We start from the raw sequence: 125,021 nt of genomic DNA, 5'->3' as shown, positions 1-125,021 counted from the left end.
TTATCTGGGTCGTGAAGATCTTTTTTGTACAGTTCTTCTGTGTATTCTTGCCACCTCTTCTTAATATCTTCTCCTGTTAGGTCCATACCATTTCTGTCCTTTATTGAGCCCATCTTTGCATGAAATGTTCCCTTGGTATCTCTAATTTTCTTGAAGAGATCTCTAGTCTTTCCCATTCTGTTCTTTCCCTCTATTTCTTTGCATTGATCACTGAAGGCTTTCTTATCTCTTCTTGCTATTCTTTGGAACTCTGCATTCAGATGCTTATATCTTTCCTTTTCTCCTTTGCTTTTCGCCTCTCTTCTTTTCACAGCTATTTATAAGGCCTCCCGAGACAGCCATTTTGCTTTTTTGCATTTCTTTTCCATGAGGATGGTCTTGATCCCTGTCTCCTGTACAATGTCACAAACCTCCGTCCATAGTTCATCAGGCACTCTATTTATCAGGTCTAGGCCATTAAATCTATTTCTCACTTCCACTGTATAATCATAAGGGATTTGATTTAGGTCATAACTGAATGGTCTAGTGGTTTTCCCTACTTTCTTCAATTTAAGTCTGAATTTGGTAATAAGGAGTTCATGATCTGAGCCACAGTCAGCTCCTGGTCTTGTTTTTGTTGACTATATAGAGCTTCTCCATCTTTGGCTGCAAAGAATATAATCAATCTGATTTTGGTGTTGACTATCTGGTGATGTCCATGTGTAGAGTCTTCTCTTCTGTTGTTGGAAAAGGGTGTTTGCTATGACCAGTGCATTTTCTTGGCAAAACTCTATTAGTCTTTGCCCTGCTTCATTCTGCATTCCAAGGCCTAATTTGCCTGTTACTCCAGGTGTTTCTTGACTTCCTACTTTTACATTCCAGTCCTCTATAATGAAAAGGACATCTTTTTGGGGTGTTAGTTCTAAAAGGTCTTGTAGGTCTTCATAGAACCATTCAACTTCAACTTCTTCAGCATTACTGGTTGGGGCATAGACTTGGATTACCATGATATTGAATGGTTTGCCTTGGAGACAAACAGAGTTCATTCTGTCGTTTTTGAGACTGCATCCAAGTACTGCATTTTGGACTCTTTTGTTGACCATGATGGCTACTCCATTTCTTCTAAGGGATTCCTGCCCGCAGTAGTAGATATAATGGTCATCTGAGTTAAATTCACCCATTCCAGTCCATTTTAGTTCGCTGATTCCTAGAATGTTGACGTTCACTCTTGCCATCTCTTGTTTGACCACTTCCAATTTGCCTTGATTCATGGACCTGACATTCCAGGCTCCTATGCAATATTGCTCTTTACAGCATCAGACCTTGCTTCTATTACCAGTCACATCCACAGCTAGGTATTGTTTTTGCTTTGGCTCCATCCCTTCATTCTTTCTGGAGTTATATCTCCCCCGATCTCCAGTAGCATATTGGGCACCTACTGACCTGGGGAGTTCCTCTTTCAGTATCCTATCATTTTGCCTTTTCATACTGTTCACAGGGTTCTCAAGGCAAGAATACTGAAGTGGTTTGCCATTCCCTTCTCCAGGGGACCACATTCTGTCAGACCTCTCCACCATGATCCGCCTGTCTTGGGTGGCCCCACAGGCATGGCTTAGTTTCATTGAGTTAGACAAGGCTGTGGTCCTAGTGTAATTAGATTGACTAGATTTCTGTGAGTATGGTTTCAGTGTGTCTGCCCTTTGATGCCCTCTTTCAACACCTACCATCTTACTTGGGTATCTCTTACCTTGGGTGAGGTGTATCTCTTCACGACTGTGCCAGCAAAGCGCAGTCGCTGCTCCTTACCTTGGATGAGGGGTATCTCCTCACTGCCGCCCTTCAAGACCTTCATTGTGAGATGGCTCCTCTAGGCCCTCCTGCACCTACGCAGCCACCGCTCCTTGGACGTGACCAACCTAGATAACATTAAAAAGCAGAGACATTACTTTGCCAACAAAGGTCCATCTAGTCAAGGCTATGGTTTTTCCTGTGGTCATGTATGGATGTGAGAGTAGGACTGTGAAGAAAGCTGAGTACCGAAGGATTGATGCTTTTGAACTGTGGTGTTGGAGAAGACTCTTGAGAGTCCCTTGGACTGCAAGGAGATCCAACCAGTCCATTCTAAAGGAGATCAGTCCTGAGTGTTCATTGGAAGAACTGATGCTGAACCTGAAACTCCAATACTTTGGCCACCTGATGCGAAGAGTTGACTCATTGGAAAAGACTCTGATGCTGGGGGGGACTGGGGGCAGGAGGAGAAGGGGACGACAGAGGATAAGGTGGCTGGATGGCATCACCGACTCAATGGACATGAGTTTGAGTGAACTCTGGGAGTTGGTGATGGACAGGGAGGCCTGGCGTGCTGTGATTCATGGGGTTGCAAAGAGTCGGACACGACTGAGCAACTGAACTGAACTAAAAGTAAAGATCCCCTATCTGGGGTCTATGTAGACCTGACCTGGTTGATGGATACCTTTAAGGGCTCTGTGAACGAAAGTGAAAGTAAAAGTCGCTCAGTTGTGTCTGACTCTTTGCAATCCCATGGACTATACAGCCCATGGAAATCTCCTGGCCAGAATCCAGGAATACGTAGCTGTTCCCTTCTCCAGGGGATCTTCCCAACCCAGAGATTGAACCCAGGTCTCCTGCATTGCAGGTGGATTTTTTACCAGCTGAGCCATCAGGGAAACCCCTGTGAACACCTTGAGCTATTTATTGTGCTGTACTCTGAGAATGTGTCTACTCCTTTTTATTGGAGTATAATTGCTTTATAATGTTGTATTAGTTTCTACTGTACAATGAAGTGAATTAGCTGTTCAGTTCAGTTCAGTCACTCAGTCATATCCAACCCTTTGCAACCCCATGGATGGCAGCACGCCAGGCCTCCCTGTCCATTACCAACTCCCGGAGTTTACCCAAACTCATGTCCATTGAGTTAGTGATGCCATCCAACCATCTTATCCTCTGTCATCCCCTTCTCCTTCTGCCCTCTTATCTTTCTCAGCATCAGGGTCATTTCAAATGAGTCAAGTCTTCGCATCAGGTGGCCAAAGTATTGGAGTTTCAGCTTCAACATCAGTCCTTCCAATGAACACTCAGGACTGATCTCCTTTAGGGTGGACTGGTTGGATCTCCTTGCAGTCCAAGGGACTCTCAAGAGTCTTCTCCAACACCACAGTTCAAAAGCATCAATTCCTTGGCACTCAACTTTCTTTATAGTCCAATCTCACATCCATACATGACTACCAGAAAAACCATATCCTCGATTAGACACACCTTGTTGGGAAAGTAATGTCTCTGCTTTTTAATATGCTGTCTAGGTTGGTCATAACTTTCCTTCCAAGGAGTAAGCATCTTCTAATTTCATAGCTGCAGTCACCATCTGCAGTGATTTTCTAGCCCTCAAAAATAAAAAGTCAGCCACTGTTTCCCCATCTATTTTCCATGAATCGATGGGACCAGATGCCATGATCTTAGTTTTCTGAATGTTGAGCTTTAAACCAACTTTTTCACTCTCCTCTTTCATTTTATCAAGAGGCTCTTTAGTTCTTCACTTTCTGCCATAAGGGTGGTGTCATCTGCATATCTGAGGTTATTGATATTTCTCCCAGCAATCTTGATTCCAGCTTGTGCTTCTTCCAGCTCAGCATTTCTCATGATGTATTCGGCATATAAGTTAAATAAGCAGGGTGACAATATACAGCCTTGACATACTCATTTTCCTATTTGGAATCAACCTGTTGTTCCATGTCCAGTTCTAACTGTTGCTTCCTGACCTGCATACAGATTTCTCAAAAGGCAGGTCAGGTGGTCTGGTATTCCCATCTCTCTCAGAATTTTCCACAGTTTGTTGTGATCCACACAGTCAAAGGCTTTGGCATAGTTAATAAAGCAGAAGTAGATGTTTTTCTGGAACTCTTTTGCTTTTTCAATGATCCAGCGGATGTTGACAATTTGATCTCTGGTTCCTCTGCCTTTTCTAAATCCAGCTTGAACATCTGGAAGTTCACGGTTCACGTATTGCTGAAGCCTGGCTTGGAGAATTTTGAGCATTACTTTACTAGCGAGTGAGATGAATGGAATTCTGTGATAGTTTGAGCATTCTTTGGCATTGCCTCTCTTTGGGATTGGAATGAAAACTGACATTTTCTAGTCCTGTGGCCAGTACTGAGTTTTCCAAATTTGCTGGCATATTGAGTGCAGCATTTTCACAGCATCATCTTTTAGGATTTGAAATAGCTCAGTTGAAATTCCATCACCTCCACTAGCTTTGTTCTTAGTAATGCTTCCTAAGACCTACTTGACTTCACATTCCAGGGTGTCTGGCTCTAGGTGAGTGATCATACCATCGTGATTATCTGGGTTGTGAAGATCTTTTTTATTTTTTTGTACAGTTCTTCTGTGTATTCTTGCCACCTCTTCTTAATATCTTCTGGTTCTATTAGGTCCATACAATTTCTATCCTTTATTGTGCCCATCTTTGCATGAAATATTCCCTTCGTATCTCTAATTTTCTTGAAGAGATCTCTATTCTTTCCCATTCTATTGTTTCCCTCTATTTCTTTGCACTAATCACTGAGGAAGGCTTTCTTATCTCTCCTTGCTATGTGGAACTCTACATTCAAATCAGTATATCTTTCCTTTTCTCCTTTGCTTTTCACTTTTCTTCTTTTCACAGCTGTTTGTAAGCCCTCCTCAAACCGCCGTTTTGCTCTTTTGCATTTCTTTTATTTGAGTATGGTCTTGATCCCTGTCTCCTGCACAATGTCACGAACCTCTGTCCATAGTTCATCAGGCACTCTATCAGATCCAGTCCCTTACATCTATTTCTCACTTCCACTGTATAATCATATAGGATTTGATTTAGGCCATACATGAATTGTGTAGTCGTTTTCCCTATTTTCTTCAATTTAAGTCTGAATTTGGCAATAAGGAGTTCATGATCTGACCACAGTCAGCTCCCAGCCTTTGCTGACTGTGTAGAGCTTCTCCATGTTTGGCTGCAAAGAATATAATCAATCTAATTTCAGTGTTGGTCATCTGGTGATGTCCCTGTATAGAGTCTGCTCTTGTGTTGTGGAAGAGGGTGTTTACTATGACCAGTGTGTTCTCTTGGCAAAACTCTATTAGCCTTTGCCCTGCTTCATTCTGTACTCCAAGGCCAAATTTGCCTGTTACTCTAGGTGTATCTTGACTTCCTACTTTTGCATTCCAGTCCCCTATAATGAAAAGGACATCTTTTTGGGGTGTCAGTTCTAAAAGGTCTTGTAGGTCTTCATAGAACCGTTCAACTTCACTTCTTCAGCATTACTGGTCAGGGCATAGACTTGGATTACCATGATATTGAATGGTTTGCCTTGGAAATGAACAGAGATCATTCTGCGTTTTTGAGACTGCATCCAAGTACTGCATTTCAACTCTTTTGTTGACTATGATGGCTACTCCATTTCTTCTAAGTCATTCTTGCCCACAGTAGTAGATATAATGGTCAGCTGAGTTCAATTCACCCATTCCAGTCCATTTTAATTCGCTGATTCCTAAAATGTCAATGTTCACTCTTGCCATCTCTTGTTTGACCACTTCCAATTTGCCTTGATTCATGGATTCCAGGTTCCTATGCCATATTGCTCTTTACAGCACTGAACCTTGCTTCTATCACCAGTCACATCCACAACTGGGTGTTGTTTTTGCTTTGGCTCCCTCTCTTCATTCTTTCTGGAGTTATTTCTCCACTGCTCTCCAGTAGCATATTGGGCACCTACCAACCTGGGGAGTTCATCTTTCAGTGTCCTATCTTTTCCTCTTTTCATACTGTTCATGGGGTTCTTAAGGCAAGAATACTGAAGTGGTTTGCCATGCCCTTCTCCAGTGGACCACATTTTGTCAGAACTCTCCACCATGATCCATCCATCTCGGGTGGCCCTACACAGCATGGCTTAGTTTCATTGAGTTAGACAAGGCTGTGGTCCATGTGATTAGATTGGTTAGTTTTCTGTGTTTGTGGTTTCAGTCTGTCTGCCCTCTGATGCCCTCTCTTAGCGCCTACCATCTTACTGGGGTTTCTCTTACCTGGGACGTGGGGTATCTCTTCATGCTGATCCAGCAAAGCTCAGCCACTGCTTCTTACCTTGGACGTGGGGTATCTCCTCACGGCCACCACTACTGACCTTGGACGTGGGGTATCTCCTCTCAGCTGCTCGCTGCTCCAGCACTGTGCAGCTACCGCTCGCCGCTCCATGTATATGTAGGCGTACATATATCCTTGAACATCCTTCCCACTCTCAATGCCCCTCTCCCCATGTCTACTCCTTTGACTTTCCAAAACTTGTTGAGGCATGCTGTGTGCCTTACTATGTGGCCGACTTGTAGAAGTATTTAATAAATCTTGAGGAGCTGTATTCTGTTTTTATTATTTGGATCATGGCATTTTTATTACATCAACCTTGTTAACTGATGTTTCTCAACTTTCTTGTCAGGAGGTTCAGATTTAATAAGTGGGAGTTGGAGCCCAGTAATGTGTATTTTTAACTAGCACACCAGTTGGTTTCACTGATGCTCCTTCTTTTTCGGAGACACTTAGAGAAATACTGCTTATCCTTAATTATCCTCAGATTGTTGATTTAAAGATCAGGAGCTCAAGATAATTAACTTACTGTGACCTATTGCTATTGTGCTTAATTTCCCTCGGTATTTATTTTCTGTTATTTTTCTTCTTTTTCATCTTGTTTCTTTATTTTTATTTTTTGTTTGTTTGTTTTCTTTTACTTGGGATAAATAATTCATGACAAGTCTTCACTGTGAATTATACCCTTTATCATGCTGAAGTGATCTCTTTGTCTGCTTTAATCAATAGCATCCCCCCTGCTTTTTAGACAAAATTAATCTGTTAATTTTTCACTTCTTTAATTTCCACTTTTAAAATCCTATGTCCTTCAATTTCAGCATGAAATTATAATTTGTTCTAAGATTCTTCTCTTAGTGGACATATTTATGCCAATCATTGTTATAATAGATGTTATTGGCTTTAATTCTCCTAATATGTTTTGTCATTTCCCTTATTCTGACACTTTTTTTTTTTCCTTTCTGTCTTTTGCTCTGTTGTCTGTACTGGTGGATTTATTTCTTTTCTGATCACTTATTATAATTGCTTTCATTTCTTTTGGCACTTTAAAAATTGAACTAAACATTATAATTAAACTCATATATTGTAATTTATCAACATTAAGCAGTTTTTGAAGGATGTAAAAGTCAAGTTGCAGCGTATGTATAATATAATGACTTTTAAAAAAGTATTTGGCTGCACTGGAGCATGAGGGATCTCCGATCTTCATTGTGACATACAGGCTCTTTAGTTGTGGCATGTGAACTCTTATTTGCAGCCTGTGGGATCTTAGTTCCCCAACCAGGAATTGAACCCAGGCCTCCTCCATTGGGAGTGCAGAGTCTTAGCCACTGGGCCACAAGGAAGTTCAGTATAATGGTATTTTAATGAAATTTGAAAATGTTATATGTACTGAATGGATCTACGTGTATGGCATGGCGATAATAAACTTCAAATTTGTGATGATGATTTTTCCTGGGAAGAAACAGAGGGTAATTGGGTCTGGAAGGTAATACACAGGGCATCAGAACTCTATCTGCAATGTTTTCTTTCTTTCAAGAAAGCTGATAGAAGGAGTTCCCTGGTGGTCCAGTAGTTAGGACTCTGTGCTTTCACTGCCAAGGGCTGGGATTCAGTCCCTGGTCAGGGAACTAAGATCTTGCAAGTTACAGAGTTCGGCTAAAAAAAAAAAAAAAAATCTAATAGAATATGTGGTAAGTGTGTAGGATTTAATAGAGCTTAGCAGGAGATACATAAGTATTCAAAACATTATTCCCTGCCTATGCTGTATGATTCCATGCTCAATCGTGTCTGACTCTTTGCGACCCCATGGACTATGGCCCGACCAGGCTCCTCTGTCCATGGGATTCTCCAGGCAAGAATACTGGAGTGGGTTGCCACTTCCTTCTCCACTGTATTACTGAAATTGTTCAGAATAGCTTTTAAATGCTCCCCCTTCCCCCTGTGTTGTGGTTATTATTAAAATGTGCCTCCATGAGGAATGCAGAAATCAACTATGGATACTTATGGTTTGGGATAAAATTTCTAGTCAGAACATCATCTCTGCAAAAAATGCTACGTTTCAAAAACAAATATGCAGAGATGTTCTCAGCACACTGGTCCCATGATTCTGAGAGGTACTGTAACGTTAGCAGAGCCACGCTGAAGGAGCACATGGAAGATTCAAAAATACCTCAGGAAAGATAAACTTGGAAGATGAGTTATTTGTGCCACTTACTAAGCTACTGTCTCTCCTTCAGACCCATGCTATGAGTTACCTGTTGCTGCTGTAACAAATTAGCACATAGTTAGTGAGTTAAAACAGCCAGTTTATTCCTATCACAGTTCTGGAGGTCAGAAGTCCAAATTCAAGGTGCCAGCAGGGCTGGTCCCTCCAGAGGCTCCAGGGAAGCACTGGCTCCTGCTTTTTCCAGCTTCTAGAGGCACCGCATCCCTGGCTCATGGCCAGCCCTTCCCTCCATCCTCACAGTCAGCAGCACATCATCTCCTGTCTCTTTCTGCCTCTGACCCTCCCCCTCCCTCTTATAAAGACCCTGTGATGACACTGGTGCCCCTGGAGAATCCAGGGTCATCCCCGTCTCAGGGGCCTTGACATAATCTTTCCTGCAAATTTACAACCTAACATGACATTTACAAGTCCTAGTGCTTAGGATGTGGACATCTTTGGGGACCTTTATTCTGCTGGTTGCACCTACCCTTCAATGAAAGAGGAGAGTGAAAAAAGCTGATTCAAAACTCAACATTCAAAAGGTAAGATCATAGCATCTGGTCCCATCACTTCGTAGCATTAAATGGGGAAACAATGAAAACAGTGACAGACTTTATTTTCTTGGGCTCCAAAATCAGTGCAGATGGTGACTGCAGCCACAAAATTAAGAAGTTTGCTCCTTGAAAGGAAACCTATGATAAACCTAGACAGCATATAAAAAGCAGAGACATCACTTTGCAGACCAAGATCCTTATAGTCAAAGCTATGGTTTTTCCAATAGTCATGTACAGATGTGAGTTGGACCATAATCAAGGCTGAGTGCCAAAGAACTGATGCTTTCGAATTGTGGTGCTGAAGAAGGCCCTTGAGAGTTCCTTGGACTGCAAGAAGATCAAACCAGCCTATCCTAAAGGAAATCAAGCTTAAATATACATTGGAAGGACAGATGCTGAAGCTGAAGCTCCAATACTTTGGCCACCTGATGAGAAGAGCTGACTCATTAGAAAAGACCCTGATGCTAGGAAAGATTGAGGGCAGGAGAGAAAGGGAAGACAGAGGATGAGATGGTTGAATGGCATCACCGACTCAATGGATATGAGTCTGAGCAAACTCTGGGAGATAGTGAAGGACAGGGAAGCCTAGCATGCTGCAGTGCATGGGGTCACAGTCAGACACAACTTAGCTGAACACCAAGACCCCTTCAATTCTTAGCTTTGTGATGTGGGTGGAAACACTGCAAAGCTGGTTCTGCTTTGCCAGTAGCTTCTGCCAACTGGAGGGAGGGTGGAAGGCTGGAGAGGGGAGAGGGATTTGTCTGCACTGCCCCTTTCACTTCTTGCGTGTTTGAGGAATAATATCTCAGCGTGGCCTGAATATAGCTTGCATCATCTCTCCTTTTCTCAGATAACCACACCTGTTACTTTTCTTTCTTGTGACAATGGTTGTTTTGTGAATCATTCAGAAGACAGCCTCATTTTTTACCTTAACATGAAATGATATATTCTTTATGTGTGATGCTCACAGAATACATCTCTGAATATGTTATGGCAAACAAACAGGAGTGCTTGAGGAGGGTCATGCCATCGCCCATTCTTAAGTGTGTCCATGCTGAGTCATGTCTGGCTTTTTGTGACCCATGGACTGTAGCCCACCAGACCCTTTTGTCCATGGGATTCTCTAGGTAAGAACACTGGAGTGGGTAGCCATTCTCTTCTCCAGGGGATCTTACCCACCCAGGGACAGAAGTTGTGTCTCTTGCACTGGCAGAAGGATTCTTTACCACTTGAGCCCATTGGGAGGTAGGCTTCTAAATTCATCCCTATTTACTGAAACTCAGCATGCATCATTAATCCATATTTTTTAAAGTATATATTTGTAATCGTTTGTAAATTCAGTATTTTTGCCTTGAAGCTTTTTTATATGTTAATTTTCTGAACACTCATTTTTATGAAAGAATCTAAAACCTTTTTGAAAATCCTATAAAAAGGAATTTTAATTGTATTTATTTTGGGGGCATGCTGTGAGACTTACAGGATTTTTAGTTCCTCAACCAGGGAATGAATATGGGCTGGTGGCAGTGAGAGTGCAGTCCTAACCACTGGGCCACCAGGGAATTCCCTAAAAAGGAATTTAAAAAATTCTGTCTGTAAATTAAATGACAAGCAATATCAGAGTTTGGACATACACCTAACATCAAATGAGAGAATGTTTTCTGAAAGAAGCAGGCATATTAAATGCATTAGATGTTTAGCACCCATCTAGTAAGTGTATTAAGAGTTTTCAGGTCCATCACAAATTTCTATAAGCATTTTTGGTTGTTGTTTTATATCAGTTAAGGTAGGAATTCAATTGCCTCAGGGATATCATAGCCTTAAAAAACCTTTTAAAAAAATATTGTGGCAAAAACCACATGGGTTTCCCCGGTGGCTCAGCAATAAAGAATAAGCCTGCAACGCAAGAGACAAGGGTTTGATCCCTGGGTCAGGAAGAGCCCCTGGAGGAAGAAATGACAACCCATTTCAGTATTCTTGCAGGAAAAATCCCATGGACAGAGGAGCCTGGTGGGCTATAGTCCATAGGGTCACAAAGAGTTTGACAGGACTGAGCAACTGAGCACGCGGGAGGCAAAACACACATAACATGAAATTTACCATCTTAACCATTTTTAAGTGTCAGCTGCTAACAGAATTGTGTCTCACAGATAGCACATAAAGGTCCAAACAGAGCCAACCCTTTGCTCTTAAATACATGCACTGTAAAGTTACTTGGTGGATGTTTATTATAATTATTTATGGCTGCATTTAACAAACTTTTCATTTTGTTTGATGCTATTTACACTACTGTATAAAGGAAGCGAATGACAGGAAAAGTCCCACCAATAAATAAATAATCTTCATTTAATTGTGATTTACCTTAAGAATTATGTTATCATCCACTCTTCCTGAGAAGATTCAAAGGATAACGTGCTTTTTCGATGGCTATGATACTTAAGTGTTGCCGAGAGGCTAGGTATGAAAGGTGTTTCTAATGATTTTTTTTTTAAAGGTGGTATTAAGTACACTCACACTATTATATAATACCAGAACCTTTTCATTTTCGAAATTCTCTGGGGATACTCTAAAAACTCCATCAGACATAAATTTCCCTGCAGTGCAAGATGTACAGCTGAGGACTGTGATGTCTCACATCTGCGGATATGCTGAGATCAGTCCTGCACGGAGATGGGGCCTGTAAGTCTGACCTTCCACGGGACACAGTGCCTGGGTTGCTGACCTCAAGGCCCAGTAGCGAGGACGAGGACGAAGGGCGGGGCCTCCGAGTGTCAAAAGTCACACGTCAAAGTCAAGCAAGACCTCACTTGCAGAGTGTGATGTTATTTTTCACTGAGCGTCTTTGTTCTTAAGTTAAAGGCATGTTTCCACGGTGACCTTGATCCCTGCCCGACTTCCCGGCCCCAGAGGTCACCAGACACCCTCCTCACCCACCCTGTCCAGTCCTCTCTAGTCCTGGTTCTGGACAGGGACGCTCCTTGTGAAAACTGAGTCAGGACTTCGGGTCCAGGAGGAGGACCTGGGAGGACCCGCCCGCACAGGAGCGAGTTCTGTTCAGAGCCCGGAGCTAGTGGACAGTATCCCGAAGCCTGCTGCTGCTAAGTCACTTCAGTCGTGTCCGACTCTGTGCGACCCCATAGACGGCAGCCCACCAGGCTCCCCAGTCCCTGGAATTCTCCAGGCAAAAACACCTAGTCACTCAATAAGTCAGAGGGCGGGAAAAATCGGAGGCGTTCGGGCGGGGCCGAAGAATTGTCCAATCAGGGGCATAAGGAGGCGGGTCTCTAGAAACCTTCCAGTCAGGAGCCCCGGCAGTAAAAATATTCGAAGATTGCCCAATCAGACAGGTGAGGTGTGAAGTATCTCCCAATCACAATCCCTGATGAAGAGAGTGTCAGGAGCACCGTCCAATCAGGGCCGAGGGCGGGCACGCTTTCCTGCCCGAGTGCGAGTAGTTCTCTGGGGGCCTTGGCGCTGCTGCGCACCTGCCCCGCGGCCCCAGGTGTCAGGTCTCTGTGGCTCTCACCTGCCCGGGCCGCGGGGAGGACTCCCAGGAGAGCCCGGAGCCGGAAAGAGATGGTGAGTGAGCGGGGCCGGGCTCAACATCGGGAAGGGCTGATTTGAACCGGCTGGAAGCGGTCTCGGGGTGGGGTCCTGGCGTCCTGTCCGGTCCGCGCGTGTGTGTCAGCGGTCTCAGAACTACCCGGGTGACCCGATGCTCACAGGTGCCTTCTGCACGGGGCCCCGAGAACACCAGCCCCTGGTCGGTTCCTCCCAGCGGACAGTCTGCAGGGGCGGGCGGGGAGCTTGGGGAGACCTGCTTGGGGACCTTGGACTGGGAGGGGTCACCTGGTAGGTCCTTGGTCCTGAGTGACCCCAACTCCAGTCCTCATTTCTTGGAGGGACACTAGTCAGCTGACCGGACGCCTGAGGGGAAAAGGCAAATAATTCCTGACCCGTGGGTTCTCACAAGGGAAGTGAGAAAAACTAACGCCAAGGTCAAGGAAAGCCCACTATCAGGTGGGGCAGCACCCCTCAAACCATCACCCCCGCCCAAGCAAAATGCACAGGCGACACAGTGGGGACACTGCTGGTGTCCTTTGTTCAGAGAGCACTTCAGTGAGCGATGGAGGAGGGGTGCCCCACGTGGTGGCGTGCCTGCTCTTGACCCTTGGGTCATCTTTGTCTGGGGACCAGTACAGCCCTGCCCCTCCCTGGGTTTGTTACCTTGAAAAGATGTGTTCGCTTACTGGAACCTCAGATTTTTAGCAAGTGTAAAATAACGTCTAATAAATACAGCGGGAAACAGAAAATAAAATATTTTCAAAGGGGTGAGTTTCAGAAGAAAGAAAAAAAAGGAAATATCTGCATTCCGCTTGTTAAAAAAAAAATCACCTGTCTCTGGTAAGTTTCTGAGGTCTGTTCCTTTGAGTTAACAAATGGAATTCTGGGGCATAGCCTCGAAAGTTCTGGGGAGAAACATGTTAGAGAAATAGAGATTTCCCTTCCTGTACAGCTGCAGAGAAGTGAAGGAAATACCACATAGCATGATAGGTAAAGATGGTGAAGATTCACCCAAAAATATCAGATATTTAATTTGTGACAGTTGATGCTACTGTTGTTTATTATCTGCAATACACTTTGCTTAAATCTGCAATAAATTGTTTATTATCCTTGAAACCTGTGGGTATACACGGATCTTACTTAGACACCAGTTTGTCCTGTCCTTTGTGCTAAAGTATCTGTCATTTCTGCTTGGCTCTCAGTGGCTGCTCTGTAGTAAATCAGGTCTCCTTTTAGACATAGGTCTGCTTTGGACTCTATTCCTCAAGGTAGATCTAATGGCCCATTCCTCTGCCAGTTCATCCTGTCGGGAGTGCTGCTGCTTTAAAATCCTTGCAGTGTGCCAGTCAGGTTCTCTCCTAGTTCTTCAGAATATTTTGACGGTTTAGGGGCATTTGTTCTCATTAGGTTGGAAAGTTAGTATTTGATAAATCCTAAAAAAAAAAACTGTTTGGGGATTTCATGGGATTTTATAAACATCCTACGTCTGTCTTGGGAGGATTTATATTTTGGTTAAGAATGTGTGCCATCTTGTCATTTATTTCATTTTTCTTTGTTACTATCCTTAGTGTTTTTAAATTTTTCTATTTCTTTTTTCTTTTTTTTAATGCATTATTTATTTATTTATTTGGCTCCACTGCATCTCAATTGCAGCATTTGGGATATTTTAGTTGTGGCATGCAGGATCTAGTTCCCTGACCAGGAATTGAACCCAAGCTCCCTACATTGGGAGCTCAAAGTCCTAGCCACTGGACCACCAGGGTAGTCTAGTTATTAGATTTTTTTAATAGCCTTCATTAAACTTACTTTGTACTACTTCAGTTTGGTTTTTACCATGGTGTGTGTTATCTTTTCAAAGTGACCTTTCCTGGATCTTCCCCGGTGGTCCATTGGTTAAGATTCTGCGCTTCCAGTGCAGGGGATTGGGTTTGATTCCTGATCAGGGAAATGAGATCCCACATGGAGCATGGTGTGGTCAAAAAATAAAGTGACCTTTCCAATTTGCTGTTGCTTTTAATTAGAAAGGTAATGAAATTTGTATTGAGTTTTTATCCTGAGATCTTGTTCAGGATCTTATTCTATGATTATTGTTTTTTTTCTGTTGGTGTCATACACATACAGTTGTTTGAGTTAGACATTGAGACAACCTCTTTTCTAGTACCGCACGTTTGTGCATTTTCTGGACTGGGTTGCTAGTATAATGTTGACTAAGAGGTCAGCTGGCCACACTTCATTTGGATCTAATTGTCTTGGAGAAAACAGTTAATTTCATACAATTTATATGTTCTCTCTTTTTTTTTTTAATTTTTTTCTCATCTGTTTTCCTTTATCTAATCATGCATATTACCATCTGTTTCCTACTGGTAAGAGTGTTTTTTTATGTATGACTGTTGAATATCATAAAATGGCTTTCAGCAACTCTAAGATGATTAGAGGTAATTCCTGTGAGCTGATTTAGTGTTTTCTGTTGTATAAGATAACATCAGTGTAGGAAAATGTATATGACATATACAGTTGACAGAAATATTGGAGAAAAAAAAATCCTCTGTGAAATGAAACTCAGCCCTAAATGAACCCGAATGACAGGCCCCTCACTCTCCAAATTCAACCAAATAATATGTTGAATTATATCAAGATATATGTGTGTGTGTGTGTGTGTGTGTGTGTGTGTGTGTGTGTGTGTGTGTGTGTGTGTGCGCTTGTGTGCTCAGTCATGTCCAACTCTTTGTGACCCCAGGCAGGCTCCTGGACTGCAGCCTGCCAGGCTCCTCTGTCCATTTCTAGGCAAGAAAACTGGAGTAGGTTGCCATTTCCTTCTCCAGGGAATCTTCCGGACCCAGAGAGGGGGGAACCCAAGTCTCCTATGTCTCCTTTATTGCAGGCACTCTGGGTTTCTTTTTATAAGGGCACTAATCCCATCCCTGATCAGCTCCAGAAGGCTCCACCTCCAAACACCATCACCTTGGGGATTAGGTTTCAACCTGAATTTGGTGGCGGAGGACACAGACTTTCAGCCCATGGTAGTCCCCAAGACCACCCTGGCTTCACAGATTTACTTGGTGGCTCCCTGGCTTCAGTGTGTAGCCATGCTCATGGCTCTGATTTCTGACCATGGGAATAAAGCAGAGTCAGCAGGAGAAAGGTACTCAGGACAGTTCCTGAGGAGACTGAGTGCCGGATCTCAAGGTTCCCCACTACCCCCCAACAAAATCACACAGGACAGACTTCCTCCCTCCACCCACCACGTGCCATCCACCGGGAACACTAATGAGGGGCTCAGTTACCAGGGTTGTGTTGAGCTGGTCATATAGACACCCTGTGATTAGTCTGAACTGAGATTCCAGACTTCCAGAAGGAAAGCTGTTCTTCAGCATAAACTGTATTATTAGCATAAAAGGGCAGAGGAGCCACTGCTGTCAGGGTGGTGAGAATGCTGCCCAGACCCAAGTTCCCACATGCCAGCAGACGGCCAGCCCTGCATGCCAGGCTGAAGAAAGACTGGACAGCCCCTTGCCCTTCGCTTTGTCTAAACTTTTGCTTCAGCTCTAGGTATTGGTTTAACTTTTTTCCTCCTAATGCAGTACGGTCTTCTAACTCTTTTCCCCCACCCAAAGCTCACTTTGGGGAACTTGAGAGGCATTTCACCTCCTGCCCAGAAGAGAGCAAAAATCAGAGGTGTCACCTGGGCTGGACTTCGATTGTCCTCTCACTTGGCCAGCATGGCCACTGGCATATTCAGTGAGCTGGCCCTCCTGGAGTTGGATCGCTCATTTCCACCTTGATCAACTTTAAACCTCACATCAGGCAGTTCAGTCGCCCTTTCATACCCCAGATGACCCCATTGTCATCCGCTCTTCCTTCTTCCTCCACTTCCCAGACAGTGCTTTTCCCATATTTTAGTGAGTCTGGATTGTTTCAGCAAATTCCACTTCTGATGTGTCTGGTGACCACAGGACCATCTGTGGTTCTGCAGGTAGGACTCACGTGACTCAGCACAGAGTTGTACTCATGACTAGAATTTATCACAACAAAAGGGCAAAGCAGACTCAGCAAAGGGAAAAGGCCCATGAGGAAAAATCTGAAGAAAACCAGGTGCACACTTCTAAGAGTCCTTTCCCAGTGGAGTCACACATAACACCGCACAGCCCAGGTTGTGACAGCACATGAAATACTATTTCCTGGAGGCTCATTAGGGACTCAGTGCCCTGGGGTTTTTATTGACAGCTGATTGTATAAGCATACTGTGCCCAGCACGGACCCAAAGCCCAGATGCCCAAACAAAAAGCAGGTGTTCAGCATTAAATATCAGTTTACAGACAGGGAGTAATAATTGTGGTGTGAAACCTTCAAAAATTAAGTTCCCAGACGCTAGCCAAGGCCAGTCTTGCCTCCTCGCCAGCAGTCATTGCCAGGGATCAAGTTAAGGTTTGCAGTGTCCACTCTTTTCCTGCACGTTCAGTAGAGGAAGCACTACAGGCAACTCTATCGCAAGCAACTCACCTGACTCAAGAAGGTCCTATATAATAGAGATATTCCTGTTATGCTCTGGCATCAGAATTGTTGCAGAAGAGTGTTCTCTTTGCTCTGCTCATGGAATTGTCACTGGGTTGATGAACTTTAAAAACAAAACATGGCTTAAGGGAGGCATTCAGCTTAGTGGTTCTTGTGCTTAGGAATTGGCCCGACTTGCTCATGTGCCCACCAGGGGGAGGGACGTGGACAGAAGAGAAACTGAGAGTGCAGCCTCTAGGTTGGTTTGTGTGGAATCACTGTCTCCTGGGACTTGAGGCAAGGCAGTGTTTCCTGTGTAGGAAGGCACTGGAATCCTTTATGTATTTTATAGTCAAGGGTAAATTCTCTGTCAAATGTTTCTGATGTTAAAGTCCTTTGCAAAGTAGACTCTTAACCTTTTCCTTAAGGTCATCAAGGGTACTGTAGAAGAGCATCATGGAACGTGTGTGTGTGTGTGTGTGTGTGTGTGTGTGTGTGTGTGTGTGAGCTCAGAACTGCTGAGAAGTAGCACTGGCTCAGGAGTGTAGAGAACGTATGGAGTTCTTACTTCCTATCATTATGAAAATAGAGAAAAGGAGTAGAAACTGGGCTGGTGATAACTATTACACAGAAAAGTTAAAATTAACACTTATTCAAAAGAAATATTGTATTCAGCCAGCTGGACTCTCCTTATGGCCTGGAGTTCTTTAAGACAATATGGCTAGCTGGCCCTTGCAGCACACTGGGTTCCCACAGGCCCATTGGCCTCTCATATTTGGCTGGGGGAAGAGAAGGAAAAATGTCCAGTCCTTCATTGTATGTTTTTAAAATTTATATATTTATTTATTTACTTTTGCCCGCACCATGTGGCAGTGTGGGATCTTAGATCCCTGCCTAAAAATTGAACCTGTGCTCTATGAATTGCAAGTGCAGAGTCCTAAGCACTGGACTAGGGAAGTCCCACCTTCATTGTGCTTTTATTCCTTTGAACCTCATTCAGGCTGACCTTGAGCTTCATGTGCTTATGAATGGTGTGCTATAAGAAGCAGCTATAAAGTCTCTTGTATCACAAGGGGGTTGATGATTCTTAAAATGCAAATATTGTAATGGACACATGTATATGTATGGATGGGTCCCTTCACTGTTTACCTGAAATAATCACAGCATTGTTAATTAGCTGTGCATGCATGCTAAATTGCTTCAGTCATGTCTGACTCTTTGCAACCCTACAGATTGTAGCCTGCCAGGCTCCTCTGTCCAGGAGATTCTCTAGGCAAGAATACTAGAGTGGGTTGCCATGCCCTCCTCCAGGGAATCTTCCTAATCCAGAGATTGAACCCATGTCTGTTACGTCTCCTGCATTAATAGGTGGGTTCTTTACCATTCACAGCACCTGGGAAGCCCTTAATTGGCTATCAGTTCAGTTCAGTTCAGTCGCTCAGTCATGTCCGACTCTTTGTGACCCCATGAATCGCAGCACGCCAGGCCTCCCTGTCCATCACGAACTCCCGGAGTTCACTCAGACTCACGTCCATCGAGTCGGTGATGCCATCCAGCCATCTCATCCTTTGTCGTCCCCTTCTCCTCCTGCCCCCAATCCCTCCCAGCATCAGAGTCTTTTCCAATGAGTCAATTCTTTGCATGAGGTGTCCAAAGTACTGGAGCTTCAGCTTTAGCATCATTGCTTCCAAAGAAATCCCAGGACTGATCTCCTTTAGAATGGACTGGTTGGATCTCCTTGCAGTCCAAGGGACTCTCAAGGGTCTTCTCCAACACCACAGTTCAAAAGCATCAATTCTTTGGCACTCAGCCTTCTTCACAGTCCAACTCTCACATCCATACATGACCACAGGAAAAGCCATAGCCTTGATTAGATGGACCTTAGTTGCAAAGTAATGTCTCTGCTTCTGAATATGCTATCTAGGTTGGTCATAACTTTTCTTCCAAGGAGTAAGCATCTTTTAATTTCATGGCTGCAGTCACCATCTGCAGTGATTTTGGAGCCCCCCAAAATAAAGTCTGACACTGTTTCCACTGTTTCCCCATCTGTTTCCCATGAAGTGATGGGACCAGATGCCATGATCTTCGTTTTCTGAACATTGAGCTTTAAGCCAACTTTTTCACTCTCCTCTTTCACTTTCATCAAGAGGCTTTTAGTTCCTCTTCACTTTCTGCCATAAGGGTGGTGTCACCTGCATATCTGAGTTCCAGAAAAACATCTATTTGTGCTTTATTGACTGTGCCAAAGCCTTTGACTGTGTGGATCACAATAAACTGGAAAATTCTGAAAGATATGGGACTACCAGACCACCTGACCTGCCTCGAGAAACCTATATGCAGGTCAGGAAGCAACAGTTAGAACTGGACATGGAACAACAGACTGGTTCCAAATAGAAAAAGGAGTACGCCAAGGCTGTATATTGTTACCCTGCTTATTTAACTTCTATGCAGAGTACATCATGAGAAACGCTGGGCTGGAAGAAGCACAAGATGGAATCAAGATTGCCGGGAGAAATAATTGGCTATACTGCAATATAAAATGTTTTTGATATTAAGAAAATAAATAAAAGTTTTTAAAAATGGAAATATTGTTTCATTTGTATAGTACTTTCATTTCTCCAACATGATCTGAATCCTTTGGTTAAAGAAGAGTTAAGACTTGAAGTGGTTGCAGTAGAAATGTAGATGTTAGTTGTAGTGGTTTAGTTGCTAGTCATGTCTGACTTTTGCAACCCCATGGACTGTAGCCTTCCAGGTGCCTCTGTCCATGAAATTCCCCAGGCAAGAGTACTGGAGTGGGTTGCCATTTCTTTCTCCAGGGGATCTTCCTGACCCGGGGATCAAACCCAGGTTTCCTGCATTGCAGGTAGTGTTCTGCTTTGCAGGCAGATTCTTTACCAACTGAATCATTAATCTATGAGGGTGGGAATGTGGACATAAAGTTAGGAGGTGTGTTGACTGAGTCACAGAGTGAATGTTTGGTGACCACAAAATCTTGTTTGAGCTTCCTGTGACTTCAGCCCAATTGCTGAGTGTCATGAATCACATCCAAGCTCCTGTACACATTTTGGTTGTTTCAGGACTCGGTGGTCTTCGAGGATGTGGCTGTTAACTTCACCCTGGAGGAGTGGGCTTTGCTGGATTCTGCTCAGAAGGAGCTCTACAGAGACGTGATGCTGGAGACCTTCAGAAACCTAGCCTCAGTGGGTAAGAATGATGTCATTCTTTCACTTAGTTGTTTAGAGACAAGCATATCACACATCACTGTTCTGAGATGTAGAATGTAGAAAGGAAGTATGTTAACTAATAAGACAGATGTGGTCACAACTATCTTAGAATCTACCCACAAAAAATGTGAATCTATGTATTAAACTGAGTTTTTCTTTCTATAAAGAAAGCTCCCTTAGTATCACTAGTAGATACAGGTTTCATGGGGCATTTTAGAACCTTGAGAGAATTTTACTGTGTTTATTGAAGTGCTCACCATTTTGACCCCTTGTACTTGTTTTTGATGAAGTCTTGACATAGATAAATGCCTCAGTTTCTTTCTCGGCTAACAGGTACTTTCTTTCTTGTAAGATTTGTTCCCTTTTTGCTTTCAGATGATGAGACTCAATGTAAGGCCAATGGGTCAATTTCTCAGCAGGATATTTATGGGAATAAAATACCCAAAGAACATAAAATATCAAAGTTCATTGGAAATGATTCCTGGCCCTTTGTCTTAGGAAAAATTTGGGAAGAACTCAGCATTGAAGATCAGTATACATACCAGAGTAGACACCCAAGGTGAGTTGCACTCAGAGAAAGCAGTACTTCAGGAAGGAATCTTAGCATGTTATGAAGTTTAAAAAGCAAACAAAGCATAAGTAAGCCTAGGTCAGATTTGTTTGTTCATAGAGATTTTCATGAAGATTTTTTTTTTAATTTGACATTGATGTTGTGTTAGAAACAGTTGAAAACAATCAGCTGGAGAGATCATGTTTAAGAAACACTTGTTTCTGTAATGGTTGCAGTTGAGCCCCCTTTTGTGGCATTGAGTTTATTCCACTTTAAAAGAAGTCAAATCAGTGAGAAAATTTACCCATTCAGTGAAATCCGTGAAAGTGTAATCCTTGTGTGTATGTGTGTGTGTGTGCTCAGTCATGTCTGACTCTTTGCAACCCCACGGACTGTAGCCCACCAGGTTCCTCTGTCCATGAAATTCTCCAGGAAAGAATACTGAAGTGGGTAGCCATTACCTCCTCTAGAGGGTCTTCCCAACCCAGGGATTGAACCCATGTCTCTTGCGTGTCCTGCATTGGCATGGAAATTCTTTATCACTGCACCACCTGGGAAGCTCTGTAATCCTTGTACTTACTAATATATCCGTATTAGTCAAACCATTTATAACATGCTTCTCATGTTTAACAGAAATCATGTGGTGGAAAGACTCCATGAAAGTAGTGATCAATGTAAGGAAGGCTTCAGTCAGATTCCAAATCTTAACCTGTACCAGAAAACACTCACTGGAGTAAAACGGTATGAATACAGTCCATACAAAAAAGCCTTCATGCATCGTTCACTCAAGAATCACAGCACTGCTTGTACTGGACATAAACCGTATCAATGTCAGGAATGTGGGCAGGCCTACAGTTGTGATTCACACCTAAGGACGCATGTGAGAATCCATAATGGAGAAAGGCCCTTTGTATGTAAATTATGTGGAAAAACCTTTCCGCGTACTTCTTCCCTCAACCGGCATATCAGGATTCATACTGCTGAGAAAACCTATGAATGTCAGCAATGTGGGAAAACCTTCATTGATTTTTCAAGTCTTACTAGTCATGTGAGAACTCATACTGGAGAGAAACCATATCAATGTAAGGAGTGTGGGAAAGCTTTCAGCTACTCCTCAACTTTTCGAAGACACATGATAACACACACTGGAGAGAAGCCCTATAAGTGTATGGAATGTGGGGAAGCTTTCAGCTACTCCTCAACTTTTCGAAGACACATGATATCACATACCGGGGAGACACCACATAAATGTAAGGAATGTGGGGAAGCCTTCAGTTATTCCTCAGCTTTTCGAAGGCACATGATAACACACACGGGAGAGAAGCCCTATGAATGTAAACAGTGTGGGAAAACCTTCATTTATCTCCAGTCCTTTCGAAGGCATGAAAGGATTCACACTGGAGAGAAGCCTTATGAATGTAAGCAATGTGGAAAAACCTTCATCTATCCCCAGTCATTTCGAAGACATGAAAGGACGCATGGCGGAGAAAAACTCTATGAATGTGACCAGTGTGGAAAAGCATTCAGCCACCCATCCTCCTTTCAAGGACACATGAGGGTGCACACTGGAGAGAAACCTTACAAGTGCAGTCAGTGTGGGAAAACTTTCAACTGGCCCATATCCTTACGAAAACACTTGCGAACTCACACTAAAGAGAAACCCTATGAATGTAAACAGTGTGGAAAAGCCTTCAATTTATCTGCTTGCTTTCGAGAGCATGTGAGAATGCATCCTGGAGACAAGTCTTATGAATGCAAGCTATGTGGGAAAGCCTTCTACTGTCACCTCTCCTTACAGAAACACATGAGAAGGCACACCGCTGAGAAGCTTTATGAATGTGAGCAATGCCAGAAAGCTTTCAGTTGGCCTGAACTTTTGCAACAGCATGTGAGAACGCATACTGCAGAGAAACCTTACGAATGCAAGGAATGTGGTAAAGTTTTCAAGTGGCCCTCATCCTTACCAATACATATGAGAATGCACACTGGAGAGAAACCATACGAATGTAAGCAGTGTGGGAAGGCCTTCAGCTGTTCCTCATCCTTAAGAAGACATGCAAGGATACATACTGTGGAGAAACACTACATATGTAATGGGGAAAATCCTCCTGCAAATGAATTCATGCACAGTGCTTCAGAAAATTCACATGAGGAGAGAAATCTTATAAAAGTTGCAAATCTGGTATTGCCTTTATGAGTCCCTCGTCGTGGAAGTGGATCCATATTGAGTGTACTTCTAGTTCTTTTTGATGAAAATTAATTGTTAAAGTACTCTCTTAACTATAGTACATGAATTTTGTAGGTAGTGGGGTTTTTTTTTTAATGTTTTAGGAAATAAAACATTTATCTTTCCAGTTGGACTCATGGTGATTTGCAGTGTATTTTTAATATATACACTATATAGTTTAGAGCAACTACCCAATGTGGGGCTTGAACCCATGACCCTGGGATTAAGAGCCCGATGCTCTTCTGACTGAGCTAGCCAGGCAGTTAAATATATAGTTTAATATCTTAGTTAAAATTGTCCTTTAAGGGGTCATTGGAACAATGACATTGTGGTATTTGTTGGAATTTTCCTACTGGCTTAGTGTAGCAGATACTGGATAATCAACCATTACATATTTTCCACCATGGTATTGAGACAGCCTTTATTTATTTAGGCCAGTGGAGCCTTATTCCATTTTTCTTAAAAATAGTTGGTTGCTCCTGCTAAGTCACTTCAGTCGTGTCCAACTCTGTGCAACCCCATAGACGGCAGCCCACCAGGCTCCCCCGTCCCTGGGATTCTCCAGGCAAGAACACTGGAGTGGGTTGCCATTTCCTTCTCCAATGCATGAAAGTGAAAAGTGAAAGTGAAGTAGCTCAGTCGTGTCCGACCCTCAGCGACCCCATGGACTGCAGCCTTCCAGGCTCCTCCATCCATGGGATTTTCCAGGCAAGAGTACTGGAGTGGGGTGCCATTGCCTTCTCTGAAAATAGTTGGTAGAAATTTGTAATTATGCAGAGCTCTTCAAAGTGTATAGTCTCATGTGAATTGTTACTTTTACGCTTTGCTTTGTCTTCACTTGTGATTGTGAATTAAAACTAGGTTTTTTATTTAAGAGACACTTGTGATGTGACCATGAGATATCAACTTCTGGATTGTGTTACATCAGCATGAGTAGTGTTAGGAACTACAGTTCTCCAGATCCCTTCCCTTCATGATTCTCTGTCCAAATATACCAGAAGCCTATTGATGTGAGATTTGGAAGGCAGAAGTGAAGCCGTTACTAAGGATTTGCAGTTTGTTGTTGTTGTTTAGCCACTCAGTTACGTCTGACTTTTTTGCGACCCCATGGACTGTAGCCCACCAGACTCCTCTGTCCATGGGATTCTCCAGGTAAGAATACTAGAATAGGTTGCCATTTCCTTCTCCAGGGGATCTTCTTGACCCAGGCATGGAACCTATGTCTCCTTCATTGGCAGGTGGATTCTTTACAGTGAGCCACCAGAGAATCTATAGATATATTTACTTAACACTAAAATAACCCTTTTGGTTTTCTAATTTATATTTTGAGGCATATTGTTGGGGAAAGGTCAAAGAGCTGCTTCTAGAACTGTTCCTTAAGATAGTAAGCCTGAGGCAACACTCACTCATGGAGGAATTTCAGAGATTATTGCTGCTATCAAGTCCTGGGGGATACAAGGACTTTTTTTAAACTAAACTTTTCTTTCAGTTTGGTTGTTATAAAAGCTATGAAAGGGGAGTTTGAAATATCACAATCCTTTTTAAGGTGCTTTTTTAAAACTTGTGGTTGATTTACAATGTTGTGTTAATTTCTGCTGTATAACAGTGATTCATTTATATATGTGTGTATATGTGTGTGTATTCTTTTCATTTTCTTTTCCATTATGGTTTATCACAGTCACTGAATATAGTTCCCTGTGCTATAGTAGGACCTGGTTGTTTATTATTATTGATACATTATTATTGACTGAAGTCCTTATAGGCCAGGGCTGAAGTTCCAACTTCAATGCCAGGTATTTTAATTGGCAAACAACCTGATACTCTATGAACCACATACACCCAAATCAGGTCATATGATTTAATTCTATTTGTGGACTTCCCTGACAGTGCAGTGATTAAGACTCTGTGCTTCCACTGCAGGGGCACAGGTTCATTCCTGCTTGGGGAACTAAGATCCTTCATGCCACATGGTGCCCCTACACCCCAGCCCCACCCCCTCACCCCCCGCCAAAAGGTATTTGTAAGTAATGCTCCTTTGCCCACCTTTGTCTTCAGATTCTGCAAGTGGCTCAGCCTCTATGGCTATGTCATAGAACCACAAAAATCTGATGCATAGCAACCCAGGTTGGTATCCCCTGGGGTATCACCCCAGGCCACATGGCCCTGAAACCAGGCCCTCCAGAAGCTGCAGGAGTCATCATTTAAGAAATGTATCTAGGGCTTCCTTGCTGGCTCAGTGGTTAAGAATCCACCGGCCAGCGCAGGAGACATGGGTTTGATCCCTGGTTCCGGGAAGATCCCACGTGCCAGGGAACAATGAAGCCCATGGGCAACAGCTACTGAGCAGCAAGTGAAGCCGCTGCAATGAGAAGCCACTGCACTGCAACTGGAGAAAAGCCTGCTGCAGCAAGGAAGACCCAACACAGCCAAAACTAAATAATTTTAAAAAATGAAATTGTCATAAAAACAAGTATATCTGATTTTTAAAAAAATCTATAGACTTATTAAAGAGGAATCTTATTCACAGAGTGCTGCCAGAGGACTGAGGCTCGGGCCTAAGATGGGCCAGCGTCTCCAACCACAGAGCAAAGGGCTTTTCCCATCTGTGTGAAGAGGGGAAGCAGGATGAAAGTCGGGCTAGTGAGGGGCTAAGCGGATTCTGAGACCAGCAGGATTGGACTGGGGTCTCCTGGGTACCTTGTCTGGAGAAGCTGACCAGGGGCTTGTTCAGAACCTCACTGTTGCTCAGACAGGGGTAGGAGGTGAGGAGCTGCGATCCAGAGTTCCCATTCCCTGTGGGGAGGGAGCCTGATACCGTGGGTTATGAAATAAGACTCAAAAAGAATTTGGTCAAGCCCAGATTAGGAGCCGGGTCAGGAGAGCGGGGCCTCCTGGTGCCAAAGGCCACACATCAAACACGGTGGGATCCTGGCTTATACGCGGACATGAATGTCTTTGTTCTTAAAGAAATGGCACAGACCCACAGTGACTTCACCCCTGGACCATTGGCCCCTGAGGACACCAGGCTCTCCTATCCCATCTCCTCCAGTCCCGATCCTGGACAGGGGTCTCTCCGCAGGGCAAGTTAAGTCAGGACTTCTCGGTCCAGGTCCACCTGCCCGAAACAAGTTCTGCTAGGAACCGACGTCCCGGGCTAGCGAGCCCAGGTATCTAGAAGGAGGCCGTGCAGGGATGGGCTGAAGCCGAAAACCACACTTCCGCCCGGCATAAGTACCTGACGAAGGTTCAGACTAAACAGTGAAGCCTGGAAGGTCAGGGGAGGCGGGGGCGAGCCCAGAAGAATAACCAGAACTGCTGGGAAGGTATCAGAGTAACAGGTCTGAACAACTATCCAATCAGGGCCCGGATCTTGCCTGAGTATTATCCTTTCGGAGTCCGGGGGTGAGTGTCGGGAGTACCATCCAATAAGATCGCCACCTCCCGGAGGACCATTCAATCAAGGGCTGCGGGGGCGGGCGTTACGTACACAAGAAGCGTCTGGCGGAGGCCCGGAACTCCGTCCAATCAGGACCGGCGGCAGCCACCCTCCCATCCCGCGCAGGCGTCGCTCTCTTCAGACCTGGGCGCTCCCGCATACCTGTGGGTTGCGGCCCCAGGTGTCATGTTTCCGTGGCCTCGCGGGCTCCGGGAAGGATGCTCTGGAGATCCAGGAACTGGCAGATATGGTGAGTTCTCTGGCCGGAGCTGGAGACTGGCTGGGGCTTATTACGACCCGCTGGGAGCTGAGGCAGGCCCGGGTCTCCGGCGCCCGCTCCTCTAGATAGCGACCCAAATCTCCCCCTCGACCCCGTTGTCCTGTCCCGTCTTGAGTGGGAGTCGGCCTGAGAAGGCGCCCTTTGGGGATCCCGGGGAGAACCGGGTGACCCGGGCAGTGGTCAGGGGCTGGGGTGAGGGGACCCGTCCTGACCTGACAGATGCAGTCATATCCCTACCAGGTAGGAAGGTGCTTTATTCCCATTAAAAAACAAAAGTCAACGAAGTCAGTTTCCAAGCTCTTACTGGTTGTATTCAGCCAGTCATGAATCTGGCAGCTTCCCATCCAGCACAGAAGGGCGCTGCGGTTTGAAAGTCTCCTGTAGGCAGAAGTGAGCGGGTCGAAGGAAGCAGCGAAAGTGGGTTTTGTCTGTGGTAGGTTCCTTTACCCTAGGGAGGGCGCGGGTCTGCCAGGCAGATCGTCTCCCTGTGCCGACCCGGTAATTCCTGATTGACCGCTTTCAAATTCCATTTCTGGGAGAGGCTGAAACTCTAAGTTCAACCAGCTCGGTGTCTTGGGACTCAGCGTAAGTGACTCCATTTGGGGCTGTGGGCTTGTTTTAATATTCCAGAGATTTGGAGTAGGGACAGGACTCCGATCTCAACATATATCCCAGGGTCTCAGACGAAACAGAAAAGGGCTTTTCTGTTCTGGGTGAGGAGGGTGAGAGCAAGCCTGGGGGATCTCTGGGGTCAGTGCATTCTCAGCCCATTTGGGGAGAAGGGGAGCTTTATTCTGCATCTCAGTGCTTCTTGAGGATGGGCAGGGGAAGCTGGTGACCAAAAAGTCAGGGGAAGGTTTGGGTTACAAGTGGGCAATTGTGAACACTTGGTCAAATGAAAAATTAAAACTTCCTAAGCATGCACTTTCATACTTTCATTCGAGTGTGTTATTGTAGGGTGCGGGTGGGGGAGTCTGTAAGTGTCTCAAAAGGAGTTTATTTTACACAAAGGAGTAATTTGCTCTAGCAAAATAATGGAACCTGGGACTTCCCTGGTGATCTAGTGGTTAAGAAACCTCCTTCCAATGCAGGGGATGTAGGTTTGATCCCTGGTCTGGGGATTAAATCCCACATGCCACAGAGCAACTAAGACCCAATTAAGCCAAAAATAATTAAGTTTTAAAAAATAATGGAACCCTAGGAGAGGGGTCGTGGGAAACTGATCTACAGCCGGTAGATCTGAAGAAGCATAGGTGACAGTCTGATCCTGAGACTGGCATCTGAAGTGTGTGTGTGTCTGGGGGTTGGAGGAGGTCTTGAGGGACTGAGCCTTTAACCTGTGGAATCCAATGCCATATCCAGGTAGAGCGTGTCAGACCCCAGTTTCAAGGGTAGGAAACCCAGCTGGAGTCACAGAGAATTGCCTGGTACGGGGAGAAACCACGACATATTGGTGACCAGGAGTCTCCAAAGAGATGTGGTCTCTGTGAGGGTAAAGAGACACCGAGGGAAGAAACACACAGGAGGGAAAACTGAGTTTTCCCCAAACGCACAAGAAGGAAGAGCTAGTTTTCCCTTTACCAGGCTTCATCACATCAACCGACCCAGCCCGTCCTCTGGGAGATTCTCCTTGCTAACTCTGTGTGTCTCCCAGCTCTCAATCTGGGACTTTTAAACGTTCTTTCGTATCTTTTTTCTTACTTGATGGGGCCATGTTGGGAGTTGCCACAAGAATGATATAGCTTATGTGTGGTTCAGGATGGTGGGTGGACTCTTCTCCAGGCACTGTCCTTGGCTGATGCAAACAGTACATGGGTGGTGATGGGTGAGCATGGCTGACCCCGCTGTGCTTTAAGCCAGCACCTCCATGGTGGAGTCGGGGGCCACGTTTCTATCCAGGAAACCTCTATTAAGGCAACTGTGGGATCACCATTTTCATTCTGTAGTACTGAAAGCAAATCAGACTGAATTCTCAAAAACTTTCTTTGCATCTCCCTGAGGACTCATGTTGAACATCTTTTCATGCATGTTTGTTTTCTCTTTTTTTGTTTTCCTTTTCATGAGCTTATTGACCACTTATATTTCTTCTTTGGAAGAGTGTCTGTTCAAATGTTAGGTATCAGCATCTCCTGGATGCCCTTTAGCATTTCATTCCCTCTGTTTCTAGTTTGCTGAGTATTTTTATCAAGAAAAGATGATGTGGGGTTGTTTTTCTTCCCTTTCTTAAAAAGCATTATGATGAGATATTTTGCATTTTTTTTTCAAAAATAATTTTATTTATTTATTTTTGACTGTGCTGGGTCTTCATTGCTGCTGGGACTTTTCTCTAGTTGTGGCCAGCTGGGGCTACTCTCTAGTTGTGTGTGCGCTTATCATTGCAGTGGCTTCTCTTGTTGTGATACATGGGCTTATTTGCTCTACAGGACCAAACTAGTGTCTTCTGCATTGGCAGGCGGATTGTTTACCACTGAGCCACTAAGGAAGCCCTTTCTAATTCCTTTTTTTTTTTAAATCTTTTTTGGCCTATCCACATGGCATGTGGGATCTTAGTTCCCCAACTAGGGATTGAACCTGTGCCCCCTGCATTGGCAAAGCAGTATTTTTTTTCCCCCTTTGGTTGTGCCGGATCTTCGTGGCTGCTCTTGGGCTTTTTCTAGTCGCGGTGAGCAGGGGCTGCTCTTCATTGCACAGGCTTTGTATTGCAGTGGCTTTTCTTGTTGTGAAGCCCAGGCTCTAATACTCAAATTTCAGTAGCTACAGCTCGTGGGCTCCAGAGTTCTGGCTCAGTAGTTGCCCATGGGCTTAGTTGCTTCACAGCATGTGGGATCTTCATGGACCAGGGATTGAATCTGTGTCCCCAGCATTGGCATGCAGATTCTTTACCCCTGAGCCACCAGGGAAGTCCCAGAGGTGATGTGTTTCACAGATACGTTTTCTGACTCTGTTGAGGTGATTGTGTGGTTTTTGTTCTTTATTAATAAAGTATATGATACCAGTTTCCCATGGATGGAAGAGCCTGGTAGGCTGCAATCCATGGGGTCGCAAAGAGTCGGACACGACTGAGCAACTTCACTTTGACTTTTCACTTTCATGCATTGGAGAAGGAAATGGCAACCCACTCCAGTGTTCTTGCCTGGAGAATCCCAGGGACCGCGGAGCCTGGTGCGCTGCCATCTTGGGGTCGCACAGAGTCAGACACGACTGAAGTGACTTGGCAGCAGCAGCAGCTTTGTTTCTTTGAACCAAATTTTTTATTCCTGGAATAAATCCCCCTTGGTCATGGTGTTGAATCCTTTTTATATCTCTCTGGATTTGGATTGCTAACATTTTGTTGAGGAATTTTTTTGTTTATGTTTATGTGGGATACTGCTCTGTAGCTTTCTTTATGTGTGATGTCTTTTTTTGATTTTGGTATCAGCATAATGCTAGCCTCCTAGAAGGGGTTGGAAAGTGTCTCCCCACAATTCAATTTTGTACATGGATTCCCAAATATTAATACTAATGGTGTTTAACATTTTTTTCATGTGGTTATTGGCCTTTTGTATATCTTCTTTGGAGAAATGTCTATTCACATTTCAGTTCAGTTCAGTCATTCAGTCGTGTCCAACTCTTTGCGACCCCATGAATCGCAGCACACCAGGCCTCCCTGTCCATCACCATCTCCCGGAGTTCACTCAGACTCACGTCCATCGAGTCTGTGATGCCATCCAGCCATCTTATCCTCTGTCGTCCCCTTCTCCTTCTGCCCCCAATCCCTCCCAGAATCAGAGTCTTTTCCAATGAGTCAACTCTTCGCATGAGGTGGCCAAAGTACTGGCATTTCAGCTTTAGCATCATTCCTTCCAAAGAAATCCCAGGGTTGATCTCCTTCAGAATGGACTGGTTGGATCTCCTTGCAGTCCAAGGGACTCTCAAGAGTCTTCTCCAACACCACAGTCAAACGCATCATTCTTCGGTGCTCAGCCTTCTTCACAGTCCAACTCTCACATCCATACATGACCGCAGGAAAAACCATAGCCTTGACTAGATGGACCTTAGTTGGCAAAGTAATGTCTCTGCTTTTGAATATACTATCTAGGTTGGTCATAACTTTTCTTCCAAAGAGTAATCGTCTTTTAATTTCATGGCTGCAGTCACCATCTGCAGTGATTTTGGAGCCCCAAAAAATAAAGTCTGACACTGTTTCCACTGTTTCCCCATCTATTTCCCATGAAGTGATGGGACCAGATGACATGATCTTTGTTTTCTGAATGTTGAGCTTTAAGCCAACATTTTCACTCTCCTCTTTCACTTTCATCAAGAGGCTTTTAGCTCCTCCTCACTTTGTGCCACAAGGGTGGTGTCATCTGCATATCTGAGGTTATTGATATTTCTCCCAGCAATCTTGATTCCAGCTTGTGCTTCTTCCAGTCCAGCGTTTCTCATGATGTACTCTGCATAGAAGTTAAATAAGCAGGGTGACAATATACAGCCTTGATGTACTCCTTTTCCTATTTGGAACCAGTCTGTTGTTCCATGTCCAGTTCTAACTGTTGCTTCCTTACCTGCATACAGATTTCTCAAGAGGCAGGTCAGGTGGTCTGGTGTTCCCATCTCTTGAAGAATTTTCCACAGTTTATTGTGATCCACACAGTCAAAGGCTTTGACATAGTCAATAAAGCAGAAGTAGATGTTTTTCTGGAACTCTCTTGCTTTTTCCATGATCCAGTGGATGTTGGCAATTTGATCTCTGGTTCCTCTGCCTCTTCTAAAACCAGCTTGAACATCAGGGAGTTCACGTATTGCTGAAGTCTGGCTTGGAGAATTTTGAGCATTACTTTACTAGCATGTGAGATGAGTGCAATTGTGCGGTAGTTTGAGCATTCTTTTGCATTGCCTTTCTTTGGAACTGGAATGAAAACTGACCTTTTCCAGTCCTTTGGCCACTGCTGAGTTTTCCAAACTTGCTGGCATATTGAGTGCAGCACTTTCACAGCATCATCTTTCAGGATTTGAAACAGCTCAACTGGAATTCCATCACCTCCACTAGCTTTGTTTGTAGCGATGCTTTCTAAGGCCCACTTGACTTCAAATTCCAGGATGTCTGGCTCTAGATTAGTGATCACATCATCATGATTGTCTGGTCCGTGAAGATCTTTTTAGTACAGTTCTTCCGTATATTCTTGCCACCTCTTCTTAATATCTTCTGCTTCTGTTAGATCCAGACCATTTCTGTCCTTTATCGAGCCCATCTTTGCATGAAATGTTCCCTTGGTATCTCTAATTTTCTTGAAGAGATCTCTAGTCTTTCCCATTCTGTTGTTTTCCTCTATTTCTTTGCATTGATCACTGAAGAAGGCTTTCTTATCTCTTCTTGCTATTCTTTGGAACTCTGCGTTCAGATGCTTATATCTTTCCTTTTCTCCTTTGCTTTTCGCCTCTCTTCTTTTCACAGCTATTTGTAAGGCCTCCCGAGACAGCCATTTTGCTTTTTTGCATTTCTTTTCCATGAGGATGGTCTTGATCCCTGTCTCCTGTACAGTGTCACGAACCTCATTCCATAGTTCACCAGGCACTCTATCTATCATATCTAGACCCTTAAATCTATCTCTCACTTCCACTGTATAATCATAAGGGATTTGATTTAGGTCATACCTGAACGGTCTAGCAGTTTTCCCTATTTTCTTCAATTTCAGTCTGAATTTGGTAATAAGGAGTTCATGATCTGAGCCACAGTCAGCTCCTGGTCTTGTTTTTGTTGACTGTAGAGCTTCTCCATCTTTGGCTGCAAAGAATATAATCAATCTGATTTCGGTGTTGACCATCTGGTGATGTCCATGTGTAGAGTCTTCTCTTGCGTTGTTGGAAGAGGGTGTTTGCTATGACCAGTGCATTTTCTTGGCAAAACTCTATTAGTCATTGCCCTGCTTCATTCCACATTCCAAGGCCAAATTTGCCTGTTACTCCAGGTGTTTCTTGACTTCCTACTTTTGCATTCCAGTGCCCTATAATGAAAAGGACATCTTTTTTGGGTGTTGGTTCTAAAAGATCTTGTAGGTCTTCATAAAACCGTTCAACTTCAGTTTCTTCAGCATTACTGGTTGGGGCATAGACTTGGATTACCGTGATATTGAATGGTTTGCCTTGGAGACGAACAGAGATCATTCTGTCATTTTTGAGATTGCATCCAAGTACTGCATTTCGGACTCTTTTGTTGACCATGATGGCTACTCCATTTCTTCTGAGGGATTCCTGCCCGCAGTAGTAGATGTAATGGTCATCTGAGTTAAATTCACCCATTCCAGTCCATTTTAGTTCGCTGATTCCTAGAATGTCGACGTTCACCCTGGCCATCTCTTGTTTGACCACTTCCAATTTGCCTTGATTCATGGACCTGACATTCCAGGTTCCTATGCAATATTGCTCTTTACAGCATCGGATCTTACTTCTATCATCAGTCACATCCACAACTGGGTATTGCTTTTGCTTTGGCTCCATCCATTCATTCTTTCTGGAGTTATTTCTCCACTGATCTCCAGGAGCATATTGGGCACCTAATGACCTGGGGAGTTCCTCTTTGGTATCCTATCATTTTGCCCTTTCCTAGTGTTCATGTGGTTCTCAAGGCAAGAATACTGAAGTGGCTTGCCATTCCCTTCTCCAGTGGACCACATTCTGACAGACCTCTCCATCATGACCCGCCTGTCTTGGGTTGCCCCGCAGGCATGGCTTACCCCATTATTGAGTTGTCTTATTTGTCTTTTATTTTTTATTGTTGTCTGGTTGTTTAGTCACTAAGTCATGTCCAACTCTTGCAACCCCATGGACTGTATAGCCCATCAGGCTCCTCTGTCCATGGGATTTCCCAGGCAAGAATACTGGAGCAGGTTGCCATTTCCTTCTCTAGGATTGTTGTTATGTGAGTTCTTCTCATATATTTCTGATACAGTGCTCTCATCAAGTATGTGACTAGCAAACTCAGTTGCAACCCTAGTTGAAGTAACTTTGCCTTCTTTGTAGCTGATGTTGTGGGATTTCTTTTTTCTTCACGTCTTGAACCCATATTTTTTTTGCTTAAGAAAACTCCTTTTAATTTTGTACTTGTTATCTTTTTACATCATCAATGTAGAGTAATTCCATATTTCTCTAAATATAATAATTAGGTTCTTCATTCTCCCTCTTAGAGTCACCTTTGGCTCAGTCACCATCATATTCAACAACTCTTGTTTGTGGGACATCTTCCTTGAATTCCAAGCACTCTGTTATTTATCTGAGAGGCCCTGCTGGCTTGACAGCTTCCTGAGGAACCAGGCCCTTTCTAACCCAACAGATGTGCTGAGCCCTGCATCCTGGATGGCCTGTATATCCTCAGTGTCCACCTCATCACAGGAGGGGTTGTGTCTCTGCCTCTGTCAGATATGAGGGGACCAGACCAGACTGCTTGTTGCTGTTGCCTTCGTGTTCATGGTTATTCAGATCCAGCAGCACTGATGTTCTGATTCCAGTTCTTGAAAGTGACAAAGACAGTGATAACTTTCGACCAAGCCAATGTCCATTTCCATGTTATCTGAATGATGGAGTTTCATTTAGCAGTCTTTACTATGCCTCAAAATCTACTATCTCAGTAAAAACAGTTCTTTTTAGTCCTGTCTCCATTAGTCCATGTCTACTGTTGCTATCACATTTTGCTTCAGTGTCCAGCACTTTCCATCACTGAGGAACCTGCATTGGATTTGCTGGTGTATGGTCATTTCCCACAGGAATGTGAGCTCAGGAGTCCTAGGAATTGAATCCAGATCCCACCTGTTGGCTTCCCCAGCCTCCCACACTCAAGGGTGAAAGGGGGGCCTCACTGACACAGAATATATACTGCTATTTCAGGACTCAGTGGTCTTTGAAGATGTGGCTGTGAACTTCACCTTGGAGGAATGGGCCTTGCTGGACCCTGGTCAGAGGAAACTCTACAGAGATGTGATGCTGGAGACCTGCAGGAACCTGGCCTCTGTGGGTGAGGACAGCTTCCTCCCTGCACTAAGTCTTTAGGGAACAGTTATTTCTTATGATGTCCTTTCTTACGAGGGACAGGGATGGGAATATGTTGGAAAAGAGACAGACATGGCTCCTGCCATTATAGAACCTACCTATAATCAGGTTGCTTTTCCATGAAAACAGTTTCATGCATTGATTGACTTTTTGTCACCCTTGAGCAGAATCTCAAGGTTCCCTAATTTGGGCAGTGAGAGAAGCATAATGGTTTTCACCCTGTGAAAGTTACACTCGTCAATAGACATTTGACATGATGATCTTGTTGCAGTTAAACTCACGCTGACCCGTCATCAGTGAAATGAGGACTGGAGAATCGGCCCATCTCATGGACAGCTTGTTGTTCTCCACTCTCCCCATGAGGAACTTTCTCCACTAGCAGGATGGCAGCCACACACTGTCCAACATCCCAAGGGCTGCTGGGTCTATGGACACAGGCCTTGTCCAGGGCCTCTGTACCTGAGATCACCAGGGAGCTCAACTCTTGGGAGGAGCAGGTTCTGGATCAGAGAGCAATGTTTGAACATACCCATTAGGAACATGACCAGGTCTCTGAGAAGGTGATGGATATAATTAACCTGGCTTCCCTCTTGGAGTTTTCATCCATCCTTGCCCACTCAAGAAGTCTTTTTGTACCTCCCTGTACAAAGGAAGGATTTGGGAAAGTGCATTTTGCCCCATTTCTTCCTACTCTCCTTCTTTGATAATATTGATCAGACATCAGTCTCCATTCTTTTTGAAATATCTCTTAGTGAACAAAGCTGCCGCTTTGACTCATTTTTCCTGTGATGGCCAAAATTCCAAATAGTCAAGGTCTTTTCTTTGTCTCCATGTCTATTTTTCCTTATAAAATTGGTTTACATTTTTGAATCTGTATATGGAAAGTGATCTACATATGGTTTCTTTTCTTTCCCTTATCCCACTGTTTCTTTCCTGAGAATTTAGTTACATTACCAATTGTTACAATTGTTACCAATTGTTCTTGCCTTCAAGTTAAAACCAGATCAAGTACTTAGTGTGATATTTTGAAGAGTGAACTGTTCAGTAAAGAGAAAAAAGTAAGATTCTCAAGAAATGATTCCTGGTCTGTTTTTGGAGAAAACTGGATGTTTCTTGACATCAGAGGTCACCAGACCCTAGAAAGGGATTGGAGGTGAGTGGCACTGCCAGTGGGGGCAGGGGGATACCTGCAGCCTGTTAGACTCACCTGAAACTAAAGGAAAGGTGTAAACCTAGCTAACCAAATTTGTACTTAGAAAAATTTCAAAAGAAAATACTTTCCTAAAAATGATGTTGCGTATATAAATCATAATGAGGTTAGAAACAGAATGATGACCAAGATACCCTGTATATAAGAAACACAGAAAATGTTGACTCTGTTTTAACACTCAGCCAGAGCATTAAATTTGTTGCACTATGTCACAATGCAGAGTATAAAAAATATGCTCATTCATTGAAAATGGCAAGTATGTAGTCAAAATAATAATGAGCAATCATTAATAAATCATTAGTGAAGAAATCACTTATAATCATTCATCTCTAATACTGTGCTTCCCATTTTGAACAGAAATCATTTGGTGGAGAAGCTCTGCATAGATAATGAAGGTCATCACTGTCTGGAAGCCCTGAACCAAATTACAGATCTTACTCTGCGTAAAGGATATTGGCCTGGAATTCAGCCCTGTAAATGCACTAAGTGTGGAAAAGCCTACAGGGGTTGTTCTTTCCAAAATCAGCAGAGATCTCTCCCTGGATACAGACATTATCCATGTGAGGAATGTGGGGAAGCCTGCAGCTATGTCTCATGCCTAAGCCCTCCTAGGGGAACAGACGTTGAAGGGGAACCCAATAAATGTCAGGATGCTGGGAGAACATGTAAGAGATGTGTGAAGATGTCATGGTAGTAAACGGTCTTCAGATTGTAAGAAATCTGGAAAAGCTCTTGCTTTTCCCTCACTCTTTAAGGGACATGAGAGAGGTCAGCATGGACAGAAAACCCACATGTGTAAAGTCTGTGGGAAATCCTTTACCTATCATTCGTACCTTGCATGGCACATGAGAACTCACACTGGAGAAAAACACTGTGGGTGTGAGGAATGTGAGGAAGCCCTCCGATATTCCTCATCCCTGGTTGGACACATGATGGTACGCACCAGTGACAAACCTTATATGTGTAAGAAATGTGGAAAAGCCTTCAGTTGTCCCAAATACTTCAGAAGATACATGAAAACACACAGCAGCATAAAACCCTACGAATGCACAGAATGCGGCAAAGCTTACAGCTCCTCCTTATCCCTCAGGGAACATGTAGGAACACACAGTCAGGAGAAGCCCTATGAATGCCAGCACTGCTGGAAAGCCTTCAGGCATCAGAGATATTTTAAAAAGCACGTGAAGTTGCATAATGGAGCAAAGCCCTATAAATGTACAGAATGCGGCAAACCCTACAGCTGCTCCATGTCCCTCCGGGAACATGAGAGAACACACACGGGGGAGAAGCCCTTTGGATGTCCACTCTGTGGGAAAGCCTTCATGCGCCAAGCCTCCCTTCACGGACACCTGAGGACACACAGCAGGGAGAGAGCCTACACAGGCACGCAGTGCCAGAAGGCTTTCCGTTGGCCCTCCTCCTTAAGGAAGCATGTGTGAATGCACAATGAGGAGAAGCCCTACACATGTCAGCAGTGTGGGAAAGCCTTTTGGTACCCCACAAACCTGCGAGGACACATGAGGACACACAGCGGGGAGCAACGCTGAACACCTGGCCTCTGGGAGAGACTTCGTTTTCACTTCAGACTTGGAATGCAAGCAGCACCCTGGAGCAGAACCTTGGGAATGGGACGCTGTGGGAAGACCTTCAGTTCTTCACTTATTTCATACACAAAACCTCAGGGCATGACAGAAATCTCTTAATGGATATAAATATGGTTTTCCCTTCCTAAGTGCCTTGTCTTTGATAAGGATCCCAGGGTATTCATTCATGTTCTAGTTCATGTTGCTAATCTGAACACTTAAGGTAACTATCCCTTTGTCTCCTTCATCTGTACTAGTTATATTTCATTACCTTTGATTTTACATCATCATGCAGTCATATAAAGTTTATCTCGTTTCTGTTACAATGTCTTTTGGGTGAGAGGACTATGTCTCTTGGCTTGGGAGAATCTTAGTTTTCTAACCAAGCATGGTATCCGTGCCTCTGCAGTGAAAGTGCAGAGTCCTAACCATTGGACTGCCAGAGAATTCCTGTTACGATGTATTTTAAATTTTTATTTATTTATTTATTTTTGACTGTGTTGGGTCTTCATTGCTGTGAGAGGGATTTCTCTGGTTGTGCTGAGTGGGGGCTACTCTCTCGTTGCAGAGCATGGGCTGAGTAGTTGTGATGCACAGGCTTAGTTGCCCCGAGGCATGTGGGAACTTCCAGGACCAGGAAATGAACCCATGTCCCCTGCATTGGCAGCAGGACCCTTAATCATCAGACCACCAGGGAAGTCCCTACAAAGTCTTTTGAACCCAGGGGTGTAAGTGGTTTTCAATTTTCATTTTGTGTGTGTGCATGTGTACAACTTGGTATGTTTAGGCGAAAAGTTTTTGATTCCTTTGTTTTATATTCCCAGTATGCTCTCATGATATGAGGTTTGTATTGTTGAAAAGTATTTCCTGGTCCACTGTTAGAGATAAAGAATTTTCTGACTCAGTATTTACTCTCCCCTAGAACCTTTATACTGAAAGTTGTGTCTTATATGTTTCTTTGTAGACAATGGATACCATACCATATCTTTGTAGACAATGGATACCATACAGATATGGAAGGTCTTAAAGGACCTTCTGTCTTGCCTGGTAATGTTTGTAATTTGGCCTCTGCTCATTGTCCTTGACCTTGGTTAGAAATTGGACACAAAACACTGAGTTAAGAAGAATGACTTGTTGGCAGGGAGATGAAAGCTGCTCTCTAGATGATTCTACTGAACTGTGTTGTCATCTTGGGTAAGGTGGGAAACTATATCCAGAGTGCTTCTGTTAGTGATTGTGAGTTAAAGTTCTTGAGAAGAGGAAGATGCATGAAGTCTGGAGCTGGAGTGAGGAAGCCATGGTTCTCAGCTCTTCTGTACCCTCAGGAGACAGAGCTGCAGGGCAGCCTGGTGGCCTGAGCTCCAGCACTGCTTTCTCACTTCTGGCTCTGCCTGTGTGGAACAGCCTGAGTCAGACACATGTTTGATGTTAGTTACCTGCTGGGCAGTAGTGTGGACTGTGCTCAGCAGTGTGGACAAGGCCCCTCATCGTGGGTCCTCTTTGGTTTTCAGGTTCACACAGTTCCCTGCATGTTCCTGTGGCTCTTTGGGGCCCATCAGGCCACTTCTTCAGGCTTCCAAAGATCCCTCAGTAATTTTCTCATATCATGTGGTCCTCTTCATGTCCAAGGATTCTCCTAATTACATGATTTCTGTGGGAAGCATCTTGTTCCTCTAACAGTGGATGTTTCCTACCTCTACCCATTGCAGATGTAATATGTCAGCCACAGATGTAGGAAACCTACTTCCCTAGTTGCATTATGAGAGGCTGTAATGACCCTGCATTTCTTGCTCCTCAATACTTCCAAGACTGAGATAAGCTCCTGTGAATATATGTAGCAGTTTGTGGTGTTTTCTCTTACAGGGGTCTGCTCTCTAAATGATTAGACTAGTATGTTTAATTAGCCCATTTTTATATGTGATTTCCCATTGCTTTGTATGTGGTCACCCAGGGTGTGATTTAAAACAATGTGCATTGAAAATTCAAGTTCAGGAACTTCTCTGGTGGGCGAGTGGCTGAGATTCTGAGCTCCCAGTGCAGGGCGCCTGGGTTTGATCCCTAGTCAGGAATCTAGATCCCACATGTCACAATTAAAGATCCTATGTGCTGAACTAAGACTTGACATAGCCAAATAAATAATTTTTAAAAAAATAATCTGATTTAAAGTGTTAGAGGGGTACCTACTGAATGCTTATTTGGAGGCTGTTAATCTGTACCTGCTTGTTTGGAGGCTGTGAATCTGTACCTGTCTTGTGTGCTTTTAGGGGCTGGCCATGTGTGGCCACAAGAAGGGGATCCTGGAAGGCCCAGGAAAATCTTACTGTATTCAGGGCCTAGTGACATAATCACTGTGCAACAAGACAGGGGTGTCACTCGGGGAGCACCAAGACAGCTATCTCACTTGAGCCACAGAGGAGCAGAGCATACAAGGACCCAAGGGCAAACATCTGTATTCGTCAGGGGCGTAATTGTTTGTTTGAGCCTAAAGTGCATGGCATAGGAGGGATATTCAATATCTAGCATCAAATTATGATTGTGGGAAATAAAGGCTTAATTGGAGTCAGGACCCTTAGAAAATGGAAGAGAAAAAGGTGTTTGCTTTGAGGACTTGCTTGATTGACCTGCCTAGTGATCACAAGCTCCTCACTGGTTGCCCAACAAGCCCCTCTGCACTGGCCCGTCTGTGTGTGATGGCTCCAGACCCTGAGAGTAATTTGTTTCTTCACTCACTAGTACCTTCCAAACATCATACAAGTTAGGCTGTTGGTGAATTCTAGCCTGAAATCATAGAGACGGGGATTCTGAGAAATATACCTCCCAGTCACATGCACAATGAAAAAAACAATCCAGCACAAACATATCTACCTACTGGTTTCATTGACCTTTCACAATTGTACCAAGAAATGTAGCACAGTGATGGGGTGAGAGGACTTCCCTGGTGGCTCAGACAGTAAAGAATCTGCCTGCAATGCAGAGTTCGATCCCTGAGTCAGGAAGATCCCCTGGAGAAGGAAATGGCAACCCACTCCAGTATTCTTGTCTGGAGAATCCCATGGACAGAGGAACCTGGTGGGCTACAGTCTGTGGGGTCACAAAGAGTTGGACATAACTGAGCAACTCAGCATGCACTCATGAGGGGGTGAGAGGGATATGTAGAAGATTTCACTGATTCATTCATTCAATCTCTCCAGTGAATATTATAACAGAAGAGTAAACTATTTCAGCTAACACTGGCAGTTGATACCTAAATAGATTATTAAACTATATACAAGGACATGTATGTACTGTGGCCAGCACAGCTGGTAGGGATCAAAAGTGGTCGACACAGTTTGGAAAAAAGAAACTAGAGACAGAATTAAAGTTTTGAAGATGGGAGCGGTGGACTCGAGACCTCTAGGATCAAGAGCCTTGTTCCTCAGAGCCACATCCCTTTTATTTAGTGTTTGGCAAGCAGGAAATATCTGTTGTGCCATGGTAAAAATCAGCTTCCTGTGTCCCTGGTCACATCTCCCATTTTATTGATTACTTTGAACTACCTTTGTTATTTTTTTGTATGAAGGGTATCACCCAGCTGGAGGTCATAGACCCACATATGCTTTGGGAAAGCATCTTGGTATGTGCACAAGCAGCGTTCTGAACTTGTGCTGACCCAGCATTCCAAGCTCCATACTGTTCTTCCTTAGCTTAGCAGGGCATGATGACTCCAAGTAATCAACCCGATGTACTTTTGTTTGGATTATACTTAATTGTTGTATCTTGCTTTTATTTTCCCATAGTGATTTTCTCATGGCTTAGCCAAAGCAACAGTGGCTGACTATTAACCCCTGCATGTATGCATATATACTGAATTCAGTAATGTCTCCTCTCCCCCCTCATCACTACCAATTTCATGTCCACCTGGAATCTCTCATACAACCTGTGGATTTAAAAGATATTCACAACCTAAAAGTTGTGAGTTATGTTTTACCCAGAGGGAATTTTAGGGACTTAAGCCCTGGAGGCAGCATCTCAAGGAAGCCTGAGAGAACTGCTCCAAGGAAGTGGGAGGAGGAGCCAGGTTATACAGAAGTGTTGTAACAAAGGGCAGGTAGTCAGAGCATCAAAAACTGGCTGTTAGTTGAAGAAAATAAAATATCCCAAGTTAAGAAATTTAGCACTTTTCTATGTACGGGAATATGCAAAAGTCTGGGCTCACTGAAATCATTCCTTTGATATGCATGTCAGCTACCTGGCGCCAGTATCCTGTGTTTTCACATCCTGAGTTCCTCAGGGCTCACCGTGGGGGAGTGGATGCAGTCTGATGGCTGATAGATGGCAGATACTCTTCTTCCTGATTTCCTTCAGGTTCAGTGGCTCTCATTGGTGGGCTGCAATCACTGATGACTGACACCCTTGTTTACTGATACGATAGGAAATATTCCTTTTCTCAAACCTGATTTGGAAATAAGATCTGTGCAGATGTAATCAGGGTGTGGCCATAATGGATTGGAGTACATCATAATCCAGTGATGTGTATTGGGACACAGACACCTGCCCAGGAGACAGACATGTCTTAGCCATGTAAAATCAGAGCAGAGGTTGATGTGATCTTCCTTTTATTTATTTATTTATTTTTGGCAGCACTGGATCTTTGTTTCTTTTTGCACAGGCTTTCTCTAGTTGAGGTGAGCTGGGTCTGCTCTTCATTGTGGTGCTTGGGCTTCTCATTGCAGTGGCTTTTACTGTTCTGGAGAACACGCTTTAGGACCACAGGCTCTAGGTACATGGGCCTCAGTAGTTGCAGCACATGGTCTCAGTAGTTACAGCTCTCAGGCTGTAGAGCATGGGCTCAGTAGCTGTGGCACTCTGGCTTAGTTACTCCAAGCCATGTGGGATCTTCCCAGACCAAGGATCGAACCCATGTCCCCTGCATTGGCAGGTGGATTCTTATACACTGCACCACCAGGGAAGTCCCCGGTGTGATCTCTCTACAAGCCAAGGCATGCAAAGGATTGTTGGCAGTCTCCAGAAACCGGGAGATATGCCTGGAACAGGTTCCTCCTCAGAGCCTCCAGAAGATCCAGCCCTGCTGACAACTTCATCGGGTAGGTCCAGCCTCCCAAACCATGAGAAAATAAATTATTGTTGATTTCAGCCCTGCTGTTTTGGGCGGCCTAGGGAGACTAATGCAGTTCCTAAGGCGGGAGTGGGCCTTGGGTACTTGAGGGACAGGGAGATGCCAGTGTTTCTAGAGGAGAGTGAAGTGGAGGCAAGAACAGCAGAGGCAAGAAGAGAGCACTGTGTGTGGGCAGGCTCATGTCCTGATGCCTGGGACTGAAGGCACTAGCAACGCAAGACAAAATAGATAAATTGGACTCCATGAAAATTAAAATGTTTTGTGCATCAAAGGACACTATCAAGAGAGTGAAAAGATACCCTACAGAATGAGATAACCCATTTTTGAATCATATATGTGACAAGGTTTTATTATCCAGAATACCTGAAACAACTTTGTATAACAAAATGCCAGTGATTCAGTTAAAAAAAAAAAAAAGGGAAAAGAACTTGAATGTACTTTTCTCCAAGGGTAAGTGAAAGTGAAAGTCGCTCAGTCATGTCTGACTCTTTGCAACCACATGGACTGTAGCCCACCAGGTTGCTCTGACCATGGGATCTCCAGGCAAGAATACTGAAGTGGGTTGCCATGCCCTCCTCCAGAGGATCTTCCTGACCCAGGGATCAAACCTACGTCTCTCATGTCTCCTGCATTGGCAGGAGGGTTCTTACCACTAGTGCCACCTGGGAAGTCCCCTAATCATTATACTACCAGGGAATTCCCAGACAGAATATATTTTAGTGGTGACCAGATGGTAGGATTGCCAAGGCTATACTGGTCTTACCATTTGTTTTTAAATGAATATACAATTCACATTCTGTAGCAGTTACCCTCTTAAGAGTGAAAGTCAGTGGCTTTTTGTACATGGCATAGCTGTACATCCATTGCTATACAGTCTTAGAAAGGTAATGGAGCTGTTCACATTTCAAAATTTGCAGACTGACTAAAAGCTGATATGATATGGATTTCCCTGCAGTATAACACGCCTACCTGAGGATTGTGATATCTCAGTGACACAAGGTTGGTAACCTTACATTGGACATACAGCAATTAAAAGCCAAAATTATTAGCATGCAACATGCATCTTTAAGCTGTAACCCCAAACCAAAACCTTACAAGGTATAACTGATGGACTAAAAGCACTGAATCCTTTGGACTGGATAAAAGGCATAGGTGGCGGGCTTATAGGCACTCATATCTTTTTGCCGCTTTTAAATAATCTTGTGTTTAGTCTTCAGATGCACAAGAAAAGCCCTCAGAAAATTAATGAAGAAAGAAGTGGCCCAGTCAGCTTACCTACTGTTACAAAAACAAAAAGGGGGAAATGTGGGAAACATTATCCAGATGTCTTTACAAATGAGAAAAAATAACAGGAAACAGCAACAAAAAATAACCAGAGTACATGCTCTGATTGGCTGGGGTCAGAGTGACCTGAGCAGATGGAGAGAGAGGAGTGCAGACTTAGCAATGCCCGGTCAGCACAAGTCAGAAAGCTGCTTGCACACGCACTGATTGTTTCTCTGATGTTCCTGCGGGGATCTTTGCTCCCAGCCATATGGTGCCCTTTGTACAGAAAATAACATCGAAGTTCAAAAGGAAAACATTAACTGGGGACATGACTGGGAACACGGGAAACATATTATCTTTAAAAAACAGATACTTTCTGCAAACCAAGAAGCTCGGTAAAAGTGATGCGGCACTGAATGTCAGGGCTCTTGATCCTCGAGGTCTTGAGTTCCCCAGTACCATCTTTCCTTCTATTCTGTCTTTGTGTTTTCTTATGTTCTGTGGCACCCGTCTCTCGCCCTATGTTGCTAAACTGAACTCAGCAATGATGACCTTAGTCCACGCTGTGTCCTGACATTGAAGGTCGCCAAATTGATGAAACAGATTTTCGCCTATTGAGGTCTGGGGAAGTCATTCTGATGCATACCTGATTCAAATTGAAAGTGAAAGTGTTAATCGCTCAGTCCTGTCCAACTCCCTGTGACCCCATGGACTATAGTCCACCAGGCTCCTGTCTCTGGAATTCTGGATTGGGTAGCCTTTCCCTGCTCCAGGGATCTTCCCAATCCAGTGATCGAACTCTGATCTCTGGCTTTGCAGGTGGATTCTTTACCATCTGAGCCACCAGGGAAGTCCGATTTAAGTCGAATTTTATGCTAAAACAATCTGTTTGTGGCCTATTGAACATGCATTGTCCATCTGCTTTAAATTATTAAAGTACCCACTGACCAAAAGTAAAATGTGTTTTAAAAATAAAGATTAGGGGCTTCCCTGGTGGTCCAGTGGTTAAGAATCTGCCTTGTAAGGCAGAGGACACAGGTTCAGATCCCGCATGCCCAGGGGCAACTAAGCCCAGGGGCCACAATTAGTAAGCCGGGAGTGCCCTAGAATCCACGCTAAACAAGGATGCCACTGCAATGAGAAGCCCTGGAACTGCAACTCGAGAGTAGACTCCACTTGCGGCAACTAGAGAAAACCCGCAAACTCCAAGGAAGACACAGCACAAAAATAAAAATACAACAATACTTTGTTTTTTTTTTTTCAATGAAGATTAGCTGCATCCCTTCCTGGGGCATCAGTGCTGGTCCTCCTTCAATGATAGGACTGTTTGCTTTTTGAAATCTTGGAAGAATGTTTCCCTGACTTGTTTGATGTACTATGTTCTGACGAGAGGAAACTGCTAAAAACCGTGCTTCTCCTGAGCAGTTCCTCTGAGTTATCTGAGAGGCTGTCTTAAGTGCTATGGTTTTCAGTTTGGCCTAAATAAATGTGTTTATTCGTTTAATTTTATTTCCATCATCAAAGCGCTAGGACCCGTATTTTCTCGTCCACATTCCGTGAACGGAGCAATCTGCAGGGAACCTGAGTCTGGACTTCCAGATGCAGGAGAAGGACACAGGGGAACCGCGGAGCGGACACCATGGAGGCCGCCGCCGCGCAGAACTGGCTGTGCGAGCAGCCCAAGTCCCAGGTGAGCAGATCAGCCAAGCCTGTCTCTGTGGCCTGTCACTCGGGGCAAGGGAGGGGTCTGGTTAAACTGTCCAATTAGCAGCGGCTGGGAGGAGTCCAGACAACCAGAATCAGGATAGGATGGGACCAGGAGAACAGTCGTCCATCAAGGCGGGGAGGAAGAATTAACGTCCAATCAGAGCGCGGGCCCCGGAAAGCCGTCCAATCAGGGCACGCTACGGGTGCGCTTCCAGCCCCGGGAAGTTTCTCTCATTCTCCGCGGCACTGGTGTGAACTAGTCCCGGCGTTATCTGGTGTCCTGTCCCAGTCGCTCTCACTAACCGAGGTCGCAGGGCACGCTTTGGAGAACCCGGAACGAGGAGAAGATGGTGAGTGCATGGGTCAGGGCCCTAAGAGAGAAAAGTTCCGGTTTGGACGGACCGGAACTTACCGAAGATGACGGCTGGCCAGGGTCGACCCACGGGGTTCCAGCCCGAGTTCCCTCCTCGGCCGCGGGGTGGGGACCCGACGTCCTGTTCTGGGTCCCGACCCATTTCCCCCCTCGAGGTGGGCGGCGGCGGGGACCCGGCGTCTTATCCCGGGGTCCCGACCAGAGTTCCCCATCTCGACCGTGGGATGGGGACATGGCGCTTTGTCCTGTTATTGCGCGGGGTCCAGGGCGTCAGGACACAGCCTGTGGTCCCGTGGGCGTCGGAGGGAGGACAGGACGGCTCCCAACGGGCCGTTAGGCTCAAAGGGAGGCGGGGGCGGGGGTGCTCCTCCCTGAACCTCACAGATAAGTCCGGACTAGTGGAGGAGACTGTATGATAAAGAAACACTGTTGCAATAGGGCAGAGGCTCCAACCACACCGCAAAGGACTTTCGTCTTCAATGAGAGGAGGGGGACCAGGAGGGAAGTTGGGCGAGTGAGGCGCACGGATTCCGAGACCAGCGTGGCTGTGTTGAGTCCAGCTCAGCAACATAGAGCGAGAGACGGGTGCCCGCAGGGCATAAGGAAACACAGAATAGAAGGAAAGATGGGACCGGGGAACTCAAGACCTCGAGGATCAAGAGCCCCGACATTCAGTGCCGCATCACTTTTATTATTTTATTGAGCTTCTTGGTTTGCAGAAAGTATCTGTTTTTTAAGATAACATAAGTTTCCCATGTTCCCAGTCATGTCCCCAGTTAATGTTTTTCTTTTGAACTTCGATGTTATTTTCTGTACAAAGGGCACCATATGGCTGGGAGCAAAGATCCCCGCAGGAACATCAGAGAAACAATCAGTGCGTGTGCAAGCAGCTTTCTGACTTGTGCTGACCGGGCATTGCTAAGTCTGCACTCCTCTCTCTCCATTTGCTCAAGCAGGTCACTCTGACCCCAGCCAATCAGCGCATGTACTCTGGTTATTTTTTGTTGCTGTTTCCTGTTATTTTTTCTCATGGTTTTGCAAAGACATCTGGAAAATGTTTTCCCACATGGCTGGACTGGATAGGGCTCCTGTTCTCTGAAGAAGCTGACTAGGGGTTTGTTCTGAACCTCAGTGTTGCTCAGACATGGGGGCGACCCAATTTTCAGGAAGGAACCTGTGGGGAAGAGTGTCCTAATGTGGGGTAAGAAATGGGACATAGAGAACATGGTCAAGCCCAAATGTGTGGGACCACGGACTTCCTGGTGCCAAAGGTAAAATGTCAAAGTGGGGCTGGCCTCTACATACCTGCAGGGAGCATCACAGAGTATCTTGTACTTTAGGAACTGACCCACAGTGACTTTCCCACAAGTTGATTTCTGCCTCAGGAGGTCCCAATGCCCTCCTGTCTCGTGTAGAACAGCAATCAGTATTGAGTCTGCAAAGAAAAAAGTTTTATTTGGGGTCTTAAGAATTGCAGTTCGGGGGGACATGCATTTGAGTTGATGGAATACTATTTATGTTTTTGAGGCATGACAAGAAAATGTAAGCATATTGGGCTCTTCTAGTGTTGATTTGTGTGGCTCCATTAACCAGCAGACCTTCTCAAAGGGAGGAGTGTCTGCTCCACAAGAAAGATTTTTAAAAAGTATTCCTCCTCCCACCAGCAGTGTAACTCCAAGATAATATTCCTTTCCTAATCCTGTCAAGGGTCATGCTGATCTGCAGATTTAGACTGTGTATTTTTGGTGAACTTTATGAGAAATGTCATTGTGTCATTTTGATGTATGTTCCTTTGTCTCAGAAATGTATATGACTTAGTGTTCTTGCCTGGACAATCCCAGGGACGGGGGAGCCTGGTGGGCTGCCGTCTACGGGGTTGCACAGAGTTGGACACAACTGAAGTGACTTAGCAGCAGCAGTAGCAGTAGGCCTTCCTTGGAAGTCCAGTGGTTAATACTCCATCTTTTAATGCAGGGCATTCAGGTTCACCCCTGGTTTGGGGAACCTAAGATCCCACAAGCAGCAGAGAGCCACCAAAAAAAAAAAAGGTATATGACTGCCTTAGACTTCTAGTAAGTGGAACAATCCTCAGAGTTTTATAAGAAACTATCTCCTGGGTTATAATCCTTAGGTTGGCTTAAATAAAATTCTCTTATCTTCACTATTCGATTCACTGTTAATTTTTCATCAACAGCGTAAAACTGAATATCAGGCTTATTAAAGGAAAAGCCATAGGGCTGTTAAAGTTGCCTGGAATGAATTATGGTAGACACTGACACAGGGAACCAAATATTTGTCCTTGAGAGAGAGGCTGTCGTGAGTTATTTAGGGGAAGGGTCCATTTAAGTATCTTGACTTTCTGAACCACTGGGCAAATGTTCTGGATGCCTGCATTAAGGCAGTAAGTAGTGAGAAGTTCAGATTCCTGCCTAAACCCCAGTTCTTCAGTGGCCTCCTGGCTCCAGTTTATAGCGCTCCCTTAGTAATACTGACTCCATTTTATTTTTCCTTTCACACCTGTCTCGTCCTGTCCTGGCTCCCGGACTTTGGGGGTAGCCCTGAACAGGGTGCACTGAAAGGAACTGAGTGGCACTTTTATGTTCGGGAAAGTGAAAGTGAAGTGAAGTCACTCAGTCGTGTCCGACTCTTTGCGACCCCACGGACTGTAGCCTACCAGGCTCCTCTGTCCATGGGATTTTCCAGGCAAGAGTACTGGAGTGGATTGCCATTTCCTTCTCCAGGGGATCTTCCCGACCCAGGAATTGAACCGAGGTCTCCCGCATTATAGACGGACGCTTTACCATCTGAGCCACCAGGGAAGTCAGAAAAAGGGGACTGCAACCTGTGAAGTGATGCTGTGTCCGGCTGGCCAAGGGTAGATTCGGCTCGGAGTTCACCGGCGCAGCCAAGTCTCCTGAAACATAATAAGCCAGGCAGTAAAGGGCTGAAGCCGACTACCCGTACTTCCGCCCTGCTTGGCCACGTGGCCTCCAGCCGGCCTGTCCCTCACAATCTAGTCCTTCACCAGTTGTCAATCAAGGCCCGGGAGGGGGTGCTTCCAGAGGCACATCCAATCAGGGACGGGGGTGGGCACGCTCGCCGACGTGATGACGTCGCTGTCCGCTGCCAGGGCGTCCCATCGCACCTACCTCGCGGGAAACTTGGTGTCCGCTTGCTGTCGCTCTGACCTGCCTGAGCCATTGGGCTGCAGGGCCACGGAGAGAGCCACCTGAATGCGCAGGGAGGGACTGAAATGGTGAGTGCATGGAGCTGGCGCTGAGACTGGCTGGGGCTGGTTCGAACCGGCCGGACGGTAGTCTCCACCGTCCACCTCGTTTCGCGTGCTAGCTCTCCTATCCGGTCCTCGCGGGGCTCCCGGGTCCCAATTCGGGTCTCCGGCCCCCGACCGCGATGTGGGGTCTCGTGAGTTCCGACTGGGTCCTTGGCCTGTTGGATGTCTGGCTGAGGACGAGGCAACGTCCGGAGCGGGTGATCGGGTTCTGGGGTCCTTCCCGGGACCTGACAGATGAACTCAAGTCCACAGTTGGTCGGAGAGACTCTATTGCAAATGCTGTTGCCAGAGCGCCGAGGCTCTGATCTCAGGGATGTGCCAGCCGCCAACCACACGGAAAAGTACTTTTCTGTGTGAGGAAGGCTCATTGACAGAATCAGAGGTCCTGTGGTCAGGGCATCCTCGGCCCAGTTCAAGGCGGGCTTGTTCTACCGCTCAGTGATCCTCAGTTTGGGAGTTGTAGGGGAAAGTGACCCAGAGTCAGGGGCATTTGGGAAGAGAAGCTTGGAGTAAAGTTTGGGATAAAAAAATGGAAGTTGATTTTTAAAATAACACTTACTAGGAAAAATGGTTTTATTGGGGAACAACAAAAAATTGCAATTAGGGACAGAGGAGGTATAGCAAAAGCTATAAACAAGTCCAACAAACTTATGTATTGGGGAGAAAGGAGGGAATTGGGAGGGGTTGTATTGGTGTAATAAAATCCATGGAGAAAATGGAAAATTCAATTTTTCTCATTGGCTAGTTGCTGGGGTAGCCAGTGTCTTGAGAAGATGCAGTGTATGTACATGTTTTTCTGTTGGGTGCTGTAATTGATGATTCTTTCTTGTTTTCCATTTTTCTCTTCAAATCTGCAATCCACAGTTCTTCCTCCAATTGATGTCAAGTGGTACTGGGTGAGACTCTTCCTTCTGGCTCCACCCTTGATTCTTTTTAGGTAGTTTTCACTTTTTAAATTTTCACATGGGCCGTTGAGAACACTTGGTCAAGACTGTGGCACTGAAACAACCCAAACCTTTTAACAAGAGACTTTTATTCCAATGAGTTATTCCAGAGGGAGAAGGGTCTGTTCCACCAGACACAGGGGGCCCTCTGCAGGAGGGAGGACCTGTGACCCTAAGATCTGCAAGTGTCTCAAGAGCTGGGCAAGGAGAGTTTTCCTTTTACAGAGAGGAGTGACCAGAACCAGGAAGGGCCAGGTGTGGTGCTTGGATGGTAGATCCCTGAGGCCAGCCTGTCGTTAGGGATCTGTGTGCTGGCTGGGATGAGCAGGCCAAAGTTCAGGGGGAAGTCAAGGGGCTGAACCAAAGTTTGGCCAACAAGCACTTGTTCTGCGTGGTCACTGGGGCAGGCAGGTCCCCTAATCACAATAAGGCGGAAATGGGGCTTTGGGGTTGGGGGGCAGTATCTCGCCTTGCCCTAAATAAACAAAGGGTCTCCGTGTGAGTCTTTTCTGAATCAAGTGGGGCAGTTTCTTGCAGCTTCCCATTTTCCAGAACACCAAAGTGTGAGGGGTCCTTTCACCTTCCATACGTGTTTCCAGGAGCACAGAGCTCACAGAGGGTTCAGCGTTGTCCGCTGACATGGGGGAGCAGCCTCCTCTGGTCCAGCTCAGCATGAATAACTTCCCTTCCTCCAGCTTCCGGTTTCAGCAGGTATAAAATACTGGATTCTTCTTGCCTGGCTTCTCCTCAGTGAGGGTGGTAACATCTCAGGTCTCTGCTCTTTCCTGAAGGCTCGGGTTCTCCTGGGTCTTTGGGACTTAACCAGAGATGCCTCTGGGGAGAAGGGAATGTTCTGTCTTCCATTAGAATTGCCGGAAATGCAATGTGAAGTGGGTGGAGATGTGAGTGAAAAAAATTATTAGGAATCTTAGCAGCTCTTCCATGAAGGGTGTCTGGTGCTGGTCCACTTCCTGTTATTAGTCAGTTAGCAGACACAGAAATTCTGGGAACAGTGACCTGTGCTATGGAGACTTGCTCACTTCTTTTTAGATGAGTCACAGCTTGTTGTTACGAGGAGTTAGTGAACTGATCCCTGTCTTCTCAAAGGGATGAGCAGTAACCAGTTTCTCGAACCAGAAACTTGCCCTAAAATTTCCCTCCCCTGCGTTATCCGGGAACACAGGAGGAAGCAGCAGTTTTGCAGATCCTCATTCACACACGGAGATGGGGCATCATGTCTCCTGTAAATGACCCAAAGCCAGTGCATCCCCTGGGGTTGGGGACAAGCTGAGCCTGGGAACGAGGGGAAGGTGCATGCCCTGGGGTCTTGCTGGTGCCCTTCCGCACATGGGTGGCCTCAGACCATAGAACCACCAGAGAAGGAGCTGTTAATGGCAGGAGGGTGGGGGTGGGGGGGATCTACCTGCAGAAGTGCTGGGGGGTGATGTGTCCCCTAAGGCTGGCTGTTTCCTGACCTTTGCTTTGGGCCTCATCCAGGGAGTTGGTGGATTGTGAGGTGTGCGCCCTGAGTGAGTGTGAAGTGTGAGTGACATGGTGAAGTCTCCTTAGGTTCAACTGCTGCTGAGAGGGTGGATGAACTTGAGCGTTTCCTCCTGGTGAAAATTGAAGCTCAGAGGAAGGGCCTTTTTTTACCACCATGGGGAAGCTCAGTCCCTCCCCCTGCCCTGGGGCACCCCTTCGCCCCCAGTTCACACAGCTTTGACCTTCTGACTTGGGGTCTCCTGTGCACCATGGGCATGTGCATCAGGCTGCTGATCTGAGCGGCTCACACTTGGCTGCTCTTCCCTTTTATTTCCTTGATGAGTCTGCCCTGTGTGTACAAGTGTGTAAGATATTTTCCTTCCATTACATGAAGGTGTAGGGTTTTGTTTTTTCAGATACACTTACTTATGTGTGTGTACAGTTTTCTAAAGAATTATTTACTTATTTTGGAGCTGTGCTGGGTCTTCATTGCTGACGTTTGGGCTTTCTCTAGTTGCAGTGAGCAGAGGCTTCTCTTGTGGTTCCCAGGCTCTAGAGTGCAGGCTCAGTTGTGGCTCACGGGTGTAGTTGCCCCTCGGCTTGTGGGATCTTCCCAGACCAGGGATCAAACCCATGTCCCCTTCATTGGCAAGTGGATTCTTAACCTCTGGACCACCAAGGCAAGTCCTTTAAATCTATTGTTAATTTCCTATTGTGTCCTCTTTTTCTTTCTTTCTGGGACTCCAGTGATACTAATGTTTTGTGTTTGTCCCATGGGTCTCTTTATTTATTTTTTGTCTATTTTCTCTCTGTTGTTCAGATTGTTGTTGTTGTTCAGGCGCTCAGTCACGTCCGACTCTTTATGACCCCATGGACTGCAACACACCAGGGTTCCCTGTCCTTCACCATCTCCTGGAGATTGCTCAAACTCATGACTATTGAGTAGGTGATGCCATCCAACCATCTCATCCTCTGTCATCCCCTTCTCCTCCTGCCTTCAATCTTTCCCAGCATCAGGGTCTTTTCCAGTGAGTCAACTCTTTGCATGAGGTGGCCAAAGTATTGGAGTTTCAGCTTTAGCATCAGTCCTTCCAATGGATATTCAGATTTGATTTCCTTTAGGATTGACTGGTTTGATCTCCTTGCAGCCCAAGGGGACTCTCAGAAGCCTTCTCCAACGCCACAGTTCAAAAGCATCTGTTCTTTGGTGCTCAACCTTCTTTATGGTCCAACTCACATCCATACATGACTACTGGGAAAACCTTAGCTTTGACTAGAAGGACTTTTGTTGGCAGAGTAATGTCTCTGCTTTTTAATATACTGTATAGGTTTGTTGTAGCTTTTCTTCCAAGGAGCAAGGGTCTTTTAATTTCGTGGTGCCAGTCACCACCTGCATTGATTTTGGAGCCCAAGAAAATAAAGTCTGTCACTGTTTCCATTGTTTTCCCATCTATTTGCTATGAAGAGATGGGACCAGATGCCATGATCTTAGTTTTTTGAATATTAAGTTTTAGGTCAGCTTTTTCACTTTCCTCTTTCATCTTCATCAAGGGGCTCTTTAGTTCCTCTTCACTTCCTGCCGTAAGGGTGGTGTCATCTGCATATCTGAAGTTATTGATATTTCTCCCGGCAATCTTGATTCCAGCTTGTGCTTCATGCAGCCCGGCACTTGGTGTGATGTACTCTGTATGTAAGTTAAATAAAAGGGTGACAGTACACAGCTTTTGACATACTCCTTTCCCAATTTTGAACCAGTCTATTGTTCCATGTCTGGTTCTGTTGCTTCTTGACCTGTATACAGGTTTCTCAGGAGGCAGGTAAGGTGGTCTGGTATTCCCATCTCCTTAAGAATTTTCCAGTTTGTTGTGATCCACACAATCAAAGGCTTTGGTGTAGTCAGTGAAACAGAAGTAGATGTGTTTTTGGAACTCTCTTGTTTTTCTGTGATCCAGAGGATATTGGCAATTTGATCTCTGGTTCTTCTGCCTTTTTTCTAAATCCAGCTTATATATCTGGAGGTTCTTGGTTCACATACTGTTGAAGCCAGCCTAGCTTAAAGGATTTTGAGCATGACTTTGCTAGCTTGTGAAATGAGTACAACTGTGCAGTAGTTTGAGCATTCTTTGGCATTCTCTCCTTTGGGATTGGAATGAAACTGACCTTCTCCAGTCCTGTGGCCCCTATTGAGTTTTCCGAATATGCTGGCATATTGAGTTCAGCACTTTAACAGCATTATCTTTTAGGGTTTGAAATAGCTCACTTGGAATACCATCACCTCCACTAGCTTTGTTTGTAGTGATGCTTTCTAAGGCCCACTTGACTTTGCATTCCAGGATGTCTGGCTCTAGGTGAGTAATCACACCATCATGATTATCCGGGTCATTAGGATCTTTTTTGTATAGTTCTTCTGTGTATTCTTGGCTCCTCTTCTTAATATCTTCTGCTTCTGTTAGGTCTGTACCATTTCTGTCCTTAATGGTGCCCATCTTTGCATGAAATGTTCTTTGGTATCTCTGTTTTTCTTGAAGAGATCTCTAGTCTTTCCCATTCTTTTGTTTTCCTCTGTTTCTTTGCATTGTTCACTTAGGAAGACTTTCTCCTTGCTATTCTTTGGTACTCTGCATCAGATGGGTATATCTTTTCTTTTCTTTGCCTTTCGCTTCTCTTTTCTCAGCTATTTGTAAGGCCTCCTAAGACAACCATGCTGCCTCTTTGCCTTTCTTTTTCTTGAGGATGGCTTTGATCACTGCGTCCAGTACAGTGTTATCCATAGTTCTTCGGGCACTCTATCAGATTTAATCCCTTAAATCAGGTTGGTTAAATTCTGATGTCCTACCTTCAAGTTGATTGATTCTTTTCTCTATCATATTCATGCTGTATTTTAAACCATCCAGTTTTTTAGTTCAGTTACTGTATTTCAGTTCTAAGTTTTCCATTTGGTTCTTCTTTGTAGCTTTTATTTCTTTGCTGAGACTTTCAATTTTTTATTTGTTTCAAGTGTGTTTGTAATTACTCATTGAAGTATTTTCTGTAACTTTAAAATCCTTGCCAGATAATTCCCTGTGTAATTTTGGTGTTGGTGTCTGTTGGTTGTCTTTGAGGTGTAGGTTTTTATTCATTGGTTGATTGATAGCACCTCCCAGCATTCAGCCCCCTAGATGACGATTGTCCTGATCTTTTTTTATTCTTTGCAGCTTTGCAGTGTCCCTCATCACCAGCAGTGTTTTATTTGGTTTTGCTTCTGCTGCATTTGTAGTAAGTGAAGGTGACCAGTTCCACACCAGTAGCAGCATACAGAAGGCTTCTCTGTGGTTCTCAGTCCGTCTGTTTCAAACGTCATGTCAGAAGAAGGGCTCCCCCAGTTAACTCCTCCATCCAGTCCTCGTGGGGCTTGGGTTGTCTCACATTTAAAAAAAAATTTATTTGGCAGCTCATGGGGTCTTCAGTTGCAGCATGTGAACTCCCAGTTGCAGTACGTGGGACCTAGTTCCCTGACCAGGGATCAAACCCAGGCCCCCTGCATTGGGAGCATGGAGTCTTAGCCACTACACCACCAGGCAAGTCCCTCACATTTATTTTTGATTTGTCAGCAGTGCTGTTATTCTCCTTTTTGTCTCCCAACTCTAAGTGCAAGGTATAAATATTTTATATCTAAGAGAAAAATTGTGGGATTGTAGATTATGGATAAGTTAGAAATACTAGGAAGTGTAGAGGGGTGACTGGAATTGAGTGTTTATGCCATGCCATTTCTAGCACTTGGAGAATCCAGCTTAATTTTGTTCCTCTTTTGTGTCCATTTGTGTGAAATGGGGTCTGCTTGTGATTGTAAATTGGTTTTTACTGATAACCATTGGTGGTGAGCGTTTCTTTCAATGGGTAATTCATCTTCTGTGAAATAGTTTCCTCACCTTGAACTCATTTGTATGTCTACTGATTTCTTATGTCATATTTACATACTGTGGACATTCATCTTTTTTTCATTTCTAGGTATGGCAAATATGTTTTCCTAGATTGTGAGTTATCGTTTCTCTCAATTTTTTACTTTTTAAAATTCATTGTTGGGACTTCCCTGGTGGTCAAGTGGCCAAGACTCTGAGCTCCCAATGCAGGCGAGCCTAGTTCTATCCCTGGTCAGGGAACTAGACCCCACATGTCCCAGCCAAGACCCAACACAGCCAAATAAATAAATAAAAATAAATATTAAAAAAATAAATAAAATTCATTGTTAATTGGAGAATAATTGCTTTACAATGTTGTGTTGCTTTCTGCCTTACAAGAAAGTAAATCAGCCATAAATATACATATATTCCCTCCCTATTGAGCCTCCCTCCCACCCCCACCCCAATTCTGGGTAATTCTTAACTTTAATAGACTTGGATTGAATTTATCCATCTCTTCCTTTGTAGCTTACTCTTTTTTCCATATATAAGAAAATTCATCCTACACTCAAGTGTTTCCCTGTAGTGTCTCATAGAGTGTCCTGCTTTCTTCTTTCACAGTTAAGTCCACAGTGAATTGGTTATTGTACATGTAGTTATAAGAGAAAAGATTTCTTACTCCCCTGGAGATAGCCAGTGGCTGCTGCCCCATGTGTCAGTAGCCCCTCCCAGCAGCACGTGCCCTGGCATAGATCCTTCTGTGCATTGTGATTTTTTCCACGGGTGTATCTAGCCATCCTGTTAACGCCATCCTGTCATAATCACTGTAGTTTAAAACATTTCAATGTACATTAGGAAACATCCCACCACCTTACTCCATAGAAAATCCTGGTTGTTTTTAGAAATTCATTTTTTATTTCAGTTTTTAGAAGTGGTTTTTAAGTCAAACAAAGCAGAACAAACCAACCCTAAAAGAAACCTTGTTGTGCACTGGAATGGTACTTTCATAAAATTCTTAAATGTTTGGGAGAAGGTGACATCATGGTCTCTTCTGTGGATATGGCTCACCTCTCCATTTCTTTCTTTTTACTATTGTCATTAAATGTTTTGGAATTTATCCACTAAAGCATTTTTACAGACATAATTGAGAAAGAAAACTAGTATTAGTAACAATCAGTTTTTACTTTTAATTAAAAAAAATGTTTTTTTACTGTGGCATGAGTCTAGCCCTGTTGTTTTGGTTATTACCCCAGTGCCCTTTTGACTGTCTCAAACCTTCTACCCATTACACTGCCAGTGGTAGCCCTGATGCAGTGCTGGGTGGAGTAAGGAGGGGACCAAATGAAACAGAGATGTGAGGAAGGCAAGGGTCTGGGCTGGGTGGCATTGAGAGAATGGGCTGGATGGCTCATGCTGGGACTCTCACTCATTTGGGGAGCTCATAGGGCAGTGGGGAGGGCTGCCTGGGATGGAGGAGCCAAGTAGGGCACATAGATGTGGGGGGAACACTTGGGCTGAGGGCCAGATGATAGCCTTCTGCTCCTGGGACACACACACACTCAGACACCACTCTCAGAAGAACACTTCGACACACATACCAATACGCTTCTTCACCTGCACCCTGCCCCCAGCTCCCTGTCTCTCACCCTGCTCTCCTTTTCTATCCCACTTATTCAGCATCTTTCAGGATTTGAAATAGCTCAACTGGAATTTCATCACCTCCACTAGCTTTGTTCGTAGTGATGCTTTCTAAGGCCCACTTGACTTCACATTTCAGGATGTCTGGCTCTAGATGAGTGATCACACCATCGTGATTATCTGGGTCGTGAAGATCTTTTTTGTACAGTTCTTCTGTGTATTCTTGCCACCTCTTAATATCTTCTGCTTCTGTTAGGTCCATACCATTTCTGTCCTTTATTGAGCCCATCTTTGCATGAAATGTTCCCTTGGTATCTCTAATTTTCTTGAAGAGATCTCTAGTCTTTCCCATTCTGTTGTTTTCCTCTATTTCTTTGCATTGATCACTGAAGAAAGCGATGGAATTCCAGTTGAGCTATTTCAAATCCTGAAAGATGATGCTGTGAAAGTGCTGCACTCAATATGCCAGCAAGTTTGGAAAACTCAGCAGTGGCCAAAGGACTGGAAAAGGTCCGTTTTCATTCCAATCCCAAAGAAAGGCAATGCCAAAGAATGCTCAAATTACTGCACAGTTGCACTCATCTCACATGCTAGTAAAGTAATGTTCAAAATTCTCCAAGCCAGGCTTTAGCAATACGTGAACCGAGAACTTCCTGATGTTCAAGCTGGTTTTAGAAAAGGCAGAGGAACTAGAGATCAAATTGCCGACATCTGCTGGATCATGGAAAAAGCAAGAGAGTTCCAGAAAAACATCTACTTCTGCCTTATTGACTATGCCAAAGCCTTTGACTGTGTGGATCACAATAAACTGTGGAAAATTCTTCAAGAGATGGGAATACAGACCACCTGACCTGCCTCTTGAGAAATCTGTATGCAGGTCAGGAAGCAACAGTTAGAACTGGACATGGAACAACAGACTGGTTCCAGATAGAAAAAGGAGTACATCAAGGCTGTATATTGTCACCCTGCTTATTTAACTTCTATGCAGAGTACATCATGAGAAACGTTGGACTGGAAGAAACACAAGCTGGAATCAAGATTGCCGGGAGAAATATCAATAACCTCAGATAGGCAGATGACACCACCCTTATGGCAGAAAGTGAAGAGGAACTAAAAGCCTCTTGATGAAAGTGAAAGAGGAGAGTGAAAAAGTTGGGTTAAAGCTCAACATTCAGAAAACGAAGATCATGGCATCTGGTCCCATCACTTCATGGGAAATAAATGGGGAAGCAGTGGAAACAGTGTCAGACTTTATTTTTTTTGGCTCCAAAATCACTGCAGATGGTGACTGCAGCCATGAAATTAAAAGATGCTTACTCCTTGGAAGGAAAGTTATGACCAACCTAGATAGCATAGTCAAAAGCAGACACATTACTTTGCCGACTAAGGTCCGTCTAGTCAAGGCTATGCTTTTTCCAGTAGTCATGTATGGATGTGAGAGTTGGACTGTGAAGAAGGCTGAGCGCTGAAGAATTGATGCTTTTGAACTGTGGTGTTGGAGAATACTCTTGAGAGACCCTTGGACTGCAAGGAGATCCAACCAGTCCATTCTGAAGGAGATCAGCCCTGCAATGTCTTTGGAAGGAATGATGTTAAAGCTGAAACTCCAGTACTTTGGCCACCTCATGCATTGACTCATTGGAAAAGACTCTGATTCTGGGAGGGATTGGGGCAGGAGAAGAAGGGAACGACAGAGGATGAGATGGCTGGATGGCATCACGGACTCGATGGACGTGAGTCTGAGTGAACTCCGGGAGGTGGTGATGGACAGGGAGGCCTGGCGTGCTGTGATTCACGGGGTCACAAAGAGTCGGACATGACTGAGCGACTGAACTATCCAGCATAGCCAGATAACATTTATAGTGTTGTTTATGGTCTATCTTCCTGCCGGAAGGCAAGCTCCAGGAAGGCAGGGTGGTTGGCCTGCCTTGTCCACTGCTATGTGTCCACCTCCTTAGGCTTAAGTGCTCAGTAGGTAAGAACCTGGTGGCTCAGGTGGTAAAGAATCTGTTTGCAATGCAGGAGAATTGGGTTTGATTCCTGGGTCAGGAAGATTCCTTGGAGAAAGGAATGGCAACCCGCTCCAGTATTCTTGCCTGGAGAATTCCATGGGCAGGGGAGTCTGGCGGGCTACAGTCCATGGAGTTGCAAAGAATGGAACACCACTGAGCACAGATGCACGCAGATAAGAACTGAGCGAACAAGTGATCCCTGCAAATCACAGTCAGGTGTGTGCCACCTGGTGCCTACGCAAACATGCCCAGTGGCCCACAATACTGCCACAGATGTTCTCAGACACTGATGTTCTCAGTCACATGCATGCAGGCGCTTGCTCACCCCCAGACCCACATATCCATGCAACACAGAGGTACACGGGACCTTGCTGCCACTCACAGGTTCTTTCAGATTCACGCCCAACTGTCCAGGTTCCAAGGCTTGTCCTCTTGCAGACACACACCAACATGTCCCTCCTCCCCACCCTCCCAGCTTTTAAAAGTTGATTATATTTTTAAAAGATCTGTTTAAACATTTACATTTCATCTGCTTGTTTTGCTTGATCAAAATACATTGAGATTTGTTTTTGTGAGTTTGCAGTCTGCAGTATGATACTGCCAGTGGGCATTTGTGAGTTCTGATAATGTTTTTAAAGTTCATTGATTATTTTTTGCTACCGATCAGTACTTCCTTCCTCTTGTTGCCAGTAATATTCCATTGTGAGATTAGACTGAATTTGTTTCTGAGTTGTTCCCATGTTTTAGCTGTCACAACTCATGTGTGTGTGTGTGTCTGTGTGTATTCGTTTCTGTGTTGCTGTTTTACTTTCACCTCTCTTGGGTAGATAGCTAGCTAGAGTGGAATTGCTGTTATATGGTGCTGTGTTAATAATCTTCAGGATTTGCTGGACTGTTTTCCAAAGTGGCTTCACTATTTTACCTTCTCTCCAGCAGTGGTTGAGGGTTCCAAGTTCCTCACATCCTCGCCAACACTTGATTGTCTGTCTTACAGCTCTCCTGGTGGGTATGAAGAAGTATCTGTGGTTTTCATTTGCATTTCCTTGATGACTATTGTCCCCCTTTTTTTGTTTCCTTTGGCCACACCTCACAGCTTGAGGGATCTTAGTTTCCTGACTAGGAAGCCAACTGAGCAATCAGGCAGTGAAAGCGCTGAGTCCTAACCCCAGGACCGCTAGCAAACTCCCTAATATTCCACATTTTCAGGAGTTTGATTAGCAAACCCCAGTTGCAGCCCAAGGTGAGGTAGCCTTGTCTTTGTAGCTGATATAGTAAAAATTTTATCATTTAGATTTCCAGAATATATCTTTGATTAAGATTCTAATTTATAAAAATGATCATTTGCTTTGTATTTCAGAGGTGTGGTGTCAGCCTATATTGTCCTAAAGATAATAATTAGGTGGGTTTGTTTTTCTCTCTCTTCAAGTTACCTTCGACTCTGTTGCCATCAGATCTTCTGCAGCTCTTCTTTGTGGGGCATCTTCCTTGTACTCTGGGCACTTGGTTATTTATCCGAGAGACCCTGCTGGCTCGACCAATCCCTCAGGAGCCAGGCCTCCTCTTAACCCGTCATTAACTCCATGGTTGTCCCAGGCCCTGGACCCTGACCTGTGTCTGTGCCCTTGGTGTCCACTTGATCTTGATAGAGAGTTGTGTGTATGTTTCTGTCAGATATGAGGGGACCAGACCAGGCTTTTATACGCTGTTTCAGTCAAAGTGAAAGTTGTTCAGATGCAGCAGTCCTGGAAAATCTGTGTCTACAACCTCCTGACAGTATGCTCCCATTCTTGGAGAATCAAGAAAATGATTTGCAAGCAGGCCACATATCAATTTCCAAGTCATCTGAATGATGATTTCATTTTCAGTACTTGTCCAGCCTCATGATCTGCTCTGTTTCATTAAAAACAGTTCTTTTTTATTATATGTTTATCAGTTATTGCTGTTACACTTTGCTTCAGTGTCCAGCACTCACCATCACTGAGGAACCTGCATTAGGTTTGCTGGCATGTGATCATTTCCTGCAAGAGTGTGAGCTCACGAGTCCTAGGAACTGAGTCCAGTTCCTGCCTGTTGGCCTCCCCATCCTTCCACACTCGGGGGTGAAGGAGGAGCCTTGCTGACACAGAACATGTGGCTGTTTCAGGACTCAGTGGTCTTTGAAGACGTGGCTGTGAACTTCACCCTGGAGGAGTGGGAACTGTTGGACCCTGCTCAGAGGAAGCTCTACAGAGACGTGATGCTGGAGACCTGCAGGAACCTGGCCACTGTGGGTGAGGACGGCTTCCTCCCTGCACTAAGTCTTTAGCGAACAGTTACTCCTTTCTTATGAGTGATGAGGATGGGAATATTTTGAAAAAAATGGCAAACATGGTCCCCACCTTTTTAGAACCTACCTAGAATAGATGGCTTTTCCATGACAGTGTTACTATACTGAATTGATTTTTATTACTCTTGATCAGAATCGTGAGGCTCCCTAATTTCACAACTGTGAGCACGGTCTCCATTGTCACCTTGGGGCAGTGAGAGCAGCATAATGGTTTTCACCCTGTGAAAGTTATCCTGTGATCAGTACACATTTGAGATGATCTCGCTGCAGTTAAACCTACACTTAACCTGTCCTCCACCCTCCCCATGAGGAGCATTCTCTAGGAGCATTTTGGCAGCTGCACTCTGTCCCACCTCCCCGGGGCAGCTGGGTCCATGGACTTCATCCAGGGCCTCTGTACCTGCGATCACCAGGGACCACACCTGCTCAGGAGGAGCATGTTCTGGGTCAGGGAGGGATATTTGGATGTACCCGTTAGGAGCACAACTCAGGTCTCTGAGAAGGTGATAGGTGTCATTAACTTGGCTTCCCTCTTGGAGTTTTCATCCATTCTTGTCCACTTGAAGTCTTTTTGGAGCTCCTCTGATAAAGGGATCATTTGGGAAAGTGCATTTTGCCCAGTTCCTTTCTACTTTACTTCTGTGAGGTACTTATTAGTGAAGAGACTGCCATTTTGACTCATTTTCCCTATGATGGCCATTACTCTCTCCTTGGGTTCAGTGTATATATTAATATAGCTTATAGAACTCAGAGAAACATGCTTCTTACTAGATCACAGGTTCATTATTAAAGGATATAATTCAGGAACAGCTAGATGTAAGAAATGCATCTAGATTAGAAAAGGAGTTTCCGTGCTTCTCCACGTGCCAGTCTCACCACATCTCTATGTGTTCACCAACCCAGAAGCTCTCCAAACCTCTTTTTCATACCTTCATTACATAAGCATGGTTGATGAAGTCACCGGCCATTGCCAGTTGATTTGATCTCTAGCTGCTCCCCGACCCCTAGAGGTTTTGGAGGTGCTGGGGGATATGGGTGGGACTGAAAGTTTCAACCCTTTAATCACGTGGTTGTCTTTATTGGCAATTAGTCCTATATTTAAGTTCTTTGCAACAGTTTCTTTCATTAATATAAACTCAATTGGGATGGAAAAGGCTTGTTATGAATCATAGGAAACCTATTTCACCTTTCTGATCCTGAAGCATTTTCTGGAAATGAGCACAAGAGACTACATATTATTCTGTTGCTTTTATTGCTCAGGAAATTCCAAGGGTTTTGAGATCCCTGAGCAGGAAACTGTGGATAAGGACCCAGTTTGAGAAGTACATGTTGGTCATCTCAGTGACCAAATATATGTGTGTGTGTGTGTCTGATAGATCACAATATCACACATCGCCTTTCTTCCTTTATAAAATTATTTTATGTTTTTGAATGAGTCTATGGAGAGAAATCTAGATATGATCTCTCTTTCCTTTCCCCCACCATTTCTTTCTCAATGATTTAATTTGCTTCCAATTATTGCAGGTTCTTGCCCTCAAGTTAAGGTCAGTGTATCAAGTCCTCAGTGGGATATTTTGGAGACTGAACTATGCATTGAACGGGAAGTTGTAAGATTCACAAGAAATGATTCTAGATCTGATTTGGGAGAAAACTGGGCATTTCATAACCTACAAGATCAGCATCTAACTCAGGAGAGGCGTGTGAGGTGAGTGGCACTCCCACAGGGAGAAGGGGGATGAGGGATCTCAGCAGAGTGTTAGACTCATGTGATGGTAAAGAAAGGTGTAAACTTAGCTAAACAATTTTGTAAAGTTAGCTAATAAACAATTGTGTACTCAGAAATTTTACAAACAATACTTTTATAAGTGTGCTATAGATACTGAGCATCAGAAACTTAATTCAGTAGGAAACAATGATTAGAAAACCTCATGTAAAGAACACTGAAAGTTATGGCTGTCTTTGAGCCCTCAGTCAGAGCATTAACCTTTGTTGCACGTTGTCACATTGCAGAGAGTGCTGAAAACATGCCCATTCATTGAAAATCACAAATATATAGTCAGAATAATAATGAATAACCATGTCATTAATCCCTAATAATTCACTTTCTGTTTTGACCAGAAATCATTTGGTGGAAAGTCTCTGTGAAGGTAAAGATCATCAATCTCTAAAAACGCCGAACAGGATTATAGATCTTACTGTGCATGGGAGTTATCAGACTAAAATTCAGCCTCATCAATGCATTACATGTGGAAAAGCCTTCACGGATCATTCTTTCAAGAAGAATCAGCAAAAGTCTCACATTGGGCCAAAACCTTATACATGTGAGGAATGTGGACAAACCTGCAGCTGTGTTTTGTGCCTCAGCCCTGCTGGGGAAACAGACTTTATGGAGAAACCTGATAAATGTCAAGATGCTGGGAGAGCATCTAAGAGATGCATGAAGAGTCACAGTAGTAAACAATCTTTAGACTGTAAAAAATCTGGAAAAGCTCTCACTTTTCAGGGACATAAGAGAGGTCAGTATGGCCAGAAAATCTATGTGTGTGATGTGTGTGGGAAATCTTTCAGTTATTATTGCCAACTTAAACGGCACGTGAGAACTCACACTGGAGAGAAACCCTATAAGTGCAAAGAATGTGGGAAAGCTTTTACTGGCATCTCACACTTCCGAGAACATGTCCGAATGCACACTGGAGAGAAGCCCTATGAGTGTAAGCAGTGTGGCAAGGCTTTCAGCTGGTGCACTTATCTTCGGGAACACATGCGAACACACAGTGGAGAAAAGCCCTATGAATGTAAGCAGTGTGGGAAAGCTTTCCCTTATCTCAAATCCTTGCAAGGACATGTGAGGATACACACAGGAGAGAAGCCTTATGTGTGTAATGATTGTGGGAAATCCTACAGTTGTCCTAAGTACTTCAGAAAACACGTGAAAACACACAGTGGAGTAAAACCCTATGAATGTACAGAATGCAGGAAAGCATTCATCACTTCTTCATCCCTTCGAGAACACATGAAAACACACAGTGAAGAGAAGCCTTACCAGTGCCAGCAGTGTGGGAAAGCCTTCAGGTATCCGAGATCTTTGCAAGGACACATGATAACTCACAGTGAAGAGAAACCGTACGAATGTCAGCAGTGTGAAAAAGCCTACAGGTGTCTCATATCCCTGCAGAGACACATGAAGATGCACACTGGTGAAAAATTCTGAATACGAAGACTTGTGGGAAAGACTTCTCCCTTAAAACCTTATAAATGAAGCAGTCAAGGGGGAGAGACATTATGAATGGAAAGAATGCAGGGAAAGCCTTCAGCACTTCGTTTATTTTGTACTTGAAAACTCAGGGTAGGATGAATTTTTTAAATGGAAATAAATATAGTTTTTCCTTGTAAGTGCCTCATCCTGAATAGGGATCCCAGTGTGTTAATTTCTAGTTCATGTTGCTGATCTGAACACTTAAGATAGTAATCATCGCTCTATGTTCCCATCATCTTTACTACTTGTGTTTTGTTACCTTGGACATTAAATAGACAATTATATACTACATGTCTCAGTGTCATTACAATGCCTTTTGAACCCAGAGTGAAAGTATGTGTGTGTGTGTGTGTGTGTGTGTGTGTGTGTGTGTGTTTCATGTGGTATCAGTTTAGATGAAAATATTTTTGATCTTTACTTTGCCAGATGTTCATAGTATGTGATCATAATATTGTTGAAAAGTCTTTTCTCATCCACTGTTATAGATACTGGAATTTCCTGACTCAGTATTTACCTTCCGCTGGAGTCTTTATACTGAAAGGTGTATCTTCCATGTTTCTTTTTTGCTAGTAGATACTGTATCTGTGTTCCTCACAGTAGTCAGTAATTTTGGAAGTTCTTGAAAGACCTTCTGTCTTGCCTGGTAATGTTTGTAATTTGGCCTCTGCTCATTGTCCTTGACCTTGGTTAGAAATTGGACACAAAACACTGAGTTAAGAAGAATGACTTGTTGGCAGGGAGATGAAAGCTGCTCTCTAGATGATTCTACTGAACTGTGTTGTCATCTTGGGTAAGGTGGGAAACTGTATATCCAGAGTGCTTCTGTTAGTGATTGTGAGTTAGAGTTCTTGAGAAGAGGAAGATGCATGAAGTCTGGAGCTGGAGTGAGGAAGCCATGGTTCTCAGCTCTTCTGTACCCTCAGGAGACAGAGCTGCAGGGCAGCCTGGTGGCCTGAGCTCCAGCACTGCTTTCTCACTTCTGGTTCTGCCTGTGTGGAACAGCCTGAGTCAGACACATGTTTGATGTTAGTTACCTGCTGGGCAGTAGTGTGGACTGTGCTCAGCAGTGTGGACAAGGCCCCTCATCGTGGGTCCTCTTTGGTTTTCAGGTTCACACAGTTCCCTGCATGTTCCTGTGGCTCTTTGGGGCCCATCAGGCCACTTCTTCAGGCTTCCGAAGATCCCTCAGTAATTTTCTCATATCATGTGGCCCTCTTCATGTCCAAGGATTCTCCTAATTACATGATTTCTGTGGGAAGAATCTTGTTCCTCTAATAGGGGATGTTTCCTTCCTCCACCATGGCAGATGTAATACAGCAGCCACAGATGTGGGAAACCTCTTCCCTGGCTGCATTGTTGAGAGGCTGTAATGACACTGCATTTGTTGTTTTGAATACTTCCATAATTGAGATAAGCACTTTTGCATATATTTAGCCCCTGTAAACATCTTCTCTTATAGCTGGCTGCTCTAAATTATAAACCTACTATGTTTAATAGTTTTACATTTTTATATGAACTCCGCTATTTTCTGTCGTCAGATGTTTTCTTCACGTGTATCCGGCTGAGAAACTGACTCACTAGTTTTAGCCATGTCTCAATTTGAAACAAATGAAAAGGGGAATTTATTCCCAATTATAGATTGAGACTGGTTTGACCTGGGCCCCTTTGCTGCAGTGCTTTCAGCTCAACAGACAGCTCCCTGGAACAACAGGATACAGAGAAACTATATGGGAAACTAAAAATAACTGCACATATGAGCAGTTGGGGCAAATTACCAACAAGATACAAAATGAACAAAAACCCAGCTGCCACTTCTGAGGTGTTGGGGTCAAAAGCAAGGTCCTATGCATGATCCCTCCCCAGCACCCACAGGGGGAGAGACCCACTAAGCCACTCTTAGGGCTGACCCCTAAGAGTGACCCACCCTGACCCCTTTTAAGGGACCAGCACACCACCCCTCCAAGATCCAGCAAGGGCACCTGTTACTTGTTTTCACTCCCTGCTTCTGCAGCTGGAGTGCCAGTAATTCAGTCTCTTGCCTGAATTCTTCATCTGGCCTAGCAACTTCTGTTGAAGAGTCCAAGGACCTGAATCAGTAACAAAAATAAAAACATTGAGAAAATTGAATAAAATATGGTCAGAAAGAAAATGGTTAAATATGGCACATACAAAGCAAATGTCAGCAACTAATTACATATTCAAGTATAAACTGGTTCTCCACCAGGAGTAATTCTGCCCCTGGGGGGATGGGGGGGACTTTGGTGGTGTCTATTGTCACCCTGCTTATTTAACTTATATGCAGAGTACATCATGAGAAATGCTGGACTGGAAGAAACAAGCTGGAATCAAGATTGCCGGGAGAAATATCAATAACCTCAGATAGGCAGATGACACCACCCTTACGGCAGAAACTGAAGAGGAACTAAAAAGCCTGTTGATGAAAGTGAAAGAGGAGAGTGAAAAAGTTGGCTTAAAGCTCAACATTCAGAAAACGAAGATCATGGCATCCGGTCCCATCACTTCATGGGAAATAGATGGGGAAACAGTGGAAACAGTGTCAGACTTTATTTTTTTCGGCTCCAAAATCACTGCAGATGGTGACTGCAGCCATGAAATTAAAAGACGCTTACTCCTTGGAAGGAAAGTTATGACCAACCTAGATAGCATATTGAAAAGCAGAGACATTACTTTGCTGACTAAGGTCCATCTAGTCAAGGCTATGGTTTTTCCTGTGGTCATGTATGGATGTGAGAGTTGGACTGAAAAAGGCTGAATGCCGAAGAGTTGATGCTTTTGAACTGTGGTGTTGGAGAATACTCTTGAGTCCCTTGGACTGCAAGGAGATCCAACCAGTCCATTCTGAAGGAGATCAGTCCTGGGATTTCTTTGGAAGGAATGATGCTAAAGGTGAAACTCCAGTACTTTGGCCACCTCGTGCTAAGAGTTGACTCATTGGAAAAGACTCTGATGCTGGGAGGGATTGGGGGCAGGAGGAGAAGGGGACGACAGAGGATGAGATGGCTGGATGGCATCACCGACTCGATGGACGTGTGTCTGAGTGAACTCCGGGAGTTGGTGATGGACAGGGAGGCCTGGCGTGCTGCGATTCATGGGGTCGCAGAGTCAGACACAACTGAGCGACTGAACTGAACTGAGAGTTTTGAACATCATGACTGACTGGGCAGGGGCTGCTACTGGAGCGTGCCTAGGGGCTGGGATTGCTGCTCCACACCCTACAGTGCACAGGACATTCCCACCAAAAAGCCATCTGGTACCAAATGTTGAATCTAAGAAACCCTGTTGTATAAAAACTGAATCTTAAAAATAACATTGCAGATACTTCCTTGGCAGTCCAGTGGTTAAGACTCCCCACTTACAGCACTTCCAGTGCAGGGGCATGGGTTTGATAACCTGGTCTAGGAACTAAGATCCCACATCCCCCATGTTGCAGATGAATTTAAAAAATAACATTGCAGGAAGAGTGGGGAAGGGGAAAGCTGGAAGTGAATATGCACAATAGGACTGTTAACAGTTTTTCAACACATTTAAAAAGAAATCCTATGTACACACAGACTACAAAACAACATGTCAAATTAGAAATCGCCACCTCTAGGCAGGGAGGAGGAGGAATTATCTGTACTGTTTTACAAATGCATATGACAAATATGGCTGAAAGATAAAATGTGTAATACTTCTCTACACTTCTTTGAGTTGTCTCATTAAAAAGCAAATATGTAAATGGTGATTCATTGAGATTAAAGAATACTTTGGATCTGAAAGAAAATCATTTCTCTTTGAAAATTCACAATAATAAGGGGACTCTCCTGGCAGTCCAACTCCACCCTTCCACTGCAGGTGGCACAAGCTCGATCGCTGGTATGGGAAATAAGATCCCATGTGCTGTCGGGTGTGACCACAGGAGAAAATAATATGATACCTAATGAATATCTGGGGTTTTTCTAGCAGGTTAATGGTAAAGAATCCGCTTGCCAACACAGGAGATCTGGATTCCATCCCTGGCTTGGGAAGATGCCCTAGAGAAGGAAATGGCAACCCACTCCAGTAGTCTTGCCTGGAGTATCCCGTGGAGAGAGGAGTCTGGCGGGCTACAGTCCAAGAGGTCTCAAAGGAGAGGGACACGACTTACTGACCAAACAATGAATGTCTGCTCCACATCGTGCATTACTTAAACAGGGTTTCTTGGTATCTGCTGTATTAAGCACTGGGGATAATTCTGAGTGGTAAGTGCAGCCCCATTCAGTATAGGGTGTTAAGAAGCACCCCTGGCTTCCACCCACTAGATGCCAGTAACCCCACCCCCACCTGTCATGTGGGAGAAAATGTCTCCAGATAGTGTCAAGCCTGATGGGACAAAATTGCCCCAGGGATGAGAAGTCACTGATCTAGACCATTCATTTGATACTAGTCTTTTCTCTCAAATCCATGGTCAAAACTGCTGTCCTGCTACCTGCACTTAAGGGGGGTCTAAGACTTTAGTGATATTTAACTTCTATGCAGAGTACATCATGAGAAATGCTGGGCTGGAAGAAACACGAGCTGGAATCAAGATTGCTGGAAGAAATAATAACCTCAGATATGCAGATGACAGCACCCTTATGGCAGAAAGTGAAGAGGAACTAAAAAGCCTCTTGATGAGAATGAAAGAGGGGAGTGAAAAAGTTGGCTTAAAGCTCAACATTCAGAAAATGAAGATCATGGCATCTGGTCCCATCACTTCATGGGAAATAGATGGGGAAACAGTGGAAACAGTGTCAAACTTCATTTTTTGGGCTCCTAAATCACTGCAGATGGTGACTGCAGCCATGAAATTAAAAGACGCTTACTCCTTGGAAGGAAAGTTATGACCAACCTAGATAGCATATTCAAAAGCAGAGACATGACTTTGCCAACAAAAATCCATCTAGTCAAGGCTATGGTTTTTCCAGTGGTCAGGTATGGATGTGAGAGATGGACTGTGAAGAAAGCTGAGCACCGAAGAATTGATGCTTTTGAACTGTGGTATTGGAGAAGACTCTTGAGAGTCCCTTGGACTGCAAGGAGATCCAACCAGTCCATTCTAAAAGAGATCAGCCCTGGGTGTTCCTTGGAAGGAATGATGCTAAAGCTGAAACGCCAGTACTTTGGCCACCTCATGCAGAGTTGACTCATTGGAAAAGACTCCTGATGCTGGGGGGGATTGGGGGCAGGAGGAGAAGGGGACGACAGAGGATGAGATGGCTGGATGGCATCACCGACTCGATGGACGTGAGTTTGAGTGAACTCGGAGAGATGGTGATGGGCAGGGAGGCGTGGCGTGCTGCGATTCATGAGGTCGCAAAGAGTCGGACACAATTGAGCAACTGAACTGAACTGAAGACTTTAGTATGAGGATGACCACCACGATGACGAACTGACCCTATATAACACTTTACTGAGTACTTCCTAAATGCTGGTACTGTTATGTACGCTCGACATATTCAAACTACAGTCATCTTATCTTTGTGGTTCCCATGGAAATAGGACCTGAGTCCACGATGCCCTCCAGAGCCGAAGTTAACACATTTGCACGTGGCCTGCTTTGCTCTGAGCCAATGCAAACTACGCTGTATCTGGATCTCATCTACACGCACACCTCCGAAACCCTAAAGTGGGTCTGATCTGGGTCCTACAGAGGGTCAAACAGTCTCGCGCCCCCAACCAAAGCCACGGGAGTTCACTCCCGTGCCACCAGCCTCCAACTGACCGGCAATTCGAACTTCTAACAGTTCTGCCCTTTGAACTGTGTCCCGCCCTTTGATGCATTCCCGGCGCCGCCTGCCATTCCTCCAGACTCGGCCGGAGCAGACACAGGGCCAGCCTTGAGGTGGAGACAGGAAAATCCTCCCTCAGAGGAGGCAGCCTGGCGGGTGAAATTAAACGCAGTGCCGCCGCCGCCGACTCCCAGAACACCGCTCCTGCTTCCGGCTCCGGGGCTGCTGATAGCGGAAAAAAGGGCAGGCCCAGGGCTTGGGATTGGTGGAGCCTCAAGGATGGCCGGGCCAACCGTATCCTCCAATCGCCGAGCAGAGAAACTTGACTTGTGGGCAGTTCCTGACTGAGCTGTCATCTCAAATCACAGCTCACTGGGACGCGATAGGGCCCGGTGCCCGGCCTCGCCCCTCTCCGCCGCTGTGGGCGTGGTTATTACCGGAAAGGTGCCGGGCATCTGGCATTATCCCTGAGCGCACTGGTTACACTGATAAGCAATGGCCACTAACAAAAGCAATAACTGTGTATTTCTCCGAACACTTTCTTCATGCTAACACACCCCTATAGAAAACATTCCCACTGTTGGAATGTTTCTTCCCCGAAAATCTATTTCTTCCAAACATGGGGTCATATTTTATTTGTTTCTCTACGTTTTACTTTTGTTAATAACAACGTTGGTTGTAATAGGCCATCGTGGTCAGTGGATGGCAACCTAGCTCGTGTTTTCACATTTGTGGCTATTTTGTCTTTTGCACTGGGTGTACGCCGGAAAAAAATAAAGCGTGTGGATTCCTAAAAAAAAAAAAAAAAAAGTGCTTGGAGAAGGAAATGGCAACCCACTCCAGTATTCTTGCCTGGAAAAGTCCATGGACAGAGGAGCCTGGAGGGCTGCAGTCCATGGGGTTATATGACTGAGTACACGGGCATGAGGGTGGAGGGAGATGGGCTGGTAGCAATAAACTGGTAGAACTAAAAAAAAAGTTTTTTTTAAATTGTTCATTAAGCATTTCTGTATTCCAATCTCTGTTCTCTGCATAAGGGAAGAAGAGTAAACAAAAAAAATCCTTGCCCTCATCCTTCTTAGATTCCAGTGGGGAGGAGCAAAAAAATTAACCATATTGCTAAACAGCATATATATAATAGATATAATATATCTCAGTGTCGACAGGAGAGTGGCAGTGAGCACTTGTCTCTTCTGCCTCCCCAGACCCTGCACAGATCTTTGATTCTCATCACACACAAAGAAGCCTCTACTCTGCCCTAACCACCCCTTCTGAGGACCCAACCCTAGCCTTGTTCCATGTTCTAGACAGAATGCTTCTGGTACTGGAGGGCTGCCAGAATGACTGAGGTGAGGCTGGGATAGGCCTGGGGACTCTATGGGTAGTTCCTAGCTGTAAGCTTGTCATCTCAAGCACTTAGAGAACCTCAGATGTGTGGTGAATGGTGGCCAGTACATGCTGTGGTTGGTTCAATTTACATTAAATTAACAGGCCCCCAAGTCTCCCTCCCACCACACACAAAAAGTAAATTAACAAGCTCAATTTTGGAAGAATTGGAAATTCTTAAAGGTCTTCCTTTTAAGAGCATATCAGTCTATTCAGAAACAATAACTTCATCATAATATAGCATATACATGTCAGTTCAGAGTGAATCATGGACCTGAATGTAATAGACAAAACACTTAAACATCTAGAAATATAGGAGACAACTTTATGACTTTGGGTTAGGCAAATATTTCTTAGGTAGGATACAAAATGTGGCATACCTGCAAAACGGGAGACCTGGGTTCGATCCCTGGGTAGGGAAGATCCCCTGGAAAGGGGAATGGCAACCCATTCCAGTGTTCTTGCCGGGAGAATCCCATGGATGGAGGAGCCTGGCAGGCTACAGTCCATGGGGTCGCAGAGTCAGAGACAGAGCAACTTCACTTTACACGAATATTTTCAATGGAGAAAAACTGTGACCACAAGAGGGCGCCCTTTCACTAGCAAAACCTCGAAGTACTTTAGGATGAAAGCCTGTTATCCAACCAAATTGGGTCTGCTCAGCTGCTGGCAGTAAAGCCAATTTACTGACCCAGGTTATAATAAAAGAAAGGGCATCATTTATTGCAGGCACCAAGCAAGGCATCCAGGCAACTAGTGCTGAAAGACCTGAACTCACTCCCCAACGATTTTCAGGGAAATAGTTTCGGAGACAGGATGAGAGGGGATTTGTGGATATGTGTGATCATCTGGAGGACATTCTTCTGATTGGTTGGTGATGTAATCAGGAGTCAATATCATCAGCCTTCTGATTCCAGCCAATCTGGGTTCTACCCGCTTGTGAATAGAAGCAGTTAACTTCTTCCACCTGGTAGGGGTTTCAGTCTGAGCAAAACAACTCAAAGGACCTGCCTTAGAATAATAACTATAGCCTTTGAGGAATGTGACTTTTTTTAAGTCCTTGACTTTGTTTAATGACTAAATCGTTGTTATTTTGTCTTGCTTGACTGTTTTCCTTTCTTTCTGCATTCTCTCACTTCTCTGATTGAATTTATTCTTGGAATTCAAGGAAACCCTAGGAGGTTAAAGGTTTTTTGTTTTGTTTTTTAACAAGAGGCAGGTGGAGGACCTGGGTGGGGAGTGCAGTTGTCCTGGAAGGGTCCCCTCGGGTCCTGCTCTGTTCCAGAAGCACAAAATATACCTCCTGAGTTAAGGGGGAAAATATGCATAATTTTTATATATGTATGTATATATACATAGGCTTCTGAGGTGGCGCTAGAGGTAAAGAACTTGCCTGCAATACAGGAGATCTGGGTTCGATCCTTGGATTGGGAAGATCCCCTGGAGAAGAGAATGGCAACCCCTTCCAGTATTTGTGCCTGGAGAATCCCATGGACAGAGGAGCCTAGCAGGCAACAGTCTGTGGGGTCCCAAGAGACAGACACGACTGAGCAACTAACACACACACATATATACACAGAGAAAATGATAAAGCAAAAGGGGCAAGCTATTAACATTGGGGAAAGTGGGTGAAGGGAATATTCAGAGTTCTTCATCTGATCCTGTAACTTTTTCATAAGCTTGAAATTATACCAAAATAAAAAGTTACCAAGTTATGCCCTAGTTCATACTAGAAAGCATAGATAGCCAACCAGTGATCAAAGAACATAAGTGATGAATTTTAATTGAGACCATTAGCTTTCATTCATTTTCCTGTATCTCTGGTTTGATTGCTGTGTTTTCCAAGAATATAACTGGTGATATAATCTCTTTAAGGAATTTTATTTTTTAAAGATTTATTTTATTTTTGGCTGTGCTGGGTCTTCGTTGCTGCTAATACGCGGGCTTACTATAGTTGCAGGGGGCAGGGGCTACTCTCTAGTTGTGGTGCACAGGCTTCTCATTGCAGTGGTGTCTCCTGCTGCAGAGCACGGGCTCTAGGGGTTCAGGTTTCAGTAGTTGCGGCCCATTGGCTCAGTAGCTGTGGTTAGGGGGCTCTACAGCGCAGACTTAGTTGCTCTTAGTTGTGGTGCACAGGCTTAGTTGCTGTGGGATCCTCCTGCACCAGGGGTCAAACCACTGTTCCTGCATTACAAGACAGATTCTTAACCACAGGACCACCAGGGAAGCCCCCTTTAAGGAATTTTATAATAGCTTACTTGCGTTGAAAACAGTGGGTCCCAGATGAAGCTGCTACCCCAAGTCACGTGAAAGCTTTTTGTTTTTTTTCATCCCAAATTTTCTTCTCATGTTTATTTCCATATAGGATAAATTGACACACAGATTGGGTCAGTGACGGGGGACATTCTCCATCATCACGTGGAATTGTCATGTCCCTCACTGCGAACTCCTGGAGAACACAGGCTCTTGCAATGGGATGACCAGACCAGCTGCCTCAGCCCCACCCCTACCCCTGGTCTGGCTAGAAGTGCAGATTCTCCAGCTCTACACCAGAACTTCTCACCAGAATCTTCAATGCTGGAGGCCAGCCATCTGTGTTTTAACAACTCTCCCTGGTGAAAAAAGAGAATCACTGACTCAAAGATATGAAGGTAAGTACTCTAAGAAAAGAAAAATAACACAACAGATTCCAAGGAACCCCACTGAAGACCCAGTAGAAGATGCTCATTCGTCATTTGAGATCTTTGGGTTCTCTTTGTTTTGTTTTATTTTGTGTGTATATTTAATTGAAATCTGGTTGATTTACAATATTATATCAATGTCAGGTTACAGCATCATGTCTGATTTAGTGTTATTGCAGACAACACACCATTAAAAGTTATTACAGAAGAATGGATTTATTTCCTATTTAGAAGCAATGCATCAGCGTACTTCTTTGTGGAACTTTTTTTTTTTTCAGTATCCTAGATGCTAAATAATAGAAAGATGGATAAACAAATGAACTGAAGGGTCAGGGGTCCACCCACCACAAGGACCCAGACCCATTTGACTCTGTGATTCTGGTGTCCAGCATCAGAAGATGGGCAGAAATGAGCTTCAACATCAAGGCTGGAGCTGGACAGCCTGGCGGCTGATGAGGACAAGCTGGCATCTGGCCACCAGGAGAATCTTTCTGAGAAGAACAAAATTCCTGCCACCAGGAATCCCCTAATGTAAGAGTTTTTCCCACTGTGAGGATGTGCAGCAACTGGGCCCTCAGGCTCTGCTGGTGGGGAAAGAAGATGGGGCACCCACCTTGGAAAGAGCCTGGTAGCTTCTGAAAAAGTTAAGCAGACACTGATCCTACCATTCCTAGATCATAGGCATCCCCCAGAGACAGATGAAAGCAAATTCCAACACACATACCTGCACACAGATGCTCATAACAGCTTTACTCATGATCACCCCAAACTGGAAACAATGTCCATCTGCAGGTGATTGAATAATCAAAGCAGTCCATTCATGCAGTAGAATAAATAGCATTAGGCCATAAAGAGGAATCAAGTATGGACCCATGCAAAAACATAGATGAACCTTAAAAAAACATGCTTAGGGAAAGAAGCCAGACACAAAAGATCACAACCTTATGACTACATTTAGATGATATTTCCAGAAAAGGAGATATCTACAGGGACAGAAAGCTATGGACGGGAGCGAAGGAGAGAGCAATTCAAGAGGGAGGACTTTTTGGTGGTGCAGTGGTTAAGGCGCTGCACTTCCAATGCAAGGGGCTCTGTTTTGATTCCTGGTCAGGAGACAAAGACCCCCACATTGCTGTACGGTGCGGCCAAAAAAATTTTTTTTTTAATTTAAAAAAAAAAAAACGACAAGAGGGAAATTTCTGAGGTGACAGAAATTTTCTGAAATTGGGTCGTGGTGATGGTTGTCCAATTGGACCAATTTACTAAAAACCATCGTGGAACCCTATGCTGAAAAACTGGTCAACGCACGTTTTCTAAATTACACTTCAATGAAGTTGTAATAAAAAGTTTTGCCAGGAGAGGGTACCAGAGACCACAAATTCAACTCAGAACCGGCCTGGGGAGGGGGGTCTCCTTTACTGGCTCCCTTCTTTTACCACCTCATAGAGGGAGTGAGCTGGACTCCCGGGGAGATGTTCTGCAGCCTCTCCATGCCGTGGGGTCTCGCTGGAATAAAGTCACCCCCTGCCTTTAGATGACGCCGTGGCAATGAACAACTGACCCTCTGGGGGGTTGCCAGGAAGCCCTCAGCAGTCCACCAGCCTTGATCTGGATGAGCCCTAAATTACACCAGGTGGAAGGATGCCCAAGTCTCTTAAGCACGAGTTGGGGGAAGGAGGTGATGTTGAGACATCCCATGGATCACACCCCTTCACTAAGTCCCAGAGTTAGGGTCCTTACAGGACAAAATATGAATTGGAATGAACTGACACTCTCCTGTTGGCTTCCCTGGTGGCTCAGTGGTAAAGAACCTGCCTGCCCATGCAGGAGATGCTGGTTTGATCACTGGGTGGGGAAGATCCTCTGAAGGAAGAAATGGCAACCCACTCTAGTATTCTTCCCTGGAGAATCCCATGGACAGAGGAGCCTGGTGGGCTATAGTCCATGGGGTCACAAAGAGTTGGACACAACTGAGCATGCAGGCACTGTGATAGATTTTAGTCATAACCTGCCCTCCCCCCACCCCCACCATCCCGCCACCACACACACAGACACACACACACACACACACACACACACACACGGGAATGGGACTGTGTTTGGAAATAGCATCTTAGCAGATGAAGTTAGTTCAGATGAGGTCCTACTAGAGGGGGACACTAAATCCAGTGACTGGTGTCCTCATAAGAAGAGGGAAATTTGGGGACTTCCCTGGTGGCTGCTGCTGCTGCTAAGTCGCTTCAGTCGTGTCCGACTCTGTGGCTAAGACTCCACATTCCCAGTGCAGGGGGCCCAGGTTCTATCCCTGGTCAGGGAACGAGATCCCACGCGCTACAATTAAGATTGAAGATCCTATGTGACGCAACTAAGACCTGATGCAGTGAAATAAATAAATACTTAAGAAGAAGAGTGAAATTTGCACACTGATGCTGTGTGAAGACAGAGGCAAAGCTCTAGGGGTGATGCTTCTACAAACCAAGGACACTGAGGAGGCCGGTAAAGCCAGAGGCTGGAGGAAGCAGGAAGGACCCTCCCCAGCAGCCTGCAGAAGGAGCAGGGCCCCAGGCTGCCAAAGCCTTGATTTTGGACTTCCGGCCTCAAGAATGCAAGAGAATACATTTCTGTTGTTTTAAGCCACCCGGTTTGTGGTTATTGGTGACAGCAGCTCCAGGAAATAAATACAAACCTCCTTCCACCAGGTGGCACAAAGCAAACCTGTCAATTCTTAGTAATTTGATCAATTCACTTTTCCTGGGGCCAGGCTAAGATTAAGGGGATTCTTACAGCAGCTGAGAGTGGGGCCAGCTGGGCACATGGGGCTGTGAGCAGACCCTAGCCCAGCCAGTGACCCGGCCGTTCTGCTGTTCAGTCACTGTTCTGCTGCTTCTTGGTCCTTCGTCTGTTGCCTGGAGGCGAAGGCCGTCTACCTGCTCCGGTTGGTCACTTGGCCATTGTCTCTGGCCCACAGGGCCCTCTGGAAGGTTCTGGGGATAGCAGAGAGAACATTCGGGGACTGGGGGTTGAAACTTGTCACCACCTCCCTCTGGTCACTCCACCCTGGCCTCTCTCTAGAGACTTCTGTTGGGTCCGCACCCAACCCAGGTGACCCTGGGGCCTCTGGGCAGCCAGGTTGGAGATCTCCAAGGCGCAGGGAATTCCAAAGCTTTGGAAATGCAAACCCACTTTCTCTCAAATGTTCATCAGACCTTGGTTTTCCAAAGAAAATCATAGCAACTCAAGAGCCAAGAAGGAAATCTTTGCTTCCTTCCCTCCTCACTGCTGTGTCATCTGTCCCTTTCCTGAGGGCTCAAGGAGGTGGCGTGCCTGTCAGACAGGCTGGAGCAAGAGGGAACAGTAAAAGGAAGATGCAGAGGTGAGACCACACCAGCCAAAGGGCCCACCATGACCCCAGCCACGGGTGCAGGGGGCTTTCCATGGGTGAGAATAGAAGTGCTGCTATGAAATGCCTCCCATTTCTACATGGACCTAGAAACTTCTCTCTCTCTCTTTTAAAAAATATTTCTTGGGTTGCGCTGGGTCTTAGTTGTGGCACTTGGGATTTTATTAGTTGTGGCAGGCAATCTCTTAGTTGCAGCATGTAGGATCTAGTTCCCTGACAAGGGATCAGACCCGGGCCCTCTGCATCAGGAGTGTGGAGTCTTAACCAATGGACCACCAGAGAAGTCCCAGGAATTTCTCTTTTGTTTTTTTAAGAATTTCAGATCTATGAAACTAACACAAAATTTAGTAAATTAAATGTTTAGTAAGGAACTAAAGAGCCTCTTGATGAAAGTAAAAGAGGAGAGTGAAAAAGCTGGCTTAAAACTCAACATTCAGAAAACTAAGATCATGGCATCCGGTCCCATCACTTCATGGCAAATAGATGGGGAAACAATGGAAACAGTGACAGACTTTATTTTCTTGGGCTCCAAAATCACTGCAGATGGTGACTGCAGCCATGAAATTAAGACACTTGCTCCTTGGAAGAAAAACTTTGGCCAACCTAGACAGTATATTAAAAAACAAAGACATTACTTTGCCGACAAAGGTCCATCTATCTAGTCAAAGCTGTAGTCATGTATGGATGTGAGAGTTGTACCATGAAGAAAGCTGAGCGCTGAAGAATTAATACTTTTGAACTGTGGTGTTGGAGAAGACTCTTGAGAGTCCCCTGGACCTCAAGAGGATCAAACCAGTCAATCCTAAAGGAAATCAATCCTGACTATTCATTGGAAGGATTGATGCTGAAGCTGAAGCTCTAATACTTTGGCCACCTGATGCGAAGAACTGACTCACTGGAAAAGACCCTGATGCTGGGAAAGACTGAAGGCGGGAGAAGGGGACGACAGAGGATGAGATGGCTGGATGGCATCACCGACTCAATGGACATGGGTTTGAGTAAGCTCTGGGAGTTGGTGATGGACAGGGAAGCCTGGTGTGCTGCAGTCCATGGGGTCGCAAAGAGTCGGACACAACTGAGCGACTGAACTGAACACAACACTGTAAATCAGTATGTGCCTAGTCATTTAGTCACGACCAACTCTTTGCAACCCCATGGACTGTAGCCCACGAGGCTCCTCTGTCCGTAGGTTTTGCCAAGTAAGAATACTGGAGTGCATTGCCATTTCCTTCTCCAGAGGATCTTCCCCACCCAGGACTGAACTGGTTCTGAATTGGCAGGCAGGTTCCTAAGCACTAGTGCCACCTGGCAAGCCCCAATACTGGAGATTTTCTATACTCCAATACAAAATCAAAATTAAAGAGAATCTCAGACCTGCACTAAAAAGTGGAACTTTCTAAGACGATGGGAATGTTATAGATCTGCAGAGAGGCCAGTCGTCCCCAGCCAGGTGCGGCTACTGAGCGGTTGACATTGATTCAGCCTGTGACCCCAGAGGAACCGAGTTTGAAATTTTATCTTGTTTTAATTCATTTTCATTTAAATAACCGCAGGTAACCAGTGGATATCGTGGGAGACAAGACAGCCCCGGATAATAAACTGGTGTGTCCGGCTGACCCTCTACAACCACGGAGAGGAGTGGAGCACGCAGAGGGAGGCAATTAGCAGGCTGGACCATAAATAAAATACACTTCAATTATGGGCCAGTGGAGGGATGGTGGGCAAAAACCTGTATTTGAGGCTTATACATGGCAGCTCTCACTTTGTCCTCCACAAACAAGCCACAGAACCCAATTTGTGTGTTTACATCTTAACCGCTGGGGGCTACACGTCCTAGGATCAGAACCCTCAGTCACCCGTTTCCCTCCCACGTCTACCCGCTCTCCACGACAAAACTCGGACTTTGGTGGGGAAGGAGATTTCTCTGGTTTGTGTGAATCCCAAGCCTGCCTACCCCCGCGCCCCTTCACCACCACTCCCCAGGACGCCCCCTTCCCCACCCCAGTGCCTGTGGCCAGGTGCAAACACATGGGAGAATCAGCATTGTGTGAGTTTTGAACACAGCAGGGTTTAGGGCTACGGAGATTACAAGATTAGCTTCAATATAAACCAGATTTGGAGAAAAATAAGAACTGTGTCCGGGGGATGGATGCCTTCCTGAACTGGTGACCTCTGAGCTAGAGTTGAAGGTGAAGTATCCAGCGGGGGGAACAGCCCAGGAGGGAACAGCCAGGGCGAAGGTTCTGGGGAGGGTACAAACTTTACCTCTCACTCCCACACTCTGCACTGGCCACTTCCCATCTCAAGCAGGCCATTTCACACCAAAAACAGGACTCCTGAACCTCTCCACACACATCCCACCCTTATCTCTGAGGTCACCCTCAAACCTAGAGTAGAATTAAGCTTCCCTCCTTGGCCTTGAACCTGGAAAAGTGTACCAGTTCCAAGGCCTTCGCAGTTCCTGCCTTTGGTTCTCAGATTTCTCAGAGCCTCAGTCCCCGGGCTTGGAGGGCTGCTGGGAAATTTCGTTGATAAAATGCACAGCCCCAGGCTTGCCTCCTAGGAGGCTGGATAAAAGGGAGCCTTTGAATTTTCCCCAAGAAAGGGGACCGAAGCTTCGTTTGCATTACACGTTATTTAATACTGAGGAGAAGGTGTTTAGCCCGTATCTAAGGATCGAGTGAGAGTGCTTCCCTTCCCCGCCTCGCCCTCAGCCAGGAGCCGCTCCAGGGCAGGACGAAAAATTGACGTGGCTTCTCACAAAACAAGAATACACACCTCCCAGTCTCTCCTCAAGCTGCACCTTGTGACCCCAAGCCCCTTGCCTTAACTAAATATTCTCATCCCTGCCGGGACCCCAAATTGCTTACAACTCTGCACGCTGCCCTTCCCCACCTCGGGACCGCAAGGGTTAAGCGCAGGCGCCGGGCCCGCTGATTGACAGTCCTTCCGGCGGCTGAGGAGAGCCGACCAATCAGAGGCGGGAGTTGAGGCCCACGTGGGTAAGCGCCCTTACGATTGGTCAGCGCCGCCGGCGGCCGCCTGCGGAGCCCGATCCCACGTGCAGCTGCTGCTAGTTCATTGACCGGCTTCGTGGTGCAGGTGGCGGCGGGGCGGGGCCGGGGCGGGCAGGGGCGGGGGCGGGGCGGGGCGGGGCGGGGCGGGGCCGGGCCCGATGGGTCAATTGGCCTCCGGGGAGGGGGGGGTGCTTCCTGTCCGCCTGAACTTGGCTGACCCTGGCGGCTTCCTTCTGGGCCACCATCCTAAGAGAGGTGGATAGGCCTTTAGATCTCTTGGCAGACCCCAAAGTCCCTGGGCTGGGGAGGAGGCGGGAAGGGTGCTGAGGGGCAGAAGTAAAGGAGTTTAGTGCCGCAGAACTGATTAGGTCTCTTTCTTCTGAGAAATTTCTAATTCACCTAGCCAACTCTTATTCATCCTTCAAAACCCCTTTCCAAATGATGTTCTCCGGTGCTTTAGGAAATTGTCTCAAAACTAAATTTGAGCTTTGATATCTTTCTCTGGGGTTCCTCCAGCCCTGGCTGCTCCTAGAAGGAAGTGTATATGTTTGGCACCATACCCTGCGCCCCACCTCGTAGAGTGAAGTCCTAGGGGGCTCCCCACCAGGAATCAGCACATCTGGAAGCCCCAGAGAGAGGTGAATGAATGAACATCGGATGTAGAGAATGCAGTCGGGTGCTGGCAGTTAGGAGATTGGAGGCCCAGGACTCAGTCCTAGAGGGAAGATCAAGGTGGGCCAAGGGTGGGGTGGGGCTGGTTGTGTCTCTGTTCCTGATCAGCCTTCTGCGCTCAGGATCTGTCATCTCCTTGTTAATTTTAGAGTCCCTGGCTAAAGTCCTTGTTACTGCAGCCTGAAGAGTGACCTCTTGGGGTCATCTCAGCCCCCACGGGCACCCTCAAAACATGGTGAGGCATTACCCCTAGGGGAGGGGCGAGGAGGCAGCAGCTGGGCTCAAATCTCTCTCTCCTGCTCCTAAGGGAGAGACATGGGCTGGCTGGCCAGGCCTTTAAGCTGGGGATACTAAGCCATCATACTTTAAGGCACTTTCGTTTTAAAATTAAACATTTTATCACCCAGGTGATAAACACCTGGCTACATCATCTATTCAGTTAATATTTTACAAGTCCCTTCCCCTTTCCTGCCCCTGACCCCATTACTTCCCAGAGAAAACCACTTCTAACAGTTTAGGCCAGGGGCCGGCAAGCTTCCATAACAGGCCGGAAAGTAAATATTTTCAACTTTATGCCAAGAATCAAGATGGAAGATACTGTGTGGGTACTTAAGTAATAACAGAGAGAGAGCAAATGACCTTCAGGTCTCAGGAGGTCCCACCCTGCCCTCTCTGAGGCTGATGACCTGACAGCAAGTATGCTGGCAGTCTGTGGGTTTCATTCATCCCCCACTTTGACTTCTCCAGGCACATCCTGAGGCCAACCTTCCAGCCCGGAACTATCAGGACATCCTGGATCAGCTCAAGCAGCATTTCCCCAGGTGAGGACAATCCCCGGGGGCTAGAGGCACCACTGTGGCCTGAAGTCTCATAGGGGGAAAGAACCCAAACTTTGTCTCCATGGCCCAAAATGCAGGACCAGTGTGGGCAGCGACCATGTTGGAGGGTGAAGCAGAAGGAAAGGAAAGCCAGTAATACCAATCCTGGCTTTCATTTCAGTTTTTGACTGTGTATGGTTCAGTGTGAATTTGCTCACATTCAATTATATTTTATAAAATACTGCATTATTCGTTCGTCTTGACACTGCCTTCAGTGTGGCACGTGGAAGGGACTAGCTCCCTTAATGGAACTGCCCTGCTGGGGGACTGAGGGCAGGGTTCATTCTGGGGAAGGGTCTTGAGGCCTCAACTTCCAGCAGGTCTGTCTTCCCCACCAGGTTCCCCACTCACTTGACGACGCAGGTGGACCTCGCTTACGGCTTGGTGAGCCCCGCCCCCACCTGTCAGCCCGTCTGGAGCCACCTGGAAAGGCTGTTGTGTTTAGTCTCATAATCCGGGTTAGGGGACACCGCCTCTACTTTGCTTGCTTTAGGCAATGCAAAGAACCCACTGAGCCCCATCTTCGTGTGTTTTTCTTCTTTTAAATGGAATTCAGTCATAGACACTTTTATTTTTTATTTTTGGCTATGCTGGGTCTTTGTTGCTGCTCTCAGGCTTTCTTTAGTTGTGGCCAGTGGGGGCTACTCTTTGCAGAGCACAGGACTCGGTAGTTGTGGCTTTCAGGCTCAGAGCTGTGGCACCTGGGCTCAGATGCTCTGAGGCATGTGGGATCTTCCCTGGCCAGGAACTGAACCCATGTCTCCTGCACTGAACCACCACTGAACCACAAGGGAAGCCCATGTGAGTTTTTCTTAATTAATAAAAACCTTGCTGTGAAAACAAGCAATTCCATATTTAAATTAAGGAGATGTTTCTTCAGGCCACAGTTGGTCAGTTCAGCAGTTTATGTTCCAGTGTGTGCTGTCTTCTGGAACTTTCCATGATGTTAGGAATGTTCTCTATCAACAGGGTCTAGTATGGCACCCACCTGCCCCACGTGGCTACTGTGCTCCTATAAGGAACTGAATTTTTATTGATTTAAAGTTAAAGAGTCTTATTTGACTGGTGGTATCCTCATTGGACAAAGCAGCTCTAGGGGGAGGAGGGAGACAATATGTAACTAGAGAAGCAAGATTTCACGAAAATGTAAGTGCTTAAAAGAAAATAGAAGGGGTGAAATGAGTCACTGTTTTGAGCCCAGGTAGTCAGGAAGGGCTTCTTGGAGGAAGTGACGTGCTCAGCGAGACATCAAAGATAAGGAGTTTCTGTCACCCTAGAGAGAACAGGGAAGGTTGTTTCAGGCAGCAAGCATAGCATGTGCAGAGGCCCTGGGGAAGGACTGTGCCTGGTGTTGGAGAAACAGTGAGGAGGCCCATGTGGCTAGAGCAGTGAGTGAGGGGGAAAGAGGGAGGCGGAGAGGGCAGGGAGGGGGCAGGGCAGGTCACAGCCCCCTTTGGCCTTCTCTTCACATCTAGAATGACAGTCAGTTGTTGTTCAGTCGCTCAGTCGTGTCCGACTCTTTGCGACACCATGGACTGCAGCATGCCAGGCTTCCCTTGTTTTCCACTATCTCTGGAGCTTGCTCAAACTCATGTCCACTAAGTGGTGATGCCATCCAACCATCTCATCCTCTGTTGCCCACTTCTCCTCCTGCCCTCGATCTTTCCTGGTATCAAAGTCTTTTCCAATGAGTTGGCTCGTCGCATCAGGTGGCTAAAGTATTGTAGCTTCCGTTTCAGCATCAGTCCTTCCAACGAATATTCAGGGTTGATTTCCTTTGGTGTTGATTGGTTTGATCTCCTTGCAGTCCAAGGGACTCTCAAGAGTCTTCTTCAGAACCACAGTTTGAAAGCATAACAGCCAGGGGTCTCCCTAATTACCTCCCACTCTGAGTATGCTTGGCCGTATCCCATTTGATGAGAGCAGAGACCAGAGAGGTTTCACAACTTGTCCAGGGTCACACAGCTGGGGAGAGGGTCACACAGCTGGGGAGAGGGCCGCACAGCATTAAGTCTTGCACTCTTGCTCGTGTCCGTCGACTGCCTCCTCATATGATTGCTGGTGTTCTTTGCAGGTCCTGAAAATCCAGCAGGGGATCCAGGAGCATCTCAAACAGGTGAATGAGTGACGGGAGCTTGGGTGGCGAGGGAGGGCTGCCCTCCTTGCATGGCAGGAGAAAGGGGGAGAGAGGGAAGAGGGGAGGCCAGAGAGGGACATGGCAGGTGGTGCAGGCCCTAGCAGGCTGCAGGGGAAGACTTGGGCTTCCTCCTGCCCCCCGGGAGGTGGGAGGGCTGCAGATAGAGGGGGTGAGGCCTTAAGTGGAACCCCAGGATATGAGGTAGCCCCACATCTCAGGAGTGCATCTCCAGTCCTGTGCCTCTCCTTCTGGGCCTGCTCCCAATCCCCATGGGGCTGGAGAAGGCCAGGGGCCTGTCAGCACTTCGCAGGTCAGTTACTTCTGCTAGGAAGGGGCTGTTATGTGCCAGGTACGGCCGAATGCAATCTCCATGTATCTGAGGTTCTCAACGGCCTGGCTCACATTGGCAGGGGAGAGCAGGCCTGAACCAGGCCTCCCCTCCTCCCACATGGGGCGCCTTGCCCAGGCTGAAGCGCAGCTTCCACCCCGCCTGTCCTCCCGCCACCTGGCTCCTTTCTCCTGGGCACTGGCAGGACTTTTCCGCCTGTGCCACATGTGACTGGCGGAGGGCCAGGGCCGTGTCTGCGACTTAGCAGAGCCTGGGGTGAGAAGCTCAGGGAACAGGGAAAGACAGATCCAGACTAGAGCAGAGTGGAGGAGGAGGGGCCAGGAAGCAAGCAGAACACGGTTATTCATTCAACAGATATTTATCCATCACCTCCTTGCCAAGTACGGTTGTAGGCGCCAGGGAAATAGCAAAAGAGAACACAGACAAACCGCTGCCCTTGGGGTGAGAGGAACTTGGTAAACAGAAGTGTCAGATGGTGAGGACTGGGCATGGTGGGAGGTGGAATTGAGCAGCCCCAAGGAGAAAGCAATGGCACCCCACTCCAGTACTCTTGCCTGGAAAATCCCATGGATGGAGGAGCCTGGTAGGCTGCAGTCCATGGGGTCGCTAAGAGTCGGACACGACTGAGAGACTTCACTTTCACTTTTCACTTTCATGCATTGGAGAAGGAAAAGGCAACCCACTCCAGTGTTCTTGCCTGGAGAATCCCAGGGACGGGGGAGCCTGGTGGGCTGCCGTCTGTGAGGTCACACAGAGTCAGACACGACTGAAATGACTTTAAAAAAAAAGGGGGATGTGGAGGGAGGGGGGTACCAAGGTGGCAGTGGGTTACAATTCAGGGCGGTCAGGGAAGACTCTGTGGCATTTGTGCAAATTCTTGAAGGAGATCAGAGGAGGAGGGAGGATAGGTGTCTGAATGAGGAGGAGCCCTGGCAGAGGCACAGTCTGTGCAAAGGCCATGCGGCAGGACTGTGCCTGGCCCTCGCGTGTTGGGGGAACAACCAGAAGGGCCCTGTGGCTGGAGCAGAGTGAGCCAGGGGGAAAGAGGAAGGAGAGGAGCGAGGGAGGGGATGGGGCAGGTCGTGCAGGCCCTTGTGGGCTCCAGGAGGACTTGGGTTTTTGCTCTCTGGAAGGTGGGAGCCCTGGAGGGCTGTGGGCAGAGGAGGGGGCGGGCCCTGACTCAGATGCTCACCAGCACCCTCTAGTGCCTGCTGTGGGGAGGAGGGACAGGAGTTGGGGTCCAGTTAGGACTATCCAGGTGTGGGAAGCTGATCACTGGGAAGGTTTGGTGGTGAGAAACAGGCAGAGTGGGGATCTGTTTGGAGGAGGAAATTCATAGCAGGTGCTGAGCATTGAAGGGTCTGAGGAGGATCCCAGAGGGTCTCCACCAAGCACCTCTCCCCCCACAGAGAGCCCCAGGTAATGCTTACTCCTGGTTCTGCACAAACCACCGCCCCCTCCCCTGTTTTCAGTCCCTCCTCTACCAGCTTCCCTCAATGCACATTTAAAATCCGGAGCAGCAGCAGCAGCAGGGCCTCACGCTCCCCAGCCTGCCTGCACACAGCTCTCCCCAGGGAGGGCCAGCTCGCAGGCAGGGGGGAGCAGCACTTTTCATGCTGAGTGCATTAAAGTGCCAGTAAATTGCGCATTAACGAGCCAGGGCGAATTGGGGAAGGCTCCCCTGGGCCTTGTGCTGCTGGGAGGCCCAGCTGGGGAATCCATCTCTGGCTGCCCTAGGAAGCAGCCGCCTGGAGCTACGAGGGCTCAGGGAGGGGGTCCTCACCCCAGCCTCTCCCTCCCCTATCCTGTCCGCCCCAGTGACAGGCAGGAAATGGGACAAGGCTGCGAGTGGGGACAGGTAAACACAGCCCAGCCCCCGCATATCCTGACTTCGGAAAATTGACTTTGGGGCTCTGAGCCTCATTTTCTCATCTGCAGGATGGGAACCTCAGTGGTACCTATTCAACAGAACTGAGAGCCACGGTCAGCACTCACCCCACATTCCTTAGCAGTTATTTCTTTCTGTGAACTAGAACATTTCCCCAGGATTTCGGAATTCACCCTGAGCCAAAGGGTATCTTGGTATCCACCACGGAGAAGAGGCATATGCATTGGTAAAGCCCATGGGCACTGTCTCCAAAGCCACAGGCCAAAGACCAAACCCGTGTCCTCCTCTGCAGTAGACATGGGACACGTGTGGCTATTTACATTTTAGTTGGCAAGCAAGTGGCACCGTCCACATGTCAAGGACTCAACCTTAGCAGGCAGGTCTAGAACATTCTTAATATCACTATATTTAGTCTTCCTGGACTAAATATAGCAGCATATACGCACATTCTCACAGAGCCTTTTACCAGCCCAAGAAGGTGGGTCTCCACAGTGAATTCCTGGCAGTACTGTAGGGGGGCTTCCTGTCTTGGATGGTTTGTATCCTCGGCTGGAGGCCAGGAACATTGTAGGAGCTGCTGCCCTTGGTTCTTTTTATTTTTTTGACTCTACCAAGTCTTAACTGAGGCATGGGGGATCTAGTTCCCCTGACCAGGGATCAAACCGAGGCCCCTTGCATTGAGAACTTGGAGTCTTAGCCACTGGTCCACCAGGAAAACCCCTGACCTTGGTTCTTGAGCCCTTGGATGCGGCCGGTGGGCCTCAGGGTTGCAATTTATTTTATTTTATTTTTTTGACCACGCCCTACTACATGTGCAGTCTTAGTTCCCTGACTAGGGATGGAACCTGTAACAGCTGGACCACCAGGGAAGTGCCCGCATTCTTAATTATACTTAACTTTATATTTAGCCACCTGCAGCCGGTCTGTGCAGGGCAGCACAGTCTCAAGGAAGGAGAGGTTAAAATCGATTCTAGTACTTGGGCCAGAAAAGCTTTGTGGAGGAAAGCAGTAGGACGCGCCATAGGAGGGAGCCTATCCTAAAGGAACAGATGGGCAACCTGCTGGGAGGGAGAAAGAAAATTTAGGGAGCCTTCCATGACCACAGAAACTGATGACTTAAACCTGGAATTGGTAGCAGTCACATTGCTTGACTTTTTTTTTTTTTAATATTTACTTGGCTGTACCAGGGTCTGTCTTACGGCATGTGGGATCTAGTTCCCTGACCAAGGATTGAACCCAGGCCCCCTGCATTGGGAGCACAGAGTCTTAGCCACTGGACCATCAGAGAAGCCTTAAAGAAAGAAAGTTAAGTCACTCAGTTATATCCAACTCTTTGTGACCCCGTGGACTGTAGCCTACCAGGCTCCTCCGTCCATGGGATTCTCCAGGCAAGAATACTGGAGTGGGTTGCCATTTCCTTCTCCAGGGGATCTTCCCTACCCAGGGATCAAACCCAGGTCTCCTGCATTGTAGGCAGGCGCTTTAACCTCTGAGCCACCAGGGAAGCCCCAGAGAAGGCTTGGCTCCACTTTAAATGTAAAATAAGTGACCAGCCAGGTTCCCTGGCTGCCCTGTCGCCAGCCCTGCTCCTGAAGAGGAAACCATCGATTTTTTAGGATCTTTGCAACATTTCAGCAAATTCAAATGTCAGTCCCCACACAGTGTGGGTAACAGGGCTTTGCTTCTTGAAGGCATTTTAAGTGGCAGTGGCATTCGGGCCCAAGAAAATGTGAGTTTGATGACTTGACCATCTTAGGGTGGTGACTAGTCGTTAGGGCTCAATTTTTGTCAACTGTGGCCACGGTTGCCTTCTGGGTACCAAGAGCTTGCTTTTTGCTGGGTAACCACAAATCCACCCAAAAACGTTCAAGGGAGGTGGTGTACCCCATATTGCCCACAAGGAGACTGGCTTGTTGGAATGGGTTTGTCCTTAAGGTTCGTTTTTTTTCTTTTTTTTTCTCTTTTTAAATTATTTATTTGACTGCACTGGGTCCTAGTTGCAGTGCACGGGATTTTCAGTCTTGGTTGCGGCCTTTGTTGTTGGTGTTCAGTGGCTCAGTCGTGTCTGACTCTGCGACCCCATGGACTGCAGCACACCAGGCTTCCCTGTCCTTCACTGTCTCCTGGAGTTTTTTCATACTCACATCCATTGAGATGGCGATGCCATCCAACCCTCTCATCCTCTTTCGTCCCCTTCTCTTCCTGCCTTCAATCTTTCCCAGCATCATGTGTGGTCTTTTCCAGTGAGTCAGCTCTTGACATCAGGTGGCCAAACTATTAGAGCTTCATCTTCAGCATCAGTCCTTCCAATGAATATTCAGGTTGATTTCCTTTAAAGGGTTGACTGGTTGCAGCATGCTGGATCTTGAACTACAGCATTTGAACACTTAGTTGCAGCATGTGGGATCTAGTTCCCTGACCAAGGATCGAACCCAGGCCCCTTGCATTGAGAGTATGGACTCTTAGCCACTGGACCACCAGAGAGGTCCCCAGGGCTGTCCTTTAATGAAGCTTTAATGGGATGACCTTCTCCCCTCCAGGCAGAAAACTTCCTACAGATGATGGAGACCTGCAGCCAATCCCTAGGCTTCCAGCTGGGGGAGGTAGGTTCTTGGGTCCTCCAGGAGGGTGGGGATGGGCTCAGGGCAAAGGGTGCACCCTCGTGTCCCTCACCCACGACCCTGCGCTTCCAGAACCAGGGGAGCCAGGCCTCCCTCAGTGAGCAACCCAGCCAGGACCACCAGCACCCAGGGGCCACGCCCCCACAGACCTCCGGTCTCCAGGATCTAGACTTCGAAGATGTCCTGGACATGAGGTCATCTGACTGGTTCCAGCAGTCCCCCAGAGTGGACAGTGACACAGTCCGCCAGCGAGATACACAGCCGTGCTGGGACTCGGAGCCCCAGTTTCCACAGGATATTCTGACAGAGCAGCTCTGGGAGATTTTTGCTGGGACCCAGGACCAGGGAGAGCACCCAAGACACAGGAGTGAGTCTCCCTGGGGGTGAGAGGATAGGGGGGCTCAGGCCACGTGGAGAGGCAGCATCTGTTGAACTTGGTTGCCCTGCCTTCTCTCCCTTATCCCTTCCTGTCATCATAGCGACAGACCAGGTGCCAGGCCATGTAAGTAACTGGAATCCTCAGTACCCAGAGGAGTGGGCTTTGTCCTGACTGGGCCCCCTGGTAGGGACCTCTGGGTGCCTGTGGGGTTGGCCTGCCCACCCCCTTACCCCTTGGAGACCCTCAGAGAATACCTGCAGCTCGGCCTCAATGGAAGGATGGGACTCCTGGCAGCTAGAGCATCTTGTCTACACTACTTGGACCCTCCCACCGTGTTCCGCTTCTCAGACTAACCCTGGCACATCCTTTGGTCTGAACTGATTCCCCCAATTCCCATGGGCAGGAGAGCCAGGAGCCAGGACCACGATACTTGGGAGTGAAAATGCTTCCCAAGGACACTCTGGGTAATCCAGGGGGAGAAGGGCAGTCCGCCCTGGCGGGAAGGGGGCATGCTTGCCACTGATTCACTCTTGTCTCTGCCCAGTTTTCCTCCCACCCACGCCCTCTCCCAGCTCCTCTGAGGGCTCCCGAGAGGGAAGCCCAGGACTGGGTGCTGTAGGACAGGGATTGTTCTCCTACATGGCCCAGGTAAGACCTTGCACTCCACACAAAAGCTAGGGGGGAGGTGGTCAAGACATTAGGGGGATGTGGCTCAGGTGTGACCTCATCCACCCACAGGAGCTTACCAGGAAGACCTATCGATTTCTGAAGCCCATGTAAGTATGTCCCAACCTGTGGTCTGAGGCTAGGGGAGCTGAGATGTAGGGATGAGAAGACTTCCTGGAGGAAGGGGCAAAATGCTTAGGGTCTTGAAGGATGAATAGGAGTTTGGGATAGGACAAAGCATTCTGGGCGGAGGGGAGCAGTGTTCCATTACAGGAAACAGAATACTTGGAGGAATGTGTGTAGGACCTTGGGGGATGTAGAGTGTGCTGGAGAAGTGAGGCTTGAGAGAATCCATAAACCTGAAAAGGAAGGAAACCCTTTTGGGGCTTGCTGGGTGCTCTACTCTAGGCAGAGGCTCTCAGGCAGGTTGCTGATTCTGAGGCCTTCTCTTTCAAGATGCTGGGACCCTGAGGACTTTGAAAACACATGGAATAGGCCTAATGTCTTGCCCTGGCAGGCCAGGAAGCTGGCCGTTCCACATAGAGTGGAGAAGATGCGGAGACTAGAACATGGGGAGCCTGTGCTGGCCACGGCCATCAGCAGCTTCACCCGGCACGCCTTCACCTGCAGCAGGGGTGGCGTCAAGGTGTGGAGCCTGGTGGGCCAGGTGATGAAGGCCAGGTTTCCAGAAAGCTTCTTGAGAGTAGAGGTGAGGGCTCTGGGGCGGGGCTTGTGGGAACTGGGAGTGCCCGGCCCCCGGCAGGGGAGGAAGCTTACCTCAGACTCTGCCCACCCCAGGCACCGGGGGCCTACCTGCGCACCTGCCTGCTGTTCTCAAACAGCACAACCCTGCTCACGGGCGGCCACAACCTGGCTGGTGTGAGCCTGTGGGACCTGACGGCGCCTTCCCTGCACGTGAGAGCCGAACTGCCCTGCATGGGCCTCACCTGCCAGGCCCTGGCTGCCAGCCCAGAGGACAGCCTGGCTTTTGCTGGCTTCACCAACGGCAGTGTCAGGATCTGGGACCTGCGGGACTGGAGTGTGGTCAGGTGTGGCCCAGGGGAGAGCCTCTTCCTGTCTCGGCCCCTGAGCAGGAACCCAGCAGTTTCAAGGCCAAAGCCCCTTTCCTTTGGGAACTCTTACATTGGAGAGTTGAAGACCTGGGTTCATGTCATGGCCGGGCTGTTTGTTTGAAGCCCCATTGTGGGACTTCTTGTCTGCCTTGGTTTCCCCATCTGTCACCCTGATGTGATTGGGCAACATAATTTTTGGTTGGGGAGCTGTGCCAGGCCCTGTGGGGTGCTGAGCAGCATCCCAGCCCCCACCCACTCAGTGCTAGGAGCACAGATATCCCCAGGCATGGTCCCCTGGGGCTTAGGCTCACCCCTGGGGAGTGTGATTGGGTGTCTCCAGGGGTGCAGAGCTTAAAGTCTGAGCTCTGACCTCCTTCCCTATGCCTCTCCTGGGCCAGGGACCTGCCGGGACATCCAAACGGTGCCAAGAGCATTGCTGTTAAAGACCAGTACGTCTGGACGGGGGGTCTGGATGCCTGCCTGCGGTGCTGGGATCTGAGGGCCACTGGGGAGCCCCAAGAATACCAGTTTGAATCTCAGGTGTGCAGCTGGGATGGGGCCTGCTTGGTCAGTAGCAGCTGGGCCTGGGACTGAAGGAGGTTGATGCTGGGGGAAGGGCAGGGGGAGTGGTACCTCAAGTCTCCGTGATGCTGTGAAGAGAGGGTTGCTTAGCTACATCCCCCTCCATTGCCCAGATAACATTGGATGCTTTTGTACTCTGTATCAAGGGATCATATTCTGAGTCTCTGTGATAATCTGGTAAGGTAGAGAGGACCACACTCATTTTGCAGATGAGCCAACCTAGGCTGGAAATGTGAAGTTGCTTGTTGGTGCCTCCCAGCCAGGAAGCGGGCAGGCAGTCAGGCCCCCAGGGGTGGGTTCCTGGGCTCCTGTCACCTCTTGACCTGGCTGGGACTTGACCAATGTTTTCCTTGCTGTCTTCTCCCCAGATAATGAGCCTGTCACCCAGCCCCCATGAGGACTGGGTGCTGGTGGGCACGGCCAACGGCCAGCAGTGGCTGCAGCCCAGCCTCGGGGGCCAGAAACGCATGGTGGGGTGTAAGGACGGCACCATCCTTGGACTCAAGTTCTCCCCTGTGGGTGAGTAGCCAGGAAGGGACTGGGGAGTCCCCCGTGGGCCCCAGCGATCCTCAGCCTCCCACAGGGCGCTGCCTCACTCAGACCCACTCCACCCAGCCCTTTCATCTCTTTGTTTACTAGTTATGTATTTGACTGCACTGGGTCTTAGTTGCGGCATGAAGCATCTTTAGCTGCAGCATGTGGGATCTAGTTCCCTGGCCGGGGATTGAACCTGGGGCCCCTGCATTGGGAGCATGGAGTGTTAACCCCTGGACCACCAGGAAAGTCTCCTGCTCAGCCCTTTCTGACCCTTCCTGACCAACCTCCCTGACCATGCCCTTCATCAGCAGGAACTCCCCTGAGAGATGCTATCTGCAGGGGCTCACTCTGGGAGGTGTGAGGGGCTCCAGTTCCCAGATCCCCAGGGGAAGTCCTCAGCTGCCAGCTTTCTCTGTGACTGGGGCCCCCTCTGCCTCTTCCCAGGCCAGTGGTGGGTGAGTGTGGGAACAGACAACCTGGTTAGCATCTTCAGCATGCCCACGGGGACCATGGCAGTCCAGGTACCAGGGTAGGGCAGGAGGGTGGTGCGTGTGTGTCCTGGGTGCTGAGGGGCCAGGTCTAGGGGTCCAAATGCAGAGGCCCACCACCAAAAGGGACCACGTTTGAATGGATGGACAGATGTTAAGAACAAGAATGGGTGAGTCCCTCGCTCTGCCCCCCAACCCTCCCAGGTGCCCGAGAGATCCTCTGTCATGTGCTGTGATGTGTCCTCCAGCAACCACCTGATTGTCACAGGGTCCAGGGACCACGCCTCGGTGTACCAGCTCACATGCTGAGGGTTCACTGGGGTGGGTGGGCTCGCACGATGAGTGATCTTTGTCATGTGTAATAAAGCAATTGGAAAAAGCACTGGTCTGGTGCTGTGTCCTGTCCCCTGGCACCTCATGGAGGTTTGAAGGGACTTTGTCCAGCCCAGGTCTCTACATTTGAGTCCGCCTCTCCTGAGAGGTCAGAGCCACTGACCTCTGCCATCAAGAGAACTGGACATGGAGCCCCCTGCCTTTTTTTTCTTCTGAGTGTGCGGCACAACTGGAGGAGGAAATGGCAACCCCCTCCAGTATTTTTGCCTGGAGGATCCCATGGACAGAGGAGCCTGGCAGGCTACAGTCCATGGGATTGCAAAAAGACTGAAGCGGCTTAGCACATGCAGCATGAGGGATCTTAGTTCCCCAACCAGGCATGGAACCCATGCCCCCTGCAGTGGAAACGTGGAGTCTTAACCTGTGGACTGCCAGGGAAGTCTCTGGAGCCCTTCTTCCTGCTCCAGTCTCTTCTGATCTCATAGAGAGATGCTCCCAAGCCTTGCCTGCACAGCCCCAGGTGTAGGTCCTCAGTCCTTCGCAAGATACTCGTGTCCCATTAGACTAGGGCTTCTACTCCCTAGGGGTGAGTCTAAGCCCCAGGGGACCATGTCTGGCGACATCTGTGCTCCTGGCATTGAGTGGGTGGGGGCTGGGATGCTGCTCAGCACCCCACAGGCCCTGGCACGGCTCCCCAACCGGGAATTATGCAGCCCCAGTGTCAGCTGTGCCAAGGAGGAGAGACTGGTTTACAGGGAGTGGCTCTTGCTGGCCAGCACTTTTCCATCCACTAAGTAAGGTTCTGAAATCACCATTTGCTCACCCTGTCCCTCCAGGATGAGCAATGTCCCCAGTTCCCCAGCCCAAAACAAGAAGGCAGTTGTGATAAATACATTTATTTCCCAAAGGTCCTCCTGTGCATCTGGCCCCACATCCAGCAGGGGAGGACACGAGGGCTCAGCCAGAGCATGGATGAGATTTAGGGCTCGTGGTAGGACTAGAGGGGAGGTTCAGAATGACCCTCCCCTGGGAGTCAGGCCAGGGGTGCAGGAAGAAGGGGGTCTCAGTAGACCACCTCATACACGGTGGCCTTCTTGTCCCCAGAGCCTGTCACGATGTACTTGTTGTTCCCGGAGATGTCACAACTGAGCACAGAGGAGGACTCCTTGGACTGTGGACAGGAGGGGGCAGAGGAGGGGAGAGTGAGGCACAGCCAAGGCCAGCACAGTCTGGCTCATGCTCCTGACCACCTTCACATTCAGAGGAAAGACACAAGGCAACTGGGGCAGCACCTGTCCCCAAGGGTGAGCTATGGTCAAGGCCGGAGCTGAGACAGGACTTGGGGGCCCAACATGGGGAGCCTAGCCGTGAGGAGAGAAGGAGGGTAACAGTTCTTCCAGAGAAGAGTGATGATGCTCCTGGGAAGAGCCAGACCTCAGTTCCCTAGAACAGCAGAACCACCATCTTCTGGGAAGCTTAGAGAGGGTGTGTATCAGACATGAGGTCACACAGCACAGAAGAGAGCTAAGGCTTAAAAGTAGGATGACCTACACCAGCAAACTGTTTCTTTTTTTTGACCACGCAGCTTGAGGGATCTTAGTTCCCTGACCAGGGATTGAACCTAAGCTCTGGGCAGTGAGAGCACAGAGTCCTAAGCAATGGACTACCAGGGAATTCCCTCGGCAAACTACTGAAAGGGGCCCAATACAATTTCAGGCTTTGACCTGAAAGCTCATTTAAGTCCAGTAAGCTCTGGCCGGTAAGTGCAAGGACCAAATCAGTCAGTGTTACATCATCTACTATTTTTTCCCCCACAGTCCTTTAAAAAATGTAAAAACTGTTCCTCATCGAGCAGGATAGCTCTAAGAAAGATGCCAGAGTAAGTGTTGTGGAGGATGGAGAGAAATCGGAACCCTTCCATATTGCCAGTGGGAATAAGAAATTTGGGAAAGAGTCTGGCAGTTCCTTCAAAGATTAAACAACTCTCAGCAATTCCATTCCAAGATATCTGCCCAGGAGAAATGAAAACAGGCATGCACAGGAGAATGTACATGAATGTTCACAGCAGCGCAATTCACAGCAGCCCAGAAGTGGAGACAACCCTAGTACCCATCAACAGGTGATGAATGAACACAGTATGGTCCATCCACACAGTAGAATATTAGTCTCTATATTCCTTAAAATGGAAGGAGGTTCTGACACCTGCTACATCATGGATGGACCTTGGGGGATGTGATGCTCAGTGAGAGAAGAGACACAGAAGAATAAATTTTGTGTGATCGCACTCACATGAGTCATCAAATCCACAGAGACAGGAAGTAGACGGTGGGGCCAGGGGATGGGAAGTCAGTGTCTCATGGGGACAGAGTTTCAGTATGGGAAGATGAGAAAGTTCTGGAGATGATGGTAGGGATGGTTATAGGACAGTATGAATGTACTTAATGCCACTGAGCCCTGCATTTTAAAATGGTTAAGATGGTGAATTTTATATGGATTTATCACCACACTTCCCTGGTGGCTCAGACGGTAAAGTGTCTGCCTACAATGCAGGAGACCCAGGTTCAATCCGTGGGTTGGGAAGATCCCCTAGAGAAGGAAATGGCAACCCACTCCAGTATTCCTGCCTGGAAAATCCCATGGATGGAGGAGCCTGGTAGACTACAGTCCATGGGGTTGCAAAGAGTCGGATACGACTGAGCAACTTCACAACTAATAACACAGTTTGTGCACAGATGTGGCCTTCAGGCTGGTGAGGACGCTCCCCTGTTCAACCCCCACCCCTCTCTGGGTCCTGGGGCACCTGGTGTCCTGCAGTGGTGGTGGTGGGGTGGAGACTTCAGACATGCAGTACCTGGAAGATGCTGGCCCCGTACGGCGTCCTCCAGGCATTGAGCAGGTTGTCCTTCCCTGTGCTCACGAACCACCGCCCTGGGGGAGGAGGGTGAGTTCAGGAGGGTGGTGGACTGGAAGAAGCCAGGGCTAGGGGTGGCAGACAGAGACAGGGCAACCTGGTCTGGCCTCTCCCTTCCTTTCCTGCACCTCTGCCCTCTCCTGGCGGACAGGAAGCCCCTTTACTGAGGCTCCAGCCTTCCCGCCAAGTGCCAGATGGTAAACCCAAGGTCCCAAAGAGCTCTAACTGACCTTCAAGAAAGGGGAGCCCCAAGAGAGGGTGGTCAGATAAAAATAGGGTGCCCAGGGAGTTCCCTACTTGTCCAGTGGTTAGACTGTGCTTTCACTGCTGAGGGACCAGGTTTAATCCCTGCTTAGGGAACTAAAATCCCAAAAGCTATGTGGCGTGGCCAAAATTCGGGGAAAGAAGCAAAACAAAAAGAAAAACCAGGGTGCTCAGTTACATTTGAACCTAAGATCAACCATGAATCATTTTTAGTACAGGTGGGTCCCAAATAGTTCATTATCTATTTTTTAACAAATATGTATGTATTTGGCTGTGCCAGGACTTAGGGCATGTGGGATCCAGTTCCCTGACTAGGGATTAAACCCAGGCTCCCTGCATTGGCAGCCACTGGGCCAACAGGGAAGTCCCTCTGTTTGTTTTAAATATATGTAAGTTCCATGAACTACTTGGGATATATCAATACTGAAAACAACAAACAAAATTAGTGTAAGTATATCCCATGCAATATTTGAGATCTATGCACTAAAATAGTATAAATGATATCTCATGCATTTTGGGGACATACTTATGCTAATAAATTATATGCTGTTTAGTGTACAAGTATATCCCACAAGGTACTAACAAATTCTTTGTCCTTTAGAGCAGCGGTCCCCAACCTTTGTGGCACCAGGGGCTGGTTTCATGGAGGACAATTTTTCCATGAGGAACAAGATAAGAGAGGGTGGCTTCAGGGTGATTCCAGTGCATGACATTTATTGCGCACTTTATTCCTATTATTATTACATCATCTCTACCTTAGATCATCAGGCAATAGATCCTGAGGTTTGGGACTTCTGGTTAGAGTATGTCCCATGCAATACTTGGGACGTACTTCTATTAAGGAGTGATGTGTTGTTTAAGATTCAAATGTAATCGGGCATCCTCTTTTTCTGTTGTGGGTTTTTGTTGTTGTTGTTGTGATTTGGCAACCCTGCCCCAGCGCCCCAGCTCCCAGAGGCCCCACCCAAGCCCCAGAGACGCACCGCAGGAGGCAAACTTGAGGGACAGCACGCAGCTCTCGTGGAGATGCAGCTGGTATTTCTCGGGCTTCCGGACATGTAGGAGCTCCACACTACTGCTCTCCATGCCAACGGCCAGCCAGTCCTGGTTAGGGCAGTGGCCCAGGGAAAAAATCTAGGGGTGAAGAGATGAAACAAAAAACCCCTTGGCATGTGGTGGGGGGATGCCCAGAGCTGCGGGGCCCGGGGAGGAGGGGAGCAGTCCAACATTCTCCCGCTGCAGCTCCTGCATGGAGAGGCAGCTGGCCCTGGGCCTGGAGCAGAGCGCAGCAGGCAACTGCGTGTCGAATCATTAATATTAATCAGAATTACACGGAGCCCCGGGGCCTCACATCCATTATCTTCTCTGAACGCACAACAGCTCTGGGAGGGAGGGAGGGAGAGAGGGAGGGAAGGGGTGAAGCCAGTGAGGACCGCAGCTCCCCTTGAGCAGATGGTGGAAGGGAAGCTGAGGCCATGTCCAGCTCAAGGTCACAGAGCAAGTCCGAGAAAGACCAGGCCTCCCAACACCCAGCCTGGAACGTTCCCTACTTGCCAACACCTCTTTTTACTTTGCTTTGAAAGGATGCAGTGCCCTCATTGGTCTGTGTGCCACGTCAAGCACAGCACAGAGAACAGTAAGGCCCTCTTCACTCCTAAGCCTTTCTAAGTCTTCCTGATAAATTAGACACATGTGGAAAGAACCATACATTCACAGCAGAGAGAAGAGTAGAAGGTTTTGTGTGTTCCTGGCCATTTAGAAGCGTCCCTGTATAAAGAAGAGGGTAGGCTGGGAGGATGGGAGATATTCACCATGGGATCACCAGATATGAAGTCACCCATCTAAGTGTTGGGGACAAGGGATGGACAACTGTATCCACTTGCTCTCCTGATGTCTCTATCAAAGGAAGCTTCAAGCTAAAGAGAAGGTAAAATGAGTTTGGAAGCTAGTTCTCAGCAGGCTTCAAGGAGGAGACAAATTGGAGATGGGTTTTGAAGGATGGGTAGGAGTTTACCAGTTGCAGGAAGGAAGGGAAAGGCATGTCAGTCAGAGGGAACAATAAGTGGGAAGATCTAGAGGGGTCATAGGGCATGGTGTGTAAGACTAGAGCACAGAGGCCTTAAAAAAAACATGCCAAGGAGCTCACAACCTGCCCCCAAAGCAGCAGGAGACAGGATCTGGGTCCGAGGTACCTGAAGACCTGTTCTTGGCTCAGCCCCTGCAGGCTCAGCCCCGGGGAGCCCCATGATTCTGCCCAGCTCCTTTACTACATCCTTCAGTCTTGATTTTCAGAACACCCCTAACAGAGACCTCTCTGTGTCCAGCTCCTACATCAGCTTCTATCTATCCCCTGGGGTCAGCAGCTCCTCTGTGATGAGTCCTGGGGTGGGGGTAGGTCAGGAGCTCTCAGTAGGGTCAAGAGGTTGAAGGCTGGGAGGAGAAACCAGCTACACAGGAGAAGACAAAGGAACAGGGGAATGGCTTGGCAAGATCATCTGGGAAGATGATCTGAGGGTCTTAGTAGCCTCACAGCTTGATATGAATCATCTCCTTTGTGCTTCCCTGTGTCTATCTTTGAAGGACTGATTAAAGAGGAATGACTGTGGATGTGTCTCAAGGACAAGAAAGATGGACACAGAGGGTAGGTGTTTGGTCCTGTCTGGCATCTGGGTGCCTCAGGGGGAGAGGAAGGAAGGCTGGATTCCTGGAGCTTGCGTCCCACTTCTGCCAGACCCTGTGTGGCACCTGGGAGCTGAAGTCATGCTGCTGCAGCTGGCGCCCCTCCCGCAGGTCCCAGCAGCGCACGGTGTTGTCCAGGCCCCCTGTCCAGAGCCGAGTGCCATAATCCGAAATGTCGATGCAGCTGGCCCCATCCGTGTGGCCCTGGAACTGCCTGGAGAAAGGAGGGCCCAGGTGTCAACCCTGGAGGCGGTGCTGCTTTAGCGTCTTCCCAGGCAGCACCAACAGAAGAGGGCAGGAGCTTGCCCGAGGTCACAGGGCACCGGCCACCCACCTGACCATGGTCTGGTTCTGCAGGTCCCAGACCACGATGTTGCCATCGCTGCAGCAGGAGAAGCAGACCTTGGCGTCAGGACTGACGGCCAGGGCATAGCAGGCGGGCGCCGAGGAGGTCAGCTCCGCCTTGATGCGAGGAGTGGGTGCCGCCAGGTCCCAGATGGACAAGGTGCTGGCTTCACCGCCCACAATCAGACTCCGGCCGTCTGGCAGCAACTTGCAGGAACGAATGTAGTTGTCCCGGTTCTGGGAGGGGAGAGAAGCGAGGACAGGAGGTGGGACCTCCAGCCAAGCCTGCAGGAACCCAGCTGAAGAAATCATCCCACTGGCCTATAAGCTATGCTCCTGGTTGGCCCTTGAATTCCACCCATTGGCCCATAAACCCCATCCCTGTTGGGCTATAAATCGTGTCCTGTGGCCTATAATCACCTGTCGGTGCCCTAAGAGCTCTGCCCCTAATTGGCCAAAAGCCCAACCCTGGTTGGCTTATAAACTCCAGTTTAATCAGTCCTTGACCTATAGCCCCACCCCTAGGTGGCCTATAAGCCCTGCCCCTCTGGCTGCAAGGTCCCCCTCCCTTGTCTGCAGGCCCCGCCCCATGTGTCTACAGGCCCTGCCTCTTGAATGTGCAGGCCCCGCCCCACCCTCACCAGGCAGTCCAGCTGGGCCACTGGCATCTTGGCGCCGGGCTGGCCCACGTCCCACACCTTCACGCAGCCCTTGCCACCCGTGTACACGTGCTGTGTGGAGCCGCTGATGGTGACTGCACAGACCACCTCGCCGTGTGCCAGCGTGTGCAGCTGCCGCGCATGCCGTGGGATGCCTGCGCCTACCAGTGCATCGGAAGGGAAGGGCACCGGCTGCATCTGCCCGTCCGCAGACACGTGGAAGGAGTAGGCCCTGGACGGGAGGTGGGGCATGATGCACAAGGAGCCGGGACCCTCCTTACCCTCAACCCCCAGGGTAGGGAGGGGTCTTCCCCTGCCTGTGCCCCCATGTGTTTAGGGACAGGGCCCCAGGATCAAAGGTGACATGGCATGGCCAGCGCAATACAAAAGAGGAAGTGGTCCGGCTGTGGCCCGGTGCGTGGGAAGCAAGCACTTAGTAGGAGTTGGTGAAACAGAAGATCCAGGAAGATGCCTTGTGAGTTTCAGACGCAGTCCAATAGCAGCCACACAGGGCCAGTTAAATTTAAAGAAATGTAAAATTTCAGTTCCTCAGCTGCAGTGACCACATTTGAAGTGTTCAATAGCCACAGATGGCAGATGGCTCTCAGATCAGACAGCCCTAAGTATAGAATGTTCTCCTCATGGCAAAAAGTTCTACCAATCTTGGGGCCAGCTCATTCTCTGGGGTGGGAGGCATTATTGGGTAGGGAGCAACATCCTTGGGTCCCATGCTTCTAGAGGCTAGAAGCATTGGGGTGTGACATCCAAACATATCACCAGACTTCACCAAACGTCCTGGGGGAGGGGCAGCACAAAATCTATGCCCTGCTGAGAACCCCTGGTCTAGATCTTGCTTGTTACATATCTCTTTATCCAGACAGCAACTCTGGGAGCCCAAATTATCTTACAGAAGAGTCTTTTGCGACAGGCAGAGGGAGAGCCCAACCCCCACCCCACTATATAAGCACCTCAGAGGAGGCAGGGAGCACCACCCTGGTACTCACGGCTTTCCCCCAGGGATGGTGGGCAGGGAGGAAGACATGGATGACCCTCGGAGATGTGGGTGAGACTCAAACGCCATCTGCCAAAACACCAGTGGGGGTGTCACGGGGAGGGTGACTAAAACCCGTGTCTGCCTCTCCCGCGCCCACTTGCTACATCCCCCTCTGTTTATCAGAGGACCTCTCCCACCAATTTGTTTATCAGCTCCTCCCAAGAAAGGGGAGGTGCCCTCTTCTCTACCTGTCCTACAGATGGGAAAGTAGAGGCTTTCACATGAGGGAACCCCAAAGTCTCTAGCGGGAGAATCCTAGCACCCCAGAGTTGGAGGGATCCTGATGAATCTCCTGTCCAATGCTCAGAACAGGGGTCAGCAAACCACGGCCCCCTGCTTGTATTTGTAAATAAAGTTTTATTGGCACACAGCCATACCCATTCCTGTATATATTGTCTAGGATGGTTTTGAGCTATGAAAGCAGAGTCAGGTAGTTGTGATAGGAACCAACTGGTCTGCCAAGCCAAAAATGCTCACCATCTGGCCCTTTACAGAAAATATTGCTGACCTCTGTTTTACAGTGTCACTTGCAAGTGCCCATCCAGCCTCTGGCCTGGGATAACTCCAGTGACAGACCTTTTATTCCCTCTGGAGGCATCTACACCCACTTCAGGATGGCTCACTCTAGCCAGCGTTCATCCCGGTACTGCGGTACTGGGGCCCACACGGACCTTGTCCCCTCGCCTTGCTGCAGCTCGGGGCTCTCATGCCTCCTTTAGCTCCTCCTCGTGGACATCACTTCTGTCCTCTCCCTGGGCTAGTCCTTTCTCTGCAATCTATCAGGATCATCGAAGTCCCTCCGAAATCGGGGCAAACTACTGTACACCATCTGCCGGAAGGCTGAAGGGGCCCCTCACATTCCATGTCTGGGCTTTTGTTTCTCTCAATGCAGCATGATCACAGGTGTCTTTTCCGTAGTCACAGGAGCTTATCTGTACTAAGCTTGTGGGGCTACTGAGACCGTCAAATCGTCTTCTCACCGGCACTCACCAAGCCAGGATGCCCCTCACTTTCCCCATTCCCTGGTCTTTCCACGTGCAACTGGTTTCTCCTCCCAGCCCCCAGCCCCTGGGTCCTGCTGACATCTGGCATTGCTCACCCTGAGGACTCACCATGGGAGAGCGTCCGTACACCACAGAGCCGCTGACCTGGGGGGACAGGTGGAGGCTGACATAGGAGCTGGGCACGGAGAGGTCCCCGTTAAGGGCGCTGTGGGAGCCCAGGCTGAAGGATGTGGTGAAGGGACTGGACAGGGTCAGGGGACTCCTCAGGGCTGAGTAAGAAGAGATAAAGACAGGTTTTCAGACACATCGGGTCCAGCTGCCTTAGGGGAGTTCCAAGGCTCTCATGTTCTAGCACAGCATCCAACATACCCTGTCCTATCTCTAAACGCTTAACAGATGCTGTTCACTCTGGCCAACAAGCCCTTCCCTTTCCTTTTTCAGTTATCAAACTCCTACTCATCCTTCAAAACCCAGACTCAATTGTCCAGCAACATCTCAGGAACACCCTCAAACCTCCCCCACTCTACCCCTAACCTCCAACCTTGCCCATCTTGAGTCCCTCCCTCTATCCCAACCCCCATAATAACGATGGGGAAAGTGAAGCTCAGAGAAGTCAGGTCACTTGCCCAAGGTCACACAGCTGGTAAGTGTCCAAAGCTGACCTCAAACCCAAGCATGTGTAACTCCAAAACTTGTCTTTCTAGGGTACTGGAGCCCCCAAGAAAGTTACTTCCCCTCTCTGGGCCTCAGCTGACCCCTGCCACCATCAAGCCAAGACAATGAAGAAGCAAGAGGCCCAGCATGAGGCAGTGTCTAGCTCAGTCATGGAAAGTGCAAGGTAATGCCAGGACTGTAAGCCAGACCTCCTGCCTCCCCACCCCCATTGTCAAGAGCTCCCCAGAAGGGAGCAGGGACTCACCAATACTGTCTGTGGAAGGCGCAGGCTTGGCTGCTAGCTGGCGGAGGTGACTGGCCGAGCTGGGCCCAGGGGTGGATGCGTCCTGGGGCGGGGAGGAGTCGCAGGATTTGGAGGCAGGAGTGCTGGCCGGAAGATCGTTCTGGGGGATAGGGCAGGACTGAACACCACCAGACACTTGGTGCCTTGCAGCCCAAGGATCTGGGCGGAAGGTGAGAGCAGGTACACCTGGGGCAGACCAGGGCTCATGGCAGGCATACACAGACACCTGGGGACAGGCCCCACAGGTGACCCCCTGAGCACGGGACCCATGTGAGCATCCGTGCACATCCGAACGCCAGATGGACATCTGAGCATCGACCCTCGGGGTGCACACACAGGAACCCACGCAGTCTTAGGAGAATCGCGCGTGTGTGTGATAAGGCATACGATGTAGCCGCAGGGTAAAAAAGGCGGTGAACATTCACACACTTGGGGCAAGTTGGGCCCATGGGGATCATGAGAGAAGGCAGTACACAGACTTAGAAGGTGTCACATCCTTTAGGACAGAGGACCAAACTCTAGGATGGGCTCTCCAAGCAGGAGACCACAGCGTGTTCCCAAGGCAAGACCCTAGTACTGCTGGGCACCCACTTGCTCCCCATGAGGAGGGGATGTCCCCCACTGCTGTCCCTCCCCATGGGGACCCTGGAAGAGAGGGGAAGCTGAGCCTCCATGTGGGAACAAGCTCCGTCTCAGCTTTCTGTCATCGCTTTCTTTGCCTTTCAAGAAACTTCACATCCTCATCTTGTGTGGGCTGCACCCTATCTTTCTTTCCTTCACAGGATCACACGTTTTGTGACAACCGCATTCACACACCCATGGCAGGGAGTAGTTGGGGCCAACATAGGGACGGGGGGCCTTCTGGGGGCTTCTCTGTTAAAATAGCATTGCCCCTCCCACTCTGCATCTCTTTGGCATGGGAGGAGGGCACAGGAGATACCATGGGAGCCCCAACCTTGGCAGTTGCCATAGCAACCTGCTGGGAGGGGAAGCCTAGAAACCGACACAGTCTCCCTGGTAAGTGCAGGGCAGGGGTCTGGGGAAGAATTGGGGGCAGGGACAAATCGAGCTGAACTGAGAATGCCTGGGGGGGTTGGGAGGGTGGGGGAGTGCTTTCAGGTGGTCCCCTACACCTGGCATCAAACATGAGGAGAAGCAAGGAGAAAGTTTTTCTGGTATGAGTCATCTTTCCTTACAGCTGGGGCTGGTGTGTGTGTCCTCAAGGCCTTAACACTCCCAGGGCTGGAGTCAGCCTGGCCAGCTGCCAATTCTATAGTTTCACTCCCTATGTTTATTTTCACTGACTTCCTATCTATTGCTAGAGACACTTGTTTTCCACGTAAGATGGTAAGTTCCCTTTTAATATTATTTACAAAGTTGCCTTTTCAGATTTATTGAGATTCCACGGAATGAGTCCACTGAGGAAAAATTTCCGGGCTAATGCAGAGGTAGATTTTTAGGGACGTAATAATCAGGAAGGGAATGCTGGAGCACACCAGCCTGGCTCATTTCTCTCATCCCACATCTAACGCGGCAGCCTGTTTTCAGGTCCCTGGGATGAATAAAATGAGTTTCAAGCCCCCCCCCGCCCCCACCACTACTTACCAGGACGAGTTCCTTGGCTCTGGGGAGTGGTGAGCCAAGGCTGGAGGCCAAGGAGGCTGGACTGTCCACGAGGTCCCGACGAGCAGGGATGCAGGTAGGTGCCTTTCCACATGGGGTGGTTGCTGGGCTGGGGGGCTCGGAGGGTTGGTCCTGGGTTTGAGGAGGTGACGATGAATGGGGGTGGCACTGAAGTGGCAGAGGAAGGAGAGCTCCTCTCTATACCCTACCCGTGTCCCACCCCGACCTCTAGAATGGACATCTAGGACCCACCTTGGGAGGATTATGAAACCTCCCTGTGCCTCAGTTGATTCATCTGTACAGTGGGCTTAAGGACATAAGCTACACAGAGCAACAACTCTATATGGGCTTGGTTTTCTTTCCCCTCATTGAATAGATGAGGAAAAGTGAGGCCAGGGAAGGGGTGTCACTGCCCCGAAGTCACGCAGAGAACCAGGGCATGAAGCCACTTCCATTGCCTGCCTCTGGGGTTCTCTGGGCCTCAGTTTCCCCACCTATGCTATGGACAGGTCAGCCTGGGATGTCCTGGTTTCCCCTACTCCCCTTGGCCCCATAGCATCCCCATCCCAGCCATTCCACAGAGAGGGGAACACAAGGCCCCCCAACTCTCCCAGATAACCCACTGCCTGCTCTGTGCCCAGACCAGACCTGAAGTCAGAGTGGGAAGAGCCTGGACCCTGACTCACCTCGTCCACCACCAGGTTGTAGTCGCTCTTGTCCTCGTCACTCTCCTGGGGGGACATGGGGGGAAGAGAGCTCACCGTGGCCCTACCCCTGCCTCCACACCCCCTTACATCTCCTTGGGAGGGTCTGATTGGGATTCTGGGGCTTAGTTCATTTGTTCAATACAAAGGAGACCAGTGGGGGAAATCTCTCAACGTAGAAGAATGGAGAAGATGAATCTGAGCACCCAAGAGGTGCTGTGTGGCCTCAGTTTACCCCTCTTTGCTGTGGGGGGAGAGCCGGAGGTCAGGAGCATCCTTACCTCCTTCCCAGCTCTTGACCCACAGAGGCGATCAACCTCTCAGGCTGGTTGGCCTCACCCACCCCCATCTGCCCACCCAAGTCCATGCGCGCCTCCCTCTCTACTCACATAAGGTCCTGACAGATCCTTCTCCTCGGCTCTCTGCTTTCCATTTCCACCCAGGCCGCTGGGCCGCTCCTCTTCCACCACACTCTCCGGGGGTGAGGGAGACACACTCTGCAGAGCCACAGGGGCCAGGTGGGAGAGAGTCAGAGCCCGAAGCCCAAGACTGGGTCCTGGCCCAGCCAGAACCGAGGATCCCCATCATTGTTATTAGGACCTGTGCCCCAAGCTTCTCATCTGGAAAAAAGGACCTTCCAAGGGCAGATTCAGTGGTGTTGTGACAATCATAAATGTCCCCAGATATCACCCAAGGGCCCCTGGGGGGCACCCGTGCAAACTGAAATAAGCTCTGAGTGCAAAATGCATTCAGAGCTTGGAGACAGTAAAGATCCCATTAAGACTGTTTTATGTTGTGAGTTTGGGTTCTGAGGGAGGCATGAGCCAACCTTGCAGGTCTCTTTGCATGGCCCTGCAATAAACCTTTCTCCGCTAAACAAAACAAAACAAAACAAAACAACCTTTTATGTTGATTACAGGTTGAAATATTGTAGATGCATTGTGTTAAATAAAATTTACTGTTGAAATTCATTTCACCTGCTTAACTTTTCTAATGTGGCTACCGGAAAATTCATAGTGATGTTTACAGAAAGTTAAATATGTGATTGAAAATGCATGGAAACACACGCACACTCGAGTGTGTGTAAAACCATGAAGTGGGAATAAGCCCTGTGGGGGGCACCCATGTCCATTTTCTGACTGTGACACTATTTTAGTTCTGAAAGATGTTATCACTGGGTGAGGGGTACAGGGGACCTCCTTGTACATTTCTTTGCAACCTCCCGCACATCTATAATGATTTCAAAACTAAACAATTTTTAAAAACTACCTACAGGGCTCACATGATATTTCTGTTGGGCAGTGCTCTTGTAGATGATAAAAATGGAGAGGATGAGGGATAAATTAATGACAGAGGAATGGATGGAATGCTACCCAGGCATGCATTCATTTATTCTATTGCAAAAATCGCTTGAGATGGAAAATTTGAAATAAATAAAACTCTAGTCTTATGGGCAGGCCCCTACCCCCCCAAAATACAGGCTACACAGTGTGAAAGCGGGATGTGGTCTCCTTCTGAGGCCCCAACAGCTCAGAACAAGCAGCTTCAGCCACATGTGAATACAAAGCAAATGTTAGATAAGAGGGCAAGTCCCCCGAGCCCCTCAACTTACCCTGCTAGGGACTCTCTCCACTGGCGGGCGGGGGTGGGGTAAAGGGAGAGAAAGGAAAAGAAGCGGGGGGTTATATCCCACGGTGCTAGAGCGCTCAGCCGTCCACTGCACATAAAGCCCTCTTCCCAACTCAGAAACTCCCTCCTCCTTCTAACACCCTGGCAAGGAGTGGACTGTCCCTTCCCTGCACCATTCAGATAGATGCCCAGAGAGGTTTATAACTTGCCCAAAGACACATAGCCCACGGAGAACAGAATGGAACCTGCAACTCTGCAGCCCCCTCCGTTCCCTCACGTTTATTTTTAAGTTTTATTTATTATTTCTTTTAAGGCTGTGCTGGGTTTCCGCTGCTGTGTGGGCTACTCTCTAGTTGAGTTACGCGAGCTTCTCATCGCAATGGCCTCTTGCTGTGGCGCACGGGCTCTAAGGAGCGCAGGCTTCGGGAGTTGCGGCTCCTTGGCTCTAGAGCACAGGTTCAATTACTGTGGCGCACAGGCTTTGTGGGATTGTCTTGGACCAGGGATTGAGCCCGTGTCTCCTGCATTAGCAGGCAGCTTCTTTACCACCGAGCCACCTGGGAAGTTCCATCCTTCTCATTTAGATGAGTTTAGTGGTCCTGCTACCCTCTCCCCACGCCCCCAGCCCCTGCCATCGGGGATGTCCACTCACCTCTGGACCCCTCTGCCTCCACGCCTGCCCGCTCCTCCTTGGTGACCGCGGCCAGCTGAGCCTGGGCGGCCAGGGCTCCCGACAGGGCCAGCAGCCCCGTAGCACTGCTGCCCACCAGCCCCGCTGGGCGAGGGGTGAGGGGCACAGGGGGGGCGTGGTGGGCCAGTGGCTGGAGCTGCTGCTGCTGGAGAGGAGGGGGGTGGGCCAGGGGCGGGCAGGGGCAGGCCCTGGGAGCCCCCGCTTCCCCTAGCTGAAGCCGGAGAGGCTGTGTCTGGGCAGACAGGGCCCGCCTTGGGGTCTCCAAGGCTACCGGAGCACTGGCCCGCTAGCTGCCCACCCAACACCCCCAGCTTCACCACCGAGGGCAGGGCGGGCGCCAGACGACTCACCCCAATGAGGCTGTTCAGCTCCCCGACTGTCACCTGCTTGGCCCGCTCCACAGCCTGCAGGACCTGCTGTTGGTGCTGGAGGTGGGGGTGGGGTCAGGGGCGCTCAGGAGAGCGCCCTTATCTGATCAGAGACCTCACCTCTCAGACAACACCCTCTGGGACCCCCCCTTTTTTATCAGTCACACCCTGCAAGCATGTGGGATCTTAGTTCCTTGACCAGGAATCCAACCCGCAGCCCCTACGTTGGGAGTACTGGACCATCAGGAAAGCACCTGCCCCTCTTCTTCTCTCACTTGCTCTTTCTATTATATTTTCTTTCTCTCCTTTCAAAATCAGGAAACAAAGCACTGCAGTGCAGTTCAAACCAATACTTAGAAAGCGGAGTTTATACATCAGAGTCCCCGCCTCTGGCACCGCTGACGTCATGGCTGGGCCACTGTGTATGGGGACCGTCCTGGGCACTGTGGCATGTGGAGCCCCATCCCTGCCCCCAACACTCACTGGATGCCAGAAACACCCCCAGTAGTCACAACCACAAAGGTCCCCACCATCACCCAGTGTCCCCTGAGGACAGAATCACCCCCAGTAAAGAACCACTGTACAAATAAGCAGCCATGGGCCAACCACCCAGGTCACAAAATACAAACTGGCAGTCTCTAAAGGTCCCCCATGCACCCCACCCTCATCCCGCCCTTGTTCCTTCCTTCCTCTCCCCCCTTTCACATGGTGATAAAACATCCTCAACTGCACTGTTGGATACAGAAGCCGTTTGCAGCCACTGAGCACTTGAAATGTGGCTGGTGCAACTGAGGAACGAGATGCCTCCTTTAATTAATTTGACAGAAATTTACATATTAATTTAATGTAATATATTATAAAAGAAATAAAAATTAATACAGATGTAAATGGCTACACATAGCTAGTGGCTCCTGTGTTCTCTCTAAGGCCACTTTTGCACCCAAACTACCCAGGATGGAGATTGGGGCTGTTCCATTAAGGAGGTGTCAGGATACCGTTGGGGTGTCCTGTATGGGGCACACCTGTAAGGGTGTGTCCAGGCCAGGGATTGGTATGTTTTGACTGCAAAGGGCCAGAGAGTCAATAATTTTGGTTTTGTAGGCCAGAGGGTCTCTATGGAAACTACTCAGCTCTGCCATTTTATGGGGAAAGCTGCCATAGACAACAAAAACATGAATGGGCATGGCTGTGTGCCAATAAAACTTTATTTACAAAACAAGTGAAAGGCCAGTGATTTAGCCCTCAGGTTGCTGTTTGCTGACTCCTGGTCTAGAAGCATGGAATTTGCTGGGGCACAAATGTGTGTCTTAATTCACTCCTTCCCAAAGTCCTTTTACCCCATTTCCTACTGTAGTTTGGCCTCTGTCATGCTGGGCCACCTTGTTCAGACACCATCTCTAAATCCGAGAGCAGACAGAATGAATCTCACTCCGTCTCAAGAGCCCAGAAACCTTGATGGGGTCCAAACCAAAAGGAGCATCTTTCCCCTTTCGTGGTCTCCAACACAGTGAGGGCCCCCTGTGTAGCTACCTTGTGTCAGAATCTGTCCTCTCATCTCTCTGGAGATAGAATGTTCCAGATGGAAGCAGGAATGGGGGTTCAAAAGTCCTGAAGAGCTTAGGGCATTTGCACAAGGGCTAACTTTATTTTTTAAATTTCAATGAAGTGCTCACACTCTCTTATCTGTCCCTTTCCACATTTTTGTATTATTGTGATTACAAGTACAGAAGAGTTACCCTTTAACCATGTTTAAGTGGTATGAAGCACGTTCACATTGTCCTGCAACCATTCCCACAATCATCTCCAGAGCTTTCTCATCCTCCCAAATGGAAACTCTGTCCCCATGAAATACTGACTCCCTGTTCCCTTCCCCAGCTCTTGGCCCCACCACCTACTTCCTGTCTCTGTGGATCTGACTCCTCCAGGGACCTCCTGTGAGTGGAATCACATAGTATATGTCCTTTTGTGACTGGCTGATTTCTATCAGCATAATGGAGGGACTAAGTACCAGGGACAGACTTTTATTTGGTGTACTAAACACCAGCATCATCCTCACCACCTTGTATGTAGCCGCTGTTCTAAATTTTATGACCGAGGCACAGAGAGGGCAATGTTCTAAATTTTATGATGGAGCACAGAGAGGGCAAGCCACTAGCCCAAGGCCACATGGCCAGGATTTGGACCGAGGCAGCCTGGCTGCAGGCTTGAGCACCAACCCCCTTTCCTCTCAGCCAAAACCTGCCTCCATCCCGAAAGTCCCAGCCCAGCCAGTGCCTAGACTCCCAGGCCAAATCCTTCTTCCAGTTCCCCTCCCCCACCTCCACGAAGCCCACTCACCTCCTGAGTCAGGAAGGGGATAATCTGAGCACAGATCCCACTGAGACGCTTCACAATCTCGGCCTGGCAGGAAGCAACAGGGAGGAGGCTTGGAGGCCAGGCTGTCAATCCACAACCTCAACTCCAGGGCACAACAAGCCTTGCAAAGCTTGGGGTGAGGGGTCTGTCTCCCACAGGTGCAAATATGGGACACAGGCTGAGAGTCTGGCAGAGAGGCTGTCCACCTGATGTCCAGTGCAGCGTTGAGCTGAGAGACAGGATGGATATACCACCTGCCAGACCCACTCAACAGAGATTCCCAGAAAGCAGGTGCAGCCACCCAGTGCAGACTGGGACCTACCCCCGCTCCCCCAGGAGCTTTGAGTTCAGCATAAACAGAGGGAGTGGAGCCCCCGCCTGGAGTCCCAAGTTCAAGCCCTGGCTGGTCCCAGGTCTTTCCCAGGCATGGCCCCTCTCTCGGTTGCCCCTGTGCCCTGTGGCTGCAGTCAGCAGGCCATCCCAGTATACCACTCAGGAGTGTGATGCTATAAGAAATACACATTCTGGGGGAAAGAATTTGAAAAAGAATAGCTACATGTACATGTATAGCTGTCCCTTAACACAACATTGTTAATCAACTCTAACCCAATATAAAATAAAAAGTTAAAAAATTTATATATACATTTGCTCTTTGCCTTGTTCTTGGCACGGAGCTCCTACAACTCTAGGGATTTCAGAATAGTAGCGGCAAGAGGAGCATCTTTTGTCATTCACAATAAGTCCATGTCACCCACACTTGAGTGACACTTAGGGATGGAACTTCTCTCAGGCCTACCCCCAACCCCTGACCTCCAAGGAGGGGAGAGGGGCTGGGGGGTGGCAGAGAGCTTCCTGGTGGGTGGATGCGTGTTTGTGGAGGGAGACAGTGTCCGGAGAAGGCACAGAAGCTCCAGGCCCTTCTCCCTAACCTTGTCCTGTGTATCTCTTCCATCAGGCTGTTTCTAAGTCATATCTTTTATCATAAATGGGTAATGTAAGTAAGAGCTTTCCTGAGTTCTGTGAGCCATTCTGGCAAAACATCAGACCAGGGAGTGGGTTATGGGAACTCTGATTTATAGCTGGCGGGTCAGAAACCCAGGAGGCAGGGGCAGTCCTGTGGGGCCCTAATCCTAACCCTGAACCACTGGGGTTTGCACCAGGTAGGTGCGTTAGGGTTGAACTGAAGCATAGGGACACGCAGCTGGTGTCAGATTTCCAGAACTGTTCTGTGTAGCGAAAACACACACATTTCGTGTCAGAGAGTGGGTTAGAAATAGTGTGGTTTTACTTGTAGGTTTCATCTGGGACTGGGGCTGGGCAGGGAGTGCCCCATAGAGGCTGAACAGAGGGGAAACATGTGAGTGGGTGGGGAAGGGGGTTTTCTGTCAGTCTGTGCTTTGCCCCTGCCTGAGTTACAGAGCTGCTGGATGCACCTGGGTGAGGCTGTGTCTTCCATCTCTTACCAGGAGGGTGGAACCAGGCTCCCAGAGTTGGGACCCTACACCTTGCCCTCCACCCCATAAAGAGGTCTATTTCATGCACCCATAGGACCACACCATGCTGCAGGCAAACAAGCCCCCTCCTACCCACACCAGACCCAGGAGAACCCACAGAGACCCAGAAAAGCATGCCAAGGCAGGCTCCCTCAAGGCACTCCCAGCTCACCCTCACTTCTTCCCACCCACCAGAAAGACCCTAGGCTTTGCCGATTAATTCTAATATTCTGATGGACAGAACCCAAGATTCCATCAACCTTAGAATCTCCAGGTCCCTCTTGTCCTCTTAGAAAACATCTGGGTGCATGGGTGGTTCTGTGATAAAATTCTCACCTCCCCTTTAGAAACCATCAGAAAATCTTAAGGTCAGTCTCAGGATCTGGGGGTTAATCTCGGGCACATGGAGCCAATTTCAGAACCTTCAGGTATGACTCAGAACCCTGAGATCACTCTCAGACATAGAAGACAGTCTCAGAACCTTGGATCATTAGCATTAATCTTAGAACCTTCAAAACGGCATCAGAACCTAGGGGTTCCATCTCAGACCCTAAGGATCCATCTCCGGATGTCAGACACATTGGGCTGAAAGGGACCTCTAAGACTATCTGTTTGTCCCCTTCTTAGGACAGAAGTCCCTCCCCAGGCTCCGTGACCTGGCTGTTGGCCTCTACTACAAGGAAGCTGGCCCTTATCTGCTGCCCACATCTCTCCTGGACAAAATCTCCAGAAATTCATTTTCAAGGCTGAAATCTGGCCCCTAGTCCCAGAGATTTCAGGATAAGATGTCTGCTCCCTGGGCCTGTGACTGCTGGAGATCTGGGTCCCTCTCACAGCTTCCAGATCCCCCTCCTCCCACTGGACACCCTTACCCTCAACACAGTTACCTGCTTATGCATTTCGATGTTGAGCCCGTAGGACATTTCATAGTACTGCAAAGGAAAGGCCGTCTGGCAGTGTCCATCATAGCCACGGATGTCCAGCTGCACTGGGTGACTGGGTCTTCCAACAGCCCCCAGACTCAGGGGATCACAGCAGGACCCAGAGCCTCCCAGATCCTTGGGGGCCCAGAAAGGGGGCCCAGAAAGGGAGCCCAGAAAGGGAGCCCAGAGGAGAAAGCAAGACTCTCCTCCCTCCATTCTCTCCAGGGGGGTGGGGTCACCTCAGCCCCTCAGAGATGCCCAGGAGGAGAGGAGGTATCCTTGATTTATTGTTCCAAGAGCTGGCAGACAGCCTGGAACCCCAAGCAGCCTATTTTACAGATGAGGGAAACTGAGGCCCACAGCCGGCTGGGGACATGTCCTAGAGCAGTACTGGAGTTGGGGTTCATGCCCATCATGTTTCAACTCACAGACAAGCCATCTTCCCCACTGCCTCCCACCCAGTATGACAACCCCCTCACCATGACATAATGTCGCTGCATTTCTGTCTTCTCACTGGCCAACTTCTCACACTCCAGCTTGAGGCTGGGAAGGGGACGGAACATTGGGATTCCATCCTCCTTGCCCCCCAGCAGAGACACCCACGGACCCCTTCTGGGCCAGCTTCCACAGTGATGAGATTGGCTCTCCCCACCTCCACACACCCACCCCCAACTCCCGCTCCCAGGCCGGCCCCATCCTTTCCCAGGCTCCAAGTGTCCCAGCACTGGACAGGCTGTCCTCCTCACCTTCGCTTCTACCTGGAAGCCCTCCTCTCCGCCCTGGGGTCCCTCCGTCCTCCCAGCACGCTGGTGACCCCGCCCCTCTGCCCCAGGCGAGCCTCTGGGGAGGGGCGCCCCGGTCCCCAACCCCTTACCTGTGGTACTGAGCCTGAAGAAACTGGAATTCTTCTTTGATGCGGTCGCAGATCTCCAAGATCGAGAACTTGAAGGGCTGGCCGGACTGAAGCGGGGTCTTGAGGGGGGACGCCCAGGTCTGAGTTCCAGGACGCCCGGCGCCCCCAACCTCCCCGCAGCCTGGGCCCCCACTCACCGGGTGCCTTCCCTGGGGGTACATCCTGCCGATCCGGGAGGCCCTCCGCCACGACTCCGGAGCTTGACGATCTGGGGGGGCCAGGAGAAGGCGGGGTGGGGGAGAGGCTGGGGTGGGGGGTCTGCCCGAGAAAGAAGGGGCAGCGGCGTGGGGCAGGGGACCCTGGAGTTCCCCCGCCCCCCGAGTGAGCGCGCGGTGTCGCGGGGACCAAGGGGCGCCGAGGCCCCCGCCGGGCGTGGGGCGCGCGACCGGCGCAGAAGGTCGGGCGAGCGGCGGCCGGTTTCGGAGGCGCGGGCGGCGGGCCCCGCGCGGAGCCGCCTCCCTCCGGCGGGGCTCGGCCGGGAGCCGCGGGCAGAGCCGCCTTAAGGTGGCGCCGCCGCCCCCGGCCCGCCCACCCGGCCCGCCTGCCCCTCGCGCTGCGGCCCCGGGACCACCCCCTCCCTTCCACCCGGGACCAGTAGGGAAACTGAGGCTACCGTCCAGCCCCGCAAACGTCGCCACTCCCCACTCTCCCGAGGACCCAAGAGAGAAAAACCAGTTAAACACCTAGTGACCCACTGTGAGGGTAGCTTGGGGCGGGGAAGACAGGAGGGGGCCTGAAATGGTCTTTCTGAGGAAATGGGCTTAGACTTAAGGATGGGGAAAACAGCCTGCCAAGCGCTGGCTGGAGAACCTGCCTGCAGGGACAGAGTCTAACCTGCAAAATCATCAGAGAAGGGTTGAGCTTGCGGGCAGAGCCAGGCCCCTCCACCCTCACTGGGCCTCGGTATTCGGTATTCCCACCTGTAAAATGGTCAAAGCAGGGGTTATTTTCCGACTACACACACAGGAACAGCCCTTAGCCTGCTCTGGAACGGAGTAAACTTCCAGAGATGGGAGTTGGGTTCCCATGGCCACACCAGTGGACCTGGCTGTCTCCGCTCTCAGACCATGAGCTCCTAGAAAACAGAGGTCCCACTGACGACAAATACGGATTTCTGCCATCAGACTGAGATCTCTCTCAAGGTGGGACTCCATCTCCCATTGCAGACTGCACATATCCAGTGAGGTGGGAGGTAGGACATTCTTATTCCCATTTTGCTCATGAGAAACTTCAGGGTCGTTTGTTAAGTCAATCAACAAACGTGTGGAGAGCCTAGTGTGGACCAGACACTGCTCCAGGCCCAGGAGTTCAACAGGGAACCAAACAGAGAAAACCCCTGGCCTTGTGTTAATATCTGCACCCGTGTCTGTAGATGAGCAAGCAGAAGCATACAAAAGCCCTGTTGAATTTATTGAGCACCTATGACATACCAGGCCTCCTTCTAGGCAGACGGAATACAGGATGGATGGAGAACAGATTTCTTGCCTTCTCTGAGATCAGTGGATAAAACAAGATTGTAGCTAGAAAATCATGAAAGTGTGTGTGTGTACAAAGAGGCTTTAGGGGGGCAATTATGGAGATTAGAGGGAATCTACTTATTTGGGGTGTCTGAGAGAAACCTCTTGGAGGAGGTTGACGCATGAAGGCTAAAGATGGGGAGTCATGGGAAGGAGGAAGGAAGATTCTAAAGATAAAGGATAAAGATACATGTGTGTGTTGTGAAAATGTTAGTCGCTCAGTCACGTCTGACTCTTTGCAACCCCATGGGCTGTAGCTCACTGACTCCTCTGTCCATGGAATTCTCCAGGCCAGAATATTGGAGTGGGTTGCCATCCCCTTCTCCAGGGGAATCTTCCTGACCCAGGATCGAACCCAGGTCTCCCGCACTGCAGGCAGATTCTTTACCGTCTGAGCCACCAGGGAAGCTGGAGTATAAGTATTCTATGGTTCCCTATTGCCATCAAGAAAAAAGCCAAACTCTTTCCTCTTCCCACAAGGCCCTGCACAAACCCTCTCCCCACCCTCCCTTCCCTGACCCCAACTCACATCACTTTCACCCACTTACATTCCCCTCCAGCTACATGGGCTTCCCCTGCTGTTCTTCCCAGACACCCAGTACGATCCTGCCCCAGGGCCTTTGCACTTCCTGCTCCCTTTCACTGGAATGCTGTTCCCTTGCTTCTTATTATTCAGGTCTCAGCACCAAGGTCAATTCCTCAGAAAGGCCCTTCCTAGCCACCCACTTAAACAATATTCACCCACCCACTCCACCCTGTTATTCTCAAACACTGCATCTTGTACTCTCTCTTGCTCTCTTGGCCCTATCAGAGTTTATTTTGACATGATTGTGTTTCTTTGTGGGTTGTTCCACTCATTCTTCTCCCTCACTCAGCCATGTTGGGACAGAACCTGTCTGAGTGCCTGCAGAACCTGGCATACAGTAAGTACTCAATAAATGAACAGGCAGGGGCATGAGAAAAGAGTGGATCCAGCTAAAGGCAGATATCACTGACCGCACTCCTGCTGGGGAATTCTAAGAAACAGAGGGTGCCAGCATTCCATGACGCCAAAAGTTCATCATTCCAAGTTTTGGGACATCTGTGCAGTCCTAATTCCAAAACGTTTCCAGGAGGCAGCTTACCTCCCTGGGAAGACGAGAGCTCCCTACTCTGGGCCACTTCCTCATCCTCTACTGCTTCCACCTCCTGAAGTCCAACGGCTCCTTCTTGACCCTCACCTCGGACCTGTGCACAGAGTGGACTTTCCCCTCCCTGCCCTCATGCCCTCCCAACATGCTGGCCCTCATTCTTCTCTCAGGCTGGTCTCTTTCCTCCTAGCCTCGTCATCTGAATGTCACCTTCGCCCACACCTCTGGCTGCCCAGGCTCTGAGCCACCATGTTCTCTTAGAGGCTTCAGGCATCACCTTCATGAAGCTGGCTCTAAGCTCTGGCTCCACCCCTGGTCCCTACCCGGAGGCCCAGCCCTGTGAGTAGAGTCCCCACTAATGGATGTCCCCCAGGCCACTAGAGGCAGCAGCTTTCCCCAGACCTGTCCGTCACCTGGTCAGACCCCAATCACCTTGATCCTGCAAGATCCTAGAGCATCATCCTAGTCTCTTCTCACCTCTTCACCTGCCACGCACCCTTGCTTCCCATCCCCACCCCCCTTGCCTGCATCAGCCCTCCTTCTTCTCCCATCTAGACCTCAAGCCACCTTCTCACTCTGAGTACATTTCACTCTTGTCACTTTCTGAGTCTGGCCTGCCCTCACTTTACCCCATGGCTCCCTATTGCCCTTGGGACAAAGTCCCAGATCTTCAGGCTAGCATCAGATGCCCTGCACCACCTGGTCTAAGCCAGCTTTACCTCCCTCCATCAGTTGAAACACTCTGCTCAGGCCACACCAGCCAGATTACCTCATCTGTGTTCTTTTCTACCTCTGGGCCTTTGTTTTTGTTATTATCTCTTTCTGGAATCCCCTCCTACTCCTTTTCTGCCTGGAGAAAATCCATTCCTTCAAAGTTCAACCCAAAAGGCACCTCCTCCGGGCAGCTTCTCCAAAAGGCATCTCCCACTACACACATACTGAACATAGACTGTTTAAAATTGGCAGGTTCATATTTATTCTCTAACCACCTTCTCATGGGGAAGATGCTGGGGCCTTGGCGAGGGCCAGCCCCAGGCCTTGCTTGGGAGGCTCCAAGGGGTAGGGGGCATGAGACAGAGCTGAAGACACCCTGCAAGTCAACATGAGCAGTGCCAGGACCAAGGAGTACCCAGAGGAGGAACAGGAGCTTTGCCTGATGAGTTCAGAGAAGGCTTCCTGGAGGAAGGGACCTTTACCCATCAGTCTTCAGATGCCTCAGCCAGGCACACTCCACATGGGAGGGTAAATACAGATTTGTGGATTGCCTGAGAAGCCACAAAACCACACACACACACACACACACACACACACACACACACACACACACACACAAGTCAGTGTGTATAATTTGCCAGGAAGGAGGAGATGGTTTGTTCTGAGCAGAAGCAACCCCAGCTTTGGGAGCAGCAGCTTTGAGTTTGGGAAGGCTGAGCAAAGAGCAGTCTGTGACACGGGTGGTGGTGGGGGGGACCCCTAGGCGGCCGATTACTTGATAACTCGCTGAAATGCCACATCCGGCCAGACAGGGAGGCAGGGAAAGGACTGCCAGGCGTGAGTTACAGCCTGGGCAGTCTAGCACAACCTTCTCACTTCACTAGAAAGGCTTTCCCCAGCTAACTCATTTGCCATCCAGGGCTTCACGCCCCACCCCTCTGGGTCTCAGTTTCCCCGTCTACAAAACCCTGGGAGAAGGGCAACATTGGGGAAAGGGACTTAGCTTTTGACCTCTTCCCTCCCACTGCACAGAAAGACTCAGCCCCAGTTCCTGCCTGGGTTTTTATGATGTGGATGTGGAGTTTTTTTTTTTTTAAAGGAAAAAGCTGAGAAGCAGCACTGGGACCCGGTATTGCTCAGACCACCTTAAATCAGCCTCGCCGCCCCAGCTACTGTGGAAATTCCTTTCTCTGCAGTGGTTGGCTGGGCGCGCCAGCCAATCCGCCTGCGGCGCTCCCACATGGGTCCGTGACGTCACAATGGGAAATGCCCAATGGGGATCAGGGATCTGGCAACCAATGGCAGAAAACGCTAGGATTGGCTGGGCCAATTGGAAGGCGGCAAGGCGCTCCCAGCAGGGTATGGAGAGTGTGGCTCCCCTCCCTGAGAGAAGCCTGAGATCCTCGTGGATGCCTGATTCTGCCCCGGTTTGGCTTTCGGGGGGGTACTCCAGCTCGGTTAGTATCCAAAAAGCGCGGAGAGAAGCGAGCCACCTCCTAAGCCTGGCTGGTCTTCCCTTAAAATGAAGAGTTCCGTAGTCCAACATACTACTTTGCAAAAAGCCTGGCCAGCTGGCTGGGCCGACTAGCGCTTTTCGCCCTATTTCACAGGTGGGTAAACTGAGGTAGAGACGTCAAGTCACTCCAGATGCCCAGGGAAGAACTGAGACTCTCACCCGAGCCCGGAGTCTCCCAGCACGTCTCAGTTTCTCCCATCAGGTCGGATGGGAAGGGATGGGCCCAGGTGTAGGCGAAGGGAGAGGGTTGCTGGTCCCCATGACTCAGTTTCCCCGGGCGCGAAAGGGAGAGGAAATGGGAGCAGGGATTCTCAGAAAGACTACGAGCCCCAGAAGCTCCCGCGCGGCGCCCGCCTGGGCTGTCAATCAAAGTAACGTGGGTCCCTCTCCGGCCCGCGCTCCCCCTCCCGCCGCCTCTCTCCTGCCAGCTCCTGCTCCCTCCCCGCCGGCTCCGGGCCCGGCGCGGTATAATTACAGCCCATTGATCCGACCCGGGCCGGGAAAGCGGCTCCCTCGGGGAGGCCAAGCCTTTGGCTTCCGACTTCGCCAACCTCTGCCTACCGCCCCCCTAGCCGAGCTGCTGGGCCACCAGCCAGGCCTGTCCCCTCCCGCTGGCCAGGGCTTTCGGGTGACCTCTGAGCCTCCGTTCCCGCCACGGTTGGCTGTGAGCCCCCCTCAGGAAAATTACGCACGTTTCCTTCCACCCATGAATACAGGGAGCCTTCCTGCCCTGTTCTAGCGCCCTGCCCTCTACCTCCTCATGTGACCTAGGGACACTTGAGCGCATCTCTCTGGGCCAGTTTTCTCACCTGTATAGTGAGACGGTTGCACAAGATTTGTGCATGAAACCAGTGCTTTTTGCTGCTCCCAAGCTTGCAGCCAGGGCTAGGCCATGCAGGAGGGGTTCCCAAGTTTGGGGAAGTGGGAGGAGACCAAGCACCAGACTCAGCCCCCTGAGAGTGGTCTGGGCTGAGGAGAAGGGAGGACCTGGGGTGGAAATGGGGGTGAAGGCAGAGCCAGGAGTGAGGTGCCTATATGGAAAGTTGGAAAGGGATGCTAGGTGTCTGGTGGGATGTTTAAGCTGAGGTTCTGCAGGGTACATAGGAGTTGCCTCATTTGAACTGTGCCTTTATATAACCCTAACCCAACATGGAGGAGGAAAGATGGGGCAACTTTAAACCCTGCCCTGGGATTGAGGAGCCTTGAGGTCTGACCTCTTGCCTTACTGAGTGGGCCTCTGAACATTCTCTGGCTGTCAAGCTGAAGCAGGGAGTGAACACAGCATGACTGTAATATCACTCTGCCTACTTTCACAAGGGTCTGTAAAATCCCATTCGGCTCTTGTTAACGGGGGACAGGGGAGACAGCAGCCAGTGGCAGGAGGCTCTGGGATTGGCTGAGGGCTCCAAACTCCAGCCTTCCCCTGGGCAAGAACTGGACTGCAAAGGGGAAAAAAAGAAAGGACTTTTGGGAGTCCAGGATGGACCTGGACTCAGTGGGTATTCTCATCTGGAAAAGGAGATTGATAACAGAATCTTCAAATAAGTTCAGGCCTATCAAGTACTTAAAATGCTTAATAGTAGGGACTTCTCTGGTGGTCCAGTGGCTAAGACTCCAGACTCCCAATGCAGGGGGCCTGGGTTTGATCCCCGTTCAAGGAACTAGATCCCATGTGCCTCAACTAACACCTGCCACAACCAAATAAATAAATAAATATATTTTTAAAATTCATAGTAAATGCTCTAAACAGGGTAGCCATTTACACTTCCTTTATGCCCCAAAGGGCCCTTCTCTACCCAGCCTCACTTCACACCCAACAGCTGGGCTATGCACTCACTTTTCAATTTTCCCACATCTTTGATCACCCATGAAAATGTGAATCCAATCTCACCCTTCCCTCTGCTCAGGAATCTTCCATAGCTCCCCGTCACCCACAGAATGAAATGCAAACTCTTCACCTCTGTCTACAAGATCTGACCCCCCCCCCCCAATCACTTTTCTCCTTCTCTCATCACTCACTCCCCTCAGGCCTCCTCCCTGTTCCTCCAACACTGCAGGCATGATGGTCCTGCCTCAGGGCCTTTGCACAAGCTGTTTCTTTTGCCTGGACCATGACTGGCTCATCTCTCAAGCTTAGATCAAACATCACCACTGAGAGAGGCCTGGCCTGGCCAGCCTGGCTCTAGCTGGCCCCAACCTCCCTACCCAGTCAGCTTCTTTCATTTTATTTCCTTTGGAAGCCTAGTCACTCTCTGAACATTTACAACTTCTTTAAAAAAAAAAAATTTAGCCATCGCTAGTGGCATGTGGGATCTCTGTTCCCCAGCCAGGGATTGAACCGATGCCCCTGCAGTGGAAGCGTGGAGTCTTAACCTCTGCACTACCAGAGAAGTCCTGAATGCTCACAGTTGATTTGTTTAATGTTTATGGTCTGTCCAGGCCCAACCGCACCTGTTCCACATGTGTTGGGAAGCTTAGGGGTAGAGCCTCTCCCAGGTCATTTGACATGTGGGGCAGAGTCCCAGAGCCCCTGCCAACCTATCCAGTGCTAACCCTGCCAGTAAGGCACCTCTGCAACCTGAAGGTCTGGGTTCAAATCCTACCTTGGCCACTGTGTTCCTGTGACTCTGTAAAATGGGGATAATGCCAGATATTTTCTCATCGATGTCACAGAATCAAAGTATGACAGATGAGACAGCTTCAGCTATTATGATGATGTCAGGATGTGCAACTGGGGCAAACAGAGTTGGAGCTCACACTCAAAAGGTACCCCCCTTTTTTTTGGCCAAACCTCAGGGCATGTGAAACTTCCCTGGCTAGGGACCAAACCCGTGGCCCCTGCAGTGGAAGTGGAGTCTTAACCATTAGACCATCAGGGAAGCCCGAGGCATCCCCTATTTTTAAAACCCAGGGGTTTCCTGGTCAATGTATCTATCCTAGACCCCACATCACCAAACTCACCCCCCCACCCCATGCCAAGCCTTGACCTCACCCTCTGGACTTTGCCACGTGGCATCTCTGTGAATTCTACTTCCATCTCTCCCCTGGGGAGGGCACTCCTTGCTGGACCTGAGACTCCCCTAGCCCCCCTGCACTGCACAGGTGTGAGTGGAACATTGCGACCAATATGAATCTCCCTCTCCAACTTCTGATGTGCAGCAAGTCGTTTAATCCACCCTGGGCCTCAGTTTGCTTATCTGGAAAAGGGGGCTGTCCTTGGTAATGGTTCTCAAGACATTGATTACTCTGAGCTAGCTGCTTTATTCACTTGACCTTGTGTCTGATGCTCACAGCTGCCCTGCAAAGTAAGGAATGAGACCCTGCAGTTGACCAGGCTGAACTGCCTCCAGGCTTCTGCCCTGGACTCCCTTTACCTGGAACACCTCCCCCCATCCCCTGTATGCAGACTCCTGTAGTTATCCAGGTCTCAGCTCAAATGTCACCTCCTTGGAGAGACCTCCCCCCATCTCCTGGCTTAAGTAGCCTCCTGTCATTTTCTGTCTCCTGCCCCTACTGGATTTTTCTTCCCAGCACCTGACTGTTCTCGGAAATTATCTTATTCACGGGTTTATTTGTTGTCTTCTCTACCCGCTGTGGGTTCCACTAGGGGCAAAGAGGGGTGCTGTCCTGAGTCCAGGGCAGCCACTGCAGAGTCTGGCACACAGCAGGCGCCCAGTAAATTCCGGTTGCCGGTGGCTGGTGGGTCTCGCTTGGGAGTGGGGGGGTGGGGAGATGGAGGCAACCAGGCCCAGAGACGCCGAGGGACCTGTCTAAGGTCACACAGTAGGCGGCGCTCGGGGTGAGCGCTCGGTGGCTGTGGTCCTGGGCCCCGGGGCCACCCCTCTTGCGTGCTGGGTGGCCACCCCCTCGTCCCCCCGCAGAGGAACCACGGGTAACCCCGAAGGCCTGGCCGACGCGTCACCCAAGTGGCCAGGTCAGGTCCAGCAGGGGACGCGGAGCGAGGGTACCGCCCCTCCCCCGCCAGGGAGGTGGGAGGCCCAGAGGGGAGGGGGAGGAGGAAACGGAGGGGACAAAGGGGGAGGAGGGGCGGGGGAAGAGGAGAGGGTGAAGGGGGCGGAGGAGGAAAGGGCGAAGGGGCGGAGGGGCGGAGGGGGAGGAGTGGGAGGAGGACGCGAAGAGGCGGGGGGGGGGGGGGCAAGGGCGGGGAGAGGCGGGCTTCCTGGCCTGGCAGGCGCCCAGCAACCGGGCCCAGGGGCCCTGGGTGGGTGGGAGAGGTTTGTAGGGGGAGCTGGAGGCGGGGAGGACCAGCGAGGTCGACTGAGAGGCGGGGATGGCGGGGAGGGAGCATAGTAGGAGGGAGTGTTCGAGGGAGAGGAGAGAGAGGTCTAGAAAGACCTTGAAGGACCGAGGAAGAGAGAGACCGAGACCCGGAGGTACCCAGAGGCAGAGGAGGTGCAGAGATAGTCGGAGAAGGGCAGACCCCGCGAGAGCTATGCAGAGCAGAGTGCTTGGGCGTTTGGCAGGGCCTTGGGGTACAGGCAGCTCCCTCCTGCAGCCCCTAAAGTCAGAAAATACCTAAATTCCATGCAGACCTAGTCCTGGGGTCCTGCCTCTGTCTCCCCTGCAGACCGGCCCCGCTGCGACCCCAGAAGATCCTACTCATCATGGGTGTGGCTGCACCCCTCCTCTGCTCCAGCACCTTCCGTAGCTCCCAGTGGCCTAGGCCCACCCATCTCGATGGCTCCTTTGCCATCTTCTCACTTTCTTCCTACATCTTCCCTGAACACCTGCTGTGCGCCAGGCAGGAGTCCAAGCCCTAGGGATTCAGGAGTGACCCAAACAGACCCAGTCCCTGTTGTTGAACTCATCTCCGGTGTGGGTGTGGGGAAAGGCAGAGGACAGTGAATATTTGTTGACCTAAGTTGTTCACAGCGATCGATGCTGTAAAGATAAAGCCAGTGAGCAGGAGAGAGGGGGTGGTGGTGATGGCCGGAGTGCAGTGGCTGTGGGGACAGTGTGTCCCACCATGCAAAGGGTTGCCCAGAGGTGGCACCATGCTCAGTCACCCTCAGACTGGAAAAGGATGCCGATTAGAATGAAGGCCCCGAGCAAGGGGAAGAGGCAGAGCTCTGCCCACCTGCGCTGGGTCCAGGCTAAGATGTGTGTCTTTCAGTATCCAGGTTCTCTGCTGTGTGCCCCTACTTGACGCCTCAGTAGGGGCGTCACTTGACGCCTCCGGCCTCAGTTTCTTTATCTGTAAAATGGTCCTTCCTTCACCAGGCATGTTCAAGAATTGTTTGAGAACTGCAGCTGAAGCCGTGAGCCAAGGTCAGAGCATAATAGGTGTTCAGTGGATGGCAGCCATCTATGATTTCTGTTATCCTTATGATCTGCATTGCTTTCCTGATTATTTCTGGTCCTGCCTAGTGGGGCCGAGAGCTCTGCAAACCAGCCAGCAAAGGGCAGGAGACTGGCTGTGGCCCTGTCTCGTCTTGTGACTTTTGACAACTTATCTTGCCCTTCCTTGGGGCTTCTCTGGTGGCTCAGACGGTAAAGCGTCTGCCTGCAATGCAGGAGACCCAGGTTCGTTTCCTGGCTCGGGAAGATCCCCTGGAGAAGGAAATGGCAATCCACTCCAGCACTCTTGCCTGGAAAATCCCATGGACAGAGGAGCCTGATAGACTACGGGTCCATGGGGTTGCAAAGAGTAAGACATGACTGAGCGACTTCACTTTCACTTTTTGCCCTTCCTCAGGCCTCAGTTTTCCTGTCTGTACAATGGGGTGAGCGTGTGGGGTGGTCATGCCAAGGTCCCTGATTCCACATCACTGCAGGTGCTTTTTGTTTCTCCTCCAAGTCTAATCTCAGTTCAAGATGCAAACTCCCAGACTCTGGAAGGAGGAAAGCTACATAAATATTTCAGGCAGCAGAGGTACCTGGCCAGCCTGGAATGTGAATGTTTAATGTCACATCCTCATTTACAGGATGCTTTTTTTCCCCGGCTGGCTGGAAAATCTGTTAGCCCTTGACCCT

At 48.2% G+C, this 125,021-nt stretch overlaps 5 protein-coding genes, 2 long non-coding RNA genes and 1 other non-coding gene across 29 annotated transcripts; 4 read left to right on the top strand and 4 right to left on the bottom strand.

The window, feature by feature from the left end:
* Positions 1-12,309: 12,309 nt before the first annotated feature.
* LOC101119303 (zinc finger protein 555) lies at positions 12,310-37,773 on the top strand. 6 transcript variants are annotated; one of them, XR_009600828.1, is made up of 6 exons: positions 12,310-12,439; positions 19,996-20,122; positions 20,518-20,701; positions 34,496-34,622; positions 35,651-35,810; positions 36,225-37,773. XR_009600828.1 is itself a non-coding variant. In XM_060416330.1 (4 exons), the coding sequence occupies exons 1-4, from the start codon at positions 12,437-12,439 to the stop codon at positions 34,524-34,526; spliced, it is 345 nt and encodes a 114-aa protein (XP_060272313.1). In that variant the 5' UTR covers positions 12,310-12,436; the 3' UTR covers positions 34,527-37,773. The 6 variants fall into 6 exon arrangements, 4 of the variants coding, with proteins under 4 accessions (XP_060272313.1, XP_042106135.1, XP_004008672.3 ...); XR_009600827.1 differs by having other exon boundaries at positions 34,929-35,810; XM_060416330.1 differs by having other exon boundaries at positions 34,496-37,773.
* LOC101119987 (zinc finger protein 77-like) lies at positions 27,194-65,029 on the top strand. 3 transcript variants are annotated; one of them, XM_060416333.1, is made up of 7 exons: positions 27,194-27,220; positions 34,496-34,622; positions 34,929-35,810; positions 36,225-45,522; positions 61,302-61,428; positions 63,009-63,189; positions 63,603-65,029. In XM_060416333.1, the coding sequence occupies exons 4-7, from the start codon at positions 45,472-45,474 to the stop codon at positions 64,693-64,695; spliced, it is 1,452 nt and encodes a 483-aa protein (XP_060272316.1). In that variant the 5' UTR covers positions 27,194-27,220; positions 34,496-34,622; positions 34,929-35,810; positions 36,225-45,471; the 3' UTR covers positions 64,696-65,029. The 3 variants fall into 3 exon arrangements, with proteins under 3 accessions (XP_060272316.1, XP_042106141.1, XP_042106144.1); XM_042250207.2 differs by having other exon boundaries at positions 34,496-35,810; XM_042250210.1 differs by lacking the exons at positions 27,194-27,220; positions 34,496-34,622; positions 34,929-35,810; positions 36,225-45,522 and adding exons at positions 45,776-45,889; positions 48,654-49,168.
* LOC106991345 (zinc finger protein 77-like) lies at positions 36,659-37,599 on the top strand. Its single transcript, XM_042250211.2, is given in 1 exon segment — positions 36,659-37,599. A coding segment is annotated over 1 exon segment (756 nt). The 3' UTR covers positions 37,415-37,599.
* On the bottom strand, positions 46,527-48,850 carry LOC121819621 (uncharacterized). Its single transcript, XR_006059898.2, has 2 exons — positions 48,755-48,850; positions 46,527-47,347 (listed from the first exon to the last, which is right to left on the bottom strand). It is a non-coding gene; the product is annotated as an uncharacterized LOC121819621 (long non-coding RNA).
* LOC121819622 (uncharacterized) lies at positions 62,718-70,702 on the bottom strand. 2 transcript variants are annotated; one of them, XR_006059899.2, is made up of 3 exons: positions 70,484-70,702; positions 66,720-66,827; positions 62,718-66,439 (listed from the first exon to the last, which is right to left on the bottom strand). It is a non-coding gene; the product is annotated as an uncharacterized LOC121819622 (long non-coding RNA). The 2 variants fall into 2 exon arrangements; XR_009600829.1 differs by having other exon boundaries at positions 62,718-66,827.
* A 10,462-nt stretch (positions 70,703-81,164) lies between these two features.
* Positions 81,165-93,626, top strand: TLE6 (TLE family member 6, subcortical maternal complex member). Of its 9 annotated transcripts, XM_027970670.3 has the most exons (18): positions 81,165-81,229; positions 81,491-81,612; positions 81,796-81,881; positions 82,394-82,467; positions 82,863-82,908; positions 84,599-84,640; positions 89,439-89,501; positions 89,592-89,886; positions 89,999-90,021; positions 90,302-90,362; positions 90,443-90,546; positions 90,637-90,674; positions 91,021-91,273; positions 91,363-91,613; positions 92,036-92,177; positions 92,588-92,738; positions 93,201-93,277; positions 93,449-93,626. In XM_027970670.3, exons 3-18 carry the CDS (start codon positions 81,879-81,881, stop codon positions 93,551-93,553), a joined length of 1,728 nt encoding a protein of 575 aa, XP_027826471.1. In that variant the 5' UTR covers positions 81,165-81,229; positions 81,491-81,612; positions 81,796-81,878; the 3' UTR covers positions 93,554-93,626. The 9 variants fall into 9 exon arrangements, with proteins under 9 accessions (XP_027826471.1, XP_042106127.1, XP_042106130.1 ...); XM_042250193.2 differs by having other exon boundaries at positions 81,165-81,706; XM_042250196.2 differs by lacking the exon at positions 81,796-81,881 and having other exon boundaries at positions 81,165-81,612.
* On the bottom strand, positions 88,331-88,402 carry TRNAC-ACA (transfer RNA cysteine (anticodon ACA)). The gene has a single exon. It is a non-coding gene; the product is annotated as a tRNA-Cys (tRNA).
* An 831-nt stretch (positions 93,627-94,457) lies between the features above and the next one.
* On the bottom strand, positions 94,458-114,634 carry TLE2 (TLE family member 2, transcriptional corepressor). 6 transcript variants are annotated; one of them, XM_060416325.1, is made up of 20 exons: positions 114,288-114,634; positions 114,112-114,209; positions 113,717-113,780; positions 113,202-113,246; positions 110,804-110,866; positions 108,449-108,523; positions 108,060-108,243; positions 107,391-107,410; positions 106,168-106,275; positions 105,761-105,805; positions 105,057-105,242; positions 103,413-103,569; positions 102,602-102,762; positions 101,440-101,516; positions 100,418-100,667; positions 99,766-100,013; positions 99,498-99,645; positions 97,736-97,886; positions 96,429-96,505; positions 94,458-94,748 (listed from the first exon to the last, which is right to left on the bottom strand). In XM_060416325.1, exons 1-20 carry the CDS (start codon positions 114,309-114,311, stop codon positions 94,641-94,643), a joined length of 2,289 nt encoding a protein of 762 aa, XP_060272308.1. In that variant the 5' UTR covers positions 114,312-114,634; the 3' UTR covers positions 94,458-94,640. The 6 variants fall into 6 exon arrangements, with proteins under 6 accessions (XP_060272308.1, XP_060272311.1, XP_027825706.1 ...); XM_060416328.1 differs by having other exon boundaries at positions 103,413-103,551; XM_027969905.2 differs by having other exon boundaries at positions 105,057-105,206.
* Positions 114,635-125,021: the final 10,387 nt, after the last annotated feature.

The sequence above is a fragment of the Ovis aries genome, chromosome 5 (genome assembly GCF_016772045.2).
Source record: "Ovis aries strain OAR_USU_Benz2616 breed Rambouillet chromosome 5, ARS-UI_Ramb_v3.0, whole genome shotgun sequence".
Classification (NCBI taxonomy): domain Eukaryota; kingdom Metazoa; phylum Chordata; class Mammalia; order Artiodactyla; family Bovidae; genus Ovis; species Ovis aries.
The sequence above is the reverse complement of the archived record's forward strand: the minus strand, read 5'-3'. Positions and strand labels throughout refer to the sequence as shown.

Bases quoted from the DNA above. Each gene is read 5' to 3' on its own strand.
- LOC101119987 (XM_060416333.1), top strand. From the start codon at position 45,472: ATGGAGGCCGCCGCCGCGCAGAACTGGCTGTGCGAGCAGCCCAAGTCC. The intron at 45,523-61,301 runs GTGAGCAGATCA...TGGCTGTTTCAG, and splicing joins GCGAGCAGCCCAAGTCCCAG to GACTCAGTGGTCTTTGAAGA. The intron at 63,190-63,602 runs GTGAGTGGCACT...TGTTTTGACCAG, and splicing joins ACTCAGGAGAGGCGTGTGAG to AAATCATTTGGTGGAAAGTC.
- TLE2 (XM_060416325.1), bottom strand. From the start codon at position 114,311: ATGTACCCCCAGGGAAGGCACCCG. The intron at 114,210-114,287 runs GTGAGTGGGGGC...TCCCCCCTCAAG, and splicing joins ACCCCCAGGGAAGGCACCCG to ACCCCGCTTCAGTCCGGCCA. The intron at 113,781-114,111 runs GTAAGGGGTTGG...TCCCCTTCCCAG, and splicing joins CTTCAGGCTCAGTACCACAG to CCTCAAGCTGGAGTGTGAGA.
- LOC101119303 (XM_004008623.5), top strand. The intron at 20,123-20,517 runs GTAAGAATGATG...TTTTGCTTTCAG, and splicing joins CAGAAACCTAGCCTCAGTGG to ATGATGAGACTCAATGTAAG. The intron at 20,702-21,325 runs GTGAGTTGCACT...CATGTTTAACAG, and splicing joins TACCAGAGTAGACACCCAAG to AAATCATGTGGTGGAAAGAC.
- TLE6 (XM_027970670.3), top strand. The intron at 91,274-91,362 runs GTGAGGGCTCTG...TGCCCACCCCAG, and splicing joins AAAGCTTCTTGAGAGTAGAG to GCACCGGGGGCCTACCTGCG. The intron at 93,278-93,448 runs GTACCAGGGTAG...CAACCCTCCCAG, and splicing joins CGGGGACCATGGCAGTCCAG to GTGCCCGAGAGATCCTCTGT.